At 42.7% G+C, this 140,142-nt stretch overlaps 7 protein-coding genes across 15 annotated transcripts in view; 6 read left to right on the top strand and 1 right to left on the bottom strand.

Moving 5' to 3' along the window:
• sulf2a (sulfatase 2a) overlaps positions 1-10,234 on the top strand; it is a 46,454-nt gene extending 36,220 nt beyond the window's left edge. Inside the window, exons 6-24 of one of the 2 annotated variants that reach the window (XM_087840570.1) lie at positions 708-947; positions 1,053-1,204; positions 2,125-2,294; positions 3,768-3,918; positions 4,158-4,333; positions 4,448-4,576; positions 4,850-4,906; positions 5,047-5,176; positions 5,562-5,769; positions 6,139-6,394; positions 6,535-6,631; positions 6,741-6,835; positions 6,913-6,972; positions 7,058-7,224; positions 7,414-7,556; positions 7,700-7,808; positions 7,900-7,933; positions 8,404-8,457; positions 8,823-10,234. In XM_087840570.1, coding sequence (XP_087696696.1) covers positions 708-947; positions 1,053-1,204; positions 2,125-2,294; positions 3,768-3,918; positions 4,158-4,333; positions 4,448-4,576; positions 4,850-4,906; positions 5,047-5,176; positions 5,562-5,769; positions 6,139-6,394; positions 6,535-6,631; positions 6,741-6,835; positions 6,913-6,972; positions 7,058-7,224; positions 7,414-7,556; positions 7,700-7,808; positions 7,900-7,933; positions 8,404-8,457; positions 8,823-8,853 — 2,459 coding nt within the window. In that variant the 3' untranslated portion in view covers positions 8,854-10,234. The remainder of the gene's footprint in view (positions 1-707; positions 948-1,052; positions 1,205-2,124; positions 2,295-3,767; positions 3,919-4,157; positions 4,334-4,447; positions 4,577-4,849; positions 4,907-5,046; positions 5,177-5,561; positions 5,770-6,138; positions 6,395-6,534; positions 6,632-6,740; positions 6,836-6,912; positions 6,973-7,057; positions 7,225-7,413; positions 7,557-7,699; positions 7,809-7,899; positions 7,934-8,403; positions 8,458-8,822) is intronic. The other variant, XM_087840571.1, reaches the window with a different exon arrangement.
• Positions 10,235-12,576: 2,342 nt separating this feature from the next.
• On the top strand, positions 12,577-42,985 carry arhgap46a (Rho GTPase activating protein 46a). 3 transcript variants are annotated; one of them, XM_006784686.3, is made up of 10 exons: positions 12,577-12,738; positions 23,410-23,916; positions 32,348-33,779; positions 35,889-36,531; positions 36,793-36,885; positions 38,894-38,967; positions 39,238-39,437; positions 40,069-40,160; positions 40,253-40,422; positions 41,315-42,985. In XM_006784686.3, exons 1-10 carry the CDS (start codon positions 12,725-12,727, stop codon positions 41,507-41,509), a joined length of 3,420 nt encoding a protein of 1,139 aa, XP_006784749.2. In that variant the 5' UTR covers positions 12,577-12,724; the 3' UTR covers positions 41,510-42,985. The 3 variants fall into 3 exon arrangements, with proteins under 3 accessions (XP_006784749.2, XP_006784748.2, XP_006784750.2); XM_006784685.3 differs by having other exon boundaries at positions 35,889-36,555; XM_006784687.3 differs by lacking the exon at positions 12,577-12,738 and adding an exon at positions 21,690-23,265 and having other exon boundaries at positions 35,889-36,555.
• A 2,057-nt stretch (positions 42,986-45,042) lies between these two features.
• On the top strand, positions 45,043-56,178 carry phf20a (PHD finger protein 20, a). 3 transcript variants are annotated; one of them, XM_006784688.3, is made up of 17 exons: positions 45,043-45,179; positions 47,200-47,306; positions 47,919-48,090; positions 48,366-48,450; positions 48,754-48,830; positions 48,943-49,531; positions 49,646-49,696; positions 49,804-50,073; positions 50,311-50,505; positions 50,613-50,708; positions 51,341-51,496; positions 51,879-52,060; positions 52,166-52,265; positions 53,566-53,761; positions 53,867-54,308; positions 54,584-54,764; positions 54,890-56,178. In XM_006784688.3, the coding sequence occupies exons 2-17, from the start codon at positions 47,224-47,226 to the stop codon at positions 55,030-55,032; spliced, it is 3,018 nt and encodes a 1,005-aa protein (XP_006784751.2). In that variant the 5' UTR covers positions 45,043-45,179; positions 47,200-47,223; the 3' UTR covers positions 55,033-56,178. The 3 variants fall into 3 exon arrangements, with proteins under 3 accessions (XP_006784751.2, XP_006784753.2, XP_006784752.2); XM_006784689.3 differs by lacking the exon at positions 45,043-45,179 and adding an exon at positions 46,064-46,291; XM_006784690.3 differs by lacking the exon at positions 51,341-51,496.
• Positions 56,179-56,731: 553 nt separating this feature from the next.
• On the top strand, positions 56,732-90,527 carry ndrg3a (ndrg family member 3a). 3 transcript variants are annotated; one of them, XM_006784691.3, is made up of 17 exons: positions 56,732-56,892; positions 74,076-74,157; positions 76,259-76,291; positions 83,155-83,260; positions 83,375-83,495; positions 83,738-83,800; positions 83,901-83,961; positions 84,912-84,998; positions 86,187-86,243; positions 86,456-86,559; positions 87,017-87,082; positions 87,175-87,226; positions 87,353-87,400; positions 87,495-87,530; positions 87,637-87,688; positions 88,971-89,009; positions 89,488-90,527. In XM_006784691.3, the coding sequence occupies exons 2-17, from the start codon at positions 74,101-74,103 to the stop codon at positions 89,658-89,660; spliced, it is 1,155 nt and encodes a 384-aa protein (XP_006784754.1). In that variant the 5' UTR covers positions 56,732-56,892; positions 74,076-74,100; the 3' UTR covers positions 89,661-90,527. The 3 variants fall into 3 exon arrangements, with proteins under 3 accessions (XP_006784754.1, XP_006784756.1, XP_006784755.1); XM_006784693.3 differs by lacking the exon at positions 88,971-89,009; XM_006784692.2 differs by lacking the exons at positions 56,732-56,892; positions 74,076-74,157; positions 76,259-76,291 and adding an exon at positions 79,700-80,099.
• Positions 90,528-91,976: 1,449 nt separating this feature from the next.
• On the top strand, positions 91,977-95,632 carry sla2a (Src like adaptor 2a). 2 transcript variants are annotated; one of them, XM_035905172.2, is made up of 8 exons: positions 91,977-92,354; positions 92,835-92,938; positions 93,182-93,281; positions 93,378-93,464; positions 93,802-93,905; positions 94,415-94,567; positions 94,651-94,780; positions 95,155-95,632. In XM_035905172.2, exons 2-8 carry the CDS (start codon positions 92,872-92,874, stop codon positions 95,279-95,281), a joined length of 768 nt encoding a protein of 255 aa, XP_035761065.1. In that variant the 5' UTR covers positions 91,977-92,354; positions 92,835-92,871; the 3' UTR covers positions 95,282-95,632. The 2 variants fall into 2 exon arrangements, with proteins under 2 accessions (XP_035761065.1, XP_006784757.1); XM_006784694.3 differs by having other exon boundaries at positions 92,832-92,938.
• A 780-nt stretch (positions 95,633-96,412) lies between these two features.
• Positions 96,413-109,148, top strand: trpc4apa (transient receptor potential cation channel, subfamily C, member 4 associated protein a). Its single transcript, XM_006784695.3, has 18 exons — positions 96,413-96,577; positions 99,061-99,189; positions 99,315-99,431; positions 99,566-99,623; positions 99,736-99,791; positions 99,915-100,043; positions 101,304-101,505; positions 101,659-101,844; positions 101,964-102,106; positions 102,215-102,346; positions 102,445-102,503; positions 102,600-102,785; positions 102,962-103,052; positions 103,140-103,280; positions 103,377-103,488; positions 103,813-103,925; positions 104,106-104,312; positions 106,465-109,148. Exons 1-18 carry the CDS (start codon positions 96,452-96,454, stop codon positions 106,600-106,602), a joined length of 2,325 nt encoding a protein of 774 aa, XP_006784758.1. The 5' UTR covers positions 96,413-96,451; the 3' UTR covers positions 106,603-109,148.
• A 153-nt stretch (positions 109,149-109,301) lies between these two features.
• myh7ba (myosin, heavy chain 7B, cardiac muscle, beta a) lies at positions 109,302-123,508 on the bottom strand. The gene is made up of 44 exons (XM_035905012.2): positions 123,480-123,508; positions 123,022-123,170; positions 122,449-122,552; positions 122,202-122,345; positions 121,895-122,051; positions 121,762-121,789; positions 121,375-121,471; positions 120,762-120,785; positions 120,583-120,675; positions 120,404-120,467; positions 120,225-120,323; positions 120,035-120,138; positions 119,783-119,921; positions 119,555-119,673; positions 119,127-119,276; positions 118,718-118,888; positions 118,465-118,644; positions 118,224-118,356; positions 118,053-118,129; positions 117,620-117,707; positions 117,406-117,523; positions 117,195-117,318; positions 116,625-116,761; positions 114,596-114,851; positions 114,252-114,494; positions 113,929-114,105; positions 113,697-113,842; positions 113,516-113,606; positions 113,049-113,438; positions 112,842-112,968; positions 112,639-112,757; positions 112,327-112,523; positions 112,051-112,234; positions 111,738-111,903; positions 111,518-111,642; positions 111,321-111,436; positions 111,046-111,238; positions 110,755-110,958; positions 110,544-110,669; positions 110,249-110,419; positions 110,053-110,157; positions 109,880-109,975; positions 109,566-109,700; positions 109,302-109,313 (listed from the first exon to the last, which is right to left on the bottom strand). Exons 2-44 carry the CDS (start codon positions 123,116-123,118, stop codon positions 109,302-109,304), a joined length of 5,826 nt encoding a protein of 1,941 aa, XP_035760905.2. The 5' UTR covers positions 123,119-123,170; positions 123,480-123,508.
• Positions 123,509-140,142: the final 16,634 nt, after the last annotated feature.

Raw genomic sequence — 140,142 nt, 5'->3', positions numbered from 1 at the left:
GTTTACCGTGTGATTATGCATCTGTATCTCTGTTCACTTTGTCGGGTACAGACATTTTGTCCATGTGTATCCACCAGCATCAGCAAAGGAAAGTCAGCCTAATGCTGCCTCTTGGCACCATAACAACTGGCCCACTCAAAGTCATGTGTTCCCTTTGCCAGCTCCTCTGTCGCTGGCATGAAATGAGGGCGGCCTATGGCTTCCATTGTCTGGTTGCCAAACCCTGGCCATCTCCCTACCCGCTTAAGTCTTTTAGCAGCGTATTGGGCTGGAGTGGCTGCATAATGGCCTCAGTGACATCCTTTGTCCTCCTGTGATCACCAGTGAGAAAACTCCCATTGAAAAGCAGGAATTTATGGTCAAGCATCTGTTTCCCCAAACAATCACCATCCGCCTGAAAAGCTTTTAGTACACAGGAGACCAAATGGGTTACTTTACAAAAAAAGATTTATTCTCTCATCTTATTTCCCCCCTTTCGTTTTATCTTCCCACATCCATAATGTTTTTCCCCCCTCGTGGGTTATATTTATATTTTCACTCTTTACTCTACGTTCAACATCTCACTCTCTTTCCTCTTGAATGCTTTACATCCCCCTGGGTCCCTTTCATTTCAATTGCCGGCTTTTGAATCTGCTCTTACCCTCCTGTCCCCTCATACAACCTCCCCTCCCCCCCCTTCTCTGCCTTTCCCCCCTGTTGCCTCCCAGGCTCTATGCAGGCCATGAACAAAACTCGGCACATCATGGAAAAGGGCGGCACACATTTTTCAAACGCTTTCTCCACCACGCCAATGTGCTGCCCATCCCGCTCCTCCATCCTGACGGGAAAATATGTGCATAATCACCATACCTATACCAACAACGAGAACTGCTCCTCACCCTCGTGGCAGGCCCACCACGAGCCGCACACCTTTGCTGTCCACCTCAACAACTCAGGCTACAGGACAGGTGAGCGTTGCAGAGTCCAGATCGAGCTTCAGTCGTCCCCGTTGAGTTATGAAATTTGCAAAAAGAGTACACCATTAACTTGCTCTGCACCTGTTCTTCACTCAGCCTTTTTTGGAAAGTACCTCAATGAGTACAACGGCTCCTACGTGCCTCCTGGCTGGAAGGAGTGGGTAGCATTGGTGAAAAACTCACGTTTCTACAACTACACCCTCTGCAGAAACGGTGTACGAGAGAAGCACAGCAGCGACTACACAAAGGTATTATTGCACTCTTCTGACATCAAAAGAAAATACATGTATCTTTGCAGAATAACTATCACTGCATAACTAAAGTAAAAGTTAAGCCTTTCTTTTTCCTAGATCTTTTTTCTACTCTACCTGAGCAGCTCTTTATACAAATTGCCCCGTTCACAAATTCACACTCCTTCATTCATGCATACTTTCCACATAAGTGCTTTCAAACACTTACACACATTCAGAGGGCAACTCGAGATTTGTATCTTGCCCAAGGATATTCGGCATTCAGACCAAAGCAAGGCCAGAGCGATCGAACCACCAACCCTCCGATTAGTAGATACCTCCTGAGCTACACCCACTCTTACATAAGTGACTGTATTGACTTTTGTAATTACAAATGAAATTGACAGTTGGTTTTTATCCCTGCATGTGCTGAGATTGATACAAAATCATTTAATGAAATTTGTGAAAAGTGATGCTTTTGTTCAACGAAAACAACAATTCAATAAATTTAAGTAACATAATACACATGAAAATTGCACTTTAAAGTAGCTTAACAAGATGAAGGGTTAAAACAGGGGTGAGCAATCTCAGTCCACGAGGGCCGGTGTCCCTGCAGGTTTTAGATGTGTCCTTGAACCAACACAGCTGATTTAAATTGCTGAATTAGCTCCTCAACCTGTCCTGAAGTTCTCCAGAGGCCTGGTAACGAACTAATCATGTGATTCAGGTGTGTTGACCCAAGGTGAGATCTAAAACCTGCAGGGACACCGGCCCTCGTGGACTGAGATTGCCCACCCCTGGGTTAAAACATTGAGCAGTTCCATTGACTCAGTATCAGTAACGTCTGGTTTTGACTCGCACAGTGCTGGTGCTCTGCTCTTTGACTCCCTCTGTCACTCACTGAGTACATGATAAATAATATTTCATGTACTTTACAGGACTATCTGACGGATGTCATTACCAACAACAGCATCGACTACTTCCGTACGTCCAAGAGGCTGTACCCTCACCGGCCTGTGTTGATGGTTCTGAGTCACGTTGCTCCACATGGTCCAGAGGACTCTGCCCCGCAGTACAGCTCCGCTTTCTCCAATGCATCACAGCACATGTAAGGAAATGAGTTAGCTTCAAATTGCCAAAGCAAACTGTGACCGAGTTACGAGTTAGCAGGTTGTTGCAGGTTTTCCGATGGTCTGTGATAATACATGCACAGATAATTGGCAGCTGTTTGAACAGGAGCTTTGCCTATGGGATGTAAGCGTGTTTGGTTTCAGGGGGACAAAGATAACAAGTACACAGATACATTTTTACATTTTCACATCCAGAGCTATTTGCTTGCATATGAGTCATCTGTGCATTCAGGCTGCTTCTATGACCCAGGATGACACAAATTCCATAATCTCGACTCAATCTCATCCTCCTCTGCCTGCAGAATGTTGTTGGCAGCCGATGCCTTTCCTTCCACTGCCAATGCTTTGCTCCAGTTTATTTGGCTCGTGCATTGTTCACATTAGTGGTACCACCGTAATGAGACCTGCTAATTTGTAGCATTTTGTCAGTGGTACAAGAAGCGAGGAATGATGTATGTATAGAGCTTAAGTAATGATGAAGCCATGTGCACACACAAACACAAAACACAAAAACATTATTTTCTTCCTGACCCTTTGTGCTCACTGGCTGCCTAGTGCTGCTAGCTAATGGCAGAGCTGCTATTGGCCTCTAGAGATGTAGCCAAGGCCAGTAATGAGACTCCAGTTTCTACCCCCTCACACCATCCTGCTGCTTCATCTAATCCCTCCAGCACCATTAACCTGTGCCACACAAGCTTTAAACACATAGAATATTCTGAAAATTCAGCCCTAGTGTCTTTGTGCAAACTTTTAATTGCTCTTTCTCCATAAATTTCCTCTCCCTCGGGTGATGTTTTCTGTGAGAGCCTTCTCTGGCTATTTTCTCACTCCATCTCCCTCTGTCCTTATCAACCACACTAAGAGAGAGAGGCGGTAAAAGTCCTGCACTCCTCTAGTGGTAAACCTTCTCACCTTGGCACATTGCAGACACATCTTCACAGTACATTAGATTTCTCGCTGCAGAATAAGCTTCGGGACATTAGCATTTCTTAAAAGCCAAATCGATCCACTTTAAACATTAAAGGTATTTTCTTTTAGGATCTCATTAGCTATTTAGCAGTTTTTATTCCCAAATACAGTTCTGTATGGCTTGGAGTTAAATATTGATCAAACTGGGCTCACTGTGTGCAGACCTATTGATTGCATTTTACATGGTTTATGTAACCTCCACTTTAGCATTCCATAAACAGTTTTCTGGCTACTTTGGGGGAAAAGGATTGGAGACATTAGCCAGCACAGGAAGAAAATGTTGCTGTGAATGCATGCGTTTTGGTTCTATGATTCACTTTACAGCTAAAGAATATGGAAACATCTCTGTGCAAATGTACGGTGACTAGTACAAAAACAACTCTGTCTCCTTTAAAATGTAAGTAGAATTGGTATAAGTGAAATGCTTCTTACACCACATAAGTTCAAGCTTCAAGCTTTTTTGCTGTTATCTATCATTTTAGAACCCCCAGCTACAACTACGCCCCTAACCCGGACAAGCACTGGATCCTACGCTACACTGGACCTATGAAGCCTGTCCACATGCAGTTCACTAACATGCTTCAGCGCAGGAGGATGCAGACTCTGCTGTCGGTGGATGACAGTGTGGAGAAGGTATTCAGACAAGCAGACATATGCTTAAACACAGACACACACACACATCTCATCTGACAGCCTTAAATCCTGGGAGATCTGTGCTTGTTCTGACTGGGACTGTATAATGTATTCACTGACACACTTGGTAAATTGTTCAATCCTCCTTTCCCACAATCTGGCACAAGAGACTTGAGCTATCAAACAGAAGTAAAACTTTTCACACTGTGTGAGTGTTCAATGAACTATATCCTCCGTAGGTGTACAACATGTTGGTGGAGACAGGTGAACTGGACAACACGTACATCATTTACACCTCAGACCACGGCTACCATATTGGCCAGTTTGGTCTTGTGAAGGGCAAATCAATGCCTTATGAGTTTGATATCCGTGTACCCTTCTACATTCGAGGACCTAATGTGGAGCAAGGTGCTGTGTAAGAGACTCGTTGTTTTTCTCTTGCATTCAGTATAGGGATAAAGGTAAATACCATTGTGACTATTTTCTTCTATCTACTTCTATAGAAAAAAATGTTCTTGTTGTCCTGCAGTAATCCTCACATAGTATTGAACATTGACCTGGCACCAACTCTGCTGGACATGGCTGGTGTTGATATCCCTGCAGAAATGGACGGCAAGTCTATCCTCAAGCTGCTAGACACAGACCGACCAGTCAATAGGTGAATACCTACTTTACTTTATAAACTCAGTATCTTCGTATTCTTCGTATTTTTGAATAGCATTTAAAATACCAGGAATGTGTCAAAAAGGTTGAGAGTTTAACTCTGTTTATTTCATGGCCATAATGAAATCTGCAATCCAAACATAAAAATGGAACACCACTTTCTTCTCAGTGCCATGCAAGGATGACATTTAAAATAGAGTACATGTTTATCCTGTGCAAATATCACAAAGTGGTTTAACGGGATTTCTGAAAACGTCTCATTTTACAGGTTCCAGTTGAGCAGGAAGGGTAAAACATGGAGAGATTCTTTCCTCGTGGAGAGAGGGTATGTTTTATTGTAATTTATTATCTTTTGTGAAAACTGTTGCCAAACCAGGAATTGTCCTCTAGCAACATGAGACTTCTTGTCTGGTTGGCTGAAGAAAAAAAATCATTTTCTGTTTTTTTGTTTGTCTGTGCTTTCAGGAAGCCTCCGCACAAGAGGGCCGATGGGAAGGAAATGGCCCAGGAAGAGAACTTCCTGCCAAAATATCAGAGGGTGAAGGATCTGTGCCAAAAAGAAGAGTACCAGACCTCCTGCCAGCAGCCAGGACAGGTACTTGACCTGTAAGACCTAGAACAGAGAGGTTAATGAAGTCTGAATAGAACAAAATTAAGAGATAATTAACATTCTGGTTGCAATCTGCCGAGTTATCTGCAGTCATTGTATGTTTCATCGAACATAAAAGTCTCTTTCTTAATCCTCCAAAATGAAGAGCATGTGCACGTGTGTATAAAGAGCTTTCCAGTTTGAATAAGACTCATAAAAGGCTCATCCCAGAAGATTAATATTATTACTGCTCAGCTTGAATATGCCTTGTGCTCATTTAGATGTCTGTGATTTTTATCATCATGCTATAAAGACTGGGTCAAAATTATGTTATACTCTATAAAATCTCAAAGACCCGTGTTAATCCATATTTCCCCGTGCCTTCTTTCAGAAGTGGCAGTGTGTGGAGGACCCGACTGGCAAGCTGAGGCTGTATAAGTGCAAGGGCATGGCTAGTCTCTTTGCCCCACGTATGCAGGCTCTGATGGCCAGAGGTGCCTCACAGCTGTCTCTCACATCCAGCTCTGACAGCTGTGACTGCAGCGATTCCGACTTCAAACCATCCATCATGAAGAGGAAGAGGCTTCTCACCAAAAAGAGTCAGTTCCTGTTGTCGCTTACATTGTCATTGCTATAAATAGATGCTTTTGTTTAGAAAGAAACTTTTCTTTACTTTGAATCGTCCTTGCAGTAGCCTATGAAGCTTTCCAAATGGGGCCATTTATCTCAAGCGAAAATAACCAGCTTTTGAAGTATTCATGAGACCAGAAGGATATGTCAGTGCTGCCATCAAGTGGCAGAATAGACAGAACAGACAAATTACCAGTTAAATAGCAGAAGCTTGTAAAGGATTCCCAGAATATGATACAACTTGATTTATATCAGTCTGTTTAGTTGCTGTTATGTCATCTATCCTGACATAAAGAATCAAAAACACATCTTACATTAATCTGTCTCGTCTTCTGCAGAGATAAAGTCCAGTAAGGGTACAACTAGGAAGCGTTGGGCCCGCTCTATATCATTTGAGCTGGGCGGTGACCTGTATGCTGTAGACCTAGAAAAAGGCTACTGGCCACTGGGGTCCAGGAACAACAGCTGGGCCAGAGACAGGAGGAGAGGAGTGAATGAGGAAGACAATGAAGAGTTCAGTGGCATGGAAGTGACAGTCAAGCCCACCACCAGCAACAAACTTGCAACACCTGCTGCTATTAAAGTCACATATAGGTGCGTGTGTGTGTGTGTACATTGTTCCACATGAATGTGTAATGTTCCTGAGGTAAAAGACAGAAATCAACTGTTAGAATATATATATATATATATATATATATATATATATATATATATATTGTTGCTGTGCCCACCAGATGCTCCATTCTTATGAATGACACAGTTAAATGTGATGGAGGCCTCTATAAGTCCCTTCAAGCATGGAAAGACCACAAACTGCACATAGAGCATGAGGTACTGTTCCTTTTTGCTTTTTTAAAAAAACTTGTTATATTTAATACATATTGTAGGTTATTTATAGCCTGTGGTGTCTAATTAGATTTGGGGCAACTTTCCTTTTTAGATCGAAACCTTGCAGACAAAAATCAAGAACTTGCGTGAGGTCAAAGGTCATTTAAAAAACGTGCGACCAGAGGAATGTCAGTGCGACAGTCCCAGGTGAGAGAATTTAAAGGTGACAGATAAGCACCAACACAGAGATTCAGCACATTTGACAGCTGACTTTGTCTTTTCAGTTATCTCACTACGAATAAGGAGACTTTCCAACTTAATGCAGGACGAATGCTCTCACTCAGGTAAAACGTATAACACTCGTTTACTGTGTAGTAATTTTGAATTCCTCACTCGGGCTAGTTGTGACGTATGTTTTGTATTTATTAGAATGCCATCGAAGCAGAAGACTCAGTGGTTGCAGAAGGAGCAGAAACGCAGAAAGAAACTACGGAAATTCCTCAAGAGGCTTCAGAACAACGACACGTGCAGCATGCCCGGCCTGACCTGCTTCACACATGACAACCATCATTGGCAGACTGCTCCCTTCTGGACAAGTGAGGGATAGTCTATGGATTTAGCAAGTTGTTCAAAGAGTATCGTGGTGGAACATACCTCTTTGTTTCTGGCACTGTTTTCCTGAGCAGAAATGATGACAACAATATTTTGAATCACGTTTTTCAAACCCTTGTTTTCCACTCTCACCCCTCCCTTCCTTATAAACTCCCCCTTCCTCTGATCCTCAGTGGGTCCATTCTGTGCATGCACCAGTGCCAACAACAACACATACTGGTGCCTGAGGACCATCAATGACACACACAATTTCCTGTTCTGTGAATTTGCTACGGGCTTCCTGGAGTATTTTGACCTCAACACTGACCCGTACCAGGTATTTATTTCAACAGACACACAGAATGGCAGTTACCAATAATACGTTTAAAATAATCCCACTACATGATTCATGGTGCACATGGGATAGTTCCCAAAATTTCCAAAGTCCTTGCTGACATTTTGTCCTTATCATTCCTGCAGCTGATAAATGCTGTCAACACCCTTGACCGCAACGCTCTGAATTTGATGCATCAACAACTTATGGAATTACGGGGCTGCAAAGGACATAAGCAGTGCAGCCCAGAGAAGGGTCAGTAAAAGATCTCTGTGGTAAATATGATATATTGTAGCACCAACAGTCATTGGAAACTAAGATTAATGCTACCCCTGCTTCTTTTCAGGAGGAAAGGAGCGAAACTACTTCAGTGAATACAGGTATTTCTTTCTCTAAACAGCTTGCAGCTGATTGCTTTCACAACCATCGCAGATGGAATTCAAGTTATAATATGAATTCAGAGAGGTTACTGCTGAGTCTTTGGTTATGTTTCTGCTCATTGCCAGTCATCTAGGGAGCTGAGCAAACAAAATACAGACACGTTTCTCTGAAACTGAACCTCTGAACTGCCATGGTTCCTCACTGTTGTGATTGAAGCATTGTAGCATGCAGAAGTCAAATCCAAAGAGGGCTAAAATGCAAGGCTGCTTTTCAGCTTCTGCCTTTTTGTAATCAACCCTAATTGTGTGTGTGTGTGTGTGTGTGTGTGTGTGTGTGTGTGTGTGTATGGGGTTGTGTTCATGTGTGTACTTGCGTGCATCTATGTCTGTGTGTGTGTGTATACCTGTGGGTTTTGTCTTCATGCACGTGCATTGGTCCCGCGCGTGTATACGTGCTGTGCATGCTTCAGGCCAGTTCATCGCCGAAAGAGGCCAAAAGTGAAGAAGCCCTCCTCCAAATCGCTGTGAGTTTGTCATAACCCATCTGCTCCTTTGTACTCAGCCAGCATCTCCATCCAGATTTTTTAGCATGGTCAGATGACTTAACAGCATGGTGCCCTATTTACTTATTTCTGTACTCCTCTACTAATTGTATTTACATTTCCCTGCATCGCATTGCTGCACCATTTTCATTCACTCTCTCGGCTCAAATTCATTACAGCAATGCAGATATGTCATTGTCACATTGTGTTGCGTTTTCTGTTCTGTTATTGTCATTTCCTGCTTTTCCTCGCAGTGTTGGTAGGAACAGACCACAGCTGGAGCCATGTTTTCCAGTGAATGCCTCAAGCAGCGCATTTTACTTACAGTAATTGTTTCTCTTGCACAGAGGGCAGATTTGGGAAGGGTGGGTTGGTTAACCACCTGCAGCCCACAACCAACCGCATCGGCCTCCTCCAGAGAAGGAAGGAGAATGGAGAGTGCAGAAAACCCGAAGACCTCGACTTTGATAGACCATATGCTGGGATACCACTCTAAGCTGGGTTTCATTTTCAGGGGAGCTGCTCCTCATATCCTCCTACCGGGGTGTAGGAAATACTAAGGCCTACAATAAGTCTAAAGACTCAGCAATTATGTATTTTGGAACATATTTCATATCCATTTGCAAACTTTGCCACCCCCAGCTGTCAGGATTGTTAACAACAACAACAAGATTCTGTAAATCAAGTGGAACAGTTTGGTGTCTGCAAGCCTTTCAGTATACCACTAATGCTTGTAGATAATATACAATGTCTCAGCTTTAATCAGCTTTCTTTCATGTCATATGAGACTGTGTGGAAACATGATGAGTAACACGTCACTTCTGCTGCTACACAATGATGTCATGGCCTTGTGATGTCTCTGCGGCACATGTGGATTAGCTAACTATTTCACACTTGGAGTAACATTAAGACATATGTTGTATTCTTTCTCTGCACCAACGTGTCTGCACATGGAAGTAAAGTGGACTTAACCAACAACCAACTGCGTCAAACATGTCGCCATACTCTTTTGTATTATAGGTATTCTTAACACTGATGAATGTCCTTTGTTACTACAGGTCATCCTCCTCACAGCTGTGAGATCTGAGATGACCTGAGTTTGCCTGCAATAATTTAAATGCATACACAGAATTCAACAAAAGTCTCTTTATGCCCTTGAAGAGGTCTAGATTAACAACACCATCTCAGAATGATACAATCCTCCAGACTACGTGACCTGTAACAGAATGTGTCATTTGTGAATGCCGTTTTACTCCTTTGTATTGTCAGTATCACACTGTAGAAGTATCCAAATAGTTTGTTCAGCTTGCTATATATGGTGCTACAAGATAACAATACAGAAGTCTGAAATCTTGCTGTACAGTACAGTATGTATTTGAATGTATGTTGTGCAATTAATATAAATGTTTACAATATTTTTTATAATACTGGAGAGGCAACCTCATTGTATGATACAAGTTGACAAAGTGAACTTATAGGGAGAAATGTAGCTTGAGAAATGTCATTGTCATTGAGATTTGTATGTTTGTCCTTATTTACATCAGAAAAGCACTTAAAGGGTTCACTGTGAAGAGCTGTGCCATGTACATTAATGGACAGTATGCTTTGCGCCAGAAGAAAAACAAAACAGTGTAATACTCATTGATGTGAAGTTTACTTCTTGCATTTGTTAGCTTCTTTTCTTTTCTTTTTTTAGCCAATACTTCCTTTTAATAGAGTGCTGATAGTCAATGTGAATAAAGTGTTGTTTGACCATGAATATGACCTGGCTTTTATTTTGAAATTGTTAAGTAGTTTACTGTTTTCATGTCCAGTAGGTGTCTCTGTCTGCCCGTTTCTGTGGACAACCTATGGTGGTGAGTGCAGTGACATGTGGAAGCTGTAACCTATTTGCTCTCAATAATGTCCCTTTCACTGTAGCATCAGGAGGGTTTGTACTTAATGTAATCTCAATAGTGGAATCCTAGCAGCTTGAGATAATTAAATTGATAGTCATAGCATTCTGATTGGCACAGTCAAGTTAACTCTGTTATTTCCAGTCATGTTTTGTTTAAAATGTATGCAGTTATTTTTATTTATTTATTTTTGTTATTACGATTCAGGAGGTCAACAACAAGAATCCAGAAGTTCAGAAAAGGAAACATCACATTCAGACCGCTGGCATCTCAGTCTGAATAAACATGAACGCACGCCCACTTATGCATAACTAAAATTTAAAGGTGAACTAAGGTAATTTTTTGAGATTATTTAATAGGAAATAATATATTGTGCTCATGAATATAAGTTGATTAGTGTGTAATAATGTGTTAGATCACAAGATATTAAGCCAGGTTCAAACCAGTGGACGCCTGCGATTTAAACACAAGATGTGTTTTCATAAACTTGGAATTAAGCCATTAAAAATACACAGGAGCAGGCTCCACTTTGTGGAGGCCACCATGCTTCCCAGCCATCTTGAATACAGTGGCCGAAAAAGACATTACACCATCATTACACCATCATTACACCCGGTGTTTGTGCCTGTACACTGGCCAACTTACATCGTTCACCTTATAAGTTACTTATTTCCCTTTCAAACAATATATGTGAACATTTGTATGTGTATATCATTGTGTATTCATCATCTTTCTCGTCTTGTTGTTTTCTCTGTTTTCTCTCTTCCCTCTCTTTCCTTCCATTTCCTCTTCCTCCTCATCTCAAACCTCGTCTTTTGAACTGCAGTTAAGACTCTAACACACCAACACAAGCATAAACATGCTTATTTATTCCTGATACTATTACATATTCAACAGATTGCACATGCCACTCTTCCATCTCTGGACAGCTGAGAAGACCCAGCTAAACAACAGCTGCTTATAAGCTAACATTTTGCTAGCTACTTTTAAGCTTGACTGTCCTAAAATGCTCACTTTTCCTCTGATAAACAGCTTGATTACTTGATTAGAGCAGCAACGAAAACAGCAGTCTTACCAACAGAAAGGTTCAGGATATCCTCATAAGTGAGCTTCACTGACCCATTGACTCCTATCAGACCCCTTTCACAAAGTTTTGCAGGCTCTTCCACAATGTATAGACGTGGACACCTGGCTGAAGAAATGGCAGGGTGAGTTATTTGTCTCATGGCAGCCACCACAGAGAATTCAGTTGTCTGCAGTTTGCAATCTACTGACATCTAGGCAAGATTTTACACAAAATAGCCACGGATTTGTGGAAGTAGACAATATTCTTTCTTTGTCTTAAAATGTAGTTTAAGACACAGTTTAAATAACCAGATGAACAATGACAATAAAAGACTATTCTATTCTATTCTAACAATTTCCAAAAACATTAATTAATACGCTGCTTTTTAAGAGAAAGCACAGGATTATCTGCTTTGATACTTTGTGCAAGCAAAGCCCTTCAGTCAAACCTGCCCTACAGAAACCACAGTCTAGGTGGGGGTATTGCACTAAATTAGCCAGGTAACTTAAAAAAAGAGCATGCAACAGCTTCTCTGGACAAAAGTTAATGAACAACAATTAGTAGTACTGGCTATCGCCTGTTCTTCTGCACATGCTCTCTGTTGTGCACGATGCTGACTGTGCTGAGCTCATTGCCTGGACATGCCTTCACAGCAGTCAGAAAAAAGTGGGAGGGACTGGTCAAAGGGTGAGCCAGTGAGAATATAGATTATATATTAGACACAGCTACTCTTGAATTTTCACATATGAATCGAATAATGTATTTCAGCTGTGTCATGTAATGAAAATCGATTGTTTGCTTGCTTAACAAACCTTCTAATAAATAGACCGCATTTGTTAAAAATAGCAGCCTTAGTTTTATTTAACTTAATATATGAAGTGAATTGAAGTTCCTGTGGAAGTTGGCACACAAAAGCCCCCCTTCTAACCTTTAACATCTTATCACTTTACTTTGTTGAGCCAGCTGAGCCCTTAAATGTTTTGGCTATCTTAAAAAAAGTGCCGCTTTTTCCAGAAAGCCAGTCGAAAGGCTTCAGGATGGGTAGTGTGGCGTGGAAGAGGGAGGGGAGCAGACTGGGTGGGGGTGCAGACTGGGTGACCCCCATCGCAACCTATGACTCACGTGCAGAGGCGGAGACTCCGTACAGGATTTGCCACCGGAGAGCCGTCCCGTACTACTCACTGCTCGGACAGTTCAGTGCGCTCACAAAACTAATCTTACAAGCAAGAAGACATAAAAAAAACTGTACAGTTCCTTTCGCTGGAGCCTCGTTTAAAATGTGAAGAGCATGGCCGGGACAAGGTAAGCGAACTCTTTCTTTAATTTCACAGCGGCGCGAAATGAAGTGGAGAAAGTTTAGAAGCAGCCGACGCTGAACCGGAGCCGCAGCTCGCGGGATAGTAACATTATGTTAAGGCTCTGTGGGTATTTTAAAACCTTTGAAAATAAAACATTTTTTTTTAAATCACTACCAAAGTCTGTTAGGGGTGACTTCTAAGTTTAACAGATTATTTAAACCGCGAAATGTTCTTATTCTTTTTTTTATTTTCGATTTTAATTATTATCTATCGTCGGTGAGTTAAAAGTAAAACATTACACTGTAGCTCGCTAACACCTATCATGGGAAGCTAGGTGGCAAAGGTTTGACACATCCGCCCAAAGTTTTTAATTGTAGGGAGAAGCTGCAGTGTGGGAGCTGTGGTGGGAGACGGAGGCTACTTCTTAATTCTATCTAGTCTCCAAATGGGCTTCACAGGCTTAGCTCTTTGCTGTGGTTTTAGGAGCCCGGTAACCCAAAAAGAGGGCAAATGTTCCACAGTCCATTTGTTGCTCCTGTTTCTACTACTGCTGTGGCTCTCAGATTCAGCTCCACGTGTCTTAATTTCTTCGCCATCTGTTTTCACTGCAGATGTGCATTAAAACTTTGTTTAGCTTTCATCGGTTGCTTGCTTTAGTCCCCACGGTCTATTTAAAGTCACTTACTGCTTTGGCTACAGATTTTCATATGTGAACTCCTTAGTGTTGTGATACATGCAGTAAAAAGTCTAATTCCTCGTCCTGTACCTGCTGTTGAGTGCAGTCCATTAGACAGTAGCTGACGAGCAAGTTTTCGAGTCAGCTGTCATTTATATAGCCTAAAGCTGTTTATTTTGGCAGGGCATGCCAACCTGACTTCCTGGGCGCAGCAGTTTTCACCATCTCCCTGCCCAGCTGGTGCTCATCTGATGACTTTTGTTTGCATTTGCTTGGCGTTGGTGTAAATTTCTCTATCTGCTCAGCAAATTGCAAGAGATAGATGAGATACTATAACAGAGAACGGCGATGTCGTTTGGTCAAAGTTTCCATAGTTCATGAGTTTTTTCTGTGAGGTGTAGGAACCACAGTTGAAAATGAGGATGTTGTCTCGATGTTTACTCTGCAAGCTCACAACAGTGGGCAGACAATATAGAACAAGCAACACATCCCCTTCAACAAGAGGACTCAAAACGGTGCTTTCTGCAAAGAAGAGACCGGACGTCCATCCTAGACAGACAATAGGGAAGTTTGTTTGCCTGTTGACAGGAAGTGAAGCCTGTCCTGCACTGACGGCTGCATGTTATGAGTCATGGTATGTTAATAATCGCTGTGATTTCATTAGCTTCAACGTACACATTTCCAGCTTTCACTCCTTTCTCTGATCCCTTGAGAATCAGTGCTCTTAACACTCAGCACGCACTTTTCAGCTGACTTTGATTCTCTGTGGCCTGCCACAGTGACTTTGTAATGAGGTTAAGGTGATTTGTCCAAACAAATTTATCTGTACCTGAGCAACCACTGACACTGCGAACTGTGGGGATTACAGACAGGTTTAAATCGCGGGCATCCACTGGTTTGAACCAGATGCAGATCGTCACTCAGAATCCTTACGTGGCTTAATATCCTGTTGTACTTTTTAGGTCTATGACACAAATTCAAGAGTTAAAAGAGGTGAACAAGTTTATGTAACGTCAGTGAGCTAAGGTGTAAATGAAACCCACAAAGTGCAATTAACACATTGAACACAAAGAATCTGCCACGACCTGAAGATCTGTTGTTGTTAGTGAAATATTAATCCTTCCCTACACGTTGAGCCCCAGCGATGGCCTCTTAAATCATAATCCACTCCTCCCCTCAGGCCTGCGCGGGCCTGGCGTTAACATCTTCACTGGCCTGCTCTGCATTTCTAATCCTAGAGAGTCTGCCGTCTGCACCTTCACTTCCTCTAGAGGACAATCCGGACGTTCCTTTCCTGCGTGGCTCCTCGCTGACCCCCTTGCTTACCCCTGTAGCTGCGCTCTGGGATTAGACTCTGGCCTCGTTTGTCATGTCAGCAGGGGGAGGATTCGCGGGGGATGGTGTGGGCCTAGACCAAAATGAAGTTACAAACTGCTGCTGCTGGTGGTTGTAGGCAAGCAGGTCAGATACTAATAAAAACTGCTGTTTTGACAGCACCCAGATAGCACAGGTGGAATTCTTGAGTTTATTTTATATAAAAGGGGCGATGCACAATATGTATTCATCGGTAACCCTGAATGATTTTACAAGATAATGTTTAGAGAACGAATGTTTGTGGTTATTAAGCACAATTACCTCGTAATAGGGTCATTCTTTTTTTTGTGTGTGTATTTGGACAAGTAACCCCATTGTTCCCACTCTGACAGCTGGTGTGCTGATAGAAAGGCTATCTTCTATATGGTAAACACCCTGATGCTGCAGCTTCTGTTGCACATGTTCGCTCTCGTCCAGAGTCTTATGTGACCTCAGAAGTACCCTTCAGGGGTGGGCAATTCCAGGCCCCGAGGGCCGGTGTCCTGCAGGTTTTAGATCTCACCTTGGGTCAACATACCTGAATCACATGATTAGTTCGTTACCAGGCCTCTGGAGAACTGCAGGAGCTAATTTAGCCATTTAAATCCGCTGTGTTTGTTCAAGGACACATCTAAAACCTGCAGGGACACCGGCCCTCGAGGCCTGGAGTTGCTCACCCCTGATCTAAGGGAAGGGTTGAAGTTTTTTTTAGGAAGGACAGGGACTTGTGTTTGGGCAGGCCGTACTCTCTCTAAAAGGGAGTTTATTGACCCTTTGGCTGAGTGTCACCTCGGACAGACAGTGAGTGTTCAGCAGAGCAGTAAGGGGGCCGGAAGTTCCCGGCATTTCTGCTGAGCTGCAGCATTCGTGGGTGAAGGCAAGATGGTGGGACAAGACAATACTCCCCATAGAGAAATCACAGAGTGCCGCTTCTCTGCATTTAGCTTGTAGGCGGATTTCAGCAAGGGTATCTGAAGTAACATTTAACAGCTAACACAAAAATGTTCTCCTGGAGCCGGTGGTGAGGTAGGCTTTTTTTTATCTCGTTCCTCATGAAGAATCGGTTTGTTGCAGTGTGGAGGGAGGTGAATGCTTTGGCATCTATATGGAATGAATTGGGGGGCCATGTAAAATTGGTAGTTGGAACGCAGCATGGGAAAAACTGGCCTTGCTGAAGGTTGGCTGTGTGACCTTGTGAGATCCAGTCTAATCCAGCGCCAGTAGAGAGGGGAAGCCGTTTCTAGTCATGGATTAGGGCAGCTGTTGAAGGAGGTCACCCCCAGATCTCCATGTCTCAAGCTCCGCCTCATCGCAGCACTTGTTGGCTGTGATCCCCTGTGTGGACGCAACAAAGAATTGAATGAAGTCTGCCTGTTGATCCGACAATACTCGGCATTGTTTTGTACTATTACAGGCTCCAGAATAGGGTGCATTTCACAGGCTTTGTAATGCATATGAAGCTGAGTCATTGCGGGACTTTCTTCTCAACTTTCTTGCTCTGTTCCCAAAGAGCCTGTGTGCTGTATACAGCTGTGGTAAAAAGACTTTTTTTTTTCAGACTCCTAAGTCAGATGAGTGTGTTTGTGCCCTCCAGTTTTACAAGCAGTCAACATCTTTTGTTTTTGTTAAAAAAAAAAGGTCAGCTTTGCTCTTTTTTCCCCAATACCACCGTTTTAAAAGACCCATGTTCAGCTCAGTTCGTGCAGGGTGATCATGCTGCACACAGACCAAACTGGTTTGTGCAGTTGTACCTGAGTCATTGCAGTAACAGTAAGAAAGAAACGGCAGTCTGCTCTCAGGTGATACTAGACAATGAGGTTCTTGGAATTAGGTTTACTCACCCGGGCTGAGTGATGACAACATATAGTGGTTGAGAAGTCACTTTAAGCAGAATGGTGCTGCTTTTGTTTACAGAAATGTAGAACGAAAGCAAAGTTAGGGTTTTAATTTCAGCTGTTGCTGTCCAGTTTGCTAACTTTTACTTTTGCAACAGGAACTATCAGCAACTTTCCTTTTACCTAGGCACGTATAAAGGGTCTGTATACTTTTTTGGGAGGTCTTCTGTCTATCCCAGTTTGTTTGACCCTTGCAGGACTTTTTGGAAGTAAATCAAATAATAGGGTGCGTTCAGGAGTCTAACCCCCTGTTTATCTTCATCTTCCCATACCAGCCGTCTCCTCTCTCTGCCAGGCTTTAGCTGCCCGGCTGTTTGGTCTTAAGGTTCTTTACCTCTCTTCCCCTCATTGGCACCTGGCCTGCCTTGGTGCCTGGGTCAAGTCGTATAAGGTCGGCTCCAGTGCGTCTCACGTGTCCCTCTGTGAAAGATGACTCCCACATACCCCTCCAAACTTGTTTCCCCATGTCAGCACACGGCGAGTAAGAAAGTGACACTGACAACTGCTGCCAAGTTTAGGAGGAAAAGGGGAGCAGAGAGAAGATCTGGAATCTAAGCAGGATTTTAAAAGTCACAACCTTTTGATCATCTGAGTAGCCATAGTATAAACTTGGGGTTTATAGAGTGATGTGGTAATGTACACAGTACGCAGGAGAGAACTGGGTGGGTACTGTGGAGCCCTGTGGGTCCCCAGTACAAAAGACATCACAGTTAAAGTCGGAGTATAAGACGAGTTAAGAGCATCCTAAACCTTGGCATTAGCTTTAATGAGGGCTGCAGGAGCCTATTCCTCTCAAACAAACTGCCAAGTTGCTTGTTGTTATATATATATTCAGTGCACACAGAGAAATTGTGCCATGTGTTTTACTGACCTCTGACTTGTGGTGACACGGCAGGAACGGGAGGTGTTAAACAAAAGGCTGAAAGAATGTGTTAGTGACAGGTGCAGGACATTTTTTCTGTCATCTAAAACATGTGCACGCTCCCTTCTCCCTGTTATTGTTCTGGTTACCAGGGTGGAGTCTGCTCCCACATCCTCCACAATGGCTAGCCACGTACACCTTGCCACAGCTCAGTTTTCAACAATGGACGCTCAGTATACTTGTGATAAAGCTTAAAGTCAGATGCGTTAAATGATAATAATGTTGTTTTTTTGTTTGTTTGTTTTTGGGTTATTTGTTTGATCTGAGTTTTGTTGTAGTTGCACGTGTTTAAGTTGCTTCGTACGAGGAAAGTGGTACAGCACTCAACGTGCCCGGTTTATGGTTACGTTCTCTGTTAGTTACAGCTACTGGAAACCCAGCCAAGCTCTTAGCAGTCGGTCCATGTCGCTGCTGTTGTTTTACAATATTTAGATAAGCAGGTTGCCTAGCAGCATTGCTGAATAGACTTTGTACATGGTTTATACATAATCAAACAGAAGTCTTTTGGCAGGTCCCTCCATGCATTATATTGAGGTACAGGCCTCTGCTTGCTCTGTGTCAGTAAATCACCAGAGATTTCTCACAGTTGCAAAATGTTTAATACTAACCCAATTCTGAAATAGTTTGGGAGTGTTTGTGAACTGTGAATAAAAAAAGAATGCGATGATATAAACCCATATTTTATTCACAATAAACCCCAAAACATTAAATGAACAGAAATGGCTCATTCTGAATTGGATGGGATGTCTCAAAATCTTGAGACATGGGATGGGAGGAAAAAGCTGAATACCTAACTGGAAACAACTGGAGCAACATTTTGTAACTAACCTGTTGACAGTTAACATTATTAGGTATAAAATGTCCATCTTAGAGTTTCTCTGAAGTAAAGAATATTCGAGGCCAATTTACTGATGTGCCAAAAACATCTTGATGAACATCTTTTTCAGGCAAGACTGCATATTTCAGCAAGGCGATGCTAAACTGCACACTGCACCTATTCCCACACAACTGCTTCATAGTAAAAAAGTCTGGGTGCTCCACTGGCCTGCCTGCACTCAAGACTTGTCACCACTTGAAAACATTTGTCACATTATGAAATGAAAAATATGAGTTTGTGCAGGTCAGACACAAAAGAAGACCCCAGGACAGTTGAGCAGCTAGAAGCCTCAATCAGATAATGCGACATCTTTCCTCTCCCAAATGTCCAGCAGCTGGTCTCCTCAGTTCTCAAGACGGGGATATAACACAGTCCTAAACATGGCTTTGTCCTGATATCCTGAAATGAGTTGTTGCATTTTTCAAATGCTTTTTTAAAGGTGTCGGTTTCGATATTTAATGCTTTCTGTGGTCTATTGTGAATAAACTATGGGCCATGAGATTTGCAAATCATTGCGTTGTATTTTTATTTACATTTCATCCAGCCTCACAACATTTTCAGACTTAGGTTTATAGTTTTGGGTGTGTGCAGCCAAGTGATTTTGGATTTCTTCCTTTCTGCAGAGTGAGGACTTATTTTTATGCCAGTATCTGAGGAGAAAGGATGTTTTATGTCTCTAAATAGGAAAGAGCAGCTCTGTAAATATACCGGCAAGGGGGGACCTTGGCACTTGTTGCTGTGACCGGAGTGGTAAGGTTTCCTAGATGAATGGCAGGCCCTGTGCGAGAGCTCCGCCTGCTTCGGTCCACAAGGAACAGTCACAAGCAACAGCAGCTCAGAATAGTCGGTTGCTGAAAAAGGTTGGCGGTTACCTTTCAAGAGTACAGAGTGATAGATGGGAGCATAATTGTCTCACTGGGTTTAACTGTTATCTTAGTTTTGTCTAGTTTATGGACCAGTGATTTCACTAAAACCTTCACTTAGCACCGTGTTTCTGAAGGTGTGCTATCGCTCCATCAGGAATGCCACAATAGCACAGAAGCATAAAACAGCATTTCAGTCGTTATGAGATTATCTGATGACACAACGCTTAGTCTAAACTCTCCGCCACCCAGGGAAAACAATCTTTTCTCCTTTCTATATGGTTTATCTTTCTGATGAAATCAACAACCAGTTTGAGTTTGTTTGAAACCCAAAGCTGCACAATGACACAGGGTTTGCTTGCTGCCCCATTTCCAGTGAATGCATTGTCCAGTCCTCTATGTTTACCGCTGCTGGGAAAAGTGCCATTTACACTTTGGTGCTGCCTTTGAACAATGGGGCAGATTCCATGAGCTATATTCTGTTGTTTCCCTAACTCTGGGAAACCGCTCTCAGTTCTAGTTATTTTGGGAGATGACTGTAAATTGTGGATGATGGATGTAGTAGTTCTCCTTCAAAAAAAAAAAAGAAGCCACTGGCACTATGTGAATGTGAGCGACTTGATGGTCAAGAAGGTGTTTTCATGTTTCGGGTTTGGCCTCTTGGTCTCTGTGGTGGGCTATGTTTGCATAGTCTTTATTCACACTTTGACAAGTTTTATTCTTAGTTACTGTGGATAACCACAGGCTCCTGAAGGTTCTCCTAGACTCCTCATGGGAGACAGAGACCTTGTAATGTGTTATCACACATCGGAATATAAAGGATGAGGAATTTCATACTTGATTTTTCATATATTTTCACAAAACTTTCTGCCAATGGGCATCACGTGAAGAGGCAAACCGATGCAGTTTAAAAAGTCTATTTATGAGGAATAGAAGTTTCTTGAATGAGGGGTGAACTGTCTTTAAGAAACGTAAAAAGGTCCAGTCGCTTTCTTTCCAGGCACCTTAGACTGTCCATGAACACTATTATTTATGTTGCAATCTGTAATCTAACCCCACCAAAAAGTGTTTACTGAATGCAGTCAACTCCTGGTTACAGAGTGCGCAAAGTCATAACACGGGCCTGTGGCATAAAGGTCTGCTTCAATTAGATTGAGTCTCCCCAGAGGTAAACCGGGTGCTGTATGCTTTAGTCATAGGTCCATGTGTGTAACAAGTTAATTTTAGATCAATATAAAACATTCCTCTTGGAGTTAAACTTCACTGAGCTTGTGCAGACTGCATTCCAAACCATTTATGAACATTTACAGCGTGAGGCAGATTGCCTCAGTTGTTTGGAGAGTCATGCTCTATACTTTTCTGTCTGCTTCTTCTGGAGAAAGACCACATAAAGCTGTGCAGGCTCAGATTGATTTACATGGCACCACATAAAGCAACTTTTCACCAGAAATGTGTATCAAAGAGGATCCTGTTAATGTTAGTTGGTCCACTTTTATTCATTTTTAAAGTTTTTCTTTGGTGCAAGTGAATAAATATTCATTTTCATTCATTTTAGTGAAAAATCAAAGTGTTTCGACCTCACTCCTGGTATGTCCCACTGAAGAAAAGTGCCATTGTATTAGGCAAACCCAGGTAATGGCTGTGTCTCTGTTTTCTGAGTGCTCCCCAAAATGATTTCAAAACCTGAACACGGCCCTTCTTCCTGCTTATCAGGTCGTGTCAACAGAGCACAGCAGGCTCGCTCTCAGCTCTGACTGCTGTTTATTTACCCAGAGGGAACAGTCCTTATGAAACAGCTACGCCCCGTGCTGCTTAACTTGTCATGTATGGTGTTCACAGTGCACCATGAAACCCTCGTGTCCTGTCAGGGTGTGTAGGATGCAGGTCATTATGCAAAATCCCATGCTGGTTACTTCACCGTCATCACAGCTGTGGTACACTGGGAGACAACCCCCCCCCAACACACACACACACACACACACACACAAAATGCTGTGTCGGCTTACTTGATACTTAAAACTTAAAACGTGTTACTTGAAACTCAGCAGTTTGTAAGAAATTGTTTTATTTGGATTTGCATCCAAACACTCCATTTACAGAGAATAATGACAAACTGAATCACAGGGAATGCGGCATGGGAAGATCAGTTTCTCGGTTTGGGAACGCCTCTTTTGGAATACAGGCAGGAGCAGTGAAAGGATGAAGGCTCTGGTATGTGTGGGGTGGTATTGACTGTTTGGCCTCTGCTTTGAATGCCCTATTATTTGCAAGGCTTCCCGCCCATTAAGTGTTGTGGATCTCATCGCTCAGAAAATCATTTTGTAATACTAGCGTCTCGTTGTGGGAAGACACGCTGTAGTCAGTTTTTTTTGAGTTTCTGCTTGCTCTGATCTCAGGTAGAGTTAAAATGCTGTATAAATAGAACCTGCTTGTTGAGTGGACTAAGGTTAGCGCTGCTTGACTGCTGTGAAGGATTGGACCAGATGGTTTCCCAGCATAAAGCACTGGGACACATGGGAAGACAATATGTGGAAGGCTCCTATAGTCTCTCCATGCCCTTTCTATGTTTACCTGGCTGTTAAATCAAGATATGAAGAGCCTGTGGCTCCTTCTGGCAGCACATAAGAGAGTGATTGATACGTTACGCTTGATGAACAGGTACATCAATGTTAACAGGGAACAGCTGTTCGTCCCAGTGAGTTTCGGCCAACTGGGTGACATTGTAAATGTGGCAGAGCTTGCTGGCACCGTGCTCCTCTGTCTCTGTTTCTGAGACAGGGTTGCACACAGGGTTGTTTTGGCAAGCGCCTTGAAGCAAATGTGGATATTTGGTGAACATTGTAGGCAGTCTTATCCCTGCTAAGCTTCTTGCCTGCTCTGATCATCCCAGGTAGCCTGGATGGTGGAGTCGTACCTCTAACAGCCGTGACAGGGAGAAGAAAAGCTTTTCTATCCTAAGAAAGCTGGGAAAATGTCCAAGCCTCTACCAGATTGTTGTGACACTAATTCCTCCCCAACTGATACTTTGCTCTCAAAGATACTAGACTAGTGTTAGGTGGGACACTAAAGAATAGAAAAGACCTAACCTTGCCAGGACCCTCAAGTGCTCATTACAAGAAGAAAAAGGCGCCTTGTGAGTTTATTTTGAGTCCTTCCTTTGGCTCTCATCTAGACGTTTACTGTGATGCTGAACCTTGGTAACAGTCTCCTTGTGGCTGTTTGTAGCGTTCCTGTTCCCACATGGATTTGCTGACACAGTTAAGGTCTCCTTTGGGGAACTAGATCAAAGGAGACATAAACTAGCTCACTAAAGAATTGCATGACCTGGATATATAGAAACAGCAAGCTAAGGTCCGACTTATTTATAGACGCTGATTTTATGTAGGTAGCTACACCACATAACTTTAATGTAGCATGTTAATACTATTTCAGTGTCCCACTCGTTAACGTAGTGTCCTGTCATTTCACTGAAATTCAGTTCAGGGTCTCTGCATATGTAGTCTGTTTTCCTCTTAATCTGTACCCTTTTGCCTTATTACTTTATGCAAACAGTGCTGTCTTTTACTCTGATTCTCTCTCTCTCTCTGCCCCCTCCCTCTTCTCTGCACTGTCTCTGTTTTCGTTGTCTGTGTGTGTTGTGCTGAGCTGGCTGTTGTCAGTCTGTGATTGTAGTTGAGCTTTGTGGTTTTTGCGTTAGTAGCACTCGGAGCGTATGGTTCTCTTTGGGCCCTGCTGACTCCGTGCCTGGTGCCTCACTGAGTATGTCCACCTGTCTCCTTATTCGGGACATACATATTTGCGCCATCGCTTTTGCCGCTCCACTGCATAGAGATGACATCACCGCTAACACACACATACAGATGGATGCATGTAGGGAACAGGGACATTAACACAGTCTCCATATGGACAAGTGGGCAGGTTCGAGCCTCTCGTCTGTCAAACAGTGTGAGTTGTTTACTGCTTGTCGAGTTGATTAGTACTCAGGCATGTGGCCTCTAATATGTCCTCATATCCTGTAGGTGATCTGTTGTCATTTTAAGCATCTAATAACACTTTTTCTCCCTGTGCTTTTGTTTCTTTTCTTTTCAGCTGTGATTGGGTGGAGATCTTGGAGCCACGCTCCGGTGAGCGCATGTATGTGAATTTAACCACTGGCGAATGCGGCTGGGATCCTCCGCCTGGTGTTTCTGTCCGCCAGGCAGACGGCAACCAGTGGTGGGAGTTGTTTGACCCCCACAGTGGCCGCTTCTACTACTACAACTCCGCAGGACGCCGCACAGTCTGGCATCGACCCCAGGGAGCTGATATAGTGCCCCTCTCCCAGCTGCAGGCCATGAAACGATGCAGCGAGGCCAGGCAGGCTGGAGCGGGTGTGGATAGGCACCACCATGGGACCTCAGGGAGTGTCAGCAGCGTAGGGAGCCAGGGGCGTTGCACCCCTCTACCTGAGCGGGACAGGGACAGCCCTCTCCCTCGAGCCTTGGAGTCCAACGACGAAACTGCCAACCCTGAGCTGGACCTGGCAGCAGACAGCAGATCTCAGGGAGATGGTAGCAGCACCGAACACAGCACAGATGGTGGTAAAGACCCACAGAGGTAAGCCTGACTAAACCTTAAGTAGCCTTCTACAGCATGTCTGGAAAGAGAATTGTGCTTAATCATTAGCGGCTCATATTACCCAGAGAAAAGTGGTGCAATGTGATAGCCATCGGTGCATGTGCCATACCCAATTGCAAAGGCTTTCAAACGGTTATGCTATGAGAACTTGCAGGATTATTTTGACTGTTGACCACTTGGGCTGGACTCAAACTGCTTTCTTGTTTTCATTCTCACTTATCTGAACATTCCATATGTCCCATGTTTCCATAGTATTGCCTGTGAACCATGCTCAGCCATTTCAGCAAATCGCTACCAAATGGGGAAAATGGTCAGTTATATTACAGAGCATGACATTTCCCCTCACGCTAGGGTTACTGGTGCAGAACGGGCCCTAACAGTAAGTCATTCAGAGACCCCGTCATGTGCTTCGCTTTGTGGCCTCATCCAAACCACCGTCTCTTCCCTCCAAGTTGGATTCCACACATGCCACTTCTGTTTCCCCTGGCACATGGCCACTGAGGCCATCTTAGTGTCCTTCTGTGCGCTCACCGCCACCCTGCTCCACTGCGCTCTGCTCCTCTCTGCCCCAGCCCTCATTTCATTTTCCTAAAACAAATTTCAGCCCCTGGTTATCATAGAGTGTAACGCCTCTTACGTGCATGCATGAGAGGCATGTGAGAGAGTGTTGTCTGTGGTTAATAACAAGCAGAGCCACTATATTCGAACTGCGTGTAAGCAAGGTTGATCCTGCCGGGTTTCTGAGGCTGTGGCAGCTGTGGCTCTACGCTCTGCTTCTGCCACACTTTTGCCTTCAGGAGTTTGCTCCTTTGACCCTTTAAGAGTAATTAAAGCTGGTGGGGAAACTAATTAGTTAAGCGTTGCTGCTGAACAGCAGTGCTGGTGGCCCCTTTGTTTTTTGTGTGTGGGCAGTGTTAAAACTCCTCACAGGGTCCCACTCAGTGACTCAACCTTTCCCAGAACCCTTTCTGTCTTTCTTAAAACACTGGCCAGCTGTGTTCAGCCGAGTTAGGATCAGGAGTCTTTAGCTCACTGGGGATTGATACCCTACTTAGCCATATGGCCCATCACATGCTCACCAGCCTCTGTCTCTTAGCAGGTAATGAGAAACCACGACAAAAGACACAAAGAGGGTAGAATGTGACAACTCAAAATGAATAAAAACAAACTCGGAGAGACGCTTGTCTTCAATTAGCGGTGCACTTTATTAATAATGACAGGAAGAAATGTGTGAGAAGAAGAGTTGGGGGAGTCACCGTGGTTTGAGTTGGGTTGGAGCCATGTCACAAAATTTTATACTGAATTTCAAGTATTTTGAAAACAAGATAATTGAGATAAAGTGATTATTGTACCACATTTATTTTCACAATGTGGCTTCTGTCCACAATCACAGATCTCCTCTGCTGGTCTCGTAACTTTTTTCCATTTATTTTCATATGAATTTTCTTTCAAGTTTAACCTCCTAAGACCCGAACTCTTCCACGACACGCATTTTTAATTTCTCTTTGATATTTGGGCTGATTGGGGCCCGATGAATGTAAAAACAAAGAATTACCAGTTTTGTTTTGTTTTTTTACCTTATTTTTGTTTTTAAGAAAAATAAGAGCCACATCTGAGGATATTCGTTTAAAATGTTGATAGAACAGTAGCCGTATAATGTCCTCGTAGGTGGATATCAGGCCCTTGCAGAGCAAAATTGAGTATTTTGGTCTAAATAAGCCAAAATATGATGTCTACATATGTGGACGCCAGGTCCTAGGAGGTTAAGGAAATAAGCTCTTAAAAGTAATGTTTTTAAGCTCATTAAATGTATGAACCTCTGAAAGGGATTGGTAATTGTTTTAAATGTTGGCGTACATATTGAGCAAATCTGAATATTGTTTTTGAGCTTCGCTAGTTTATCTAACACCCATCTTTTTTTTTCTCCCTTTCTTGCCATTCTCCTTCCTGTCACAACTTGTCACTTTCCTAAGACAGTGCGTTCATTGCGTTAGGTCTGTTTTTGCATCATAGTTTTCTTCTTTTTCAGAGGGTTTTTATTCACTTCTGACCTTTGAAAACAATGCTATACATTGCAGAGATGGGTCAGTTCCAGTTTTTCCACTGCTGGTGGGCTTTTGTTTTAAGCTATTAATAAATCTGTTCAAAATAGTTTTCAAACAACACACCCTGTACTATAATATTATTCCAGCCTGACATTTGCAGTTTCCTCTTACTGTGTAGCTCATATCTGTATTTGTCTTAGTTTGTGATTATAGGAAGTGAAAGCACATGAACTAACTACCTGCGTGCCCAATTTGTTACTCATTGGCGGAGTCTTATCACATGTCATGAGAATCTTTTTTAAAGTGTTTTAGTCTAGAGCTCACCTGGGAAGTACCGAGCTCTTCAGAGATAAACATGCCAACTACTTTCAGTTATGGCCAGGAAGGCGTGACTAACTGATCTCTTTTCATGATGCAGCAGACAAAGGTGTCATATACCAGATGGCTTAAAACATCTGTCTTGAATTTCACTTAGCTGTTTATTGCATGTGCAGGTCTGTGCTGTCATTAACCAGGTAACATGTGTGGGAGATTTGCTCTAGAAAGTGTGTGTGACCTGAGTGTATGTGTGTGGGCTCCCTCCATGGAGGAGACCTGCTGAGGCTGAGAAGATGTTAGAAGTCTGCCGAGGACACGTGACAGCCAGACAACCCAGAAATGAACCGAGGTGGTTCACATCAGGGTCGCAGCAGTCTTTTGCCTCTCGTGCCACCCTGGGGTGTATAATAGACCACTAATAGGAACAAAGGCTTTCACTTAAAACCCTGCTATCCCCTCAGAGTCAACTGAACGCTTTCTCTGAGCTGGAAGTGTAGGTATGCTGACTAGAGAAGAACGCCCAATAACTTGAATGTGCCCTCTCATTTAGCCCTGTAATGATATAGCGGTGCACCAGCAATTCAGTCAAAGCATGTCACGCTGACATTAGACACTTAAAAGTCGCCTTTCCTTGCTTTGGATTTGTGAAGATGCAGAAAAATGCCATTTTCTATCTGAGTACCAGAGTGTACGCAGTTATGTTCAAGCTTATACCAAAGCTTCTACACATCAAAGAGGAGTCGGCACAGCTGCTTTTACGAGTGTGGACTGACTTTACTTAAAGGGATGTTGGGTTTCTTGTAGTCTTGATTTATTTGCAGGAAGCCAGGGGACCAACTTTTAAAAATATTCCCCATGAACTGACGAGAAGTGAAAAACAGAACTGGAAACGTTTTCTTTAAATTTCTCTTTCACTTTGTGTTGGGAATTTGTTGAAAGGGAATTTTTCAAAATTAACCACACACTCAAAAGCAAAAGCATAAAAAGGCTAAAAGCGCAACCGGCTTCCCCTCATATAGTTGTGACTCACTGGCAGTGAATCATGTGGGAGAAATCACCAGCGGGTTTATTTAGGAAATGAGGAGACGTCTTATAGGGTCGATAACGTTTTTAAGTTTTTTAATGAGTCACACATTGTGTGTTGACTGCCAGAGCAGAAGCTCCTTATGCTTTTCATCTCCTGCCACTGTGAGGATGTAGCCACAACATACATACTGGACAGACTTGTTTCATCTCTACACTCGTGGTGTGGTAAGCTCTTTTTTTAAAGATTTTTGCAGATGGTGTTGTAAGTCTGCCTGTAACAATAAAGGTTTTCTGTCTTTTTTTCCACATCCACATAAAAGTAATACTGGGGGGAAAAAGGTTGAACTTGTAATCCTGTACTTTGGTCTGGTTAGCATTGACAGTGTGCTTGTTTAGTTTTATTCTACGCTCGTTCTCTTACGGTTTCCTTCTGTGTTTTCCATACGTTTATGGCTTTCTTGAACTGAATCACAGAGCTAGTCTTGTGTGTCTCGCTGGCACAGACAAAAGTCTCTCTTGCTCTGTTTGAGATGTCGTTGAAGCTTTCCTTTTAATGATAACTTTCCTCTCGGGTTCTGTGATGGTATATTTTGACTGTTTTCATAAAGAACTCAAGGCAGCACATGTGAGCTGCTTCAGGCGTAATTCTGACTATCTCAGATTCTCAGATGACTTGAAATATCAAAGATGGGTTGTTGGGGTTTTTTTGCTTAAAGAGTTTTCACTATAGTACTTTATTTTATCACTCTGATCTTTTACTGTTAGAGACTGACTATGAAAGGGTCTGTGTGTGTGTTTAGATGTGTGAGCAGGCAGCTGTTTTAATAATGTTATACACGCTGTGCTATAATTTGACTCCTCCTCAGAAAAAGAGTCGCAGATATACTTTCAAATTCCTGGGGCGAGTCTCTCTGGAATTTACTTGGGTTTGGCCTTACACTTTCCCCTCAGTACGAATCTAGTGGTTGTCCTTTGACCTATCCCGGCACTCCCCATTAGTTCAGGCTTCGAGAGCCACAGACAGACACAGCTGGTAGGCGTCTTGGTTCATAGTAGGGACGTGCGTCACTTCAGCTGTTTCAGGACAACTGGGCTCTCTCAAGGTATCTTGTAGGAAGTGAAATGCTTAAAGCTTTGCTCTTCATGTGTGTTAATTTAATTATTTTTTTATATGATGGGCTATTCACAAGCGGGACGTAGAATGAGCTTTGAACCCTGACGTAGTGGATACAGCATTGTCCTCTGCGAATCTTTGTCTTTTTAGTTTCCTTCCTCCACGCAGATCGCAGTGATCCCATTGGTCTGTGCTCCGAGGTGTTTGTGTAGCAGAAGCTTGGCCTGTGCGACCTCATTTCCTCTTCCTGTCCAGCCAATGTTAATAATAACCCGTGTTTTTCAGACCCCCACTATTCTCAGGAGGAATATATAAGAACTTCCAAATCCATATCCGGCAAAATGACTCAGCTGATGGCTTTTCCAACAACTGTTAGTCTATGTTTAAAAGAAAAGAGAAATGGATCTCCTGACAGCCGTGTTCCCGTAGCAGCACAGAAGATCACAGGGACAATTGTTAGTATTCAGAAACGTGACAGGGGTGTCTTGGACTGTGTAGATGGGGGAGGCAAAAGAGCTGCTTACACTAATTCAAATTTGCTGATTTGTTTCCCAGGTCAGATTATGCAGTTGTTTTCACAAAGGCAGAATAAAATAACCTTGTGTTATTTTACATATCTCTGTCTTCTTGTAAGTCTCACATGCTAACTGATGGAAAGGCTTTCAAATGCATCCAGTAAGCTATTCATGTGTTAACATGTTGTTAACATGTGTCGCATGCAGCTATCTTTTGTGCCCAAGACGTAGCTGAAATGGAAATTCCCTGTTTGCAAACACCGGTAGATTCTGATAAATCTGGAGAGCTCTTACACTCCCAATGATGATGATAATGTCTTTCTAACAACTGTGATAAATTGCTGTGCATAATCCCCTCCTGCAGCTAATGTTCAGTTAACACCTGACCAGCAGGTTACCAGCAGGCAACACACCCTTTTTAAACAACTTTGATTGTTGTTCAAATGAGGTCCAGGCCTGTTTAGTGTTACGTAAGAGCCCGAATGACTCTAGAGGTGGAAGATGGGTCGTTGTCTTCCCCTTTCTTGATCTCAATGGCTGTCGTTGACAGAGGCGTTTCCCTGACGATGGCACAGCCATGCATTGTGTGAGGCTCCCCCACAATGCCACAAAGGCCCCTAAATGAGCCCTGAGGAATTCTAGCCTTCCCGCTCATTCCCTTGCTGCACTCTCCCACGACTAATCCCCACCCCTTCTCATTTACACATGCTCACACTATTCTCTCTTGGTCTGTTCAACCCTCAGCCATCACCAGCAAAAGTCTTCCCATTTAAGCCAGTTGTTGCTGGTGTAGCTTCTCACAGTTTTACTGTGTTTGTCTTTCATTTGGTTCAGATGTCATATTCATACTTTAGCTCACTAGAGCTATTTTGATATGCAAATGCTGGAGTTGTGTAATGAGATTAAGGGTTTTAAACAGAGATAGAAAGCACTGTACAGCTTTTCTATTGGAGTTTGAGCCTCCGCACGAACTTGATGGTTGTCGCACCGAACCCTGTTGGCATCTAACATAATGCGGCAGGGCAGCACACGTTGAATGTACTACACCTTTTTCTGAGCCTGGGTGGAATAATAGCAGGCAAATAAAAAAGAAAGAAGAGATTAGCCAAGAGAACTGATAGGTTTCGCTTTTATTTTTGTTGTTATTATTTTTATCTTGACAGTTGTTCACTTCTACAAACTGTCAGCAAGATTTTCCTAACAGGTTTTGTAGTTGTTTTAATCCACAAGGGAAAAGATGCTGCTGAAATAATCAGAGGTTGGTGTGTTTTATTGAATGTGTGGACACAGGAGTAGAGAAGGGTAATATTTTATTTGACATAAAGTTGGCTTTTGACCATGAAGATAAAGAAAAGTGTACAGGGCTGCTTAGGTCTAAAGATTATTTGGTTTCCATCTATAAAGTCAGACATATTAGAAAGTCTTTATAAGCCCTCTTCCGGCCTTGGCACAGCATGTGAACATTGCATTAGGCATTTCCTGTTTGTATTGTATATGGAGAAACCCTCTCTCCAAACCTCCCCAGGCAGGAAGTAGTGGTCACTACCATGTCAGAGTCATTCCTCATTAAGTTTGTGACGCTCCCAGAAGGAATACAGAAGACAGATTAATGTTTTAGACTGGTGTATATATGAAGACCAGTTGTGATAAAAGCTCTGTTTCATGTGTGAGAGGTGTTGCTACAGCATACCAGTGCTAAACAGTCACCTGTGTGTCACGTACTGAGGTGGCAATCGTTTTTGTGTCACCTCCCCCAGAGTGAGAAAACACGGGCTGTTTCAAAGAGCACACACAGGGGTTTCACATGTTTACAGCTGTCACCTAGTCACCACTGGGTGGTGTGGGGTGATTCTCACCCATCAGAGTTCGTCTTCACACGTGTCTGTCTGTGAGTCTTTTATTTAGGCTGTAAAGGGTCCCGATTTTGGGAAGGCAGAGGTCTTGTGGCGTTCCCTCCGTCAGTGCTTGGGTCGTGGGGGGCAGACACAGTTCTGGTGCTGGGGCCAGGTGGCTGAGTCCCAGCTGTTTACAGGCTCTGCACGCACGGTGAGTCTGTGGGACTGGTCAAAGATGAAAACAAGTTTATATTCAAAAGGCTGAGATGGTGTGACTCACACTATAGAGGAGGGTGGCACAGGGTCTAAAGAGAGAGAGGGCTGAGCTGTAGCTAGGAGAACTAAAGGAAGTTTGCCGTTGGCTGGAGGACCTCAGGGGAATCGTTTAAGTATTGTTCCAGAGTTGTGGGGTGGAGAGGGGGGGTCCCTCTGCCTCTTTCTCTCCTCCCTCTGCGTCCTCTTCCTGCCGTTACAGCCAGACTTTCTTCTGAGTCCCAGTACACTTGGGGAAGCCATTGAACATTGGTTTTGTCTCTCCACTGATCTGCGTTTGTGTTGGATTTACCGGGACATAAGGCGATTAGCTTTGATGTAATCAATTACCCCGCTGAATCTTAAGTAGTGGTTAAAGGAAAGGAGGGTAAGTGTTCTTTGCCTACCTTTAAACTTATTTACCTCTTTGAACATTAATTAAGCAAGGAGATACTCTGAGCTTGTTTGTTTAGTGTTGCTACACATGACTTCCTGGGACCAGGCACCGTCTGTGTCCAAGCATGCATGTATGTGCAACAGTGCCGGCTTTAGACGCTCACTGGTTTAAGAGGGCAAGTTTCTGATCAACTGTGGAATGAAAAGTCCTGATTACTGTGGAAGATTATGAGGCAGCAGCAGACCAGAACAGTGTGACCAGATTGATGGCAGATTGTTTTACATTGCTGGGATTAGCAGTGGGTCATTGGTTTATAAGTTAGCCTGGCCTCTCAGCCAAGTTCAACTTCAAGTAAGTTGCACTTTGAACCCGAGTCAAGATATCATCTGCTCACTGCTGCAATCCTGACTTTTCTCAGATCAACCTCTTTTCCCATGGTCACAGTTGCTTTTCTAGTGTTTCAAATGTGTTTCAAGACTTAAAAATATCAAATATTACACATAACTGAACTTACTATGTTCTCCAGACATCTGAGACAAGCGTGAGGAGGAATGGATGTGTTTCAGTGAAATATGTTCAGAGAGTCATTATTTTTAGCCTCTTTTGCTACAACACACACTAAAGTTATTGTCTCATGCTTTGGCATGGCTATTATGACTGCCAGACTAAAAATGGAGTTAAGTATTTGGAGGTCAGTGAAATGTTTGGAGAAGAATGTGTGGATTGCTGCAGATTTTTTTTCCCAGCCCTGTCAGCAGTGAATATTTCAGAGTAGAGGAAACCTAGCCAGTGGCTGTATGACTGCATACATATGATTACATGATTTTTACTGCCTCTTGATGTTTGGGTTTTTATTTAGACTTGATTATTTGTCTGATCTCATTGTGTGCATGTTTTCCCTTTTTCAGGGATATTTCTCAAAGATGGCAGCCAGCACCTGGTTCTAAGGCAGCCATGTTGGTGAAGGTGAACAGCATGAGCCGCACCCAGCCCAACCCAGCAATCCAGCAAAACCTCCAGCAAAATAAAGCCAATACCTTCACCCTCCACACCTCCTGCAACAAGGCCCAAGGGGGACAGTTCAGCTCTGCACAGGGATATAAAACAGCCCCTTCCGGCAAAATGACAGGTGACACACGTCAGGCCCATCACCTGAGAAAAGCCAGCAACGGCAGCTTTTGTTTGGTGACGTCAGACAGTAGCCATCCCAGTCCACTCCTTCACAGGTCACAGACGAGCACACCACGCCCCGTCTCTCCCCATTATGGCTCCACTGCTCCAATCTATGATGAGCCAGTTTCAGACTGCCCTATATATGATGAACCCCCCACAGACATGGAGGTGGAGGGGGCACACTTGTACAATGGACAACTTCTGTCTCGTTTGACACCTACCCATAGTCTCCAGAAACCCAGACTCCTCCAGCAACCTGCTTCATCTCATCCAGGGTCCAGACACAGGAGAAATCCTTCTGCTTCCGACTACAGCCCAGCTGGACTGGAGTGTATCAAGCACATGGTCAACGTGGACCCCAAACAGGGGCTTCTATCCAGCTCTCCTGTGCCCACACGTTCCCCTTCACCTACCTCCAGGCAAGACCCTGTATTGACGCAGCCTCAACCGTATCCACATCCCCACACTCACTCTTTACAGCAGGGTCGAGGTCAGTTAAGGGACAGGGAACCAGGAACGCCAGGCCCAAGTTCACTGGACAAGAAACAAAGCTGGCGGGTCCTGGAGGCCACTGTGCAGCGCGCCATGGAGGCTCGGCACAGCAGGCAGAGCAGCCAGGCCTCTCAGGACTTCCCTTCCTCGACCCCGCAGGCCATAGCAAACTATCAAGACTCTGGTTACTCCACTGGCCCCTCCCCGAGTCTCAGGCGAAAGAGCAGGAGAAGAGTGGGAGCCGGTGGTGGTGCAGGAGGTAGGCCAGGGTCAGTAGGCAGCAGTGGGGAGCTGTGCGCCCTCAATGAGAGGTTGATGGCCGAAATGAGGGAGGTGGTAAGTCGCTCCAACACAATGAGAGAGGTGAGAGCAGGGCTGGATCCAGAGATGGGGGAGAGGGTTGTTGTAGCTCGGACACGCTCCCCCGCAGACTCACTTAGGTGGTACGGAGGAGGAGGGGGACGGGGGTCGGCAGGAAGGTGCGCATCTCGAGAGGACCTCACTGGGGGCCCCCGGACAATGAAAGGGGCAAGTACCTGTGACAACCCAGCCCTGACTCCTCTGGAAATGCCAGGGAGGCAGAAAAGAACTTATGAAAAGGTGGATACCTTGGAGTTGAGTGTCAATAGCCAGGCCAGCCTGTCGTCACCAGAGACCCCAGGACCACCCTCCCAGGTAACCCCCTTATGTTTCTGTGTGTATTTGTGGGTCTGTGGGTGGGTTGGTGAATGAGTGAGGCAAACAGCAAAAAGTTTATTTTGTTACAAACAACTACTTACGATTGTAAGATAAGGGCTCTTATCCAGTGTTTTGATACTTTCCTGTTTGATTAAGAGATCAACTGTTTTTGTGTGGTCTGTTTTCCTCAGCAGGTGTGCTTGGATTCAGCTTTGTTCTGTTTGAGCTCTGGTTACTGATATTTCTCCAGAATCATTATCTTAGGAGGAAAAATAAATCAGTTTCACTGTCAAATGAGCGTAAGACATGTCAGAATAAAGTATATGGGAATATTTAGCTGCTGCTTTTATATCATCAAGTTTGTATTTTCTGTGAGAGCTGTGAGTGACAGACAATTTTTTTGCAGTAATATTCTTCTTTGCTATTAGATCCAGTTATATTTTTTTTAAACATATTTTGGTATTTTTTTATGATGAGGTCTTATGGCTTATTAAAAGGTATCCATAAAAAATTGCTGTGAAAATGGAAAAACAAATTTCTGACCTCTATTTGGACTAATGTAAGTAGCAGCCAGTTCCAAGGTCTGCTTCTTCTAATCAACAGACACACACCTCATGCATCCGTAAATGTTAAAATCTCTATATAAAGCCGTTTAAGTCCGCCTCTGCAAACCACAGTGATTAATGTTTGATGCAGCGGTTGCCTCTGGGATGAAAACAATAGGCCTAATCCGTTTCTTTGAGAAGAAATTAGAGGATTTTGTGAGTAATGCCTCTTACATTCCAGTCTTGAGTGCCTAAATGTCCCCAGGACATTTGACAGTGAGCAGGCTGAGCACCACTGACAATAATGGCCACAATCCCAGCAATAGCTGTCATCCTCTTACCACCGTCCATCTGCCCTGCCCTGCAGGTACTGTATACTCACATGCCAGCTCTGTGCTTGGGCATCTGGGGCCCATGCCAGGCCAGAAAGATTCAGGACATGGCTTCCCTTGGTCAGGAAGGAGAGCCACTGTGGCCCATATGGCCCATGTTTGGCAAGGAGTTAAGAGGCGGACGGGTACCACGGCTTATTGGTACCACTGTAGCTATAGCCTGCTTGACAACAGCCAAGGCCCCCTAAGTCTGTCCTGGAATGTTCTTCAGACCTGCTGTTATGTCACTCATAGATTATAGCTGGTTATGTGTGATTACAAAAACTCTACTCTAGAAAATGTAGTGCTAGAGTTCTTTTCTTACTGAAAAAGGTCTGTGACTCAGCCTTTTCAACGAATGCACTGGAACAATTTTTACAGAAAGAAATCATTTTCTGTTCCCACTGTTCCTTGTACTGATCCATCTGTTAACTAAACAGTTTAATTTACTAAAATGAGTGTTTACATAGTAAAATGTATTCTCTACTTCATCAAGCATTCAATTTGTTCATTTCATCTAGTACTATTTTAAAGCTGTAGTGGATTCCTTTTAAAGCCAAATCCCAGACCTGCTTTATTTGACTGAGAAACAAAAATCTGAAACCCAGCTTGTCTGGCACTCATCACTTCCATAGTACCGCACGGTCTCGTTAAAGACATGTCCATGCTTTTTAGGTCCCATTAGTAAATTTCAGCTTTGATTTTGGCTCAGGGTTTGTATTGTTCTTGGCTGTTTGGGGGATATGCGTCGGTTACTGGATTCCTGTATTAAGAGAGCCAAGGTGCTCCTTTCACATTTACATGGCCACGAACTCAACCTCAGGGATCACAGGGAAGTCTTGTGCAGAGCATAGATGTAACTCAGTTAGTGTTAAAAAAAGATTATTTTTTTGTTTGTTTTTTGGTGCCACTACGTGCTCACCTACTGTTCAGAACAGGGTTCATAAGGATTTGTGGAGATTTCTTCCTGTTTCAGGTCTTTGCTGGCATTAGGGAATAAATGTGGCAGTCCTGCTACAGTCCCCCCTCGAGTCCCAGCACTGCAGAGCCGAGCATAGTAGGCAGAAAGCAGCCTGCCTCTCAAAGGCTGCAGCTGCATGCACACAGTTTGCATATTTGCTGCACTCTTGCCTCACATACTCTCTCCTTTACTTCCTCTGTCCCATGTCCACCCCGTGTCCTCCCTGCAGGCCAGCACCCTAGAGCTGCAGGCTCAGTTGGAGAGCAGAAAGAAAGGCATGGTGGATGGACGGACTGCTTCCCTGGGCCCCCACCGCCCCACCAACCACGACAACGCAGAAGGAGGTGATGGTGCGGGTGGAAGAGTAGGAGGGTCTGCCTACCAACTCTCCTACGCCACCCTGCGGCAGCCCCCACCTCCTGACGTTGGCATGGAGGACTGGGCCAGCAAGCATCTCAACATGCACACACAAGGACTCTTCCGGCGCCGGGTCTCCATCGCCAACATGCTGTCTTGGAACCGCGGGTCCATCAAAAAGCCCATGCTCATCACCAGCAATCGCGCTGTCAGGAAGGAGGCCTGCGAGATGTTCAAGCTGGTCCAAGCTTACATGGGAGACAGGCCTTCACGTCTCGACCGCCGTCACTGCGCCCTGCTTATCATTACCAAGTGCTGGGACATGCCGGGGCTGCGGGACGAACTGTACGTGCAGTTGGTGAGGCAAACCACAGGCAACGCCAGCCCCAGAAGTTTGGCAGCAGGCTGGGAGCTGATGGCCGTCAGCTTGGCCTTCTTTGCCCCCTCCCCAAAGTTCCGCTGTTACCTGGAAGGCTACATACAGAGACACACGGAGCCAACCAGCGACAAGAAATGTGAGTCTCAGACTGAGCAGCAGGGTGGGTCACCTTTCTTTCTTCTGTACCTCCCTGTGTTGTCTGATTAAAGCAGTTCCTGGTTGTTGTTTTTTTAATAGTTCTCATGTGTTCCTCCTTCCCCTTCTGTTTCCCATTCGGATTATATTTCTGTTTTGTCCAAATGATCAAGTGTAGTATGATGAGGTGTGATCTTACTATTGGCTCTGTTTTTATCTAACTGATATTTATTTGACCTTTGCTATTGTGTGTGTTTCGTAGTGACCCAATTCATACTGGAACAACAGGAACTAAAGCTTAAGAAGAATTCAAAGTCCAGAAAGAAGCGAAAACAGAATACAGAGGAGGAAGAAGGTACATTTTTTTGGTTTATGTTCCTTTCAGTCCAACATATTACTTTTTGAAACAGTTTTTTGCACTTGGTCATGGTTATCTCTTGGACAGGGCGGGGGAATAAGTTTAAAGATGTTTTTCTACTCTCTTTAAAACGTGTCTGGAGTGTAAGCAGAGCAAGCCATTACAAATCAAATATATCAGTCCCTGCAGAGTGACCGCTCTGAGTGGGATGGAAAATGCAGCACTGTGCAGTTTGTCGGTCGAGTACATGCTGATGTACTTGCCGGCACCATGAATGGCTTCTTAGAGAGTTGAGCTGAAAAACAGTAGGATGAGAATTTCATGGGGCCCTGGACACAATTGGCCACACTGTGATTCGTATCAGCGGCCTCTCTCTCTCCCTGCCACTTGTTTGTCAGACGGCCTTTTAAGTGGATAGCTACTCATCAGCACGTGCCCTCATTAGATCAACCCACACTGCCAGCTCTGGTGATGATGTCACCAGAGAGGAACCCGATCTTTTCAACAACAGTGGCTACACGCTTTGTACTTCACTGACTCAGGGCTTTACGCTGGAAAACCTCCAGCTGACTAATGGGTCAAAGAGAAAGCCCACTGAACCTCGCTGAGTAACTCTAATGGCCAAAAAGAATCCCGATGACCGCCAACAAGCAGAAAAACTGTATGAAGAAAGCTGCTGTTTGTGTGGCGGGTTACAGAGCTGGAACACGCACTTTGTGTTTTGACTAGATCAACAAGCAGCTGTGAGCAGCAGGCGTGGGAGTCCAACATGGGAACTAAAGCTGAGGTCTGGCCTAGTGTGGCCTTGGAAACATCTACACGTTTGGGATCAGAAGTAGGGCTGTTTTCAGCCAGCACTTGGAGGAGCATTTTGCAAATAATGACCAAGACGAGACATAAGCCTTCTCTTTATTTTAATGACTCTGTTTTTGTTGTTGTTACGTTTCCCTTCAGTCTATGTGTAGACAGGTGTCATGCCGTTCTCAGCCTGGTACGGTACACTCAAGCTCTTAATGAGCTCATATTTCTCCCGGGCTTTGGTTGCCTGGGTGTTGTGTTTTTCATGCCAGCAAGTCTGATGTAAATATAGACCACCGCTAGTGTTTAAACCCCTTCTTCTCACTGCAGTGCAGGGCTCTACACTCTTGCTTTTCTTCCTGTAAATGTTGGGAACTGTTTGGGGTGGGGGTAAAGCCAATCTTTGCCAAGATCAAGGGCAAATTATTGGTATGATCTCGCTAATTAGACATAATTATAGTCAGATGTGGGCAGATTAGCAGAAGTTGCAAACTTGCATAGGAGTCACCTGTTTGCTATAAATCTGTAGACTCTTGGGATTTTTGGGAATGCACTGGAAAGTGTTACTTTTTAAATTATTGTCAGTAAATTTGTCCAGTCTGGGCCTGATTAAGGTTTTTGATAGAGTGAAGTGTGAATACAGCTCTAGAGCTTCAGAGTTTAAGTATTTATCACACTACACAAATATGTAGATATTTGTTTTTATGAGCTGAAAAGATGACTGAACAATCAGCGCTCTATTCTTTCGTGAACTCTAGGTGTAGAAAACTTCTAGGAAGATCAGGTTCTTTTTGAATCAGCTTTTTCTTTTAGGCATTTCTCATCCAGAATAGATCTGGATCCTGCTTTAGGGCAGGTAGCGTACGGGAAGCCTCTGTGCTTCTTATTCACTCCAGAGGCCTTTATGTCTGTGTGTGCTGATGAATCACCTGAACGTTGGATGTGTGGGCTGGATCTTGACTCTGAGCTTTTGTTCAGCAGCAGTAAATCTTCCCTCAGCCTGACAGTTTAGCCGGGCCTGTTTTAATCCCCATATGCCAGAATTACACTGTCAACAAGTCTCTCCAATTACCAGTGCCTGCTTTGATACTCTATGTGACATCAGTGGGGAAAAACAGCTTGGGAAAGAATTTCAATCATTTATTATTTTGTGTGTTCAGTAATGCCTGACGCTTAAGGGGTTTACATATTGTTCCTTCTCCCACAGGCCTCCCTATCAGCACCTATGCCAAGTTCTGCCACCGGAAGCTGCAGAAGGTTGCAATCACCGGTGGCAAAAAGGTACGCTAGAAGAATAAAAAGAGCTATCAAGGTGTTTCAGTTCCACATGATAAAAGTTCAGGCATATCAGTTTTAAAGGTCTGATGTGAATCATCTTAGATAGCGTCACAGAGAGAAACATAATTACAGGTATGCTTACAGTCACAGGTATAGACATAAACACAGACCCAGTCATTGTAGCACAGCTGTAGACACAACCATCATTAGTATCACGGCCCCTGATATACCCAGGTTGTAAATCCTCCCCCTGTGCTTCCTTCTCACCTCCAGGGTCTACGTAAGCCCACTTTGGAGGAGATCGACCACAGCAGACGGGCTATTGTCACTCCCTCCCTTTTCGGCAGTTCTCTGGAGGAGGTGATGGAGCGGCAGAGTGAACTCTTCCCAGACAGGAAACTGCCCTGGGTGCAGGTTCAGCTTTCCCAGTACGTTCTCGCTCTGGGCGGAGCTCAGACAGAGGGCATCTTCAGGTAAGACAGACCCAACTCAGTCAATGACATGCCTCAACTCGAGCAGCAACTGTGCAGTGTTGAAAATGAGAAGGGGATCTTATGTACCAATGTGCACACTGTGTTGTATGTATAGTGCATCTAAACGTATGTGTGTGGTCTCCTTTAGCCACGTATTTCTCAGCGCTCTCTCCTTGAGCACAGTACACAGAACAGACAGCAGAAAAAACACTCCCAGGACAAGCACTGTTTTGATTTGATACTTCATGATATGTGTTTACATTACAGCTTAAGCCTACAAGCATGTGGGAGCTTCACAGCCGAGTGTTTGTGTAGGGTTTTCTCCAGCAAAATGCAATCCTGTAGCATCTTGACTTGTTTAGAAAACGTTTGCTTTTCACTAAACATACTTTACGCGGATCTCTCTCTGTGAAACATCTACATAGGGAAATTCCTGAGGAGGGTGTTGTTTGGTTATATTGCTTATTCTGTTTTTGTGTTGTTTCATGCAACTACAGCAAACAAAGCAAGAGTCACCAGGCCACATTTGAGGAATGGGGTTTGCCACCAGGCATGAAGAATGTGCAGAGTAGAAGTAGAGGTCCCTCTTGTGGCTGCTGGTTGTAACTGTAGGGTTGCTTTTTATCCACAGGGTTCCTGGAGATATTGATGAAGTAAATGCACTGAAGCTCCAAGTAGACCAGTGGAGGATTCCAGAGAACCTCTCTGACCCCAATGTTCCTGGTGAGCACTGATTTTTAAATTTAAAGTATTTGATTGTTTTCTTCTTGAACTTTTTTCTTTATTAAAAAAATCTCTTGTCATGTCTCGTTCAGCCTCGCTGATGAAGCTATGGTATCGGGAGCTGGAAGAACCCCTCATCCCCATGAACTTCTACAAGCAGTGCGTCACTAACTGCGATGACCCAGTGTCGGCCATTGCCGTGGTGCAATCTCTGCCTGAGCTCAGCCGGCTCGTTCTCTGCTACTTCATCCACTTCCTGCAGGTAACCAATAAGCTGACAGATTCATAATCTTGTCACGCAGGCTCCTTAGTCATGGTGTAGTAAGTGAACACCATTGTGATTATATATAGACATGTTTTGTTCAAAACAAAAGATCAGTTAAAACTGAACTTTACACTAATAACAAAACTCGGGGGGGGGGGGGGGGGGGGGGGGACGTCACGTAAACATTTAAGAGTGGTTACAGTTGTCTGTAAGTGAAAGCACCACTCATTCAAAAAGAGCTGCAATGCAGAAGTGAAAAAAAACAAAAACAATGATGAATCAAAAAGTAGAATGAACACAAAGTATTGACTTAAAAGGTTTAGGATGACTTGGGCTTAATTGAGCCTTCTTACAGAGCACTTTGTCATGAGCAGACCTTTTTAATGTAGTCCATCAGATTAAAAAACAAGACAAAAGAATAAATTCTTGAACAGTGTTAATCATACCTAGTTTTTGTTTATCGTCCTAATAGTAAACATTTTTATTATTTACAGTGAATTACACATTCATAATCAAGTTTGCTTGTCCTTAATCATACATTAAAAAAAACTATTCCTCTTAGTTCAATGCTACACATTTACAAGTTGCTGAATCCTATCTCAGCTGTAGGGCGAGAGGCAGGGTACACCCTGAACAGGTCACCAGTCTATCACAGGGCTGATAGAAAAAGACCCACTTTGGAATAACCAGTTAGCAAAACAGAGTGTTGGTAAACTCTTAAAAATCTCATTGATTGATTTATAAAGTAATTATATAATAAAACTGTTGAGCATTTGACCTTTTTAAATAATTGAATATGACTCATGCATAAGTGACTGTAGGTTTAAGTTCAGACAGTTCACACACCTCCTGATTGCTTTTCCTCTCCTTCCTTCACTTTTATCTCCAGGTATTCGCTCAGCCATCCAATGTCGCAATTACCAAGATGGATGTGAACAACCTGGCCATGGTGATGGCTCCCAACTGCCTCCGATGCCAGTCCGACGACCCACGGATCATCTTCGAGAACACCCGCAAGGAGATGTCCTTCCTGAGAATGCTCATCGTTCACCTGGACACCAGTTTCATTGAAGGGGTGGTGTAGAGGTTGCAAAGCACAGAGAGTGCACCTCAGGGGCTGATCAGCCCTCAAACTTCTCCAGTTATACATTAGAAGCATGCAAAAATACTGTCTCTCTGTTCAGACCGCACTGGAAACTGTTGAGGTGAGATATTAAACTTCTTACAACACAAGGAGTGCGAAAACCGCTTTAGCTGGGACTTTGAGCCCTTGTGCTCTCCTGCTTTCTTACTGAAAGACGAACACACCACCTTAGGATTCACTGATTTTGATACTAAAATCTACAGTGACTGCTTACAAGTGGTTCACTTTAATGACTGTATTTTCTAACCGCTGCATGTGAAGAGGTTTACCTTTATTTCTTATCTAATTGGTAGTACTATAGTTACATGGGACAACTGGGCTGTGCAAAGTACAAAATTAGTTTCAGAAATTCCTTACTTGCACAAAAAAAACACAAGGCAGCAGTGTTAACGCTCTGCCTTTTTTTTCCTTTTTTCTCCTCTCCCCACCCCTCTGGTTGATTTCATTCAAGCGTGTGTGCGTGTGTGATTGTCAGCGTGTGAACAAAAGGCACAGCCTTCTATTATGTACAGAAAATTGAACATAAGAAATGTAAAAGAGATCTTGTAATGGCGTCTTGTTAATAAGCTTGCCTGTGCTGTTCTGAGTAGTCGTACTGATAGCCGGTCTCCTCGTATTTAATTTTACGAGGCATATAAAGCCACTCCACCGCAATTATTCTGACTACAGAGGCTTCATTTCAAAGCACAAACTAGAGGGATGTACAGAAAGCTCTTGATAATGGATGGTGGCAATTTTCTAAGCAAATAAACATGGAACTACTTTGATTTTTCCAAATTCAAACGATTGCCGAAGCCAGGCAGGAGTGTTAATTCTAATTACAGCTCACGCTGTAACAACGTGGGAGGCTGGTCATTCAACTGATAATACACTCTCTATTATCTGTAACATAAATTTCAATTGGAATCAAGTTCTCTTGTGTTTGTGGTCCGTATGTTATGCTTTTTTTTGGCTCAGGTCTTACTATAAAACGGGTGTTAGTTGTGAGAACTGTACATGGCCTCTCTCTTTCTCTCTCTCACAGACTGAAAATTTGATTAACCTAACACAAGCCTCCTTCGCTGAGAATGGAATATTGATTTAACTGTCAAGTGCTATGAGAATGTAAACTGAGCTTTTTTGTGGCCCTCTTTAAGGCTTTGTCGATGTAAATATTTTACATGTAAAATAGTAGTAACTTCCTGTAAGTGTATTCTAATGGTCTGGGTTATGGTTGAGCTTAACTGTTGCTGTAAAAGAGCAATAAAAAAACTTTTGTGTTGTAATTAACTGATCATTTTTCTGCTGTAACCGCTCATCTTACGAACATAGGAATGATTCAAACCACTTTCCTTGTACATGCGTGTATGTGTGTTGGCATACTTTCTCATCGTAATAAGGAATGATTGTCCATGAATAAAGATTTGTTCAAAATTACTGTTGGATTCCTTAGTGTGTGCAATTTATTTGTATTTTGATTTTTTTTGGTTTGGGGCAGTTTGCCTTTATTCTGGTAATAATAGTTTGAAAAAAAGTGTGGAAGAACACCAAGTAACAAAGTCCTCTGATACCTCTGTGCAGTGGCTTAAAACTGCACAGTTCAGCCTGTATTAAAGCGTTTCTTGAGAGGTTATGTTAAATCACTAATTTTCAATCCAATCCTTTACCTGACCATTTTCAAAGGAATGTTTTTGTTGTTTGTTAACAATGTCCCATGAATCATTCACAGGTGTCACGACTCTGTGATAGGCCCCAAGCCAGATATTTTCTTGGGCCGTTGTCACCATGTGGGTGGCTGTGGCTCAGGAGGTAGAGCAGGTCATCTGCTAGTCAGGAAGTTGTTGGTTTGATCACTAGGTGCTCCAGTCTGAGTGCCCAAGTGTCCTTGGGCAAAATACAAAAGCAGAGTGCTTTCATTGGAGTGTGAAAGTTGCACAGAAAGCACTTAAATGTTAAAAAAAGTGAATGTGTGCACTTTGAGTCCTCAAGCACAGTAATCTATGAATGAACACATTTATCTAAGCTTCTTCAGCTAGGCTACCACAAGGTAAAAACAGCTGTAACGCTCAAGAATGGAACAAATGAACCACAGGTCCTCAGACTGCATGGACGGGTCACCAAACCAAACCTTCACAATTATTTATAGAATTCTTCATTCAACAATTTGCAATAGACCAACTTCTGCATATCACACACACACACGAGAGTGGGAGTGGATGTTTTCATGTAAGTGGAAACAAATATATCAGTCCTGTTAAGCTTTTTATTCTAAACATAATTTTAATACATAGATAATTGTTTAGGACCTTAGCTAAAAGAGTTCAGTCTGTGCTGAAGAATCATGGTGATCATACCAAATATTGACTCTCAAGCCCATTAGACTTTTACATACTCAGTTTTTGCCTTATATACAGATTCTCTGTTTATGTTTCTTAATTTCAATAAATTACTGCACCTATTTTTATTTTCTAATTGTTTTTTCTTTCGTATAGACTAACATTTTATAATAAAATATTTTCTAATATTAAAATATAAAATGTTGAGCGTTTTTTTATTTGATTTAAGGGATTAAACAATTTTTAACTACTAAAGTATACATTGATAGATCAGTTCAATGTAATTATATTGTTGCAATTTAAAATGTTAATGGATCTAACTCTCAAAAGCAGAAGTAATACGCCTTGACGTTTCGCAATCAGCCAGTGTGTCTTGCAGTGTGTTACACAATCACACCCAGAGAATGAGAATCCATTTTTCCTGTTTGTCCTTAGACTCACAAGGGAAAGAGTTAACAATCAGATATACCGGATTCCCTCCCCCCCGACACACACATACACACACATACACACACTTCTGCACAGTTGTCATTGCCTTCACTGTATATGTTCAAATATTTGTCATTTTTATGTTCATCACTACACAAACTTCACTCTGCTTCATCGGTCATTCTGGTGCAAAGCTGCTAGGGCAGCATAAACATTAAAGCAAGATAATAGGAGCTCTGGGCTTTGCCTTTGGGACTCGAACAAGTAAAAGAAAAGAGATCCAGGCGAACATACACCGGGGAGACACTCGTGTCCCCTGGGCATAGTCAGGGACTGAAAGCATCACTATTCTAAGATCAGCAACTTATTTAGGAAACATTAAACACAATTTAACATTATACATGGAACAGCTGTACTGAAAAGCCATTGAAATTCAGATTTTTTTGTGCTTGTATTTATGCCTGTGCCTGTATTTAGACTTTATTACGGATTTATACCGTACGTGACTTACATTTCTGATTTCATTTACTGTTTTTACATGTTTGTACATATTCATAGTTATTACAGTTTATAATAGATAAAGTTTGGCAAATTGCAGGTTATTAAATATTTAATGAATATTTATCTATACGCAATGAAATAGACTGTATGAGATGAAACGTCCTATTGATATTCACGAGGGATTTGGTCCGTTTAATGCGCATGCGCATCGCAGAAGCACACTGCCCGCGCCGGTGGTGAATGCAACGGGGAGAAATTTAACTGCGTGGTCTTGAGCTGACAGGCGGAGCCGGCAGTTCCTGTGCTTTTAAGCAGTTACACAGCAGATTATACATCGAACCGGACAAATAGTGACTGGTAAACAGGTAAGAAGCTTGAATATCCACACTTTGCATTCGACAGATTTAAATTCCCAGTAATATCGTTACCGAGGCCCGGTTGGTGGGTGCATCAACAGCGGTATGGTGCCGCATGTCGGCTTTTTGAGTTCAAAACAAACGTGACGAAGTAGGTAATAAAATGTTATACGAGTACATATCGGTTTTGTATTTGTTATATAGCAGATGTGCTTTCAGGTCCTACGGTCTTTGTTACTCTGTGCTTTGAAATGTCTGTGGCTGTTTAGTTGGAGAAGTTTATACTCGGCATTTCCACGCCGCGCGCACACACAGCCAGAAAAGTATGAAAAAGTAGGCCTTCTGCGAGGCCGCGAACGGCTCTGTGAACGACAGCTGCTCGCCCAATCAAATGTAAGCGTCCCGCCTCCACAGCGCTTGTTCGACGAGTGCTATTTGTCAAAGGGTCTGACGTAGGTGTCAGTTACTTTCGCGCTCCGCCCTCCGGTTATAAAACACTGGACAATAACGCGTCTATAGTGGTAGAAGTGGTCAACAAAAGGAAATCTGGGAAATGTCGAGTCCTGTTAGTGTTTTTTCTCTTCAGCTTTCCCCCTTTTATTAAATTAGATAGAAAATATCGGTTGAACGCTGTTAAATGTATTGGGTGGGCCGGTGGTAAAATACTATATGGGTTTCCTTTTTCCTCCGCATATTACAATGCGAAATGTGCTACTCCACACATAGTCTTAGCGGATAATTTTGAGATTAAAGTAATTTTTATCACCTGTTTCATGTGCCCTGATTGTGGCATCTTACGTCTCTTGTGCATCTTCTGTGTCCGTGTCGCTGCCGTCTGTGTAGCTCTCTGCACGCCAATAAACACCCGGTTTGATCTTAAATCCAGTATTTTTGCCGAGCAGACTATTGCTCGCCTCTTAATGTAGCGGGAATACCCTACGTGCAACCATAATGGTCTTTACCATTGTCTCCCATTGTGTCTATACGTGAAATCGACTGACCAAAAAAACACGTGGGCAGGGTAGTGTGAAGATATCCGGTTTGTAGGTTGCGCTGAAATCCGGAGTTACTCCCGACAGTCTCCGCTATGGTGAACCGATTAGGCTCCGTCGTGGACAAAAGTAAGACGCTGTGGTGCATGGTGTGAATTTTTAGTTGTTTAAATAAAAGGCGCCGGCATGTCAGTCTGTCCTGTGTACGTACGCACGACAAAAGAAACGATGTTATCGGGAGGATTTCGGTCTATTCCTCTGATCGACTCCAACGACATTCATTATTTTTTATTTGTATTTTTGTTATAGCTGAAATGGCGATCATCAGTGTTATTCTTTATCTGACAACGGCAGTTTAAGCAGAATGTGCTGTTAAATCAATCCCGTGTTAGCTCGGTGCAGAAATGTCTTCCTGCTGTAGTGGTGAATGCCTACAGTGAGCACATTATCTTTGTCATTCTTAAACCATCTTTCGATGTGTGGTTGATAAGGATACACTGAAATCGCACTGTGATAAATTTGATTAAAACCGCTTAGGAGCGTCCTGTGCGAGGACATTTGATTATTTTTATTTTTTAAAGACTCCTATTCTTTGAGGTAGTGTTTGCTGAACATCTGGTACTGGCTACATATTCACCACCATTTGAGGGGCATGGCTCACCTTAATATATCAGTATTTAATCTCTGCACACTGTGCCACACCATGTAACAACATTTGTAATCTGTAGCTTGTATAAGCCTACAGTGGTAGTATTTTTCCCTTGCTGGGTAGGGTTATTGTTCTGCTGGCACGAAGGGGGTGTCTTAGATTGGTATTCAGGTTTAAAGAGTCACTTGGTGAAATATTTAGGAAAGACCTCAGGCACACACAGAGTTGACTGCATTATTATCTGTAAAGACCTTGACGGTCGTGTGTGTGTGCACATGTGTATTGTGTCCCTTGTTCGGCACAATTTATATCTCTTAGTTGCAAAACAGAGGTCATATGAGTGCAGATTCTTTTAATGGTTAATGTGTGTGTGTGTGTGCGCATACAGGAAGGGTGCCTTGATGTGGGCAGTATGAGTAAGACGCCCCCTAACAGAAGAGGGATAACATTTGAGGTGGGAGCTCAGCTTGAGGCTAGAGACAGCCTCAAAAACTGGTGAGTCATGGCCTCACTCATTCCTCTCTCATCCATTTTACTGTTCACTTCCCTCTCACACCTAAGTTTCCATTCCTTGTTTATTTTCGGGCCTGTATTACAGTAACAGTAGTAGTGTTTTAAAAATCTTGATGAGTGTCCTCAAGGTGTCCCTTAAGCTGTGAAAATCATGTAAAAACATGCTAAATTCTATTTAAAGGAATGATCCTTGTAAATGTGTGATAAGACTACATCATTAGAATACTGCCATTGCAAAGCGAAGTGGGAGCAGCCTTTTAAAATATAAATTGTCTTTTATAATAGACCTGCACTCCTTCTGACACAGTTATGTATAAATGCAGTTGATATTGTATACAACGGTTTAGTACTAAAGGTATAATTTAAAAAGGAAAACTAACTCCACTGCAGTAATGTGTAAATGCCCAGCACACCATCCACTAAGTACAGCTGTGCCATGGTTCATTGTTTTTTATGTGTTTTCATTTTTAAGCTTGATTTCATTCCTAAAGCCACCCTCATTATATGTTTGAGATAAATGATAAGTGCTTAAATCACTAGACTTGCCATTCATTCAGCCTTTCTATAAACTAGCCATTGAACTTCTTCCTGTAGGTATGCTGCCAACATTGAGAAGATTGATTATGACGATGAAAAAGTGTTGATCCATTACCGGCAGTGGAGCCACCGTTACGACGAATGGTTTGACTGGACAAGTCCCTACCTGAGACCTGTAGAGAGAATTCAGCTGAGGCGGCAGGGCCTGAATGACGATGCTCCAGTACCTGTAAGCTAACAGTCATGCTTGCTTTGAAATGTGTAGCGTAGAGACATTCTGCCTTGTCTTCTTTACCCTTTGTTGCACAGTGCATTACTGCATTGAACTGGTCTTAGCGAAATGCAATTCTTGGGTTTTTGTATTTGCATAAGTTCAATGGCACTGCTTCTCTTACTTACAAGTAAAAGTGTCATTTTTAATAAAACTATAGGAAGCCTTTAACACCTCTGCCTCCATTGCAATCTTTGAAATGGTGCCAACAGTGTCAAATCTTTTCCCTCCAGGCCTTTCATGTGAATGACAAAGTGTTGGCCAGCTGGTCTGACTGCCGTTTCTATCCTGCTAAGGTCATTTCGATTAATAAAGATGGTGAGTATCACATTAAGTTAATGGGCTTAAATGAGTTTCAGTCATGGATTTGTTACTAGTTTTTAAAATTTTGCATTTTCATTGCAAAGTAGTGTTATATGGAGTATAGTCTGAGATCTTGTACGTTTGTTTTTGGTTTAAATATGAAATCTGTGATGTCGTCTAAGTACTTTCTCTTTTGTCAGGAATGCAAAAAAAATATCCAAAATGCTAGATTTATCTGATTTCTGCATAGAGCGATTGCCTCACACACATCACATTTAAAGTTATCAAATAGTTGTATGTTTTCTTCATTCTTTTCAGCATCCTACACTGTGAGGTTTTATGATGGTGTCATCCAGACAGTGAAAGGAATACATGTGAAGCCTTTTACCAGACAGGTACCAACATGTTTTGTTTTTTTTTTCTTACAAATGATACTATATGCTGTCGTGGATTCGACTACAGTTTTTAGATCTTTGTTTCTAAGCTATTTCTTTGCCCTGCTCACAGAGAGGTGGAGGGAAGTCTCGGTCCTCTGAAAGGAACATGGTTAGGAGGGCCCCAAACCGCAGAGACAGAAGGTCTCAGGAGAACGGGGGACCCAAGAACAAGCGAGCCAGACGCAGCACTTCAGACCAGGAGGACGACAGCAACAGTGAGGATGAGGAGCATGAACAGGGAATGGTAAATGATAAAAACAAGAAAACAAATGGTGAGCTAGAGGCTGTGCCCACTGTCAAAAAAGAAGAGGAAATCCCTGAGAAAGCAGACCAGATCAAGCCCAGGGATGTTGAAAAAGGGACAGGATTCAGTAATGGCGTGAGAGTTGAGGAAGACGAGAAGGAAGGTGGCGAAACGTGTCGCATCAATGGAGAGGTGAAAAAGGAAGAGGTGGAAATGGAACAGACTGGAGCAAAGCCATATACAGAGTCACTCAAGCCATACACAGAGTTGCCCACTCAGATGTCATCGCAAACAGAGCAGGTGTCTGTCACTATGACAACCACAGAATCCAGTGGCGACGTGGAGCAGAAACCAAATGTCCAATCAGAAAGTGTTCAGGCTGCAGTGGATGTGCCGCCTCCTCAGCCTGTGAAACGTAAGTGTTAACGCACTAAATGAAGTCATTTAGCAGAAATGCCATTGGCTCTCTAGTGTTTTGGAAAGCATGTGAGCGCACTTTGAAGAGTTCCTTTCATTTATCTTTTAACAGCGGTAAGGAAGCAGGGTTTCCACAACCCCAACAGATTCAGCAGAGAACCATGTGAGTACATTTTAACATTTTTGAGTCAAGCAGTGCAATTTCTCACACTCTTTAAAAAAACAAGAAGAGCTTTATTTACACTTTGCACTTCTGTTGTTCTGTTTCAGTGTATCGAGTTATCAAAAACCAACCTCCTCCTGTCCTGTCCATCAATCTTGATCACAACCCGTTCAAGTGCAGCGCTCCTGGCTGCACAAAATCATTCCGTAAAGCCAAGCTGCTGCATTACCATATGAAATATTACCATGGCGAGGAACAGCCCCCAGAGGCAGACCGCAGCCCCACAAGGAGCGTCCAGACTAGGGCCTCTGAGAAACAGTCTAGTGCCACTGGTTTGGATGGCACAAAGAGAAGGCGCACCATTTCTGCATCCATGCGTAAGTTATTCTCCAGTTTGTCATTTGTTCCAGATAAAGTGACAGAGGAGTTTTTAATAAATAACTGGGTCACTGCGTCGCTTTTTCAATAGTAGAATCTGAAATGCCGAGTCAAGGCTTGCTGTTATTTTAAATCACATACTTCAGAATTGAGGCCAAGTGATAAATATATGCACGTCCAGCATTGCTTCGAGATCAGGCACTTTGGCTCATAAATTCCTTGTGATTTTTCCTCAGAGTCTGTTGGAGTGGCCACGGCTCCGCGTGGAGAGCTGAAGGCTGCTGGCAGACGCACGTCAGCACCGCCTGCAGTCAACACTCAAGGCCATCAGCAGAGGGCACTGCTGAGGGAGAAAAGCAAAGAGAACCAGCTGGACAGGAATGGCTGTCAGCTGCAGGACAAAGACTCAGACAGGAGTTGCTTCGATATTGGTCAGTATGATGCAATGAAAATGTGCTCAGAACAATTCAGCTTGTATGAGTACCAACCTGTTAGCAGTGTTTGCTGTACTCTCATGCAGCTGAACTCTTGCCCCTAGGTTCAGTAAAAGATAAACTGAAAGAGAAGCCTAAACAGAAGGACTTCCTCCGCATTAAACTCAAGAAAAAGAAGAAGAAAAAGAAGGCCAAGTCTGGTAAGAAGCAGGTGCTTGGCATAAGGCTGCATCACATATCTGCTGCTCTGCATGCGCACTCACTGTGACATTGTGGGAATGGCTAGCCTGCAAAGCATCAAGTGCTCCATTCAGTCCTCTTGGTGTGGTGGTTGAGTCTGTGTGTGTGGGAGAAGCGTGATATTTGTCGTCTGCCTCTGTCCCTCCATAATGTCAGTCAAAAAACTCCAACATGTTGTCTCTTAAATCTATTGGTCAGCTTGATTTATTTTATTTTATTTTTTTAGATTGTTTTTAAAGTTCTTTTAGCTGGCAATACAGATGGGAAAAGCCAGATTTTATTGTGGCACTGATAATGACTGATCCGACATACAAGTCCCGCACTAGTGTTAATTGTGGGTAGCATTCACAGTGGTGTGTTTGGCATGCACACAGATGTATAGGCGGCGTTCCACTGACTAGTTATTTGACACTGTTCAGTCCTGAAACATGGGCTGCATGTTTGCCCCCCGATTGTTCTTGAGTAATGTCATTTGTCCATAATGTATGTTTGTGCCACATTTTCTCACTTCCTGATGGGCACTTGTTTTTAGCATTATTAAAGCTGACATTTTTGTTCAACATGTGCTTCCCCCCCTTCCCTGTATTAACAGACTGCACAGGTAGTGAGGAGAATATTGGCATCTCAGTATTGGGTCTTCAGTCCAAATTGAATTTGCCACTCAAAACTCCCCCCTCACACAATCACAAGCCCGAGGCCTACCCCAGCAGGCCTGGATACAGCTACTCAGAGCAGATACATGTGGATGGTGGGTATTTCTGATAGTGTGCGTGTATTGAATATGCGTGGCTGTAGATGGTTTCCTCTCCCTACATTCTTCTGTTGCTTTCGGATTTAATCCATCATGCTGCAGATTTTGTTTAGCTTGACTCATCTTTGTACATTTGATACTCATGCATGCAACAAGTCAATATAGTTGCCACATTTTGAACCCATGGTTGATTGAATCCTTTGCTGTTGTTCGCTGCCACTGCTTGCTTCATCATTTAAGCTACAAATACTAAAAAACAACAGTGATTTAAGCTGAAGTTTTATTTAGACTTAACAGAATCACCCACAAACAAATTAAATCTTAAGGTTGTGTCGTCCACTTGGAAACCCAACCGTTCGTTTTGTCCCTGTTACTGTAGACGAGGATAGTATCAGTGACTGGTCCACTGATAGCTGTGGGTGGAGTGAAGATGACTTTGATGTGGATTTGGACGTCACTACACCACCTCTGAGTGTGGACTCTGGTGCCTTAGACACCAGTGACCAAGAGATAGTGAGATGCATCTGTGAGGTAGAAGAAGAGAATGACTTCATGATTCAGGTGAGCTTTTTGTTTTGTTTTTTTAATTTTAAATCTGGCTTTATTATTTATTGCTTTTGAATCTAAGACTTTCACAATTGTTAAATACATCTGTCTTGTTGTTAGTGTGAAGATTGTTTGTGCTGGCAGCATGGCACCTGTATGGGATTGTTGGAAGAAAATGTTCCAGACCGTTACACTTGCTACATCTGCCGAGACCCACCAGGTAAGGGGGAAAAAATTTATTTGTTTATTTTTTAAAAGCAGACCTAGGATTATACTTTCCAGTGAGCACGAGGGACTGTGCAGATGTTCGTGCGACTGCGCACAATTGTCAGCACAGAATTTACATTAGTTTAACAACTATGCATGTGCCCCGGGTGACAGACCTCACAGAAATATAATAAGAATGACATTGGATCTCCAGCTGCACAATAGAGTATGGTCAAAGCCTAAGACTGCATCACTTCCATCATAAAGCTTGCTCTGCTAATCTGGTAGAAATAACCATTTGCTTCTGCTGTAGTTTTTACTTCTCTCTCTCTATTTTGCACAGTTGAGGAGCGTATCAGGTCACATTTCACTGCGTGTTATACTTGTATAACTATGTACGTGACAAATAAAAGGATCTTGAATCTTGAAAAAGTGTAACCGGCCATCTAGTGGACAATAAGAAAATGACAATGTCCAAGGAACATTGGACAATACGAAAAATTATATTTTTAAAGTTGTTCCAAGTTCTAACATTGTGTCCCTGTGGCTGTTGTTGGATGCTAAATTGTTTAGCCAATAATCAGTAATCATTTTTATGTCATATGATTCATTTTTGTTACCCTAATTCTCATCCTCTTCCTCCTCCTTCTAAATGCTTACTGGACTGCACATGATATCATTGTGCAACTTTAAATTGAGATTACAATGTTTAGTTCTAATAACCATAGTCATGACTTTTGACATACAATGTTAGCATTTTAAAAGGAATTCTGCATCATATTAGTACCTTGTTTTTTTTTTTTAAGACAGAAGTTTTACACTAAAGTGTGTCGCTGTATGGCACAGTACACTTTGCTTATATAGAGTCATAAGTTCCTGGTCTTCAAAACGCAGCTAAATTACAGAAGCTATGAACAGTGCTGGCTATTGTTTTTAGTTGGATATTAGTGGGAACTAAACAATGTAGTCTTTTGGGGTGTTTGACTGTGTCCACGGTACAGAGCTGCATGACTGTACAGTCCTGACTTTAGCTAAAAAGAAAATGCGTGAAGAGTGTTAACATTGCCAAGGTGGAGGAGTAAATGATGGAAGCTGATAAAATGCTGCTAAGCTAAGACCTTTAGCACACATCTGTTTAGTTGACTTGGTTTGCTTACGTTTGTGTGTTCTGTTCTTCAATCTGCCATTTATTCCCAACCAACTAGAAAAGGAGTCAGACACAGTTTAGCTTGTACAGAGAATATCGGTGGCCTAACAGTCAAAGCATATTTTTGCCGTTACAAACAGTTAATATTTAATCGTCTCAATTTCAGGTCAGAGGCAGAGTCTACGTTACTGGTATGATCGAGAGTGGTTGACCAATGGTCACATGTATGGACTCTCGTTCCTGGAAGAAAACTACTCTCACCAAAATGCCAAGAAGATCACCACCACCCACCAGCTGCTGGGAGATGTGCACCATGTAGTGGAGATCCTCAATGGTCTTCAGCTTAAGATGAGCGTCTTACAGTGAGTACAGTTATTCCCAAGACAGGATATTTCTGACCAATGCACTTCAGCTATTATTAATAATTAATCAATCGCACACTGGATTTTTGTCCCCTGTACTTTCAGGAACAACTCTCACCCTGACCTGCAGCTATGGCGACAGCCCTGGAAGCATTTGGAGAGGTCATGGATTGGTTCAGATTCGTGCCGGAGCAGCAATGCAATTCCATCTCCTGTGACTCCTGATGAGGACATGAACCGAGGAGAGATCTTAATGTCCAACGCTCTGGAGAAGCTTAGCCGGGCTGCTACAGCTGCCACCGCCTCTTCGTCCTGCTCCTCTTCCCCCTTTCCTTCCTTCCAAGACTCTTACATTACCAGTGAACACTGCTACCAGAAACCACGGGCATATTATCCAGCAGTGGAGCAGCGGCTGGTGGTGGAGACCCGACAGGGCTCTGAGCTGGAGGACAGCATGAGGAGCACAGAGGAGCTGCTGGAAAGGGAGCAACGCTACGGAAGCCTGCTTGAGACAGACAAGCCCAAATCAACAGGCATCAGCAACAAGGTGGGGTTTTGTTGTGTAATTAAACTGAGAAAAGCTGCTCTTCTGAGGGGGATAAAAATATACTTTAGTCAGCATTTCTCAGAATAACTCACCTCATGTGAGCATTAGATCTTAACTGCACAGGTCCCTTTTGGTTTATTATATAATTTAAAAGGACTCCATCATAAACTTTGTTTTTCCTCAAAGTGAATACATTTACAAATAAGTCCTTGTACAACTCTCATGTGGATTGTAAGTAAATTCTCCCATTTTTTTTTCCCCTTAAAAATGTTCAGGCTTCATTGGGTGGCTCATGGTCACAGACTGAGAACAGGGACGAGGGTGTCAAGGACTCCGGAGAAGCTTCAGATAACAGCAGGCAGCATCAGCAGTGGCGGATCAACCTGCTGGATCACATAGATGCCGTCCAGGACGAGGTCTCTCACAGGATGGACTTCATTGAGAGGGAGCTAGATGGTAAGCCCTTTGACTTTAATAGCTTCTGTTCAACTAGGTCATTTAACTCACCAAACTGATTTAAAAATATGACTGATAAAATTTCACAAAGGTTCTCTGAAACAAACTCTACTTCTTGTCATCAGTGCTGGAGAGCTGGCTGGACTACACCGGGGAACTGGAGCCTCCTGAACCTCTGGCTCGTCTGCCTCAGCTCAAACACCGCATGAAACGGTTGCTGACACAGCTAAGCAAGGTGCAGCAGATCGCCCTGTACAGCTCCACATGAGGGCGTCAGAGAAGAGCAGCAGGTTCAGACGCCACACAGCCTGCAGAAGAGATGCAGTGGCTGAAGCTCACTGGTCACAGGCTGCAAAGATGACAGTATTCATGCAGGTCCAAGACTTTGTTGGTTCAGCACATTTGCTCTGATCTGACCTCTGCTGCTGTTTCTCCTTTTTTAAAAGGGTCCGTGTGGTGGAATCCAATGCCGTGCTCAGCTTGTGTCATATATGAATATTTATATGAACATGTATGAAAAGTGAGCATCTTAAATCAGGATAAAACACAAGAAGTAACCTCGTAAATGCAGGAGAAAATCCTTTAGGACCAGACTACACTTCTGTGGTTTCCATGCAACTCTAAACCTTATGAATGCCTTTTGTCTGAGCTACTGCTTGAGGTTGTCCCGTCTCTCCCAGTACGCAGTGCTTTACATGCAGAAGAAGCTTTATAAGCAAATTGCAGTTCCTGAACCTACACTCTTTGCAGCAGATTTCTGAACACATTTTCATTTTGTTTTTTTTAATGGTTTTGTTTTGCATAACCTTGTCTCCCAGAGTTCAGTTGTGGTCATCTATCATGCCATAATGTGTCAAATTCTTTTTGTAAATGTGGACAGATAGAAACTTGAAGACATCTAGTATGTAATGATGCTGTATAAGCGGTCCCTACAAAAAATCTATTTTTTTTTTGACCTCCTCTGGGGTTTGTTTTCCACTACACTGTGAAGTTATTTTTGTTGGGTATCAAAGGCATCTTATTTTAGCTTTACTGGCAAAAGAAAAAGTTTTGTCTAAAAGCTGTCTGCTTGTCCGTTCACCCATTTTATCAGTTTGCGTTCATACTTTAAATTACTCCTTGGATTGTCGTTGCTATAGCACTTGACCTATGATTCACTGAAAATTGTAATGTGGACTTGTCTCTTCTTAACCTATCATCTTGTGTCAGTGACATATTACTCAGAAAACCTGTAAATGTGTTCTTTTTCCTGTATTCTGTTTATTTACAGTAAATTGTTTGTTTGTAAATATGTCATTCTTTAATGAGCATATTGTATGCTACTGTACTGTGTGTCTGGTTTAGAAGCAGGGGAAATGTCCAGAACAATGCAAACAGATTTCCTGGTACATAAATAAAATATCCTTGATATTAATCGCGATGAACATGTTCTGTATGTTTTCTCATAAAAACCGAGTAGTCCTCTTCTGTCTGTGTTGACTACCAGTGAAGTCGATGGTTGGATCATTCATATTTTGATGTTGATGATTGATGTGACGGTTTTTGGTTTTTTTATGGCATAGCCGATTTGAGCGGTTATATAATCGGCTTGAAAATAGAAACTGGATGGGAATTGTAATCGTGTAATCTCTCAAAATGTCAGCCGCTATCGTGAATGAAGGAATGAGCAGGAAAATTATATATTAAGCCTCAATGCTCATCTGTTGATCAGAGACTTATAAACAGCGGGCGTTTAAAAATTCATCGTCGATAAATTCAGCAGCCCAGCGAATCTAATGAAGTTGGGAACTGTTAAGTCATCACAAACACTGGCTTTGATCGTCTCTGTACATTTTGTTTCTCCCTTGGGAGCAGAGTGTAGTCTCCGTGATTTCGGAGCGGAGTGAGACCTCCCGTTCTCACCCCCCACTTTGTGGGTGGTACCGCCTCTTTCCCATTGGCTCCTCCGCCGTGTCTCCGCCGCAGCGTGTAGTTCCGCCCAGAATTACTAGTTGAGGCAGAGGAAACGCTGGGCAGCCACGAGCGTTGTTCGCTGTATACTTAGAAATACAATTCACCGACGGTATTCAACAGCACTCCCAGCGAAGAATTGACAGTAAACCACCGGATACTTATTTCAACCGTCGAGGTGAGTTTTCATAACCGTTTACCACTTACAGATGTGCCCGATGCCACAGGAGATTGCCTCAGCTCGCTGGATTTCTCAACCTGTTCGTGCTGCTGTCTGTACTGTCCTGGCGTTTGTTACATCGATGATGGTAGCAGTTAGAGGATCGTTAGAGGACTAGTTAAAACCACATGTTAAACACCAGTGGCTCACAGGGAGCGAGCGGTCCAGTCATGAAAAAACCCAAAAACCAACCAACAAATAAATAAACTGCAGCTGAACTGAATTGAGTTCGTAGCCGCTTCTCTCAACTGTGATGCGACATAACGCCTGTGTTAACGGCTTAGCTTGTTTTCCCTTCATTTGTCAGTGCAGTTATTGTTGCCAGTGATCTGGGATTGTTTTTTTCACTGTTAACATTTGTGCTTGCTAAGTGTCAACCCGTGTTTTAGCTAGTTAGAACACAACTAGGCCTGTCACGACGCCTCATAACGGACTGTGACAACTAAAGAAATGTTAGCCGAATAGCTTTGAGCTAAATAGATGTAGTGCACAGAACCTGTTAGTACTTATTACCTGTTAATAAAAAGAAAACAAAAACAACAACTTTTATTATAAACACGCCAAAAATACAAGTTGTGCCTTTTATTTAACTCCCCCCCCCCCCCCCCCCCCCCCATCCAATTACTGGAATAGTAATATGATTTCTATCTGCATGGATTTAATTTTATTTTGAGTTATAACAGGAAACATTTGTCTCCAAAGATCCAAAGCCGGGTGTTGAATGTCTGGCCTCCCACCTCTCGCAGTGTGAGGGGACGTGTTGCCCTCAGCTTTGCACGCTCCTCCACAAATTATCCCAGTCTATCCTCGACAGACCCATCATTACCATGCAGATCAGTCTCAACGAGATAGAAGCCCCCCCCCCCCCCAAAAAAAAATAATTAGACATAACGTGACTGATGACATTGTCACTGGTACGCAGGCGAAGGTCACACAGGTGAGAAGTGTAAGGGAGTGGGCATCAGGTGTTTCTCATTACTAAGAATATCAGAGCCTGTATTTAAATACCACCACATGTCCCACTCTTTCAGAGTAAATCTGCCATTAGGTTCTTGAAACCGTTTCATTTATGGGAGATTTAAACACTACAGAAAAAGACAAGAAGGTCACTGTGACCTTTGTGTTTCTTCCTGTGTGCTAAATGTGTAAGAAAGCCTGTGTAGCATATGTAACTGTTAAAATGTAAAGTTTGATGGCGTTAAATTCACAAATTTTATCTCCCACAGTGCCCCAAACAGTGCTACATGGTCAGAACAGGCTGAACAGAGCTTACGCAACTACCAGGATTTTGTTGTCAGTTGCTCTATAGTTGCAGAAGACTGTTGACTGCGATTGGGAAAGCTTGTATATATAATAACAGAGCAGATAGCAGGTAGGGTGGGGTGGGGTGTTTCGCCTTATTGTTTGAAGCTCTAAGCTCGTGGTTGATTATTACATCGAATCACCTTGTGCTTAACTTATGGGAGGGTCAAAAGTTGTTGATTAATGCACGCGTTGTCCTTCACATCTTGGAATCTGTAGGACAACGTGTTCATCAGGTCTTTCTAGGCTGTAATCCTTAGAGCCCTCGCTGAAATGTTGAATAATTTATAAGCGGTTTATGTGGTTTATCGCAAGAGTTTTGCCATATTTTTTTTAAATAGGTGGCGTGATTCATCTCCCACGCGCGCTCGGAAATTAAAACAAACTCACTGGAGTGAATGCAAAGGCGGCAAAATGAAACCGTTGCGGGCTTCACATGGCATTAACGCTCGTAAGCAAATGCTGAAAAATAATTTCCGTTTGTTAGTGTCAAGAGGTGAAACTTTTACGGTGCCTTTCAGCTTGGATTACACTTTCCACTTGATGTATTACAAGGATTACAGAGTACATAAAAAGTGAGAAAATGCTGCTGTTGTGCAGAAGAGGATTTCTTGCAGCATTGGCAGGGATGAATGTCAGGAAATAACACTGGCTGCTCAGATGGAGACAGTAATTAAGCCACTGTGCTGACAGTCAGTCTTGTCTAGTATTCGCTTTTCACCTTTGGATTCCCGGCCCCGCAGGGCCAAACATAACCCGTGCCAGGCACAGACGTTTACCGTGACTTCTTCTTATAATGGAAAATGCCTAAAACCTTTGTTGACAATACATCCTCATCCTGTTCCTCCTTAGTCAGTTGGCAGTAAAAACATACAGCCAGCACATTATTATAGTTTTTTTGTTGTTTTTTTTAAATCCCCAGCAAGGCGAGCAATGTAAACATTATCCCGTGTGTCTCTTTCTCAGTCCGGCTCTGTCCTCTGCGCTGCTGCTGTGTTTTCGTAACAGCATCTGTAATTGAAGCTGTACAAAGCCTGGAGAAAACAGATGATGGATGTAAACCTCTGCTCCGGGTTCATCTCTTAAATTTCCATCTCATCCCAGTCTACCGCTGAGTCCCTGCTCGGTTTGTTTTTATTGCGTGGATATAACGGAGGATAAGTTTCCTTATGACGAGCTGCGAAAGGCAAAACATCCAAGGCAGTTTGCGAGCTGACTTTCTTCGTGTGAGGCAATTGCGCTGTCTTCTACATAGTTTTCTCAACACTTTCTTATCTGCTGGATCCCATCCCTGCTAGAAGGAGGGCTCCATCTCCATTTTCCTTATCAACATCGGCGGCCAAATCAGCAGGTGGGAGTGAGGCGAGGAGAAGCACAGGTGGTAAGCTTGTTGATCCAAAGAGTTGGATGCAAGCCAGGTTTGACCTCTGGACTGTCCCCGTCTCCCCGCTTTTCATTTAGGATCACATATTGAGCACATCTGCACAGATGCCATCACATTAACCCTCAGTTTTCTCTGTTCCTCTCGTTTGTCTGAAGGTGGTTGTTGAATTTCTGCGGAAAAGAAGCTGTATGCACTAATCCAGATTGGGGGGGGATATTCCAAATCCCTGTTTGTCATAGATCCATATAAGCTGGCACACATCACACAGCAGGCTCTCCGAACTTAAAAGTGTTAACAGCAGCACGCGGCTTTTAGTTATAGCGCCTCACAATAGGCTGTGAGCCGTATGAGCGGTTTCATCCTCCGTTTGCTTTATGGTCACAGGGACACCCAAGACACTTAGATGCTTTAATGTGACGAAGCATATGGGAGATGCAGCGCCCTGGTAGTTTCAGGACCCCCTCGATCCATGTTTCTGCTGGAAGCTGATAAATTCTCTCACACATGAGACGCAGCGAGCACTGATCTAAAAACTTAGGGATCATACTTTGAGAGGTTTGGACCCTTTAGACTCGGCGAGAGTTGTTTGTTTCACGTTTGCACGTGTACATGTATTGTTGTTTTTACATATTAGGAAGAGATGAATAGTCGACATCTTTTTATCACTCGTCTGATGTTTTCTCGCTGGACTTAAAGTCAGCGTGCTGGAGTCGTAGAGTCAAAGCCAGCTGTTGAAGAATTCCTCATTGGTTGTTGTGATAAGAAGAATATGAGTTTATGCAAATGATGGTGGAAAAGGTCGCTCGATTTCAGCTGTGCCACCAGCTGAGCTGGATCTGGAGGGGGGGGGGGCGTACCTCCCCCTCCTGTGGTTGCCAAGGACACCGCCAGCCTCCACAGCGAACATTCGCCAAGGGAAGGCGCCAGAGGAGCCACCTCTGTGTTTCTCTGGGAAATTGAATTGTCAGCGATCAGTCATTGTGACAGCCAAGCTGACCACACAGATAACTCTATTAGCAGAGGCTGTGTTCCTGTGAGGCAACAGGCCTCTTAGCACTGATTCTTACACTGAAACATACTGAGAGTTGTCCTCATTCGAAGCTCGCTGTGTTTTCACAGGCAGAGGTCTTCACTGTCTCTGGATACAAGGGCTCTCATGTCTCTGTGCTCTGTTAATGTTTTATGGAAACAGTATCTTGTGTTTCCCTCCCCTAGTTTGTTGAAGTGACGCTGATGTGCCGTGCATGCGCGTGTCTGAGAAAGTTAGGTTCCGTGCCACACAGATGGCCTCGCCGCTGCGTTCACAGGTGCCCTTCAACCAGCCTGACCGCAGTCTCCAGATCCTGCTGAGCCTCCAGCAGGACTCTGCTCTTCTGGAAACTCTGCCTCTTCACATCAACCAGCTGTGACCCCGGACACAGACACACTCGCGCACACACATACTGTTTCTGTGTTCCACTTTCTTTCTTTAGGCTTCCTGCACAACTGAGCATGGCAAAGGAAATCCCCATAGACTGAGCCGCAGCTAGCCTAGCGTAGCAGAGTGGGGCAGGTACTCTATTAGCAGCGCTGAGTGCAGGGCAGACAGGCCTGGCCATTCGGCCAATTTATAGCCAGATACCAGGAGGAGCGGAGCCAGGAGAGACTCATTCAGTCAAACTCACACCTCGATCTGAGCTATCAGAGCTAATTTATCAAGACACAGCTGTCTCGTCCTTCGTCCCTTAGCAGCGATATTTTTTTCCCCTTGTAACCCGTCATTAAGCGTCCTTTATGTGACCTGTATATTCTGATGTCTATTGATTCATCAATGGTGTCTGTCATGAAGCTACAGCTTAGGCCTGGGCAGTATATTGATTTTTTTTAAGGTATGTTAATATGTTTTATAATGAAGTATGGGATGAGACAGCATTTGTGCTGATGTAGTTTAATGTTGTATGTAAACCCATGCTAGTAATTGCATGTCTTCTGTCACTCTATGCTGCAAAACAATTTTTCCAGAACTGTGCTCCGTCTGCATCTGCAGACTATTTCTCTCCCCAAGGTGTCCTGCACCATGAAGGAGAAAAAAACGTGTTGTCTAAAAAAATATTCCAGTTTAAAGATGATAGCTTAATGTTATAGTCAAGCTACTTCATTTATGGAAACAGAACGCTAACAAAATGCTGCAAGACTTGATTTATATTTTTTAGGGATACATTAAATTCGCCAGTGAAACGTTATATTTTTTAACATAGTTGGAAGATGTAAAATGGTCTAAGTTTCCCAACTATGCAGTGACTTCTGATATATGATTTCCCCCCATATCACCCAGCTGCACTGCAGCAACTCAGTTGTTTTCTGCAATACTGTTTTCTTATTAAGTCTGTTTGTCATTGTTTGAAAGGATCGTCTGGGTCAGTGCCCCGCGGGGCTTTGTGGAGTTAAAGGAAAGATGAAGTGAATTCATATGCGTGTTTGTGACATACATTATAAATGCACAGAGAACTTTTCTAGAGGAGGGTGAAATCTGCGAAGTCTCTATCACAATAAATGGTTTCATCTGTTTTTAAAAAGCGAGGAAGTCAAAGATAAGATAAGATAACCTTTATTAGTCCCACACGTGGGAAATTTGTTAAAGTGCGTAAGTCCATTATGTTTCCGTTCTCATGGCTGTTCAATTACAAATGAAGACACGCACAGGTCGGTTGTGTTACACCTCAGCTCTGGTCCAAATTGATGTTGCTTTGGTTCAGGTCTTTTGATCCTACCAGTCTTTTTATCAATCAGCCAACTTCATGCAATGGAGTTGGCTGTTGACTGATTCTTCCGATGGAAAAATTAAAGTTTCTCATTTGAAAAAGCAGCTGGTCCAATGCAGCAGCAGGGGGATTCACAATTAGCCAATCAGCTCCACAAGTAGGACTAACTATGATGTTAAGCCAAAGAATCAAGGAGGACTAATAGGAGCAATCATATGAACCTCATCCGTAGTGCTTGTACTTTGCTATCATCCAGTCTTAAAATCCCGGCCAGACTAGTATGTTTATGAGACAGAAGCGTCATCAAGTGTTAATTAGCTTAAAACTGAAGCACAAACTCCAGGAGGCCATATTATTCATTAGGTAATATCATTAAAACGCCAACCACTTGACGAGTTAACTTCCAGTCATTATTAGAGGAAGTGCAGTTTCTGACACCTCAACGGTGGCTTCATTTTTCAGTCCCGGAGGATGCGGCTTGGTATCTTAGCATCAGTGTCGAGTTAAAGCAGTGTTAAATTATGTTGGTCTCTAGTGATTACACTTGAAAATTTGGATGTGTTTACTTTACACTATGCAGTTTAATATAGTCACAGGGGTCCGGTCACACTGCCCACTAAGGCTCTCATAAAGTTGCAGCTTAGTGCAAGGACTACTACTTTATTTATAAACGAAGACCAGAATAGATGCTTGACTATATAGTACAATGTAGTGAGGAGGGTGGGGCATGGGGAGGGCTGACTCATATCCCAGCTTCCCTCTTGCAAACACCCGAATCCACAACTGCATAATGGATAAATTGAGTTTCCAGTTTGCTGGTCTGAAACATCAGAACACCAGTGGAAAATATTACTGTTGGTCTCTGGGTCTGCATTAGTGAAGTAAATTTAGGTTAAACGTTATGAAAAGTAATTTTACAAACCATAGCACTGTGTTTAGGGAGCCAGCCAGTTGTCCTCTGAGATTTTCTCTCGCATGTGCGTCTTCATGTAAGATGTAAAACATGCTGATTATGCCAGTAGATGTGCTGTTATGAATCAAATCTGCCAGATGGTGCTCTTCAATCTCATAAGACAATTAGCAGGTAAAGTGGCCTCCTTAAGGAATCCTTTAAAAGCACTCGCTGAGTAATAAGATGGTTTCTTGCACTTAGCTGCTCTACAGGATTAGACATGTGCATAAGTGTCCATGCTGGTGATAGACTTATTAATCGGTCCAGTTAATTATCGCAGCCTTCCCCGTGTCAGTTTCGCCATTCGATGGACAGGTGTAAATACCAAGCTTTCAAAGTGCAATATATCTTTTTGCTCACCTTCTTTTTTTTTAACACATACAATACATATACATATATTGACTGTAAAGTTAGGCAATACGTTGAGATTTTTCAAGTGGTCACGGCCATATCAACTGGGAATTGCCATTAAGTTATCAGATAGTGATCACTCTTAGCCTCGTGGCTCGGAAATTTGTCAGACACCACAATGGAGGCTTCAGGCTTTATGCTACTAATGCTAAACTCTTCTAGGCTCTTTTTTAAAAAAATAAGATCTCATATCGCTCATATCGTGAGATACTGTTACAGATCTTAGGTGATGCTGGAGTGCTCAGTTTCACAGCACTTTGCGTTATGGTTGCCAACACAGATGTAAGATGCACAAAGGAGAGAGAGCGGAATAAGAACATCTAGAAACGTAACATGCGCCTACACTGCTTTGCATCTTATCTGCTATAAATGTTAACTTTTTGTCTCCTTATTAATAATTGGGGGGGAAAAATGCTCAGCAATAATATAAGCATCTGTATTTGAGTGTTCCTCGAATCAGATATTGGTTTGTGTGCTTTTAGTTTTGTGATTCATATGTTTGTTTCTTTTACATGCAGAATGATATACTGTCAGTGATACTGATAATACTAAATAATTTACCAATGGTATTTTATGTTAGCTATAATATAAAATCAGCTGTAGTCATCATTCTAGAGCTCACCTCGTTTTTGCCAACATAGTGTCCGTGCTGGTGGGGCATGGGGTTAATGTGCTCTCATTAAGGTAGTGCTTTGTGGCCTGTTTAGTGCTCCTGCTGCTGGGGAGACAGTCTGTCTCTTTGATACCTTTGTCTGTAGGCTTATAGCTGTGCTAAGCAGTTTAATGTCATTTACATGTGTATTATATATCATTTTCATTGGATCTTATTTCAGTGAACACACTCCCCACATGCAGCTGTTGGCTATTGAAGTAGCTTTACCACTATAGTGTCTTTCATGCCAGTGAAGCCCTGCTAAACTGGATTGTGTGTTAGTGTTTTTTAAGTATGCAAGCTTTTAGTTGTCTGAAATTGCGTGTGTGTAAATAGGTGTGTTTACCTTTTTACAGATATCTGTCATTAGAAGAGGGGCCTCTTTTTTTGGCAGGCAGATGAGTGCACTGACTACAGTGTCGCTAAAGCTTTTTATCACAGACAGCGATGTTATGTTCATCGAGAGTGAACGTAACTGGTCAGAGGACAAGGTCGTGAGTCTTCTGTGGACATATTCTGTCTGGTGAATAGGTCTTAAACCTTATTGCTCCTATGTGTGTAATGTCCCGTGAGCCCTCCAAGTACAGCCTCTGCAATATTTTTATCACTTGCATTTTGAGTAATGACTGTCCGGAGGCACAGGATATTAAATGTAGTAATGACTGAGTCAGTGCGTCTTCAGATTCCTTTCTCAAAGATGGGTGAGTCAATTATAGTAATGCAGCTTTTAGCTTTTATTAGACCTTTTTAGTCCTAGAAGGATCAAACAAGGAGGTGGTAGATTTGTTTGTCTTATTAACTGCCCTGAAATAGCTTCTCTCTGGCAGGCTTTCCCATGCAGTGATCATCTATGCATAGTAGGGCTGCCACGATTAGTCGACTAGTCACGATTACGTCGACTATCAAAATCGTCGACGACTGATTTAATAGTCGACTCGTTTGAAGCTTTGTAAGATCACAAAAGACGCAGGAATAAGTAGTAGGATTTAAGAGTGTAATAACGGACTGAAACAGAAGATGGCAGCACTGCATGTACAAGGATGCCAGCTGCCGTTAAACCCCGAAGAAGAAGAAGAAACTGTGTCCCAGAATTCATAGCGCAGCCCAGCTCAGTTTCCAGCAATGGCGGCAGCTAGTTAGTTTTAATATTACTCTTATTATTCTTTCTGGGTCACAAAATAAACGTTAAACATATTTTCAGGCGAGAATGTAGCTGTGTAAACCTCAAATATCTGCTCAGTTTATCAAGATACCACATATTTTCAAAAGCGCTCTGACGTTTTCGGAGACGTCTGTTACCCACTAGCTCGATAGCTAGCCGGGGGCAAAGCTCTCTAGAGCACGTGAGAACACCGGACTCCAGGCAAATCGTTTTCAAACCCACCGCCGTCTTTCGCTACTCAGGTTAAACATATATATAAGTCACTTAGATAACTTAAAAATGTTATTGTTTGGCTTTTTTTCAGTGTTTTATTTGTTCCTGAGTAAATCGGTTTGGCTGAGATTAAAGTTATAGTTTTTACACAGCTGAATAAATGTCAAGCAGACAACTGATTATCAGAAGTGTGAGATGCTCGAGAATATACTCCAGTGTCCCGTTATATTTTAGATAGCAAGGAGTTTATTAAACTTCACCGAAACAACCTGCAAATTTCATTAAAATGTAATAAACTATCATCTTGTCTTTATTTTTAGTTAGCACATACGTTAAACACTTAAAGCTGTAAGCTAATGATAGTTATATAAGAGCAGATGCTGCTGGTGCAAAAAGCTGTACGTTTTACGTCCAATGGATGATGATCTGATTAGTCGACTAATTGCAAAAATAATCGGTGACTAGTCGACTATCAAAATAATCATTTGTGGCAGCCCTAATGCATATTGGCATGTATTCATTTATTACAGAGCCTAAGCCATTGTTTAGAAGTTTAATGTCAAAACCAGCTATGGGTGTTGCCCCACATTTGGGATTTTGGATAAAAATATACCTTTTCAACTGAATCCTGAGAAAAATGTCAGCAACATGTCTCATTATAGTATTTTTCTCATTTTGTCAAAAGAAGAAAAACTCTTCTGCCAGCTTGTATCAGGAGAATAATAGAAGCTGTAAGGAGAATGATGGAGCCTCAGGAGAGCAAGCTGTCATTTAATTACGCAGACATGAACCACGGGGAGCTGCGTGCGAGTGCGCGTGCATGCCAGTGTGTGTCTGTGCTCGTTCATCTGTGTGGGTTTGCTGACAGTATCTGCAGGAGATGCTTCATGTTATAGGTCAGCTTTTCCCACAGTGGAGAACAAAACATCTCAGACTCCAGATCGGATTTCCTCCCAGGTATTATCTCTCTCAGTTTAAATTCTTTCTGTCAGTTACATTGTTAGTGACCTAACAAGGGGACTAGGCTGGGAGGGGAGGGGGGGGGGGGGGGGGGGGGGGGTCTAAAATGCAAAACGAATGGATTTTTCCTCTAATTCTCTTACCAAATGACCCCAGTTAGAGCAATAATCTGCAACTGAGCCTTGTCACAGCCCATTAGCTTTACTCCGGTGCGGATTGTCGCCTCTAAAGACTCAGAACTATAAACACCGGCTTTGCCTGTTTACAAAAAGTGAGGATAAGGAAATTTCTAGTAACTGTACACTAGAAAGATTCCACTTGAATAGGGCATCACCGCACCAGTGCCCGGGTTAGGCGAAGTTGTTTACACAGATTTGTGCTTACCCCGAAATTGAAAACAGAGGAGCAGACATGGATGTCGGGCTCTCTGAATGGCTGGCAGGAGGCTAGTGGAATTTGTGCTAGCCTGTTTTCTATTGTGATGTGAAGATCGCTGAAGTGTTGAATGAGGACAGAAGTTTTAGTTGAGGACAGACATGCTTGTGTTCCTCTGTGATTGTAACATTTTGGCAGATGGGCAGATAAGTCTGCGTCCTCAGTGGAAGTGAGTTGGTCATAGGCCCAAGTCAAGAACGAGATATTCCGTTGGATGCTGCCCTGAAGCCCGTTAACATTCCAGTAACCAAACTGGGTTATTTATCAGATAATAAAATATCCTTAAATTTTCCCCAAAGGTTGGGACATTTTGTGTTATAGCGGCTAAAATATTAAGCGGTCATTCTCTGTCAGTTTATCTAATGCTTCCCACTTAATTCCAATTGTACTGTTCCCATGGATTTTTTTTTTAGGAACATTTCTAATTGTAAGTTTTTGGGAATGACACTGAAGGCTAAACGAACCTGTAAAAACAACGTTAAAATAGAGTAACTAGATGCAATATGACAAAAAAGAAGGTAAAAATTACAGAAAAAGAGCACAATTAAATAGAAAATACCAAATAGTGAAATAACTTTTAAAAAGCTCAATAAATTAAATCTGCATATATTGGAGCCAAGTAAAGATGTGAAAAAATAAATAAGAGTTTCTGTATCTGTCCTTTTGGCACTGCCTGTCTGAAAAGATCACGTGGTTCAGAGGTTTTCCTTTTATTATCTATAACTTTTGGCCACAGCCACAGTTGTTTGCATGATCTCTGCGTCAGCTGATGGAAGAATCCACTTTGATTCCAACTGGATGATTCAGAGTAGATACTGGATTCTGACAGCAACCACAGAAGAGAAATCCTTAGGCAAGTAAGATGGATTCATTCCACTCATAGTTCAATATTAAGGCCAAAAAATGTTTCTTTGTAGTAACATGCCTGGGACTACACCACATTTAATTTCCAAAGAGTGCAGTCCCTCCACAGTAATTACCCACCACATGCAAAAAGTCCTGGAGCCAGATATGGTTACACTGTGGTTAGGGAACTGTGAGTGTAGTCTCATTTGCAACACAATATGCAACACAATAAAATTACACAGTGTTCCTGGGTCTTAGTCAGCTCGCCAGGCGCGTCCATCTTATTGTCCAAGGACCTCACATAACCCCATGATGATTGCTGGAATGGCTCCGGCTCTGAACCCCCATCATCACCTCTGCAGCTCCTCCAGGATTACAGGCCTCGCTCCGGGCAGTCGAGCTGTCAGCACGATCAGATCAGTAAACTGAAAGTAGCCATTTCACTTTAGAATAAAAATGCTGAGAGCAAAAGAAGAAGAAGCTTTATCAAGGAATAAAGTCAATACAATTTTAATAAAATCCAAACGACAAAAACTGCCACTCAAAACAGCACCAGGGGAAGGAGAAATGAGCCCAGACATATGTTTATACATACCATGATATTTCTTTTTACTATGGAAGTGTTTCTGCTTCTTCATCTTCTTTTTTTACCAGGATCTGGCCCACTGGAAAGTTGTGTGGGCCCAGGAAATATATGTATGATTTTAAAATTATAAGCTTACATTTTATTATCATTTTCACCTTTATTGAACAGTGAAGAGACCATAGGGGAAGACACAGGAAAGTTTTTCAGGCCAGATTTAAACTCGAGCTGCTGCCTTTCAGTCATGTGGCACATGGTCACCTGCACACACAGCAAGCGCCCGTAAATTTCCATTTCTGATCCCTGACTTTAGTCTGTCATTTCACTCACTAAATTAGCTTAGTTTCTTGAGGATTAAGGTGAGACTTATAGGGGATCTGAAGGCTTTGCTGAACTGTCCCTCTTGTTCTGTGTGAAATGATGTGTGGTCATAAAAAATCAAAACGCACCCGAGTTCACCAAAGACCTTAAACTCTCACAGAGAGCGTGCTGACCTGTCAAGCATCATCAGTTTAGAAACGCGCTGTTCTATGGAGGATACAGTTCCTGCACAGAGCTTTAGTGTGATCCACCACTACTCTTTGCAAATTTTGTCTTTTTTATTTTTTTTTGTGCGAGCTGAAAACTTCTGCAGCACCGACTTTCAGAGGATCAAAACACGAAAATAAATATTCGCTGCTTTTAAGCAAGAATCCCTTTTACATACCACAGAAAACAAACTTCAAATGAATTTAGATCAGCCTAAGAGGAGAGTTTGAAGTTAAAGTCATTAAGATAAATAAACCATAAGGATTCTGAATTTTAAAAAGGCAATGTGTGGTAGGGCAAAGTGACACATTACCAATGACTAAGATGATTTTTGTACTGTTGAAATGCTTAAAATGTGTAGAACTGTAAATCAGAAGCAATGCAGAAGAACTGAAACTTTTTTTTGTAGTTTTCTATATAAAAATTAAATTTAAAACCATGTTTGTAACATTTTGTGCACTTTGGTTTTTTTAATTGGTTTTCTTGGGGGCTGTTAATTAGTCCTTCATTTGAACCCCACCGTCATTGCCGTAATCCTCTTCCCACCATGCCGGATGACAGTGAGTCGATAGGATTTCATTGTTTATCGCCATAGCAGTACACCTGATGGCTGAGTCAGGGTCTTCGTAGCCCTGGAGACACGTTAATATGAGGTCACTATGCTGATATTCAGCACGAAAGCAGAGAGGCCAGAGTCAAAGTGCGGCCATGACGTAAACAAGTAAATCTGAAGTCACTGTTGCCATGGTGAAAAAGGGCGAAGTTAAGGGGTGGCACAGCTGGGCTTTCAGTTGCCTGCAAACAGTTCCTGATGGCCCAAGGTGTGATGGAGATGAGCAGAAAAGGGAAAAGATAGAGAGAGTGCAGAGAAGGAGAGGATGAGGGAGTGAGGAAAAAGTGGGAGGAGGGGGATTTGCTCATCAATCACTCAGGGATGCCTGCTGACATGGCCGCTACAGGACTCCTTTTGTTGGCAAAGACGAGGTATATCTCAAGGAAGTGTTTGGCATGCGCCACTGTGTCCACACACGGATGTATTCAGGCGCCTGCGTCTCACTGTTAAAGCAAAGACTGGCTCTGTCTCTGCTTAAAGCTCAGGATGTTCTGTGTGAGGTAGGCAGGAGTGCTTGCCAGCAGAAGAACGGGGAGGGGGGGGGGGCGATGGTAAATGAGTTATCCCTTTATTAAACTGACAGATTTCAGCATGTCTTTGCAATTCTTCCAATAAAGTCATTTTGCCAGAATTGGAAGACCTCCTGGTCTCTCAGAGACACTGCTGACTCTAGAATATAATGAAAGATGACCTTTTCAGTGTAGAAAGAGCCTCGTGTGGGCTTTCTCTTGACACACTTTCTGCAGGATCCTCTGTTGCCTGCTCCTTTCCTCGTTGTGTGAGCTGATATTTATCCTTGGCGATGAGGCTCTCCTAAAAGCAACACGCTTTTTCAGGCCGAAGAACCTGAAGAGCACAGATGTGGGAAATTAAAGTGTGAGATCCAGCATGTAATCTGGTGTTACTCGTATTAATGCAGGTGGAGCTGAGTAAAACAGAACCTGGTATTAGAGAGAATTTGTTAAGAGTGATCGGTTACAACAGATGGTTATACTGTTAAGGCAGGAAGATCTTGTTCCATATCAGCACTTTGAATCCTTCCCCCATCCTCCTCCACATCCATGGTGCGGTGTGAATGTGGGACAAACCTTGCAAGCTGCAAAGTGAATTTCCCTGCTGTAGCCTGGGAATCATTTCCTGTTACAGTTATAGAATTCTTTGCTATCATCGAGATAACATGTATGTGTTACACTCGAGCATTGTTCCACGGCACTGAAGGAAATGAAGCTCAAAACGTGTTTCGGCAGCTCTCATTTCTACCATTATCTATTCCCCTTGTTTCTTTGCCTTACATCTGTCCCGTGGGTCTATCCCAGTTTAGAATAAACATCAGCAACCAGCTTTGTCTCTATGGCAACAGCTGTAGATGCTGAATGGTAGCTCAGACATAGAGTAGGCAGGAAAAGGGTGGTGAAGGCAGTGGATGTTTCTAAATGTGATCTGGTGCTCTTTACCTGCATTGTTACAAGGGGCTATGAGACCAGCAGAGCTGCTCTGGGATACAGCTAGTCTGTACCCAATTTACAGTCACATGATATGTAACATTTCCGGCTTCATCAGTCTGATAAATGATGGCATTTTGTCATTTAGATGAGGTCGACTTAGCGTTACGTTAGTGTTCCTCTCTGCTTCATTCACATATATCCACAACAGTGACAGAGTGAGGCAGGTAACCCTCGTGACATTGTGAGTTTTCCTGCCTCGGCTTCTATATTTAGGAAGTCACCTCGATAACAGAGAAGCTACTTGCTCACCTTTGTGAATTGAGGAAGTCAGTGATCAAATCTTTCACACCTTGTTGATGTTGCACTATGCCATGTGCAGAAATACGTCCAACTCTCTCACTCTGCTTTTGTCACGGTTTGCCAGGGCAAGCCGTGGGGAATGTTGGAGAAAGGACTCAAACGCTGGACTTAGTGCAATGAACAGTGCATTTATTTACAGTGGGGGTAAATGTACACCACACAATAAGTCTCCAGAGTGCTCCCTCAACTCCTGTGTCGTGCCTTCTCCCAAGTGCTGGTATTCCGTGCTCTCTGCTCCTGTGCCTACGCACACCCCGTGCGTCCTGCAGTCCCGTGTTCCGCTCTCCTGAGGAAAAAACAACAGACGCAGCCGTTATGGCACCACTCCAGCAGGCATACACTTAACAGTACTTGAGACACTGACATGGAGTCTAACTCAACGATCCTGCGCCGGAGGAAGCTCCATCGCTCTGTTAAGTAGCTCCCCCGAAGAGCCTGATCAGAAGCAGGTGTGTGGGAGCCTAGGCGTGACCAGCAGCTGGCAGGGCCACACCCATCAGGCCTGCAGGTGGCTGTCCTTCATCCTCCAGCCACACACACACGTACATACACCAGCATGGAACACAAGAGCACAGTGCAGCAAACACACATCCAATAATAATAATAATAATAATAAAGGTCCACACTGTTCACGGACCCCGAGTCCCCGGGACCGGGTCCGTGACAGCTTTGTGATGCTCTCAGTAAGTGAAGTAAGCATGTAAAGGAAAACATAGAAAAAAAGACTTCTAAAAACAGCTGGAAGCAACAAACTGACTTCTGCTATTGTTAATGTTCTGGCAATATTTTGATTGTAAAGTTGTTAGCGATCAATTGTTTTAACCTTACCCATCACAGCCACACTCTAAAACCCAGTAAAAATGTTAGTGTACCTATTTTTCTTTCTCCTGTCGTGGCTGTTTAGGACATTTTACAAAGCGATGATGAGCTGAGCAACTGAAGATTCAGTGTGTGAGCCTGCCTTGGTATAATATGCACTCAGAGCTGCTGTGCTGTTTTGAAGGTGACATGTATATGCTACTGGGTCCAAGCTTATACAGGAAAGCGCAAATTCAAATGCTGTGAGATTAATGAACAGTGCATGTCTAAGAGAGGCTGATTTTTGTGCAACGCCAGGTTGCACAAAGCAAGTCGCTCACAAGAAAGGTGTAGAGCATTTGAGCAGTTTTCAAGATAAAAGCAAGCGTTCTGCTTCTGTAATATTGCTGGTGTAGAGGATAGAAGGCGGTGAGGTCAGTGGGGTTAGGCTATGAAAGCCACCCAGTCAGCCTGTCCGTTTAAGCTTGCCTTGACCCCCGTCGCACTAAACACTTCAATTACCCTACTAGCCAGCTACAAATAAAGCAGGTCTTTGCCTCCTTCCTTTCTGTGACGGCCTGAGGAAGTATTGGATTGATCCGACCAATACACCCAATCTGCTCAAGCATGCAGAATATTTGTTTTTCTTCTTTTCCTTGTTCACTTGTCTAAATATTATTTAGTTCCACTCCCGAGCCGGATTTGTCAGCAGGGATTTTGCCTGGCATGTTTTCACTCCCCATTTACTGATCGCTGAGTCCTTCCAATCCTGGATGTTTCCACATATTTTTTTCTTTCTCTGAACTGTTTTTTTTATGTAATTTGAGGATTGTGCTCACTTGTTGCCATCTGCTTCCCTGGCTTTTTCCCATGCAATTTGAAATCTGTTATTAGTCCAGTACGACCCCTGAGCCGATTCATGCATCAGCAGGCAGATGTGGGTTTAGACCTTTGTCAGGCAATTGCAGGGTGAAACTGCTGGTAAAACAAACATGGCGTGACGTCATCTATTCTGGTGTCTCCTGCTGGCTGTTTGACTCTTCTCTAACCAATTGAAGGTTATCTGATACCAGCAGCTCAATGTCATTCCAAGGGGGGTTGGCTTGGATTCAGGAAGTGATTAAAAGGTAGCAGTTGGCCGGTCTTCCATCCAATTGCATTTGCCTACACGTCTTGCTTGTTTCTCCTAGCATAGTGTGTGTTTGTTCTTTTAATGCCGTCCATCTATAGAAAGGCTGTCTGCTGTGGTTTTAGCTTGCCGGTTGTAAGCATTGACCTAGAAGAGTTAGAGCCTCCATCTGCTGCTATGTGCAACATGAGCCACGCTTCTAGGAATGGCCAAGTAATTCAATGCTACTTCCTGTCCTCACCTTGTGCAAACAGGGGGGCAAAATAGGTAGCATTTCAGGGAAAGTGGGGGAGGGCGACACTTCTGTGTCAGGATTCTTGTTCAGTAATTACGAGCAGGGACAAATGGCTGGCTTCAAGGGGAAAACAAATGAGGTGGCCTTCAGGACTTTTTGCTAAATCTGGCCTGATACATATTTGCGTTTGCTCACTACCTGTGTGGAGCAGAAATGAGGCCTTTTGGCCTCTGTGTCTGACTCTTATAACAGCGCAAGTATCACAGCGCTAGTGTGAATTTTAAAAAGGCAAGATAGAAAGATGGACATCTTTTAATCTGAGATTTTAAGTGTCTTTGGGAGCACGCGGTCCTCCTCCTGATGAAAATGTTTCGTTTTTCCTTCTTGGACAGTGGTTTCGAGTGATCCAACAGGAAGATGGATGAGCTCCAGGATGTACAGCTGACTGAGATCAAGCCGCTGCTGACCAATAAGGTGAGTTGCAGCGAGAACAAGGTGATGACAAGCTGTAGAGGCAACAACATTAACTTTTTGTAACCATACACATAAAATGAACAGATGTGTTGTCTCCTAAAAATGAATAAGCACCCACTACAGCACTCCCAGGAAAATACATACACTAATACACTAGTCATGCATGCTCTGCAGTGCCGTTCATCAAAGTGAATTATTCATATATGCTCAAGTGTAAAGGGAATGGGGGGGGCGGCGGCAAAAGGGGTTGTAGACAGAATGAAGCAATGAGAGAATAACAGAGGCAGAGAAAACAGTCTGGCAAGGAGGTAAAGAGATCAAAGGAAAAGCTAAAAGAAACTCATCTCCTTTATTTCTGAAGCTTGAAAGTTTGCAGCGAGTGAGAGACAATAAAAGCAGAAAGAGACAAGAAGCGCTACCTGTCTTTCCTTCTTCCCGCCTTCATTCTCAACACCTGATTAACTGATTAGAACAATAATGATGACGATGACGATGTGTCTGTTTTGTTCTGTACCCCGATCACTGACACAGTCAGGAGCATATCGTGCCTCAGAGGGAGGAGTGTGTGATTATGTATCGGCTCTTAGGGGATTGCGTCACCTCAGGGGTGGATTTGAAGAGTGAGAACATTTCTCTGAGTGTGCTCTATGCCACTTAAGGTAAATGTAATATGTTAGAAGACAGAGTGGGGAAAATGCATCATGGAAATCATTGAAATAGAGGAGACTGGCACTGACCTCTCACTCCACCTAGTGGTCAGCTCATTAAACAGATGAGTCTTCAAAGTGGATTGAGATGATGTTGATGATGTGATAACAATGATGAAGGAGGATCCTCATTTCTGTAAAAGTGGTGGAAACTGGTTCTGACTGCCAACTGATAATTTCTTATTACACCGGTCAAGCTCAGAGCACCTAGGTAGCCAGCGAAGGTTATAAATGTATGCTGTCATTTAGTATGGCATTAAAGTGCCTTTAATAAAAGCAAAACAGGCCTATTAGGTGAAATGAGGAAACCTGATAATTAGTTTTGTATCTACTGCACTAGTGGCGACAACAATAGAGACACATTCAATAGGCTAAAACAAAAAAATGTTTTTGGCCAATCACAGTGTAGTTCATATCTTAGTTTTCTTTAAGGTCTGATATTTATAAGGAGACCAAGCTGTCAGTATTTCCAGTTAACTTGTTAGATGTAAAAGAAATGGTTAAGCTGAGTGACTTGGACAAGACTTTTTTTCCCCCTTTGTCTTGTGGCACCACAGCTTTACTCAAGCCTTTACTGATTTTTAATATGTAGGTCGTGTCTATGGCACGCATAATCGGCTGCTGTTCATTTTAGCTCATCTTTGTAACCATAGGAGCTTCATTGCACCGTCTCCCGTCCCAGACTATGTAGAAGAAGCTGTTTAAAAGTCTCTTTAATATGTTGAGTCACCTGACTGCACTCAAGATGCCCTGTAAAGTGTGATGATTGACATGGTGCAGTGAATCTATCCATATTTCTTTAACCACTCCAATAGAGATTTTGTAGTTCACCCAACATTAAAAATCAAAGCAACCCCATTTACTTGCATTACATTCATCACATCTCAACATTATTTCAGCATTTATTTACATTATAGTGGTGGATTTGTATCCAGATTTCTGCTGCACAGGCAGTTAGAAGAAGAAAAGGACCGCTCTGTAGAAACCATCTCCGTTTAAAAGCATGTACACCCCACTGGTCTCTCCTGCAACTCAATCCCAGTGGCATCTTTTCTGTGGTCGGCTGCCCACTCAGGCCTCAATCAACGCAAATTAACATAAAAACGTCAGAATTGTGCACCATCACATATATTATGTGAAGCAAAGACTTTAGTTTCGATGCTGTTAAACTAAGGAGCTAATGACAAGTTATCAACAGCTCCGTGAGGAGCTGCATGAATGACATGGATATAAATGTAATCAGACATGGGTTATTGCCATTTTGTCTGCACACATGTATACATCTTGCACCGCACTGCCATCCATCTGGTGGGGTTACACAAACACATTAAGAGTGATTACCAGCTTTAGCATACTACGCTACATTTAACTCTCCTCTTTTCCTTTTCATGCAGAATGCACGCAACTTTCAGGATTTCGACTGCCAGGTAAGTGTAGCTCTCTGCTCCCACTGTTAATTTAGCATTATGATTCATTCTCAGCTCCACACTGCTGAACCCATGCATTCTTCGTACATCCGAGCAGCGTTACTCAGTAATAACACGCACATTTATGGATGCCTAATGCAGGCGAAAGGCGTGTTTGGTCCAACTTGCTCTCTGCGTTTACTCTTGACACCGCTGACTGTGACAGAAAGGAAAAACCAGTAGTTATGTGCTCACCTGATTAAAATTCTGCTGCTTTTGCTAACGTGCATCTATTTCTTTGGAGGCAAGTGTAGTGATCATTTGCAAATGAGGACCTTTTAAAGAAAATTTGAATAGTGCTTTGTGCTAATGACTGAGAAAGCACACTCACTTTATTCTTTGCATAAAGCAAAGATTATGTTAAATTCATATCAGGTTGTGTTTTTTTTGAAAAATAAACAACTGTAGCACCTGCCTCAGTATGATTTTTTTAGTGCCTGCCTTTTTTACTGTATTTTATTCATAGTCAAGCCCCTTTATGTGATAATGTAAGAATAATTGTCATTCCAGAAGAAGAGTTATTAACCATGAGGAAGCAGTTTTCCAGATACCCCCCTTTTTTATGTCTTAGAATGAGGAGCGAGCTTGCCAGCCTTCCACCTCTTGGGCAGTTTTCTTTTTCTTGCAACGATTCTCCTGCAGGAGGAGGAGTCACGACGCTGGGGAAAGCTCTGTGCTGTGTTTTAATGGCCATCATGACTGCAAAGGGTTAAACCTTTCATCCCTAGCTCACTTTCTGCAGTCACGCCTCCTTCCAGCATCCCGGCAGAGCTAAATATAGCCGACGCAGGCGGGGGAAGAGAGTAAGCATGTTAGCCGGAGCAGGCAAGCTGCATGCTCCTTAGCATCCTGTCAGAACTATTATAAAGACATTCATGTGCGTACAATCCTGCAGTCAGTCAGCTGACAGTCACTCAGTCAGTCACTTTTTTGTGATTCCCTTTGACGTCATGCTGTTGTCAGTTACAGAGAGAATTGAACCTGAATCTGTCCCACTGGTGGTTTGACCTCATTTGCCTTTCAGCCATTATGACCTCACATGGTCACACTCAGGAAGCTCAGGGAGTTCACAGTGTAGTGGTTTTACACATTCGCCTAACTAGTGAAAAATTCCCAGTTTGATCCTGAGGAGATTGTTTTGGGAACAGTAACTGGTGTAAAAACTCTTCCAAATCAATCAAACCGCTGTGGCGACCCCCTGTGAATAAGGGAGCGGCTGAAGATGGGAAATTACTAAAAAGGGTGCTGATGATGGTCAATTCTCTTAAAAGATTTATAATGTTAACAAACTGTGCTGGTGTTCCTCCTGATTTGGTAATCTGGCCATTTGGCAATAGACGTGATGGAGTAAATATCTTGTAAATATTTAGTATAACACTGAACCCGTCACGCAGCGTAAAACACTAAGATAAAAGGAGAACACGCCCTATACAAGACATCAGACCTTAGACGTCTGTGTGGGAGGGGTCCTGCCTGCCGCAACATCACTCTGAGCTGTGACATTCCAGCAGCTGGAGGATGAATCCAGCTGCTCTCTTCCTGCTGCTAAAGCTCCCACCACAGGCAGTCCACAGGTACTGCAGGAGTCGTGCCAGAGCTGTGCATACCTGCAGAGGAGGACAGTGGTGGTGGGGTGGAGTCAGGGAACCTAAAGGTTCAAACTGCTGCAGCTTTGTTTCTCTTACAATTTTCTGCTTATGCCAGGAAAGGGAGAGGAAGGTGTGTGACAGACTCCTCAAACCCATGGGTCCCAGAACGCTGAGTGACTTCACTTAAATGGCTGACTGTGCATTTCAAAAATAGTTTTAGTGTCATGGTGTTGCTGCAGTCTCGCACTGCTATGTTTTTAAGTCCATTTTTTTAACTTTTGCTTAAGCTTTGTTTATTGTGTCTATATATGTATAGCGTTTTATATATTGTATGCAGCGTGTAGGTTTTTACATTTTAAGGGATGTGTTTACTTTTAAAATAGCAGTTTCTCTTTATAACCTTGCCTAACTTTATTATTATTTAGTCTGTGGCTTTTCAAATCCTCACTGTGTCATTATGCTCACTAGAGGGTGCCACGAGGCTGTTCCATAGCTCCAGACAAGTGACAATTTAACTGGGAAAAAAAGAACCTTAACTGTGTTGGTAACATGCTGAGCTGCCATGTGTTGCTAGAACAGCTTTCTCATCTAGTGTTGTGAAGATGACAGTGCAGAAAGCTTTCTGATACACTGGTGGAGATCTTGTGGCTGTGTAGACTATAACATATGATTAACACATTTGTCATAGTCATCAAACTGACCGTGTCACAGGTAAACAATGTTTTGAGCTGGCGCATTTTAATATACAAAAATTGGTTCAAATCAAACCCTACTTTCTGGAAATGATGCAATTGAACTAATCTCTGCAGATCATAGTGTCACTGTGCGTCTGTATGACTCCTCAGGCTGCAGGGAGCTGTGGTGAGGCACATGATGATTCAGTGCTTGAAATGACTACATGTGTTTCGCTGGCACCCTCTGTGGGTTAAGAAAGGAAATAAATCAGAGAAACTGGTCTACAGCCAAACATGCTGCTATATGATTAACCAATAAAGAGACCCTGGTCCTTATAATCTCATAAACTCTGTGTGTCTACATGTTTGCCATTGGCTGCACTAAGCACCCCGTCAAAGGCGTGACACCCTGCACCGTTAGGAGTTGTACTGATGGTAGGAGAGTGAGAAGGAGAGAGCAATACACTACGTGGATCAAATGACTCAGCAGCAAGTTTAGAGGACATAAATCCTGATCATGTCCTGTTTTGATAGTAAGGGAAAAGGTGGCTTGCTATCTTTTGCTCGTAAGCCTGGAACACGAGGAGAGTCATTAGCCAAAGCTCAGTGTTAGAGTCACTACTTGACAGTCATTTACATGATTAAGTGGTGCCTTGAATGAGCCAACATCCGCAGCAAAGCTATTGCTATCGTAAGCCCTCCTGCTGTGTTATACGCTAGTCCACTCTTGCTGTGAGCTGGATCTGATTATATCCACTCACACGGAGATATTTCGGGGTTCTAAAGCCATTCGGATGAAATGTGATGCAAAAATAAATGTGGATACGGTGCTTAGCGACGAGCAGCCATTTTGCTGATGCAGAAAACAGCCCAGGGCGAGCCGTCAAAGTCAGCCTCCTCTCCTCATCAATAAGACAGCGTGACGTCAGCAGCCTGCACATTTTCCTGGACTGCATTCTTTGTACCCCATCACCCCGCTTCCATTCCCCCTCCCTCCTTTCCTTTTCTCCTCCAAACCCCACCCTCTGCCTCTACCCACCTGACCCTCCGCAATCCAATTAGAAGAACCAGTGACTGGATGTATGGACGCACTGTGACTACCAAGCACAAACTGCAGTCTCACTCTCCTCCCCCTCTTGTCTTTTTCCTGCTCTCTTTCCCACCTCTTGTTTCCGTCGCTCCCTCTCTCTCGTTCTCTCTGCATCGTATCCATCCCCCACCGCCTCCTTCTGCTTTCATTCAGGTTACTTTTCCTTCTCCTCCTCACTCCATCTGCTGTGTCTTTCTCCTCCCTCTCTTCCTTCCTTGTCGCTACAGCTCTAGCTGCCTCACCCTACATCCCTCCCTTCCTACCAACGCTCCCTCCCTCCTCCTGCTCCTTTTTGAGGGCTTCAAAGCTGCCCAGCGCACACTCACACATAGCATTACACCACTCCTCTCCTGTGTGGGAAAACCATGTCAGCTATTCTGGACCTGGACCAGATTGCATGCGCTGGAAATGAAGTGGTGAGTGACAAACGTGTCTCGCCTGACTCGACACACCTGGCTCTGTCCGTGCTTCAAGGAGGTTCTGGTTCAGATTAGGGGTGTTGTGGTGCTGTTTCTCCAAAGACATGCCGACAGCAGCTGGCTAAACGAAGGGAATAGCTCTGGGGTCTGGCTTTGATGGGACTCGTGCTCTCTGGGCAGCTGCTGGTATGGGGTGACCATTTGTTCAGTGTGTGCGTGTGCGTATGTGCGCGCAACTACAGGTCACACAGCGTCCATATGTGTAGCCTGCACAGTCTAAAGCTGCTCAGGGTGCAGTTGTGCATTTTAATGTGATGATATGAAAGATGCTTGTGTTGTGCTCAAGTGTTTTAGGATGTGCAGCTGCTTCATCCTGTGGATGTGCGCCTGTCAATATCCATCAGCTGGTTACTGTGTGTGTAATGACCCTGTGGCTCTCTCATGTTTGTTTCTGCATGTCTTCATCATGTCTCGCCCGGCGATGAGTGAATTGCTGTAGATTTTTTGCAGGTGTGCATTGTGTTCTTTTTTTCTGTTATCACAGGGAGGTCACTCACCACCCACCCCACACACCGTGGCAAGAAACCACCAAAGCCACTGTAGCGGGTTGTTCCTTCCCCGCAGAGACCTTGAGTTTGTCGTTTCAGCCCACTGCTTTGATGGCACACACACTTACTGTGTGTGCTGCAGGTGGGGAGGGTCGTGTTAGTGTCAGAAATGGATGAGGTTGGCCTGTACCCGAGATGATCCCGGGCTCTGTCCACCTGCATGTGTGCACTTAAGTCATTTACAGACCGCTTGGTGTTTCCGCCCAGTAATGCTGCTCCCAGTGGTGATTGATGCCTCTCCTGGCAGGGTGGAGTAAACTGAGAGGAGGGATTGATAGGCAGTGGATTGCGGGAAGAAGATCAGCATGACAAAGTGCTCTGTTTTTTTTGTTTGTTTGTTTGTTTCTTTTTTTCATGTCACTCTCTCACTATGTTTCTTTGAAAAATGAGTACTCACCCATTTGTGGCACCAGAAAAGTCCCTCTCCTCAAAGCATAAAACCTCTGCTCAGTATCCCCATTTCACCTCCAACCCAGCCCAAATGCCTTTATGTACTTTTCGTCAAAATGCTAGCTATCATAAATGTATTAAAGTGGGGAAAAGGTTGATGCCATTGCAGTGCTCTCCTTCTTTTTCCCTCTCTCTAGATGTCCAGCCTGTCTCTGTCACTCTTTGCTTTCATGCTCTATTGCCTCCCAGATTCCTCTGATTTCTCCCTCCGCCGGTTTACCTAACACATGTTAGGGTGCACGTATAGCACATAGACTCAACAGAATACCAGCATTTGAACAAAGTGCATTTATATTGTTTCTCAGAGCAAAGCACTGAGTGTCCTTGACTCTGTCCTTGTGTTAAAAACCTTAAAGATTCTGCAGCAACACAGCCTTAGTGAGAGTGTTTTTTCACCTTTAACAGGTTGTTCTGTCACCTCACCAGACCGAGGTTACAGAATCGTTTCATTAAAAGCCCTTCGATGAGGGCAGAGCTTCCTGTCAGCAGATAGGCTTTCTTTAGGGTTTGTGCCATCTGAGAAATACAGGTTATAATGAGAAGCTGTTTTGTAGCTCGCTATCTTGAGCATCACTTTGTGGTGTTTTTGAATGCAGTTTTCATGTCTTGTGCGACAGGCTAATCTCTATAGCAACTCCCACTCAAAAGCAAATATCTCACACTGTTGCTGACATGGTGAGTATTTTTCCTCTTATTATAGATTGCAGATGTAAGTCAGTACAGTCTCTTGAGAATTAGCCTTTATCTCTGAAGAGACTGGGACACATGTCCGTCAGCTATATGCAGGCGGCCGAGATTACGCAGGGGAAAAACGGCAGTGTACAGTCAGTCACACTCCCCTTTTAGTCTGTCAGCCGTAACCTGTGTCTCTCTTCCACTCAGGCTCACTCTCTCTTTATTATTGATGACCAGTGGGCCTTCTGACGAGGCAAGCGGATGAGGCACCACCCGCTGTTCTGTGCAGCACAGACACCCTAGCGTGCATGCATGTGGCTAGAACGTGCACGGGGCAGTTTGCAGCTGCAGATCATGCTGATCTTGGGAGGTTTTGTGCATTGTAACATGATGATTCGGTGATTCTGGGGGAATCTGGGAAATGCATTTGCCTCTTCTTGTGTAGTTTATTATTTCTCTTAATGTCACTTCCTGCCCTGTTTTTGGATCCTGTAAACAATATTAAGGCGCTGTTGTTTTTGCTGTGTCATCTTTAAACAGTCTTTCTTTTTATCTTGATCATTTTTCTGGATCTTCCACACAGATTAAGTGCCAGATGAAAATATGTTGAAGCCTCTTAATGTTTTCCGTTGCAGAAGCGGTGTGTTTAAGGTACTCAAGCGCCCCGAGTGTTCGATCAAATTGTAAAGCAACAGAGAGAATGAAGCCAGTATGAACACTTTGAATTTTAATGGGTCTTTTCTTTGCAAAGACATTGAGTGAAGACAAATGATGCTGGCATTTTTGCAAAGTCATTCTTGTGAAAAGAACTGTGAGTTTCAGACCCTGGGATAGAAAGACTGTTTTCCTGAACTGGCCATTCAGTGCTTTGTTTGTCCGAGGGCACAGGGGATGTGAGCTGGCGACAAAAGGTTTATCCTCTGCATGCCCAATTCAAGATATAACCCAAATGTCTTGTTTGTTGTGGGTTGTTTACTTTGGTTTGTGTGTGGCTCCATGTTGGAGCTTTGATGCAGACTTCAATCAGTATGATAGAAATGGCTCGTTTTAGCTAAAATGTTGCCTTTATGTCTGCCTTTTGGGGAAATGAGACAGAAAGTGTCTTTGTTTTGTGCTTGGCAGTGATGAAAGAGAAAAATCCCATATACAACAATTGTTCTTCTTTTATTTAGATGATTTTTGGACTCTCCTGGAGTTCTGGGGTAACGCTGTAACAGCTATAACAGAATTGTTGTCGTAGCGGTCATATGTGGAAGCTTTTTATCTTTCCACCTGTGTTAGTCCTGAACTATTTTTTTTTTCCTCCTCTTTGGCTACAGGAGCACGACATTGAAACGCCACATGGCGTTCTCCATGTGACAATGAGAGGCGTTCCAAAGGGCAACCGACCCATCATCCTCACCTATCACGACATCGGCCTCAACCGTGAGTCGGCCAAAAATAAGCTCATCAATATGCAGTGCTCTGTTCTTTGCAGCTAACAAAGACCGTTAACCCCTGCATGTCACATTTTATGTCTACGTCTTTCCACCTTTCTAGACAAGTCTTGCTTCAACACCCTGTTTAACTACGAGGACATGCAGGAGATCACCCAGCACTTTGCTGTGGTTCACGTCGATGCGCCCGGCCAGCAGGAGGGAGCGCCTCCCTTTCCCAGCGGGTGAGTGTCAGACTGGTTTTGCACGCGCCGATGAACGCGTACATATTTATTCATATCAGTGCTGTTGAGAGAGTTCCAATCAATTTGTGTGCATAGACAGGAAAGTGAGCTGTTGGTTCATTTTCTAATTGAAGTGCAGTCATCATCCAGTCTGTTCCTGAAGTATTTAAACTTATGAATGGACTTGAAGGTAGCATTTTCTTTACTGCTCACATGGACTCACATGTGTCGCTCGTGCCCAGGTATCGCTATCCAACCATGGATGAGTTGGCCGAAATGCTGCCCTCTGTGTTGACTCAGCTGAAGTGAGTGTCCCCTGGCTGATAGCTAATTATTGATAAGATGATTTTGCCATAAATGAATTATTCATCTTCAGCCACGCACTAACGAGCAGTTTCTTTATAGGGTGAACAGCGTGATCGGCATCGGCGTGGGAGCAGGAGCGTATATCCTCACCCGCTTTGCAGTAAGTCCACAGCAGGACCGCGGCGTGTAGACTCACCCATCCTTATATTTCTGTTCTTCCTTGCCCTTGATGTCTTTATTTGTGTGATTCTCTGTCTCGCCTGTAATAATTAAAGGTTTTCAGACCACACAGTTTGTCACACTGAACGTTAAAGCCTCCCATCAAGCCCACACAGGGCATCAGGTTCCTCTACAGTCTGCTAGATATGCTGCCATTCCCCAGGTGATGAATCACCTTGGTTAAATATCTCTCTCTTCGTTGCTATTGCTTTGTTTCTGCATTCGGTACAGTGCAGCTAAAATAAGCACAAGCTAGCAGAAAGATCTCGAAGTGACATAGAGCAGTGAAGGAGCTCTAAAAAATGAATGATAAAAAGAGAGGATGGTAAAAGGGGAAGGTGTGGAAATGAGGAATTGTAGCGTTGGGCTCTCCGTGGACAGTCTGTTCTTATTTAGAATTAATGAGGAAAAATTGATTCTGAAACGCATTGCTTGCTTTAACTGGCTTGGAGCAAAATGTTTTCCCATGATGGATTTGCAGCAGATGCCGCCGCGCTGCATTAGCATCGTGTTGATGAAGCAGCAGCCGCCGCCCTCTCATTGGATCTTAGATTTCCCCAGATACCCTCTTTTTGTCTACAGGAAGTTCTAAAGCTGCACCCCTTGATTTAGAAGTGGTTTGTGACTCCATCATCATTTAACAGAACAGACATGCTTCACTTTTAATCATGTTTTTGCTTCTTTAGAGGACACGCAACATCATCAAAATGTTACAAACTTTTTGTTGTGAAGATGTAGCTCCTGGGAGAACATTCCCTCGTTCAGATGCTCAGATTAAACTACAATATGATTTAAAAATGATAAAGAGAAAGAAATGAATAAACAAAACAAAACACAGGGAGACATTTTTTGTTAAAAAGCTCTCATCCTCGTGCATCTTTACTTTCACAGCTGAACAACCCGTCCCTCGTGGAGGGGCTGGTACTCATTAATGTCGACCCGTGTGCTGAAGGCTGGATTGACTGGGCTGCTTCAAAGGTCAGTATTTCCGCCTCGTCGATGACCAGGATTTTCATCATATATGAAAAGAGAAAATTCTGCCTTCTGAAGACAGTACTAGTCAATACGAATCAACTACCTAGTTAAAAATTCTATAAAAGCTCACCCCTCTTAAAAAATCTGTTTATTTATCTACTAGATATAAAATGTCCACTGCGTTATTTATAATCTCTTGTTAGTGTTTAGTAAGTCCGCTATCTATCCAGGACTCCCTGCAAAACTAGTCTGTGCTCCATAAATTGATGTCATGGTACTTTAGATTTTAGATGACTTCAGACATGTCGTGCTTTGAGCACATTGCTAAACTGTGTTTTACTGTCATAGTCTGGAAGCATCATTTTGCTTGTTGGAGCGGCAAAGATAAACATGCATTTCTTATGGGAGAGGGGCTTAAATAATGTACACACCATTTCGGTTCAGTTTCCAGCCTTATATCGTGTTGATATTAATTAATACATTGTGGTGTTGATTTGCCTCCTTGTGTATCATGACCATGTTATTATTACTGTTATAAACTGGTGTTCGTGCTTTGGTTTCTTATTTAGTTAAAAAAGAGAAACAGTAAAATTACGTTTATTCAGAGTAAATATTAAATCTGATGAGAGAGAGAGAGAAATAAATATATATAACCCTTTTGGATTCGTTTGGTAATACTTTCTGTTTCTGTGTTGACCACAATCAGATCTATCTAATTAAACAAAACCTTTCTGTGAGTTTTTATGTTCATCTTGAATAATTGGCTTAAAGAACAAACACTGTGTTTACTATGGTGCTCTTGCTGTGTATATTCAACAAGGTTGTATGTGGAAAACATTCTTTACTGTGATAATAATATGATGTGCCGTTTCTGCCATATACATTTAAAACATCACACTTGTAGGAGCTGTTATTAATGTCTGAAACATGGCAAAGAAGAAAAGTCCTGAGCAATTTCTTCCATTTACGAAGTTTATAGCACTCAAGAGTTATAAAATGCAGGTATACCAGCTGACATAGGTATACCAGTGAATCTAGGGACTGTGCATTTATAGTAGCAGTAGATCACTTCACAATCACAAAACTTGAAGATGTCTATGTCAGTTTATTTACTTCTAATTAGTCCACTCTCCAGAAATAAATCAGATCTTGTTAGTATCTTACCGTGGCTCGTCTTTCTCTTGTGTGCAGCTTTCTGGATGGACCAGTAACTTGGTGGATATCGTCATGGCTCACCACTTCAGCACTGTGAGTCTCACTTACTGCTATGTAGTTCTCCTGACCTTTTCTCATTGAAGCTGTGAAACAGCAGCTGAACCTCTGGAGGCTTTCTTTTCAAATTTCCCTCGACACTTGTTTCTCAGACATTTGCTAATTATTTTATCTGTGTCCTCTCAGTTATAGAAACTAGTAGATTGTGCCATGTCGATCACGCTGTCGGTTTATTAATCCGTTCTCAGGATGAGCTCACAGACAACCAGGAGCTGATCCAGACCTACCGCCTCCACATCGCCCAAGACATCAACCAGGACAACCTGGCCCTCTTCTGTGGCTCCTACCAATAGTATGAAACAGTTCATGGTTATTATAAACTATATATTAACTTGTATTTTCAGTTTTCTGCTATATATTGTTACAGTTGCGTTTTCATAGCTTAGATCCCTGATAAAGACATCTCAGGCACGCAGCTCTGGCTGGGAGGGAAGGAAAAAGGCTCACTATAAGATAAATAAGGATTATTTTGAATTATGAGTCACTCGCAGATGCTTCAGCCGTGTCTAAGAATAAAAATACAGAGTTGGTAATGAACATACCAGGACACATTTAATATTAGGTTTTGCAGTTGCCTGTATTTTTGCTTATTCATTACATTTATGAGAACTTTTATTAACAAAGACAGTTAATTGCTGTGGAGTAAAGCCCAAATATACAAGCACAAAAAATGCAAAGCACAGAGGTCTAACGAGATAACGTCCTTTTCAGCTTCTCTAACACTTTCTCATTTTTTCCCCTTGCACCAGCCGTCGAGACCTTGAGATCGAGAGGCCCATAGTGGGTCTGAATGAGGACACGGTCAACACACTAACGTAAGTCTGTGAGATCAAGATGACACAAATATACACATTGGGCTGTGAGTGCATGGCGTGATTTGAGAATATCCACTGCTCATTTATTCCAGTTGCCCTGCTTTGCTGGTGGTCGGTGACACGTCACCTGCTGTGGAGGCCGTGGTGAGTGGTGCCGGTGGTGATTACAATCCATCATCTCCATGCGCTAAGAAGCTTGGGGAAGGATTTGTTATGCCAACAAGCAGCGGTTCTTCATCACTCAGTGTTTGCCTGTCTTTGATGTTACAGGTGGAGTGCAATTCCAGGTTAAATCCCACCAAGACTACATTGCTAAAGGTGATGCTTCTCACTGCACTTTCTAACATATGAGATGTATGATATTCATATTTATAAATGTGATTCATTGATGAGACTGATAATTTCCTCTCAGATGGCTGATTGTGGAGGCTTGCCCCAGGTTGTGCAGGTGGGTTTTTTTGTTTGTTTGTTTTTAAATTATCGAGAGACATGAACGTCATCTTGCTCTTTTCTTGGAGCAACACGATCTTCTAACTTTTTTTTTTTTCTTGCAGCCAGGAAAACTTGCTGAGGCATTCAAGTACTTTATCCAGGGCATGGGCTACAGTAAGTGAAGATGCTCTTGTGTTTTTGTTTTGTTTTGGGGCTTTTTGTATGTGACTGAAGGGTAAACAGATCTAACTCTAAACTGGTTTAAACTGGTTTGCTAGTAGTCAGTGTCCAAGAATTGTTTACAGACTAATACCTGTTTGAACTGACGTGTTTGTGGCCCAGGCGCTCCACTGAATTTCCTGTTGACGTGAGTGCAATGACAAAAGTTACTTAATTGAGACTTGTTTTCAATGCAGTCTGCGAGCTGTTGCTAGCCCCCCCCCCTCGGACATTGGCCTGCAGAGCGTGAAAAGAAAGTTGTTTTTGCTTTTTTTTTTTTTGTCACCCTGCTCACGGAGAGGCAGCCCACGTGGCTCGATGGATGCTAACACCATTTCCTCTCTGCTTTTTGCAGTCTGTGGCTCCCACCAGCCTCAGTAGGTGAGGTGTTAGTGCTTCTAGAATTGACGATCACATTCTATGAGCTGAACAGCAATTTGCTTCCTGTTCGGTTCAGAGTGGGCGTTAAAAATTACCCTTTTTTTTTTTTTTGCCTGGTGTGTTTTCTTTTCTGTCTGAACTGTTTAATGATGCAGTATTTGTCAAAAGAGACTCAATGCGCATGGTTAAACAGGCCTTCAGGCTTTACAGTCATTCATTTGTTAAAAAATAACAAAATAAAAACATAAAAAGCAGAGAAGCCACAAACACATCTCTAGAAGACCCTACAGGCTTGCTATGCACCAACCAAGACTCTGATTGATGGACAGATGAATGTAGTTTTGCTTTTACCAGCTGCACAGATGATCGCTGCCTATGTGTGTCTTTCTGTAACACCAACTCTCTCTTTCCCGGGCCATTCACTGTAGGAGGGCAGCCATGTGTAGCTAGTATGCCAGAGCCTGGGTTTTATCTTAAAGGCCACCAAGTGCTCCTGTTGAGTAAATGCCACTGCAGGATTAGAGCAGATTAAAAAGAGTGTTTTCATGCAGTGAAAGTGTGGAAAAAAATCTTAACACCTCAGCATGTTTCTGAAAGCTGGTTTTCCCTCATTAACACATTGCCACAGTGTGAAATGCAAAGGGAAACGGCCAGAAAGCTCAGGAACTCAAGTGTACGGTATAACTTGCATGCATGTCTTCATTTCTTACCTGCTGTTGCTAGCAAACAAATGACAGCTATTTGTCTACAAAAACTGCTGCGAAATACACTGAGGCGTGGCAAAGCACCATGAAGAGCTTGCTTTTCAACATGTCTCCCTTTCTCCTTTCTTTCCCTCTTTAATCATTGCCTGAAGTTCCCTACGTTCTTCTCAGTCACCTGAGCAACGAATCAGGTACCAGGTTTTTAAGTAGCTGCCAGATGAGGAGGCTTTGAACTCAGTGGCCTCATAACAGTACAGTGGATGAATGTCAATGTATGCACGAAGTTCTCGAGAGCACTGTTTAATATTTGGAACAGCAGCTCTGGGTTGTGGATACAGTCAGCATACTGCACCCTTTGCATACTCTGATGACATTCACCTCACTCCCTCTCAGCATGCCCTGAGTGTCCTAGTTTACTGCATGAGCTGCCGCTGTTGCTTCTTGTCAGTTCCGTTGGATTGCAAATACGGTGTGCTGCTGCTGTACTTACTGTTAGCACATTTGTGGATAATTTGATTAGTCTCCATTTATGAGAGCAGTTTGCATGCTAAGCACTTGTTTCCTGTTGTTGTTGTTGTTGTTGCTGATGTGTCACGGTATCTGCATTCCCACGCTGCACCGAGTCTGTGGGCCGTGTGAGTGGAATATTAACGCGCGTTTCTCTTTCAGTACCTTCAGCAGGAATGACTCGCTTGGCTCGCTCACGCACCACCTCCTCTTCCAGCATCACTTCCATGGACAACAGTCGCAGCCGCAGCAACGTCAACAGCCTGCTGGAGGGCGGCACCACCGGGAGCCTGGACAGCAAGGCCGGGCCCCAGACCATGGAGGTCTCCTGCTAAGCCCCCAATCCGCCCCCACCTCGCACTCTCCCATAGTAACTTATGTCCCTTCTCCACGTCTCTCTAACTTTCTCTCTCTCTCATCCTAAGCAGCTCAATGCTAGGAAGATCTATAATGATCTATGTGATTAGAAAGGAGGATGTAATAAATATATTAGCAGATCCATATTATAAAATATTGTATTAAATACACTGTCAAACTCACATTCCTATCAGAAACCATAACTCCATTCAGATGTGTTGTATATTCAAAAACCATATGATTGACCATATGACTCAGCTGTCCAGTCCTGTATTTATTTTTTTCACATTGTCGTTGTTTCAAATGTCTTCACACAGTGTAGAAATCAAAGTAACTGTTTTTTTTTAACTCCTAACATCGATTGTAAATCATGATTGTGTGTCTTTATCATCAAACTAGCTGCAATGCAAATTAGATACAACGCACGGCAGGAGATCACTTAATATTTACAGAAATAAAGCTGCATATAAAGTGATGTGGATGATGCGTGCAAGTAGCATTGCATACTGTAGCACACTGTTAAGTCCAGCTAAGTTAAATGTAGAGCTGCTCTTGAACTTTCAGTTGTGTTTCACTTCAAGTAATTTGACTTTGTTTGGTTTTTTAACTCAACCCAGCATTTCATTTTCCCTTCTGCTTTGTGTTGCTGTTTTTTTAATTTGCTTTTTTCCCCCTTTTTTTGATGTTGTTCAGTTGACTAGTATATTCATTGTTTTAACAACCTTCAACAAGTGGGATCTGATGTGAAAAGTATGAGTCCCTTCCATCAGGGGCCATGTGGTGCTTCTCACTGTCTGCTGATTAGCTCATTTATATTACTACTGAATAAAGATACGAGACGAGAACGTGTCTTATTTTTATTTGTCAGTGCTTTAACCAATAATTCTGCTAAACCAACGGCTTGTGAACAAGCGTGCAACCTAATCGAATGAATGAGAGAAAGAGCGCGTCTGCGAGCAGAGCGTTCTCATACATCGGCTCTCCCGTTAGTGGAAAAGTGTGGTGACTGTGGTGAGTGAGTTTCCAACCGCTCTTGTTTCTTATTTTGTTTCTGAGAGATAACTTCTGCTGTCACAGATGAGGTGGTCTATATTTAGCACATGTTACAAAAACAATGATCAGCTGCTCTGTAAATAAGATGATTTCTGAAAACAAAGCAGAATGGGAAAATAGTGTTAATATGCTAATCATAACGCCCACTGAGGACCTGCTTACTGTAATGATTGTGGGAGCCCTGTTGCTAATTATTAATTTCCCTTACTTGATGGAGCTTTCCGAGCATTTTTGCATAGAATATAATGTGACATGCATAAACCCCCATTATGACGAATGCCCTGTTTTTGTTGACATCTGTGGTGCATTTACTGAGGTTGTACTCGGAGAAGCAGAGTCGGGCTGATCATTGCATAATTTTTTTACACGAGTTGACTAAAACGCAGGAAATATGCTCTATTTAGTAAAACTTTTTCAGTTTCTATTTGAGAAAGATGTACATCAGTGGTTTGGAATGAGTTAATCTCAGATTTTTTTTTTTTTTTTAAAAGAGCACAAAGTTCTTTCCATCTGTGCTAACAGGCTGTTCTGGTGATTCAGCACCAATCTGATCTGTTCTTGCTGTATTGTTTCCGTGCAGGGTACACTTGCTCATTTGCGTCTGAAGCAGCTCAGAGTACATCTGATTAAGACACAGAACAAGGAGATATGACAGTTTTATCTTGGTTTTATTAATATTTCCAGGAACGACTGGTTTGGTTTGTGTTTTTTCAACAGAGACATGTTTTTCTTTCCTGCCCTCTCATGGTTTCATAAGCAGTAGAGCTGCACAGTTACAGAATTCGTGACAATTTAAAAAAAAAAAATCTGGATTGCCTTTCACCTTTTCACACTTACATGTATAAAAGAGCAGAACCCCACTGGTGGGCTGTTTCTGCATTGTCACTGTGGTGGATGGATGAGAAATCGTGGCACGCGTAGGTTGGCAGTGGAACCGCCTGATTCTGCAGAAGTTTGTCCTTTATCTCACGGCAACAACTGGAATCTTAACATGATGGATAATAATCTAAAGAGCGAAAACATCTCCACGGTTTTCCCTTTTCCGCACATTTCAAAATACAGAAATTCAGATAGTTTGTCCAGTATAAGCTTATTTTACATTAACTGTCACTGTAAACTGATGACACCTCTTCAACCCACAATGCGCCACAGGGTTCATGTACATGGGGATGACAAATTTCACTGACGTACACATTCATTCCATAAACAAGCGCACAATTGGTGCCTCTTCAAAACAGCCTGCATCAGAGAGATCAACTTGAGGTAGTTTATGTCACTGTTGAGCGTCACAGGAAGTTGCAGCTAAGCCGCATGTATAAAAGCCAGGCAGGAAGCTTCCTCTCTTCAGTGAGCCCACGCGATAAACAGCTGCGCAAACACAGCAGTCTTCGTGGTAACTGATTAGAGCAAGGAACACACTGATTGAGCAGCGTGCCTGAGTAGGAACTTGAGCTTATACATGTACTACACGTTACCCAAGCAACATTGGATGTGCTGAAGGCAGAAGAGCATTTTTCACTGGGAAGACTTGGATTTTATTTGTTATCGTGAAAGGAGTCTAACTAATTGAGCGGAATATATTTTCTGGAGGGACATATTTCTTCCAAGAATTGAAAAAGGTGAGAATATGCTTTTCTTTCTTACCATTTCCCCCCTTTTGTTCCAGGACTTCACTTTCACAACGAGGAAATTATGCTTAAATTGCCTTTGAATTTTTGTCACTGAGTGATGATCACGCACTGCAAAGAAATGGAGTAGTTAGTTACAGTGTTTTAGTTTGAGATATGTTCCTGCCTTGCTGCTACCACAGAAGTAAAATCTCATCTCACTTTGCATTTGAGAAACTGACCATAGTTCTCACATAAGTATTGCATTGGAAATTTAACACAGGATATCATACCTCTTGTTGTGGTTAGGCGCTTTCCTGTATTCTGGTTTTGTTGCCCGGATTCAGGTGTCCTAAAACAATATCCTGCACCTCTAAGTAGCTTTACAGATACCACAATGCCAATGCAGGAACTACATTTGCAGTTCAATTATGAATTTGTGCTACTAAAGGCGATTTCATAATAACGCTATATTTTTTTCCCCCCTAGCAGCAGTAGACATTTCAAATTAGCAAGAAAACCACAGACAATGGGGACCTGCCTCACCAGATGCCAATCCAACCTGACAGTCTTTGAAAACCCAGATGAGTCAATGGGTAGGTTTAATCCCAGGACAGAAATATGTGTGTATGTATGTATGTATGTATGTATGTATGTATGTATATGTATATATATATATATATATATATATATATATATATATATATATATATATATATATATATATATATATATATATATATATATATATATATATATATATATATATATATATATATATATATAATTAGCCAAAGGCAAGATTAAAATCAAATATCTCTTCCTTTCTATCTGTGCAGAGAGCCCAGAAACCGTGATTGTGTCTCTTGTTGATTACCCATCATTTGGAGAAACACAACTGACCATGTGCATTGGGGAAAGACTGGCCATGACATCAGAGTATGTATTACTGCTCTTAATGTTTCAGTTTTAAAGTTCAGCTACAATTAGTGATGAGTGTCATTTATTTATTTCTGTATTTATTTTAACTCACAGCGACGGGGACTTCATAATGGTGAGATCCACAACGACAGGCCGGGAGAGCTACATCCCTATCGAGTACACGGCCAGAGTTACTGACAGGTACAGACACAAGGACCGCGTTAGCAGATTTGTCACATTTTTCTGTGCGTGACTAAAGTCAGAGGAGTTGAAATGAAAGGGGAGGCGGGGAGTTCCCTGAGAGGTGGGAGGGGTCCCTGTGTAGGTGAACTTTTACCTCAGTGGAGACAAATGTTTGGAACAGAGCTTTTCTTTTTCGGTGACATGATCAGCTCCTCCCTCCTGTAGTTTCAGTCCTCCTCCAGTGGTGAATGTGCTCTGATGTTGTTCCACTGGATTTTTCCTAGCAGTAAAATATGACATTGTCTTCTCATCTTACTGTTCTGAATGTGCATTTTTTTTTATTATTATTATGCAGGTGGCTGTTCAAAGGCATCAGCAGGTACAAAGCAGTGGAGCTGCTCATGCTTCCTAATAACCAGAATGGAGCCTTCTTGATTCGAGAGTCAGAGACAAGCAGAGGTTAGAGGTTTTTATTGTTTTTTGTTTTTTATTCGTCCTTTGTTAACTGTTAGATTTATCATCACCATTCAGTCTGAGGCCAACATCATGCTTGGAGCCCTGAAATTTCTTCATTTGAAGTTGCATTTCCCCTTAGCCTAGCTCTGCTGGGGAGGAGTATTTCCTACCCAATTATTTTCATTTTCATTTCTTCTGTACTTCTAAACGTGGTGATGGCTTGTTACACTTATTAAGTATGTATAAAGGATTGTTATTGTTCATGTATATGAATTTATTTATTTATGGAGTATTCATCATCAGACATTGAATCCAGTATAATATTTTCCTTAAGGAAAATCACCCTTAAACTGCTATTTCTATTTCTACTGAAGGCACAGCTATTTACAGACTACACTGTAAAGCTCAGTAGAATTATTTAGTTTGCTTCAGAAACAACTGGAACTATGGTTAACAACTAAGACTGGCATATTTTATTAATTCCTGTATCTCTGTGTTATTTCTTTATTTAGATTCCTACTCGCTATCTATCCTGAGGAGAACCAGCTCTTCGCACCAGGACTGTGTGAAGCACTACCGCATTTCTACCCTCCCGAATGGATGGGTCTACATATCTCCAAGCCTGACTTTCTCCTCCCTGCATTGCATGGTGGAACACTATTCAGGTTTGTATTAATGTTGAGACTATTTTGCTTTAACACTAAAGCCCTTGAAAAGATTGATGCTAAAATGTTGCCTTCTTTTGCAGAGACCGCAGATGGATTGTGCTGTCGGCTGGCAATGCCTTGCTTCATCCAGGGTTTAGACAATGCTGAAGAGGCCCGGCCTATTCCAATAACGACCAGGAGGCCCACCATCAAATGGAAGGAAATCAGCAGGTGTGGCTCGCTCTAGATTTACTTGTACTGATGTCTTCCATAAGATGTCCCTCTGTGACTCATTTTTCAGCGCTGTCTTTCCTAGATTAGCATCAAGATCTGCCTTTTCCGTTTATGTTGACAGTCCGTTAGAAAGATAATGATTCAGCACTGCGGTAATGTACTGAATAAACTGGTGTGTAGAGTGTGTAAACAACACCGGCAGACATGCCAACAGATAGGCCTGTGGTTACAGTGGGTACGTGCCAGTTGTGAATGTGTGGAACCTGCAAATGTAGAGCAGGATGTGCAGGTTGAAACGGCAGTCTCCAACGGATTCAGTTACCACGTCACTTTCCTCACTGAAGTCTCAAATTCTTCTTTGTCCCCTCCAGATCGGTGATCTTAAAGAGGAAGAGGACAGTGTCAGATCACTCTCTGGTGAGCGAGGGGCTCAGGGAGGCTATTTACTCCTACCTCCAAATGACGGAGGCCGGCGAAAACAGCTGCTGGGACACTTGAGGAAAGACTTCAGAGTGAGACTCTGTAATTCATCGGCTGCGGCTTGGGGATCCCACTGGAAGAGGCCGTCAACACGCCCAAGTGCAGTCTTTAGAGACTGCCCTGGAATAGCGAGAGGGCTGAGACACTACGCTTTGTGGAGATATGCAGTACTGCAAACTATATGAGCTGGAGGACTGCTTTTGTGGATGTGTGTCCAAAGAGGCGTACAGAGGAGCTTTGAGAAATGTGTTCTCATTTGGCTCCGAAACATTGAATGTATCTTTTAATTTATAAACTAATGTGTACTTGCAGGTTGAATGTCATATTATGTGTTAATATTATTGGAATATGATTGTTATCATGGTTGTGTTATTGGAATCCAATAAAAAATATATAATTTATGTAACACGTGCAGATTCTGTGAAATAACCAAACAACTTCGAGGGGAACATGCTAAAGTCCATTTGCTATGCTATTCCATAAAAAAAAGGAAAAACATGCTCTTGCATTGACACATGCATAGCCACACACGTATAGTACACTCATAGAGACATGTAGCCACAGCTTTAAAAGTGCAAAGACATCCGTGTTAGACTGCAGAGGCAAAGCAAGAGAAACACTTTTTCTGGGTGCCGAAGTGTATCACTGAATTCACGATACACTTGCTATCAGCACACAATATCCTCAACACATTTCCATTCATTTTGCAGTTTTCGAGTTTTGATAACAAGCTGCACAAACTGATGAATGACTTATGTCTTTTTTAGTCGTGCTGGTTACCATTGCCGCAAAAACACGAAACTACTGTGAAACGAATAATTATACCGAGCTTGCACTGCAACAAATCATCTTTTAAGTACGTACGTTTAAGATTAATTAACGTAAGTTCAAGTAGTTCAAGTGTCCGTAGAATTCAGCCGCCGCCCATAACGCCTACGCTTGTGTGCAATATATAAAAAATATAAGAACGCAAAAATAATTATGGCAGACCTGAATTTTTTTTTTTTAATTATTATTATTTTTTAATTTGTTTATATATCACGGTATATATGTATAAGAACGTAATTAACAAACGCACAAGCTCGTAGAGTCTGCTTCTCTGCCAGCAGATGCCGCTTAATTACCTCAAATAATTCATCAAAGCCTTTCACTTCCTGCCCAAACAGTTCAGTTCAGGAAGAAGAAATAATGGCGACGCTTCTGGGGTGCGAGTCCCCTTGTACGAGAGGAAAACGAAGAAACTACAGTAGCAATATCATCACGAAGTTCACGGCCACTAAAATCACCGGCCAGGGCTTCAGTCGAGGAACACAGGTGGGAGAAACGACATTTGTTTTGACTGTAAAACCACCCGAAAGTTGATCGACTGAGACCAGGGACTTGCGCTTGGAATCGAGCCTGAAAGGAAGACGTCCGAGAGACCTAACTGGAACTGTAGTCGCTCCTGTCAGCTCGGGCTTGACTAACAGGCTAAAACATAACGGGGTGTGTTTTTTCTTAGGCAATTTTAAACTATAATACAACCTATTGCCAGGAAACATGTTTTTGCTCGCTGACAATCCAAATGACGCTGTCACTGCTACAAGTGTATGAGGAAAGCTCCGTTGAAGTGCCTCTTTTGTTGTTAGCTTTACATTAGCTTAGCATTGGAGGCCAGGTTTTTTACGATATAAAACATTTTAAAGTCGGTTGTCTTCGGACTGTTCTTATGCCCGTTGACTATAATAATGTAAATATTTCTACAGCGCCCCTCACTTTATTTTCTAAATACTGTAATCTTGGTATAAACGACAGTAAGATTTGCTAATGGTAGCGAAGGAGCTAGCGACAGCTAACTAGCTAAGCCAGCAGAATAGCTCAGGTGATTACGTAACAACACTAACCACAATAACTATCGTTTCCATAAATGGGTACGCCACAACAGCTGTTAAGGCATGTTAACGTTCGCAGGTTTATTTTTGTGCCATTTACACGATATTTCTAACTGTCAAGGGTTGGTTGGTTTTTGATTTAATGCTAGCGACAGTTTACGCCAACTGTTTAGATTTTCACGTATCTTCGTGCATACGAATGTCGCAGCTCTCCGGGTGTTTCCACACGTCCAACTCATGCATATCTATTATGATATTGCCCGTTTCATCCTAAATAAAGCCGTCAAATTGCAAAGCTGATTAAACCCATTAACACCTTTTTTGTTTCCAATGCATATGTCAGTGGCGTGACTGTCACATTTCCAGCTAACGTACTGCGTAATGACGTTTACAAAGAAGCTTTGTTCTTAAGTAGATGTTCTAATAACGCAAGGTATTTCCAGTGTTATCTGTTAACACCCCCGATAACACTGAAAACGTCGACTTTAAACAAGTTTTCTTAGGCCGTCCAGGGAATGTTATGAATTGCTGTAATTTGGGAAAACACAAGAGTCCTGCCAGTTCTGCTGACACATGAACAGATTTTAAGGAGGGTATGTCATGTGCTGTGGTTTGAGCCTTCAGTTGTCATAGCAGTCCACTTGGTGTTTTAGGTTGAACTGCCTCTGAGACATGAATTGAAGCTAATTATTTGATCATTCTTCAGCTTTTTGCCCAATTTCAGCAAAGTTGGTGGAGATGGTGGAGCATGGCCAAAACAAGAACCCATTACATTTTGCCTGAAAGGTTCTTAGGCCTTGATTGATTACTCTCTGAGTTTTTTCATTTCATCATCTTTAATATAAAAAAATGGGTAATATTAAGAATTGGTCAAATCATTTCATGTGAAAGTGACAGTAGGAAGACTGGGCTTGTTTTCTGTTTTCACAACCAGTACCTGCCCAGAGTAAACAGAGTTAAGATATTACACATTGTAATAAAGTCAGTTTGTCATGCATAAATATGCTATTTTATCCCAACTTTTTATTTCATTCTTTCTCAGTGAGACGTTTTCTGGTAATAACATTAAAAAAACATGCATATTTACATTTTCTTTCGCATATTTTTAACTTGGTCAATAATTTTTTTGTGTAAGTGTACAAAATGTTCTTTTCTTCCAGGAAGTTTATATGTCACAATAAATATATGTTTCCTGTGATCAAGGGAGGCAATGACTCTGATCTGAAGGTCTCTATGACTTTAGATTTCATAAGGTTTAAATAGAAACTCTGTTGGGGCATGTTAGCTTTTATAGTCTACGGTATGATCAAAGGTGTGGCTTTTTTAGTTTCATTTAAAAGAAGGCTTACTACCTTGCGGTACTCATGAAATGTTTCTTTCTTTGAAAGTTGCAAACCTATTGGAATGAGAATTTTATTATTTATTTGACTGACAACACACTCATATTTTATGGGTATGTGTTATAGTCAATGTCACGGTGATTTTATGTTTATTAAAGATGTAATTTTATTTAAAGGTTTAAAAGAACATTAGATATTTTTACTGTGTATAGCTGATTTAACACAAACGTCATACAGTGTTAGAATAAAGTATGAGAAGACCTTCTCACATAGCAGACAGTAAATGTCAGACTGATTTTTCACTACTGAAAGTACTATGTAGTATTGTGGTTTCTAAGCAGAATGTGCAGGACAGAGAATATACTCGCGGTGAATTCTCAAAACAATTACCTGTGCTATTCACAGATTGTCTTAATCAGACATTACAGACTTGAAACTAGGGAGCTGGTGGGATAAAGTCTGTTTAGTGCTAATTGGATTGATTCTGACATTTGCAGTCTGATATACTGCTCCTCTAAGTAGTATCTAGTTCAGGACTGCAGTGCATGTTTGAAAAGGGCTCATGTTGCCTCTTTATGTGTTGTAGCTCCCAGGAGGTCTGCTTCAGGAGAGAGATAAACGTGCCAAGTGGAATGGCATCCCTACTCTGCTGCAGAAGCTCTATGAGAGCAGCCATCCCAACAGTGACCTCTCCCATGCCCACACCTTTCTTAAGGTATCCACATAGCACTAGTCCATCAAATGGAAAATGACTGGTTTTAGCTTGTGTTTTTTTGCTCAGTGTTTTACTTTGAAAACTGGTGGGGAAAAATAGTAATGTGACCACTGTCTTTTTGGCAGTTATTATTATCCCAGCTGTCTGTGGAGGCCATGTCCTTTGTCACAGAGGACAGGAAGACCGCTCAGGAATCCACCTTCCCCAACACGTACACTTTTGACCTCTTTGGTGGAGTTGATGTAAGTCTTACATTCTTGTGGTGTTATTGGACTGAAGCTGTTATTTCTGAGGAATAAACTCTCATGTATAGCTCAACTCCTCCTGAGATACTGGAGAAATAAAATGGTTTTCTCATTTGTCTGTGTTCATAAAGCTTCTAGTGGAAATCCTGATGAGACCTACACTAACTATGCAGAAGAAGAAACCTAAAAGTAAGTAGGACTGCCATAACATCTGTCCGCATTTCTGCGTTTTAGTTCTACTTAGTTTTTTTCCTATAATCCTGAAACAGTCAGATTAATATTTGTGCTTCTGTTACAACAGTGAATGATGACCTGGTCAAAGACTGCCTTAGTGTTCTGTACAACTGTTGCATATGTGTAAGTACCATGTTACATCTTTTTCATATAAAATATGCCACACACATCATATTTTCCCTTCCTTGATGCAGAATCATTTTTGCATAATTTAATGACTGTAAAATTCCTTGTTTAAATTCATAGACGGAGGGCGTCACAAAGAGTCTGGCTGCTAGGGATGACTTTGTTCTGTTTCTCTTCACCTTGATGACAAACAAGAAGACCTTTCTGCAGACTGCTACTCTTATTGAAGATATTCTTGGAGTAAAAAAGGTCAGAGTTCTACTTGGATTAAGTGACAGTAGGGGGTAAATGTATTTATGGATCTCTTGACTTCACTTTATGCATAGTTACTCAACTATTTAAAAAGGATTTTAAGCAATGGATTATAATCATGTGTTAGCCATGCGACAGACTGGTGACCAGTAGAGGTGGGAATCACCATACATCCCACGATACGATATTATCACAATACTTAACGCACGATACAATATTATTGCAATTTTTTAAAATATTTTGCGATATTCAGATTCTGTACATAAAGGTAAACTTTATCAATATTCATTTTATCAAATTTCAAAGTCTCACACTCAGTCTCTCATTTCAGTCAGTTTTATTGTTGACAAACTGAACGGTTTGTATTACAGTCTAGTCCAACTTAACTGAACGCAACCATCTGGTACAATTATAGCTATTCTGAACTATGCAATTTATGAAAACTATGCAGCCCATTCAGCAACTGAAGAATTTGAAAGTAAATTAAAACAAAATATAATTTTACATTAAATAAAAAAGTTTTAAACTTAATTAAAATAAAACATGTCTTAAATTAAAATAAGTAAACTGTCATGTTTATTGCTGCCAAAAAAAAAAGTTAAACACATTTGGACAGTGAAGGAATGTCAGGATTCTTGCCCAGAAAAAGGAGCTGATCAACATGCTCTGAAGTCAGAGCATGTTCCAGTCCACAAAAACTTTTTTTGTAACAAAATATCAATTTCTGCTATCCCTGTATCTATACATTATTAGCAAATAAAATATCACGATACTACACAGTATCGATTTTTCCCCCCACCCCTAGCGACCAGTACAGGGTGGACTCTGTCAAAAACTCCAATTACTTAATTATCCATAACTAAGCCAGCTATATGTCAGAGCACTGTGGAGATTATAAAATGCGACTGATTTAATTTTATTCTGTGTGCTCCTGATGGTTTAGACATCTCTCTCACTTCACTTAGCAGATTTCCTTAATCTTTTTACTAATTATGACAGATAAACCTTTGGTCCATGAAAATTTCTAAGTCACAGTTAGCCTAGTATGTATTATTCTGATCATTTGTCAGTTTTGTAAATACAAAGGAAGTAAATATTTTCAGGTCTTACGCTTAAACTGGCATGTAGCATTTATACATATATCTGCTGGGTCAAATCAAATTTAGTCGGGGTCTGTCTCAAAAGTTACTTTTGAAAGTGTTGCAATGTCTGCATTCTGTTCACATTTGATGTTTTACATCTGGTCACACCTTTCAGGAGATGATCCAGTTAGAGGGCATCCCTAACCTGTCGGGTCTGGTCCAAAGCTTCGACCAGCAACAGCTAGCCAACTTCTGTCGCATCCTTTCTGTCACAATCTCAGAACCTGATGTGGGAAATGATGACAAGCACACCCTGTTGGCCAAAAATGCACAGCAAAAACGCAATGCAAGTCCTTCACGTGCAGAGGTCAACCAGGGTAGGTTGTCTTCAGAGTTCAAAGATTTATTGGCTGTGTAATGTATTTTGTACAATAGCAAGAGTGCATTTGACTGCGTTTGTTTACCCTGTTTCTGACACTTGTAACAAGAAATGTCACTAAACTGAACTAACAAGCATTGTTTTCCAACAGTAACCCTGCTGAGCATCCCAGGATTCATTGAGCGGCTTTGTAAGTTGGCCACTAGAAAGGTATCTGAAGCCACAGGTGCTAACTTCCTGCAGGAGCTGGAGGACTGGTACACATGGCTGGATAATGCTCTGGTACTGGATGCTCTCATGCAGATGGCCACTGAGGAACCTGAGCAAAGCAGTACAGGTGAGGAAAAAGGCATTTATGATACTGCTAACTCATGGTTTCGTTCCCGTGAACTTTTAATAATACATTTGGACATGTTTTTTGTTTTTTCTGTTGTTTTTTTCTCTCCTCACCTACAGAGTCGTCAGATGAGAGTTCTCTGGCTACCAGCCCTCTGAGACATCGACTACCCCAGTCCATGAAGATTGTCCATGAGATTATGTATAAAGTAGAAGTACTGTATGTGCTCTGTGTTCTTCTGATGGGCCGTCAAAGGAATCAGGTACTCTTCCCCACCATTAGAGCTGAGCTTGAATTTTTTGTCTGAACAGAGTTAAATTGTTCTCTCTTTCCCCCCCCCCCCCCCCCCCCCCCCCCCAACTCCTCTCAGGTTCACAAGATGCTGGCTGAGTTTCGTCTCATCCCAGGGCTCAACAACCTGTTCGACAAGCTCATCTGGAGGAAATATACAGTTTCGAATCACGTGGTGCATGGCCAGAATGAGAACTGTGACTGTAGTCCAGTATGAAATTTCAATTCAGTAGTCCTAAACTCATCATTACAATTACATATCACTTTTTAAAATATGGAGGGTGAACACTCTTTATTCCTGTCACACAGGAGATATCCTTCAAAATCCAATTCTTGCGATTACTTCAGAGTTTCAGTGATCATCATGAGTAAGCAGCATTTTTTTTTTTTTTTTTTTAAACTTTTAATTTGATATTTCATTTAAGGTTTTGATTTACCTTTTCAATATGTTCCCTATCTTTCAGGAACAAGTACCTCCTTCTAAATAGCCAGGAGTTGAATGAACTGAGTGCCATTTCCATGAAGGCTAATATCCCAGAGGTGGAAGCTCTTGTCAATACAGACAGAAGCCTCGTGTGTGATGGGAAGAAGGGGCTCCTCACACGCCTCCTGACTGTCATGAAGAGGGAGCCTCCAGACTCATCTTTCAGGTAAGTGTCATGTAGGCCAAAGACGGAGATAATGCAGATTATATAGTCAGCCATCTCTTTAAAAGTCTGACATACACATATTGGAGAATCAGAGATTGTGCCATTTAAATGACTGCTCAGGGTTTCTCTGTGTAGTTTGCTTTAGCTGATTGTTTCTCATGGGTGTTTATATATAGATTCTGGCAGGCAAGGGCAGTGGAAAGTTTCCTCAGAGGTGCCACATCCTATGCAGACCAAATGTTCCTTCTGAAGAGGGGCCTACTAGAAGTAAGATAAATGTTACCACCCATGTACACAGATCTTTCTTCTTCTTTAGTGAATCGGTGTTCACTTTCCATTTTCATTCTTCGACAGCACATCCTGTTCTGCATCATAGACAGTGGTTGTACATCTCGCGATGTCCTTCAGAGTTACTTCGATCTGCTTGGTGAGCTCATGAAGTTCAACATTGATGCTTTCAAGAGATTCAACAAATATGTCAACACTCCAGAAAAGGTATGATGATAGATCCTAGTATTTATTAAGAATATATATACTGGCTGAAAATGATCTTACTGCATTGTTGCTAATGGTATCTTTTTTTCTTTTTAGTTTCAGATGTTTTTAACACAGATCAACAGCTCCCTCGTGGATTCAAACATGCTAGTACGCTGCATCGTTCTTTCATTGGATCGCTTTGAGAGCCAGACTGAAGATGTCAAAGGTAAATGGAAATTTGATGGTTGTAAACTGGATTTTATAGAATATTTAAGGAAGAACTTACTATGAGCATTTTCTTTTATTTATTTTTTCTTTTTGTTTTGTTTGGATCTTTGGGACTTTAATGTGCTTAAAGAATACATAAAATTAATGTGTTCTCAAATGATTGCTGACAAAATCTAAAAGAAAGATCAGCTATAAGTGGAACTGATAGCTGATGAAACAATGTGCACCAGAAGTGAGAGTACATTGATACATTTATTTGATTTATTAAGTTTTTTTTCCCTCCACTTTACAAACATGTTTTGTGTTCTTTGTTGTTTCTCAGTGGTGGAGGTACTTTCTGAGTGCTGCTTGCTATCGTACATGGCCAGAGTTGAGAACAGGCTGTCGTTCCTTTTCCGACTGGTCAACATCATCAATGTACAGACACTCACACAGGTCTGGGTTCATTTACACCTTGCCACATGTTTTCATAGAAGATGATGGTGATTATTTAGCAAAAAAAGTCTGTTTAAAAGTAAACTGTAAGTCAGTTCAGAGACATTTGGCATTTAACATAATTTTGTTTGTAGTGTAAACTTTTTTTTAAAATTATAACTGAGGTCTGTTTCTCTACAGGAGAATGTCAGCTGTTTAAACACCAGTTTGGTGATTTTGATGTTGGCCAGAAGAAAGGCTAAACTGCCCTTCTACCTCAACGCCCTTCGTGAGAAGGAGTATGCTGAGAAGTACCCGGGCTGCCTGCTTAACAACTTTCACAACCTACTGCGATTCTGGCAGCGCCACTACCTCAATAAGGACAAAGACAGCACTTGTCTGGAGAATGTGAGTAGCTGAACGTACAAACACTCAACCAGGTCCATCATCACAGGCAGGAAGCAAGAATCTCTTCACTTATATTAAGTGGCATTTGTGTTACACATTCAAAACATTCCACAATAGAAAGGTTTGCAAGCACAGTGATAAAACCAAGACTTTGATTGCTGTGCTGCACCACTTGTAAATTGTAGAGGTGCATAGAAGTTCTTTCCGATTAGATATTGTCTTTCATTTTTGTAAAGAACTTCTGTAAGTCAGGGACTTTCCATACAAGAACTGAAATACCCACCCCACACCACCACAACTAAAAACCTGCCCTTCTAAAAAATAGTTTCTTTCTGCTGAATGTTTAAGTGCCACATATCATCTGCAGCAGCAGCCACCACCAGTCAGGAATCACTGTTAAATCCACCTGCCCATCACCAAACAGCAGACAGATAAATTTGGTGTCGAGCATTTAACAGCTTAACAGCCAGGTTTTTCCATCGGGGGTTAAATAAAACTAGACTAAAAGAAGAAAATGTATGCGCTCTTTGTGTTCTCCACTCAAACTGTGATTAATTAATTAGAGGTAAACAAATATAAAATTATTTTTATATTATTTAATATGAAAAAAATACACATGCTGGGACTGAAGTTATACCAAAACCGAAGTGTTTACTTTTGCTGTAGCGTTGTTTCAGAAGCTTTTTTTTTTTTCTTTAATTTTCACAACTGAATGGCTGTTTAAACATTGATTATGTAAGTAGATCTAAAATATTTGACTGCCCTATGAAATTATCAACTCTATGAGCAACATTTACTCATTAGTGGGACTTAATGCTGAAGATGGTGCAACAGATTTTGCTGTGATGGGAGGGAGATAGAGGGCTCGGTCCCTTTCACACGCAACAATGTGACTAACAGATGTTTGGAAATAACTTTACAAAATAGCAAAATGGTCATTGAGCTCAAAGTAAAACAATCTAAAAGTTCTATCACAGGAATTCTGTAAAACCCAGACTTCTTACTGTTTTCTGAAGCCATTTTCTTTCATTTATAAAAGAACATGTAAAGATTTTTCTTAATGTCTCTTTGTCAGCATAACAGTTTTACAAGGTGACGTCAATGTGTTTGTTTTGCTTGCTCTGCTGCCACCAAGTGGCAGATGTCTCCAACTTGGCTGCTACAATTTTCCATTAGATTTGCACTGTCCAACCTAATTACACTGTTGACTGCCACAGGTTAATGACTTTGACACATACCAACTTACTGTAGTCTTCAGTACCCTTCAAATTTAAACACTATAAATGTATAGGGTACACAGACACTGCTTAACACAAGAAGTGCTTCCTGTGGGAAATACTTCTATTAATGGGGTCAGAGATTTTAGTTGGCATTTGATGCTTTGCCATTGGTTTAATTTGGAAGGGGAAACATTTAATTAGTGGTGGACAGTTTGATCAGGTCATGTAGTGACAGAGTAAAGGATATTAGCACATAAGCCCTCATTACAGAGATGTATGCATTTTTTGTAATTCTTTGGTGTAGAGAGATGGGGGTTTTTTTTGGGGGGGGGGGGGGGGGGCAGAGCTTATTATGAAAGAACTAATTTCATAAGGTCAAAATGATTTGATGCTTGCATCAGGAGAACCGTGCCGATCCAAATGTTTGACCCTACAACAAGGTGATTTTTGAAGCTCTGCTGTGTTGTGTAGGGTGTTTTGCATTTTCAGTGGTTTCATGTTTAAACGATGCCAATTATGATTTGTGGTCTCAGCATCATTGATTACCTCTATTTCTATTTTATTAGGGTCTTTGAATCTCAGTTATCAAAACACAAAATTAGGGAAAACTTTTAGCCTAGATAAACAAGTCTTAAGTCTGTGGCAATTAGTGGCATTATAACAAGACTATTATTTATTTATTTTTAAGTATTATTATTTGAACACTCATCTGTAAGTGTTAACATTGATCCAAGAGACATCTAGCTAACCTATTCTGATTTATCTGTTCATACAAACCAGTAAAAGTCCTTTTACTGGTTTTTACTCTTTTATGTAAAAGGCTACTTGAATAACTAATTATAGCTATTATTATAGCTATAGCTGGGATACCTTTTAGCTGTGGGTTTGTTTGTTTTTTTTGTTCTTATTCATCTTGGTTTTCCCTTTTTCAGAGCTCCTGTATCCCATTCAGCTACTGGAAGGAGACTGTATCAGTGCTGCTGGGTTCAGACAGGACTTCTCTGTGTGCCATAGCGAGCTACATCGATGAACCATTCATGGATCTGGACAGAGATCTGCTGGAAGATTGACCTCCAGTGTGTGCACTTAGTGCACTGGGGATGGGATGGGGCAGATGGCCACATGGAGCATGGACACCTAAAGCTGGCAATGACCCCGCTGAGCTGAGCCGTCCGGCTGCTTAGGAACTGTGTTCTGGATGTAAAAACTCACCTGTTTGCTGTCTGCACCTTCGCATGGAGGCTGTCATCACAGATTTCAGCAAATAGGAGTTTTCCTGGCCATCGTCTTCTCACTGAGTTAAATCCGCTTTTCAAGAGAAAGAAGAGGAAAACCTGTATGCCCACCCCAGATTGGCCACATGGTATAACAGACAATTAAACAACCTTCAAAAATGACATCTGCATTGGTTGTTTGCTTTAGGTGAAATTTAAATAAAACTTTTTATATAACCTAGAAAGTTCTATGATAAATATGTATGATTCAACAAGTTATGTTAGGAAAAAAATGGACTTGGTTTGGAAATTACCGCAGCTTGAACTTTCACGTGCAGGTTAGTGGTGTGTCACAGGGCTGCCAGGAGTCACCAGCCTCACTCTCGCACTAACTTCATGCTCTCTGTTGACTCCATGTCACTCCACTGCCTGAGCTTGGAGGAAAATGGCTTTTTACCCCCCCCCCCCCCCTTCTCCCCCCCTTATGAGTCCTCTAAAAAGAGAATTTTCAATGAACCTGTCTGTCTATTTTATTAGGTGGCTATTGTTCATTGGTGCTTTCTGGTTCCACTCAGCACATTTAGGTAGCTTGAGGGTGTGCTGGCATTTTCCACATATCACATGGGGTACCTGTCATCTAAAAACCACCCTTCAGTTATGGCTTCAGAAGCCCCACCCAGGGACTCATTAATATTATTATTATTTTTCCAAGATTATTTTTTCTTGACTTATATTTTGTGTTGTTAAAACGGTGGCTTTTAGCTCTGGATAAATTGTAGAATAAAATATTGCACATTTGTTTTTATTGTTTATATTTTAACCCATTTGTTAAAAAAAAATCTTCATTATGTAACAGAAGCTTTTGTGAGAAAATGCGTTGGGAAGAGAATAAACTATGCAGGTGTAAGTGTTAAAATAAGAGTTTTTGTTCACCCCATACCCAAAGTTTGCTTTATGCGAATTAGCTTTCAGCCCAACATCATCAGCATTTGATTGGAAATCCTCCACTTTCTCTGGTATCTGGCATTTCCTGAAACCTACAAGCTGAGAATGACAATCTTCTTGGTGGCTCCTTCTGCATAGTACAGCTTTAGTTTAAAGGAGAAACGATGAGCGTGGCTGTGTTAAAGTTGTCCACAGCCTGAATGTGCTCCTGTTTTGTTGAAATGGAAGATGCAGAGCTAAAAAGATTTGGGTGTGTCCAGTCAAACAAGTACAAATGATTCAGCTACCTCATGTTTTATCCCAACGCCGTACAGATCAAACCACTCCTAATCACAAGTGTACAGATTTAATCCCAGCACGTTGTGTTCACGTGAATGTATGAGGGCATTTCTGACACCATGAGTTGTGCTTTTTTTGCCTTGAGATGCAAGTGAACATGTCAATTTTTTTTGAAGCCTTCTATTTGCTTTAAAGCTTCTTAAGGTTCTCCTGTTTTTTAGCTTTTAGCATGTCTTAAAACTCTTGACTGGTGTGCGCAAACTTTAAATGACTTCATCTTCTGTGCTTCGCAGTGAAAGTAACGCAAGTACCCATAAGTGCTTCTTTTTCGAGTTCTCCATTTCTTTGTTGGATGCCCAAGAATATTTACAACTGTGTTCTTCAGGACAGATTGTTTATTACGCTGTTATCGCTTCAGGCGTTGGTGGTAGAAGTCGGACGAAGCTGTTGGTATGAAAGCATGAATGGTGTGAGCTCTTTGGAATACCTGTATAAACATTTTCTTCGCCCTAGTTTCCGTAGCTTTGTGATGAGTTTCTGAGAGTGACCCTTCTGTATGATGCACAAGAGAACTGGTTCTCTATAGTAATGCTGTATGTGGTGTGATCCACCCAGTAGGCCTTAGTTTTCATTCATTAGTTTGTACAGAAAAAAATGGTGAAATGTTATCCTCTTTGGCCAAAAACATGCTGCATAATATAACACACTATTTGACTTATTTTAGACCCCTGACTTTGACTTTAACTGTACATTTTATGTAATGTTTAGCATGAGGGGGACGGTCATAAAGAGCCCTAAACACACTTTTACAACTGATTATATGGTGCTTTTTTTTGGGGGTAGGAGAGAGTGAAGGAAGATGATTGTATCTCACTAGGATTGACGGCATCTATGGGGTTTGTGCGACAAACGGCATTTCAAAGATGCTGACAGTGAGTAATGTCGTGTACAATCTGTCGTAAAACGGCTTTAGGAAATTATACATCTATTTTTCATCTCTATGGTTAATCTCTGACTAACCCTGTTTAACTCACAAAATCTGTTCCACATTCTAATAAACACTTCGGTAACAAACTTGCTCTCATGCTCCTGCTCTAATGCTGGTATTCAAGTTTAATTTCCTTATTTAACAGCTGTTTGTCAAATTAATCATATAATAAATTCTTCTTTAGACTGTCTTTGTTGAATCGCATCTCTCTATCACATTGACACACACACGAACGACACGTTTAAAGGTTTAAAAGTCTTTATTTGGAGGGTGCGCCATCACAGTCGGTGCACAGCTGTTGCAGCTGGCTGACTGTCGTAGGTTTGAGGGCAGCTTTCTTCCATCACTCAGCCAGCTGAAAAGCACGAGACAGTGATGTTTGTTAGCAACAACATACACAGTGTCAGAGTTACTCATAACCGTGCTACAGATCACATGAGAGGGCTAAAGTGAGTTCATCTTTAACAGAGGATTACATCTAGTCTCTTCTAAAATTAGTCCATGCTACGGAGCCCGCTGGCTAATTTTAAAATATTCTTCCAAAGGTCATACAATTCCATTCTGCAGTGAGCTGTAACATGAAATGCATTGTGGGTTGTTTACCGACCTTGGTGCCTTGATCCCGGGTGCGGGTCCGCAGCTTGTTGACCTGCGATTCAGCCATATCGGCCCTCTCCTCTGCATCGTCAAGCTCATGCTGGAGTTTCCTGTACTTGGACATGTTGGTGTTCACCTGATCTTCCTGCGTAAAAGAAAACCAAGAAAAATATTCAATTTACACCAAACTAAAAGATCTTTGAGCTTTAGATATTTTCAGTCTGGTGGCGCACAGAAAAGCTCAGGAATTTGTAGTTTAAACAACATCACTTAGAATCATCGCTTCGATTACAGCTTTCATTTACTGTCAAACAGAAAACTCACCGCTTCTTCAGCCTGTCTCTTGTAACTCTTTACTTTGGCTTGCAGCTTGTCGACGAGTTCTTGCAGGCGGACCAGATTCTTCTTGTCCTCCTCGGCCTGCAGAGAAACAGAGGTAGGTCTTACTTCTTATTTGCACACCTCGGCATGCTCCGTGTGCACATGCAGTGAGTTACCTGGTAGGAGAGCTCTTTGATTCTCCTTTCATACTTGCGCACTCCCTTCTGATACTCTTGGCTCTTCTTTTGCTCAGACTCCAATTCGTTCTCCAGTTCTTTAACCTACCATTGCAATAAGAAAATGACCAAAATTCACTCCAAACTAAAGCACGTGGACTATGTAAATATGCAGTTGACTGATGTGATTTCCTACTCTGGCCTCCAGCTTCTGAACTTGCTTCTTTCCACCCTTGAGGGCAATCTGCTCAGCCTCGTTCAGACGCATCTGCAGGTCCTTTATGGTCTGCTCCATGTTCTTCTTCATCCTCTCCAGATGCGCACTTGTGTCCTGCTCCTTCTTCAGCTCCTCTGCCATCATGGCCGCCTACAAATGCAGAAAATCTCTGTTAAATCGGCAAATCTAACTTAATTGCAACCAGTGAAATGCATAGTCCTATGCCACAGATGTATACAGTTGCATTTGGTATTTTGGTTACTGGGGCGCTTACATCAGTGATCGCCTTTTTGGCTTTTTCTTCTGCATTACGGCACTCCTCAACGGCATCATCCACCTCATTCGACAGCACGGACAGATCGCCCTCCAGCTTCTTCTTCTGGTTGATCAGCCCAGTGTTCTGAAACGGAAAACTCCTTTCAACATTTAAAGTACAAGACTATAACTAGTGCTATCTTAAAAAACATCTAATATTTTCTTCCAACCTGAGAGTGCAGCAGGTTGACTCTTTCAGTAGCCTCGAGCAGTTCATGTTCTGCCAGCTTGCGTGAGCGATCGTTCTGCTCCAGCGTGGCCCTGAGCTCCTCCACTTCGGCGGTGAGCAGGTTGTTTCGACGCTCTGTCACTGCAACCTGCTCCTTCAGCTCCTCGTTCTTGTGGGTGGTCTCATCCAGCTCTAGCTGAGTGTCCTGGAGTCATGCGTCAGGTGGAAAAAGTCATTAGAGTGCAATGGCACCTCAGGTGAGCTCACTGACTGGCTGTAGTTATGGACTCACCTTGAGCTGCACCTGTAGGTTTCTGAGGAGTTTCTGGGACTCCGCGGCCTGCCTGTTAGCGTGGTTCAACTGCACCTCCATCTCATTCAGGTCACCTTCCATCTTCTTCCTCAGGCGCACTGCCTCGTTGCGAGACTTGGCCTCAGCATCTAAGGTGGCCTGCATAGACTCCACCGTTTTCTGGTGGTTCCGCCTGAAAAGGAGAAAAAGGCACAAGTAAAAAAAACTCCTGCAGATCAGCAAGAGTGTAATTGAGCTTTATCTAGAAAACCCACCGAAGACTGTCAATTTCTTCATCCTTCTCCGCTAGCTTCCTGTCAATATCAGCTTTCATCTGGTTAAGCTCCAGCTGGATCCGGAGACCTTTGCTCTCTTCGTGTTCCAGAGTAGCCTGAGACAGACAGATGGAGGATTAAGGCTTTAGCAGACTGTTCTTAAGGAATATTGCACATAAACGCGGCAAACTGCTTACTTCAGCTTCCTCTAGCGCAGCTTGAATCTCACTTTTCTCGATGTCCAGACCCTTCTTTATCTTTTCCAGCTCGTGAATGGTTTTTCCTCCCTGACTGATTTGATCTGAAAGGTCAGCAATCTCCTCTGGTGGAGAAGATATGTGAAAGTATTATATTTGAATTTACGTCAAGGGAAAACCTTTCTGTAAATTCCATCTGAATTTTAATGGCCATGTGTACCTTGGAGGTTCTTGTTCTCCCTTTTGATGGTCTCCAGATGTTCTAAGGTCTCCTCATAGCTGTTCTTCAGTTTAAAGAGCTCTGTGCTCAGGCCACGAGACTCTTTTTGAGAGCTCTCCAGCTCTGACTGGGACTCTTCGTACTTCTGCTTCCATTCAGCTAGCACCTGGAAGGGACAATCAAAGGTTTTCTTTGGCTTTTTATTAGCATTGCTTCTCAGGGGGTCTAGATTGAGGTGCAAAGATAATTCACCAAAGTAGGTCACATCAGGAATGCAGTACTGATGATGTAGGGTCCTTGTCATTGCCAGTACCTTGTCAAAGTTCCGCTGCTTTCTGTCCAGGGCAGCAGCCGCAGCATTGGCACGTTCCAGATCAATGACCAGGTCTTCAATCTCTGTCTGGAGTCGATGTTTCGTCTTCTCCAGGGAGGAGCACTTGGCATTGGAAGCTTCTACACTCTCTTCAGCCTCCTGTAGGCGTGCCACCAGCTTCTTTCTAATGAGAGGCAAACAGAACTGAAAGTCAGCTCTCCAAATAATCGTATGGCGCCATCGAATTCTGCAAGTTAAAAACCACATCACGCTCACTTGGCTTCCTCCAGCTCCTCAGTCCTCTGGATGGCATCAGTTTCATACTTTGTCCTCCACTGAGCCACCTCAGCGTTGGTTTTGGACAGAGCTCTCTGCAGGTCAGCCTTGGTCTCCTGCTCTTCATCGTACTGCTCTCTTAGGAGATCACAGTCGTGCCGAGACGATTGGAGAGCATGGGCCAAGGCGCTCTTGGCCTTAAGAGATCAGTTATGATGGTAGAAAAGGAGTTAATTTAACTGGAGGGACTCTCAACACACGCCGAGTGAGCCGGTAAGTTTTGACTGACGAACTGATAAATTGGGAGCTGACCTTATTCTCCTCCTCAAGCTGTTTCTTGAGCTCCTCCACGCTCTGGCTGAAGGAGTTTTTGGCACGTTGGAGCTGGGACACCATGCCCTCTCGCTCTTCAAGTTTCCTGCCCAGCTCGGCTGCATAGTGGAGTTACAGTTACAGGCATTACTTGTGAGTCTATGAAATCTGTGAGATTTTTAGATCAAATTATAGCCTCTTACCACTCTCAGCCTGAGCACGGGCCTTTTGTGTGCTGGTTTCACTGAGCTGCCTCTGGAGCTCCTCCACCTTGGCTTTAGCCTCGTTCATTTGATCTTCATAGAGTCGGCACGTCTTCTCTGAAGTGGCCTGTTGAGTAGATGGAAATTCTTTGATTTCGCCACAGATATAAATGCAATTCCCGTACTAGTTTAAATCTCTATCTATACCTTGCTCCTGGAGAGCTGCTCCACAGTCGAGGCCAGGTCATCGGCCTCCATCTTGGCCTCGCTCCTCTCTTTCTCCAGTTTCTGCTTAACCCTCTGCAGGCTGTCAATCTGCTCGCTCAGCTCTGCCACGGTGTCGGCGTGCTTCTTCCGCAAAGCTGCGGTCGTGGCCTCGTGGTGCAGCATGGCTTCCTCCAGGTCCCGCCGCAGCTTCAGAAGATCCGCCTCTCTCTTCTTGTTCATCTCGATCTGGGCCGAGGTGGCTCCACCGGCCTCCTCCAGGCGCTCGCTCAGCTCCTCCAGCTCACGGGCCACATCCGCGCGCTGCTTCTCCGCTTTAGCCCTGAGAGCCCCGTCGGCCTCTAGCTCCTCTTCCAACTCCTCGATGCGAGCCTGGAGAAAAGCGACAGTCAGTTACTTTGTGATGGTGGCTCACATCTGCTCTACTAGAAGCTAAGGCTCATTTTCACCTGCAGCTCCTTTATCTTCTTCTGAAGCTGATTGGCCAATGCTTGCTCATCTTCTATCCTTGTGCTCATTTCATTCATTTCAAAGTCTTTTCTGTTGGGAAAATGTTCGGGAATCGTTCTTTATCATTCACTCTTTATAGTTTAAAAGATGGTTTATCTGCGACTATGGGACAATCCTCACTTTTTCAGCTTCTCTTCAAGTTGCTGTTTGTCATTCTCGAGGTCCATCACAGACTCTAAAGAGATCTTTAGATCTCCCTCCAGCTTACGTTTGACTCGTTCCAGGTCCATACGTAGCTTTTTCTCTTGTTCCAAGGAGCCTTCCAGCTGATGAACCACAGAAAGAAAACATCTTACAATTTTGACTAAATGGTGTAACAGCACTTTGTTTCTGTGTTTTGTCTTAAACTCACATCATCTACTTGTTGCTCCAGCTTAGCCTTTGCTTTGGTCAGAGTGTTGACTTTGTCCTCCTCTGCCTGTAGGTCATCCAGAGTCTGCTGATGAGCCTCCTGAAGAGCCTTCTTCTCCTTGGTCAGCCTCAGTATGGTTTCATCCAGAGCCGCCATTTCCTCAATTAGGTTTTTCACCTGCAAAATAAAAAGATTAAAAATGAGTTTAACAATCAGTAGTGAGAAACTGAACTCCTGTCCACTGTGGATGCTGTGGTCCTTTCTCTGGCCTCTTAGCGCCCCCTGGAGGAAGCTTACTGCTCTTTCTCATCCATTTTTCTTACCTTGTTCTCAGTGGCATGCTTCTCCTTTTCCAGTTTAGCCAGAGTGATCTCCAGATCGTCTATATCCTTCTTCAGCTCAGCACACTCATCCTCCAGCTTGCGCTTCTTAGCGAGCACATTAGAGCTCATCTCTTCCTCGTCCTCCAGCCTTTCCAGGAGTTCCTTGACTTTGGCCTCCAGCTGGATCTTAGTCTTGATGAGCAGGTCACAGCGTTCCTCAGCGTCTGCCAGGTTGTCCTGCTCCTGTGAGGAAGAAAAAATACATCGTTAGCAAATTTCTCACTACGCCAGTGTGTGTGTAAAGGCTCAATGTGTAAATACCGCACATCAGGAGAAAAACTTACGGCTTGCAGCTGTAGAGAGAGGTCATTCTTCTCTTGGATCAGGCTGACCTGCCGCTCTTCCAGCTCCTTCCGTTTCATTTCAGATTTTTCCAGAGCTTCCTTCAGCTTGGCCAGCTCCTCCTTCAGAGACGCCAGCTCTTTCTCGTTAGCGGCGCTCTTCAGGAGGGGTTTTATTTTGAAGAAGAGCTTCATCCAGGGCCAGTGCTTGACGGCGTTGAAGGCCCGGATGTTCCACTGGATGATCATCAGAGCCTCTCTGAAAACAACAACAAAAGGTTTTCTCAATACATTTATGTGAAATCCAAAGCAAATCTGAAATGTTACAGAGAAAAAGGAAATGCCACCGAGGCAGGACTTTACTTTGCAGCTGCCAGGAGCTTTGTTTAAAACCTGCTGTGTAGCTAAATTAGTTTTATTTAACATAATTTAATTGACAAAAAAAACTGTTTTAGTGTTCGGTCATTTTTTCCTAATAATTTTAATGCTTATACAGGCAATGTTTTTACCAGGTGTAAACTTTCAGAATGCAAACAACTACATCACAGTCATGTGACAATTTGACTGGAAATTTTTTTAAATATATATTTATGTGAACAAACATGAATTAAATTTGTGTAGTTTTAATGTTATTTCAGTAAATTAAAAGTAAATCTAATTGTAGTTTTTGTTCCCTGTGATCACTTCTACTGGGAGCATGTAATCAGGGAAAGATCGAGTAAAGAGAATGATATATCAACTAGAGAGCTAAAAGTGTTATATTTGAAATGAATAAAAGGTGCAGATTAAATGGTTTAAACAACTAAAAGCTACAGATAAGCAGTTCAAATAGAAAACTTAAATAAATGGATATATTAGGTAGCTAAAGCAGTGTCACATGATGCCATGTCTGCTCGAAAGTTCAGTGGATGCAAAGTTAAAACTCTAAATGTTATACCGCAGGGAGGTCAGAGAGATTTATCCCGGGCTTTCCCCGTTTATTTATCGACTTCTTCTTGGCGCTTGATTTTTTTGGCACTAACCCTGCGAGTATCCACTCCCTTGTATCTAATCATACACAGATGGATGCCACGTGAAATCAAACACCTAATGCTGCTTTTGATGTTTCACGACTCTGGCCAAACAGGGTAGCCAGATTGATTTAGTCTCAGCAGGATGGTGTCTCACAGCCCTAAATATGGACCCGGAGCAGATTAGTCAAGGACTTCGCGTCAATGTTTAGAGGGTTTGGGCGAGCGTGCGCTTGCAAGGGTTGGGAGGTGACTGAGTGGTGGTTGTGCGGGAGGGGTGGAGGGTTGAGGGGCTGATTGCGTTTTTGACATGACTCCATGCCGGGTGCCTCTCAAAGGTGAGCGTTTGTGTTTATTTAGAAACTAAAGCCCTCTGTCCGACAGCCAGCTTTAATCCTCTGTCACCCGCCACCTATCCCATCAATGCGCACACTTAGAAGTACAGGCGCCGTGGACAAAAGGGGCCAGGGGCCATTGGGCATCCAGGGAAGGGGTGGGGTGAGTGGGGGTGGTGGTGATGGTTGTATTTTTAGGGAGGCCCCGAGCAGCTGCCACTTGACACATGTCGCCACCTGGCACTGAGGACACCGTCCGCATTGTTTCATTTAGAGAAAGCAGAGGGAGAGAATGGCCAGAGACCTGCGAGCGTGGGGTGTGCGGGAGAGAAATGAGGGGGGGCATGCAGCCCTTATTAACAGCAGGGCCACACGCATAACTGGTAACCATACAAGGACAAGCACACGCCTCACACACGCCGATAACACTGCCCTTGCATGCCAAACATACTTGAGCGAGGGAGTGAACGATAAGGTATAGTGTATCACAGGCCGGGGGGCTCGCGGCTCACCGGGCTCTTAAACCTGTTCGGAGGAGCAACTGTTGGAGGTCTGCTTTTTGTACTCATGTCTTCACCTTCCTGTGAGGTGGAGCTCGAAGGCTTGTGCTCATTAACACTCTTTCTCTTCTTTCAGAGTAATAAGCAAATTTACTCTTTTTTTAAAAAAATTTAATTTTTTTTTTACCTCCTTTCCTTCACCTTCGGCAGCTCCATCCTCATGATTAGGCCACGAGCGGCCGCCTGGAACAGCGTCAAGACTTTGGCCAAACGCTCATCCCTCATCTCTTCGAGGTGACCCAGCAAGCCTGCTTTGAAGAACACCTACATGAAAAGAAACAGTTTTAATTTCAAAATACAAACGAAAAAGTGTGGATTACAAAGATTTTTATTTGCATATTCAAATGGTCGATTAACTTTCAATTTCAAAACTCATTTTAACTTTGACACAGCCATGCAAGGAATACAGCCACAATAAAAATGTACTAAGTAAAATATATTCATATTTGTATTAAAGAAAAACACAGAAACCTTCTAAATAAATGCATTTGAATTGTTAAATTGTTTAATAGCTAATATAAAAAAATCTGTGTTATACACTAACAGCATTTTGATTAATTATTATTAATATTTTAATTTATCCCTTTGTGTGTAAATATGTATATGGAGTATTTTTTGCACTGTTTCAATTTAATCTTAAAAAATGTACTATGTATAAATTATGAGAAACTTGGAAAAAATAAAATAAAATAGACACCTTTGTGTGTCCAAATCTGTACTGGCTGTGGTCGATGTCCAGGGAGGCCAGCAGCTTCTCCGCTGCTTTCCTGCTGTCCACAAACTTGTCCTCTGGGATGGCGTGTGGGTTCAGGATGCGGTAGCTGATTGAATGATTACCAAACAAAAAGGCCCATGATAGCACCGCGATATCTCTTATGTGATCTGAGAGATGTGTGCGCATATCTTACCGCTGCTTGAACTCGGCGTACAGGATCCGGTTGGGAAAGCCCTTCCTGCAGATCCTGATGCCTTCCAGCACGCCGTTACAGCGCAGCTGGTGCAGCACAAGAAATGCATCCATGATCCCTGTGCAGAACAGGTTTCAAACATGAGTCGTGGTGTCCAAAAGTCCATATTGTTTTTAATCAGCTGGTAATATGTGACGATTACGTTTCGGTTTACCTGGAGTCTTGGTCTCATTAGGGATGATGCAGCGAACAAAATGGGGCTGTGTGCTCCGGAGGTTGGTCATCAGCTTATTCAGATTTTCCTGCAGGAACAAAGAATCACAGCAAATCCAAACAAATGAGTGAATAAAAATACTTTGAATATTCTGTTAAAATACCAAAGACATCAACCATGTAAAACCTGTTACTCTGTGACGCTCACATGAGAAATCCTTGAAGTAAAGAAGAGAGGAGCCAGCACAGACTTAAAGTGATGTTCATGTGATCATTGCCCTAAACATCACTGCAAGTCTTAACTGCCTCCGTCCCCACGCTCCAGTGACATCCACAATTTTGCACTAAACACCTGCATTAAAGCCTCTGAGTGCATTTGCTTCCAGCTTCAGTGTGTTTTTCCACAAGCCCTGCAGCAGCCACATCAGCCTCACCTTATGAAGCTGGGACACAGTCTGGAAGGAGGCTGCCTTCTTCCTCTTTTCCTTGCCACCTGCCTTGGTGTCGGGCGCTGCAAGGGTGTCAAAGGAAGGATTACTAAATTAATAAATGATTAAAACATCATTTATTCATTCTGTAGTCATCCATCAGAATCCAAACTGTACCGGAGTCAGAGGCAACGTAATTCTCATACAGAGAAGCAAGCAGCTTGTTGGCGGACTTTTGGAAACAAGCCACCACTGTCTCATTCAGTGGGTCCTTATTTTTGTCTAACCAGCCAAAAATGTTGTACGGTACCTACAAATAAACAAACAAAAAAACAAACAAAACGCAAATGAATAAACAGGTAATGTATTAAATGTAAAATGTTATCTTGTAGAATTGCTCTTGTGAAAACCAACTTACTACTCCAGCGTAGTGCACCAGTTCAAAATGGGCCTCGAACTTGCGCTTCTTGTCTGGCCGTGGTTTTTGGAAGTTTGGTGACTTGCCAAGGTGATTGTCATACATCTTGGCTTTAAAGCTGTTATCTGAAGCCTTTGGGAACATGCACTCCTCTTCAAGGATGGACATGATGCCCAGCGGCTGCACCAAACACAGCATGTTAGTCTCTATAAGCCCTCACATGTAGGCTGTAAGAGCACAACGCTGTGCTCACCTTTTCAATGAGATCAATGCACGCTTGAAGGTCCAGCCCGAAATCGATGAAGGTCCATTCGATACCCTCTCTCTTGTACTCTTCCTGCTCCAGGATGAACATGTGGTGGTTGAAAAACTGTTGCAGTTTCTCATTCGTGAAGTTGATACACAGCTGCTCAAAGCTGTTGAGCTTCAATGGAAGAGAAAGAAAACAACAGGCGTTCAGAGGAGACAGCACAGGAGCACGAAAAACAGGAGAAACTGTTACAGATCAGCCTGCAGCGTTGCCGAGTCATTACAGTGTGAGCTACGGCGAGGAACGCTCAGGTTATAAAAAGACGTATCATCACGCAAGTGTTGAACTAGTTTTATTTTTTCAACTTTTATCTGTATGACTGTTATTTGAATTTTCATGCAGATCAACTCACATCAAAGATCTCAAACCCTGCAATGTCCAGGACTCCTATGAAGTACTGGCGAGGGAGGGAGGTGTACAGGGTCCGGTTGATGCGCCCCACGAGCCATTTGAACATGCGGTCATACGTGGCTTTGGCCAAAGCTCCGAGTGCATAGGTAACCTTCAGCACCCACGCACAGTTACACACACACACAAAGAAGGAATACTGTCATTCACGTGGATGGCCTCTGTTGTTTGGATACCATATTTTAGTGTGTTGAGAGGTGAGTGTATTGACTGAGGATTAAGAAGCCGTCCTTCCATTAGCCTAGCGGTAGGACAGCAACCACTGAACTTTTACTCCACTGTACTAATAGATGTTTGTATGATTATTATGGGGTGGATTATGCCTTTTTACGCTTAACAAAAACACAGACATGAGACACTGCGTCTCCTCACCTGTTCAACACTCTGTCCCTTCACAACATACTCATTTCCCACCTTCACCCTTGGGTGGAGGAGGCCCTTGATGAGGTCAGCTGAACTGACTCCCATCAGGTATGAGGCTTTGTCTGCACCTGGTAGCAGAAAAGGAGATGAAAAACGAGTGAAACATGACCCCTGTTTTAACTGCATGGTTTCTTTTCATTCTTTTATGCTCACTCCTTGCAGACTACAGGTTCTTACTTTCAGTGCCGTCGGCCTCCGCCTGTTCCTCGCGCTGCTTTTGCTTGAATTTCATGTTGCCAAAGTGCATGATGGCTCCGACTATTTTATAGCAGCCATACTTCTCATCTGGTAGGAAGCCCAGGATGTCCATGGCATGCTGTAAGTAATCAAGAAAGCAAAGCTCACAACTTTGCAAATCTATTCAGCATACAGGTTTGGGTTTGTTTTTTTTGGGGTTTTTTTTTATCAGCGAAGAGGATAAAAGTTTACATCAGTGGCCATCAGCTCCATCCCATCATCCAGGTTCTCCACAGTCGTCACGCCCTGGGAGCAGAAGTGGTAGTCATATGGGTTGGATGAGACCAGCAGCATGTCTGGAAAACGAGGGTTTTTAAAATCATTTTGCAGATCAGCAGTAGTACACAGTATCTAAATATCCAAAGTAACCAGAGTAACTAACCTAAGAGTTCTGGTTTCTTCTGTGACATGATCTGGTAGTAGATGTGGTAGCTTCTCTCACCGGGCTGCTGGAATATAACTCTGGATTTTTCCAGAAGATCTGAAGGACATGTTTGTGTAGGACATGAAACAAACTGAGAACTGTGTGGTTTTAATCACTCTGTGCTTTTATTTACTCACATATGTCAATGTCAGCTGAGGCCAGTTTGCCAGTAGGACCAAAGTGGATCCTTATGAATTTGCCCTGCAGACATAAGAAATCATCGAGTTTAAAATAAATAATCACCATTAAGAGAATTCCAAACCTGTTTCAATCCATAAACTCTGTTTTAGACTAAGTACAGTTTCCAGTTACTCACAAATCGGGATGAGTTGTCATTCCTTAGCGTTTTGGCATTACCAAACGCCTCCATGGCAGGATTTGCCTCAATGATCTGATCCTCCAGAGTCCCCTGCAGAGAAAAAAAAAGTGTAATATAAAAAAATGCCAATACAAAGTAATTGTTGACAGTTGTGTTTATTTTGCTGCTGAACTCACCCCGGTTTTGGTTGCAGGACCTTGCTGTATAGGAAGAAGGGGAAAAGAGTGTGAGTGTCATATCACAGAAACCATGACTGAATAATGCTCTCACAATCAAAGGGGAACACCATGATCGACTGGAAAATTAGACACTTGGTGTTAAAGCTGTGGTAAAAAAAAAGAAAAAAAAGAAAAAAAAAAAGGTCACCATGTTTCTTATGATGAACGGAGGGAAGAAAAAGGGGAGCATCAAACAACATGGAAAAGTCCCAAAAAAATTAAAGCAAAGGGGGGAAAAGAAGAGAAAATTAAAATTCTGAGCCATAAAAAAGGGAAAAGGGGAGAGGAAAAAAGAAATGATTAAAAACAATAAGAAAGCAGAGTGGAGCAGCTGGAACACAACACATGAAGGTAGAGACTCAGACATGAATGTAATCAGTTCTCACATTCACCATGTTGACAGTGAGGAAAATGTATGGACATGGTTTTAAGGGTGTACACTGAAGGGGTCCTGGGACCAAAAAAAAGAGGAAGAAAATAAAAATTAAATGAAGCAAAAAAAAAAAAAAAAAAAAAAAAAAGATTAAAAAACGGGAGGAAACAAAAATACGGGTTGCCACATCGGCCTTACTCCTTTTTTGGCAGGTGTATCCCCGAGAGCTGCCACAATGGCAAAATACTGAATGACACGTTTCGTGTTGACAGTTTTGCCAGCACCGGATTCTCCGCTATAGGAGTGTAAAAAAATAACAAAGTGTACATACAAACAGACACAGTAAAAACTGCTCACAAAACTGGTACATGTACACTGCATGTTACAAGTGGGGTAAAAAATTTAAAAAGGAAGGAACAAGGTTCAGTCAGAGAAAAACAAAAAATGGAGGAAAAAACAAAAAAATCTTCAAATCAAATCTTTAAAATTGTTGTATGTGTGTAAGATGTGTATTTCTTCCCAAATTTGTGGCTTGAAACAAGACCAAATTAAAATAAATAAATAAATAAAGCAGGTGAAACTTACGTGATGAGCATGGATTGATTCTCTCGATCTGATGAAGACAGAATGGATGTGTGTTTATATTTAAAAAGACACCACCGCTGCGTTAGACCACTTTACATTTCATATGTGCGTGAGTGTGTGTGTGTGGACTCACTGCGAAGCATGTCATTGTAGGCATTGTCTGCAATCGAGTAGATGTGCGGCGGTGCCTCAGAGCGGCGTTTGCCTTTGTAGGCAGCCACCACAGGAGCTGTGTAGACAGGCAGCCATTTGTATGGATTCACTGTCACGCAGAAGAGCCCCGAGTAAGTCTGAGGAAACAGAGGGACAAGACACAAGATGCCTAAAACCATCTTTCTACTGAGAGGCTGACTTCACACCAGCTCACAGCTGAACTCTGGATAATCCAGCCACTTAAAGCAACCTGGAAACATGGCATCCCTCGGTGCTGAGATACTTACATAGATCATCCAGGAGCTGTAGCGTCTGCGCAGGTTGTGAAGCACAGAGGCCTCATTGAGGTGCGTCAGCATGGCCATGTCTTCGATCATGTCATACTTTGGAGGGTTCATTTGCTGGATGTCACATTCCTTCACTGTCAGGGTCTGAGGCAATGGACACACAAAGACATGAGAAGGAAATCATGCAGATGCAGTTAAAGTCATGAGAAGATGTGTCAGTAGGTACCACAGAGGGATGGACATTTACCTTGCCATCTTTGGTCTCAACAATGACTTTGTCACCGCTGACATCCTTGATCTCGATCTCAATGTAAGCCTCTTTTTCATCCGGGATCCAAGCTCGCTTCTTACCTGGCAGAGGTGTAGAGAGAGAGAGGAGTATTATTGAGAGGATTGGGGGAATTATTGATAATACAAAACCAAAGCTCCAAAAATTTAATAAACATTTAATTAAGCAGATTTAAACAAAAAATATATATATAATGTAAATGCAAAGTTCAAATCAAACTTTGAATAAAATATAAATAACTAATAACTAACTAACTGATATATGTTCTGTTATGTTAGGATGTATTTGTTGCGATCACAATGATCTCAATTTTAAAATCCCAAACATAGTTTACGCATTTTTGTTGTTATTGTTGTTTCAAAACTGTTTGTTTTATCCCTTTAAAAAACATTACATTAAACACAGCTTTGTTACTAAAACGAAAAGGCCTAATCGCACAACATCAGATAGATTTCTCCTTTTTTAAAAGACTATTTCTTAAGTGAAGCGCTTTAAGGTTTAGTTCCTTTGAAGTCTCCTTAAAAGGCCTACCGTCAAAAGCCGTGGTTTGCAACGCCAGCAGCTCCAGATCAGATTTGCGTAAAAACGGCGAAGCCTCTCCAAACTCTTTCACGTCAAAGCGCGACATGGTGGCAGCTCCTCGCCGGCCCCGAAAACCGGAGGCACCAGTTGAAGAATTTCTTTGATAAGAAGACAAATCTTTGCATTAAGGTCAGTAGCTCATTACATGTCAAAGCGCCTGTGGTTACTTCAGTTTTCACGGCGGGATGAAACGAAAACAGCCTGTGCGCAAAGAGCGCAAATCCGCTACTAAGAAATCAGAAGAAAACTACAGAAGTGTAAAGACCGTTAACCGACAAAGCGATGGCAAGCGAGATTACTTTACTCTTAAAAATTAAATTGGGACTCTTTAAAAAGGCAGACAATCCCCGCGCGCAAAATGCGCAAAGTTCAACCTACCAAACAAAGGCAAAAAGTTGTCCACTGACCTGAGAAAGAGCACAACGAAATAACTGCTCACTGGGATGTACCCTCCTTTATACTGTTTTCCTCAAGGTCACGGTCAGTGGACATTTGTCCCTCATTAGCATATGCCACCTCCTCCGACTCCTATTGGTGCGGGGCGCTTGTCTCAATTGACACAAAAGGAAAGCTACGTTTTTGTCATTGCTCTGAACTCAAGCCGGCTATTTTTGTATCCCAGTTATTTTATGCACTGTACACACAGCGAGGGAGTGTTAGAGTTACATTAGGAGCATCCTGGAGGGGGAGAGTTATTATTTTCCTTTATGCAGACTCTGAAGGGCATTGCATCATTACCTCTACCATGAAATAATATGTTTAAAAGACAACAACAAAAACAGGAATAATCAGAGAGACGGAGAAAAAAACAAACAAACAAAAACAACAACAGCACTAAAACAGAATCAAAGTTACAGCCAAGACTTCATAATTCATCTTCTCAACTACTTAACTTTTGTTTGACCCTACATTTAACCTCTTGCGTGACTGTCATGCTGTGAACTCACGTTGGCCTCTAAGTAATAGTCATGCAGCGTTTTTGTTGTCAAGTGCTGCCAGAGATGTTTGCTATTGTGTGTGGCCACAGAGGATGCAACCTTAGAAGAGATTATTTCAGGAGCTGTGTGGCATTAAACATGTTACTATAAATATCCAACATTATATTAATAGAGAGAAACATGGCGCAGGGTTCACAATAAAGAGCCTCATGTGAATTTAAAACCAATAAATGTTTCGATTTATGCCCAAAAAGTGTTGAAAAGAGTCACAGTTTCATTTTTTTTTTTTTTCATCGTTTGTTTTTTCTGCAGAGCTGATGCCAGCAACATGTTTGGATTTACCACACCAAGCCTCAGAGAGGGAAAAAAGCAAAGAAGAATGATGCCTGTCCACTGAAAGCCCAGTGTGCTGTATTATCACTTGCAGATGCTGCAATTTAGTGTGTCCGTTAATTGTGTCATAAGCTACTGCGCCTCTCACACTCCTGCTCCACCAGATCTGACCTTCAGAGCAAAGGGAGAGGTTGGTGTGTGGTATGAGAGCAGGGTGACAGTGCAGCAGCATAGGGGGGGGAGAAAGGGGGACCAGAGTTTCTCAGAATAGACAAAGCCAGAGTCCAGCATTCCTGATAGGGAGATCGACTGTTAACTGTTGGCTGTGTCAAAATCAGCAAAAGCTCTATAGATAAGCCAGAAATGGTCATCTGCTCTTGACAGACTCGCTGCAGTTTATTGTTTGTTTGTTTGTTTGTTTTTACAAAGTCCTAAAAAGCGGTGGGCCGTCTTGTAACACGACAAGAGAGCGCCCTTTCCCCACAACAACTCAGAGAGTGAGACAGAGAGAAGGAGAAAACCCACTCGTAATGGGATGTCTTGACTTGAGGGGCGGCCATCTTTGTTGATGCCGCTATCTGTTGCCGTGGCAGACTGAGAGGTGTTGCCGTGATGTCTCAAACTTTCTTAGGCATCAGTTAGATAGAGCGGGTCTGAGCTATTCTGGGACGAGGGTCTCTTCAGAGAAGCAGAGGCAGGTTTATGTACCATGTCACTTTGGTGCACCGTTTGAAAAGCTGGCGTGCTGATAACACACGAGGAGAAGATGAATCCCAAAGTCCCCAGAGCTGCTGGCTTTAAATAAGTGCACAAACTCCAGCACGTAAACACACACACACAAGCGATTGCAGCTTCGGCGTCGGGCCCAGGACATCTCTCTGCACCGCTATACTGCAGCCCACTGCAACAGCTGACTTCTCGGAGCAGCGGCTCTCCTTACGTCCCCAGTGTTCCTCAAAATCATTTAGACCTCCCACCCCACTGCATCCAGGCCCATTATTACTCCTGCTTTGATTATGAGACATTTGTGCAGCTTTAAGTTACCCTCCAGTATAAAATAACCGAGCAATCGTCCAGCTGTAGAGCTCAGCACCAAAAGTGTGGGGACAGAGTCGTCTCCTGGGGAGGGTTGGCTCACCGGCAGTTTGGTGATGTGCATGCGAGGAGCTGACATTTGGGGCATCAGGGCTTGATCTGGGGGTCGGTCACAGTTGTTTTAGATCATCATGCACCGAATGCCAGGAGGCTTAGGCAGTGAGATGGAGGGAGATTGGGAATTATGACTGCAGCCATTCTCTGCAGTGTTTAATCACGCACTGCATGGTCACACCTCTCGCTCTATGCAGTGGGAATGTTCCTCCAGAAACAGTAATGCCAAAAAATGATACATTTGTATCTTTTCACATTCACAAATCCAAGTCTGTCATTGAGAAAAGAAATATCATTTTCTTTTCAAGCTGTTTTATATTCTGTTTTAATATGAAGAAGCTTGAGATAAATTCAGTGTCAGAAATCTGGTTATCAGTATCTTTACATAAAGTCCTCTACGCACCTTTTTCAGCTAAGAACTCTTTATAATTTTCCTTTCTGGCTTCTTTTATTTATTCTTTTTCTCCTGGGAAAGCAGTAACACAGTTTACTCGCTTCAGAGCAAACATATTGATCTAAAAAATATTTTAAAATGCATAATAAAAAGTAGGATTTGAAGAGCCCTGCTTTGACTTGTAGCAGCAACCTAAAATTGGGGGGTGAAGCTGTGTTTCATTTTGGATCAAAGCATTCATCGCTGGTGGATATATCTGTAATCGCCTCGTGCTTGCCCACAATACCTTGCAGCAACTGTGCGGGCTCAGGTCTTTAGCTGACGCTTCATTGGAGTGGAGACGGGCAGTCGCGTGGCAGAAACACACTCCAAAGCCCCCAATTACTCCGCCACACCCGTTCCACTCCAGCCCACCCGTACATTTACCCATACACAGACAACAATAACACGCAGAGGAGTTAATCAGTCTTTTAGCAATCCATTTGGGGCGTTTGATACCTCAGCTATTACTCTCTGGCTCCAGACAATACTCCGTCTCTCATTGTGCTAAGATGTGGTGTGGGTCAGTGGGCCCGGCCAACCCTGCCCTCAGTATGCATGGCAGCCCTCAGCTGTCTTTCTATTTCAGGAGCATGGAGGCATACTTCGGCCCAGCTGGGGCATCAGAAACAATGGGAATACAACCTTATCCAAACAGAGGCCCGCAGACAATCTGACGCACTCCAGGATCTCAGTGACAGCCCCACTGCAGCCCCCCCACCCCCATCTAATAAAGTTGGTAGAAAGGGTTAACAAGGATGCGGTTAGACATATCACTCGCAAGTCTTCGTATAAACACACTAAAACGAATCCACTGTGGTGAGGTTAGTTTGCGTTTTGCTGTTTGAGGATGGAAAGTAAACGAGCTGAAGCTGTTTGTGTGTAGGACGCAGTTTGTAAGCTGTTTGCTTAGTAAAGTTCAGATTGAATTACAGAAAATGACTGACTTACAAGGAAACACATGAATACATCTGTGAACTGTTAGCAGTTTTTTTTTTTTAAATATTGAGTGGACTTTATAGTTTGTCCAGCTCATTTTCTTTACCTGCATCACTAAGCCTGATAAATCACTGCAAAATGCAACGTGGATGCATGAAAAAAATAAAAATAAAAAATCAGGTTACACGATGATGCCCCTCTCCATGTTTTTGATCTCCTGTATTTTGGTTCCAATGAAATCACTGTTTCTAAACAGTGCGCCATGACTTCAGTTGCTCTGCTTGACTTTAAATAGACTTGGAAGGGAAACCTGTCTAGCTGCTTGGAAAGACCTTCAGTCAGTGACCTACAGCATCTCGCTGTCAGGGTAGACATAGCTTCCCTTAATTTACTGTCAGCCCTGCCGAGGGTCCGTTAAAGACGTCCAGGGATACAGGTGGCGGCGCTCGGCCTCTGACCATAACTGTTTAGACAGAACTGCTGTCACAATGAAAGGCATTTCAGCAGGCCGCGTGGCAGCTCTTTCACAGTTTACTCAGGCTCCGAGCCCCCCGTATGTTTCCTGTATGTGCACGTGCCCATACACCAATATCCACTCACCCACACAAACACCATCAGGACCTCTGCCGTGTGAGATTTCACCTGTCGCCCGTGGAAACCAATCAAGCAGCAAATGTGTTACACCATCGAGTTCAGTTAGTCTACTTTGTTTCCAGGCAGAATTCGAGGTAACTGACACAGGTCGCTTGGCTCAAGGCTAAGGAAACACAAACTTCCTCCACATAACATCATCTGCATAATCAGAAATACAACTGGTGTTTCATGACTGAGCCCTTTGGAAAAAATGCTGCTTGCTGATCAAAATCTGCACTGTTTAAGTGGAGGTTTGGGGAGGCTTTACTGAAAGCCATTTATAGATCTATAAACGAGTTATTATGAAATCAGAAACTGCTGATCCCTTTATCCCTATTAGTCACTTCTTGTAAACCTCAATTCTGAATTTTTACAGGTTTAAGACGTCTTGAAAAATGTAGATCTGCAGCTTGTGTCTGCAAAGAAAGCAAAGGAACCTCTGCTGTGGCCTCCCTGACCAGTCATAGTTTCTCTGTCACCAAAACCCCCCAGAAATGGTTTGGTAAAAACGCAGTGTAAAGCCAGCCTGAGCAGCTGTGTTCAGTCTGTTTTTTTTATCAGTTATTCTGAAGAATGATCTAAATTTACTTCAATTTCTGTGGTAACACAGAAAGAAATTGCTGACTTTGCCCAAAAAGACAATTCTTTTCTTCCTTTAGGCTTTATATGCTACCACAGTCTACAGTCATATGACAATGGGAACATCCAGTTTTTCAGCTTGTAAGACCACCTTTAGCAACAATAAACTGAACTAACACCAGTGATGGCTTCTAATATATGACTTCATCAGTCTCTCAATTGTTGTGGAGGAATCTTGGCCTACTCTTCTTTACAAAGTTACTTCTGTCGCTGAGGTTTGCGGGCAGTCATTAATGCACAGCTCTCTTACGTCGCGGCGACAGCGTTTCATTCATGGCTTTGACTGGGTCATTGCAACACCTCGATTCTTTTCTTTTTCTGCCATTCTGTTGTAGATCTGCTGCTGTGCCTGGGGTCATTGTCAATTTGTGCCAAGCTGCAGCTGTCAGTCAGATGGCCTCACATTTGACTCTAGAATACTTTGGTGGGAGGAGCTCATGGGCGACTCGTGGCTGCCCAGGTCCAGTGTCTGCAAAACAAGCCAAAATAATCACCAGCCCAGCCCTGCCTGACGGTATGAGGTGTTTGTGCGGAGATGTTGTTTTTCCACTTTGCTCTCATCCGTCCAACATTGTTCTAGATCTTTTTTTTGTCTGTTTGTGCTGTGCAGCTGTGCTGCTATTTTACTTTTTTCAGAGAGAAGAGGCTTTCACCTGGCAACCCTTCCAAACAATCTGTACTCATTAATTTTTTTCTAATTGTACTGTCATTAAATTGAAACTTTAACAGTAACTGTAGCACTTCTGTGAGAACTCCACTGTGAATTGCTGGGAAGTCCTGTGTGTTAACACAAACCTAAAAGCTTCAGAGCAGCAAACTACTTTTATAGTGCTCACACTTGCTGATGATCAGTTAATCAAGTACATTTGATTAGCAGCGCCTGGCTGCTACTTTACCTGTTCTGACTGACACAGTACTTTTGTAACACTAATGCAACGACCCCTGTGAAATCTCTTGTCTTCACATGACTGTACCGCCATCCCAGCTGTTGTAGAAGTAACCCACAGACTTCAATTCAGGGCTGTTTGAGTGATTTTTCTCACGAACAAACTTGTGACTGTTTTTGGATTTTTAATTTAGTTTTTAATTCTCTTTGAGTTTGAATCAGTTTCCTCATTTTAGTTTAGATTTACTTATTTGAAAATGTTTCATTTTCACGAGTTTCAGTGTTAGCCTCAACGTTTGTCTTGCCAAATTTGACTTTATTTCTTCTAACAGTTTTTATTTTATTTGAAATTTCATTTTCATATTTTTACTTCAGTCAACTGACATGTTTTTTTTTCACACCTAGTTTTAGCTTTTAGTTTAGTTTTAACTGTAACAAACTTCACAACCAAATTTATATTTCTAGTTATCTTTACTTGACACTTCTTATTACTGTGTTTATTATTACTATTTAACTATATTATTCTGCTCACTGTAAAAAAAAAAAAACAACAACTTTTTTTTTCATTCATGTGGTCCTCATAGATGTAAATGTTTTGGGGGTTTTTGAGTACTCGAGTACTCCCCTGCATCCTTGCTTTTAAGGCCCCAATAGAATATATGCTGGACTCTGAGGTTTTGTCATTAAACGAGATGTTTTTTTTCTTCCCATATTTCAAATAAACTAATCAGACCAAAATTTTACGGTTTATGTTGACCAAGATCAAATGATTCTGAGTTCTTATTTAAATTCAATGTGTCATCGCTGGTGTCTTCTATGTGTATTTTCATGGCCTTTTCCTTTTAATTTAACCATTCAAACATCTTCTCCTATTCTGTGAAGTAAACCACATTTACAGTAAAGTGATCAGCCTCCTGTCATTTCTTCTCCAAACACTAATAAGATCCAGTCTTCAAGTGACTTTAAAAAAGGTTTTGACTTCCCCTGTGTTTGGGATTCATTGCTTGCTTCTAGTTTTTCAGTGGCTGCAGATGGCATCAACCCTTGTCCCACCTAAAGATTCCTCCCTGGGTGTTTAACAGATCCTGCCAACATTTCACAGCTAGTCTGAGGTATGTGTGGCCGCAGGATGTTGAGCAGCAAGAAGTTTGAGCAGGTGAAGAGAGTCCTGAGGGAAAGCACGGTTCTCCTCCTTCGCTCGCCGAGATGTAACGGAAGGATTGGCCTGGCATTCGGAGAAGTGCTACATCCCGGCAACAGGCCAGACACTCGGACAGCTGGCACTGTGTATGTGTCTCAGTCTCCCTCTTCTCTCACAATACGACAGTGTGTCAGTGGTCTGTTTTCATCTCCTAATTGGCAGTACCAGAATAGTGTGAACATCGGAGGTTGGAGTCTCAGGAGGAGTCTTCTTAACTGTGGCTGACTGCCAATCGGAGGTGGCGGAAAATTGGAATCTGTAAACAAATCACAGCCTCTGTAGAAAGAAGAGAATACTTCCTACACAGGGGGAGTTACAGGCCTCCGTGTCAGCTCTGAATCAGCTGCAAGACGACTGCAAATGCGAGAGATATTTGCCCTTTTGGTGGAAGCTGATGTAATTGTGATCACTGCTACCCTCTGCTGCCACAAAGCATGAATCACAGCTCTCTGCAGTCCCCAACTTTCATTTCAAAGTTAGACAAAGTGATTTTGGAGATAGGCGACGTATGCCTCCATGTTGAAAGAAAAGCTGAACTGATTTCTTAGCTAAACAAGCGCCACTTGTTTGATCGTCCTGTCCAAACAAATCTTAAAATGTGCTTTGAATGCGATCGTCCTGAATGCAGAGTGCTGGCTTTGAAGTTAAAGCGTCTCTCCAGATGATGTTTATTTAAAAAAAAAGAAAAAAGGGTGAAGATAAAAAGTGAGCTACTTTAATTAGCCCTTAAAATGATCTGGTTGTTCGCAAATCCAGCTTTGCCTGGAAGCAAATGTGAGATTCACTGACTCATTGAGATCAGGCAAATTTACAAATATAATAATATTAATAAGATTCCTTAAAAATGCTGAGAAATATACTAAGAACTCACATACAGCAGTATTTTCTGTCATTTTACAAGAACATTCAGCATTTTTTCTGAGCATTGCAGTTTTACAAACAAACGACAATAAAATAGAAGCTCATTCTCTTTCACTTGACAATGCTTTCTTTAAAGATATAGAAAAGCAGATGTGAAATGTAAAAATCAGGTCAGAGGTCAAATGTGACATTTGAATACAAACTATAAAGTCATATTTAGAATCCACATATACCGCTATCATTTCCTAAATGTTGCCAATGCAAATAAAAGCACACAAAGATGTCATTTTATAAATGGTAGACCTTTTTTGACCTTGAAAAAAGTCACCTGATATGTAGAATCCCCTTATATCATTCCCTATATGATGTCAGCACGAACAATGGCAGTAGGAGACAGTTAAAACTTTTTCTATATAGTTCCATATAGCATCATTATCACTTTGACCTTTTGATAATCGTGTCAAATATGACATGATCTTTATACGGTGCTTTCTCTATGTTAACAATACACACTACACTTCATAATAATCATAGTTTCTAAGTTATAAGGATTTCTGCCAATCTTTGATCAATAAATCAGTAAGCTGACTTTGAAGACCTTGGGTGATGTAAGCCAAATTTTAATAGATTTTTAACACTACCCAACACTACACCCCTAAAACGTTTTTATCAGAATTCATTTAAAAATTAAATGACATACATTTAATTTTTATAAAACAGAATAGACCTTTATTGTCATTGTCCCTGTACAACGAGGCCATACAAAGAAATATCATAAACAATGAGATCATTCTTCATTTCACAAAGTGTTAGAGCAGCAGCGCAAGAGGCGAGGTAATTATATCTGTAGATCTTGACACAAATAATCATGATCACACAGACACGATAAACGTCGCCTGTCGATGTAGCGTTAGACTTTCACCAGCAGAGGGCGCCGTGCGATAAATACAATCTGTTTTGAATCCGGTCACATGTGGTCAGCTCAGCCTGAGAGGAAACACAAAAGGAACCTTATGAGTGAGCTGCACCTTGCAGGCAGCTGGTTTCTGGTATACTAAATGAAACACACACACACAAACACACAGTTCTGTTTCGTGCAAGAGAGCTTTCTAAACTTTTGTTTGTCACAACATCTAAGTTGGACTGCAGAGCCACTCTTATTGTACTCCATCACAAACTAAAGGTCGCTTCACCTTATAGTCATTAACATGGTGTTTCTCTGTGTTTCTCAATGACAGGAAGCGGCTATCTCATAGGAAGTGGAAGTAGGAGCGTCCCTCTCTCACACACAGAGCCTGCCTCCATGTTCGTCCACTCGCCTGCCCATCCTGTAGCTGTGAGCGGTGTGAGCCAGGAACACCCCCTGTTTTTTCGCAAGGCTACGGCTGCCTGCTAGTATTTTGGTAATCGTCATCCTCCCTGACCTGCTGGCCCGATCCTGGCGCCAGGAGTCTCTACGCCTCCCCTCCACCTCCCCCTACCCGACCCCACGGATAATTCAGACCAGCTGTTCCAAGGTGCCTTGCTTACTCCCACCCACCATATACTCACACTTGCCTCTTCTACAGCCTTGAGTTTGTCTTAGGAAAAAAAGACCCTTGGTTTTGGGCTCTTTTTTTTTCTGGAGGCCTCTCCCTCTTTGCATGGGGTCTCACTGGTGCATAAAATAAATCCAAGTCAATCACAGGCCCGGTTCTTGCTCTGAAACAAATCAGCACCGTGTCTGGATTTGATGTTGCAATGTGGGAACACGTTACTCAGTGAGTGTCTTTAACACGGATATTTCTCCACCAGTGTCACCGACCTGAATTTCTCTCATTCCTCTAGCTGCTCAGTCCTAATGAAGTGGAATGTGTGTCACTGTGAAATGAGCCCAAGACACAACTCAGTTTTGTTGCCTTATGCCTCCGCAGAGCCATCTCTTCATTGGAGTCACATGAAGACCATGTGTGTTCTCGGCGATCAAGTGATACTGTTAGGAGATGGAGAACTGTTGCCAAGGAAAGAATGCTTGACGAGAAGAACGAGAAAGAAAAGGGGTCCGTTTGCCACAGATCAGTCTAGCCTCTGCCGAATTCGCATTGCGAGAAAGGAAGCAGATTGAGTGCAGCTTTATGCTTCGTCTTCTTCTCTGTACTTGTGTGTTTTTGGAATTTGGGGGCTCTGTGTAAAGTAAGGTGCCTCTCTGTCTACGGTCTAACCACAGAGGGACTTTGGACTGAGTTGGAGGGGAACCCCGAGCTTTTTGATCCTTGCTCGTCAACCCCCAGCACTGCTGAGTAACGGCCCACAAGTGAACTGCATGTGTGTGTATGGATTTTGGATTGTTTCTTTCACAGTGGTGGTGGCGGTGCGGTTGCCTCATAGAACAGCAGTGGATGGTTGTCAGAGACAGAGGCCCAATAGAGGGTGGGGGCGTTGGAGTTTGTGACGTGGGGGTGGTTGTGGTACAAAGAGCTGTTCTGGTGGAACTATGGAGGAAAATAGTTCATGCTGCATTGGGATTTCCTGCCTTTGCCCTGGCCCCCCCTTCCCCTTGCCTGCTCTGTTCTCGACGCCCTACGGCTATATGGCTCGGACAGTATTTCAGCTTGAGATGGGTGGATGGGCGAAGTGGTTAGATTAATGAAAAGGACCTCAAGATTCATGAGGCGAGAGATTCAGTGTTGATCCAGACTTTCGCAATCTGTTTTTTTTAAAAAAAATTCCATTTCCTCTCTTTAATCTCTCCACCCACAGGCCACGGTGCAGATGAATATTTTTCATCACAGCACTGAGTGTCTCACTCATGTCTCCCACTGACATGCACCATATCTGCGCAGTGATATCTGATCTCGTATTATCCACAGCTGGAATACACATCGAAAGTGTAGCTGGAAGACTGCGACGCTGCTGTCCGTGTTGAATGTAGAAGGGACAGGTGCGTCACCATTTGGCCGCCCTCAGACATGTCGCTTCTGTGTCAAAGAGTAGGTGGATGGTGGGCGGGGAGGGGGTCTGGGTGTGAAACTTCTCTTGGAGGGCTTTGATCTGGAAGTGTCAGCAGCAGAGTTTGGAAAAGGATTTGGGGGGGGGGGGGGGGGGGGGCATGTGTCACTCATTAGCAATGTGGTGAGAGTGTGCTGGCTCACAGGTTTTCCTGCTGTGGAGAGGATGCTGTGAAAATGGCTGCTCACAGAGTGCCAATAAACCTTGAGGGTGGCGTCAGGGCTCGGAGCTGCGAAGCTAAAAATAAACGCTGGAAGAAAGCAGCGCAGTTCACTTTAATAACTGTCTATGTGTTGAGCGTTGCTTTCATTGCTCTTTGTGGCACACACACGCACACGTATGCTAAACTGATAGCACAGGAAGTCGAATAGACGATTTCATTGAAAAGCCCCGCTGCCAGCATTCACTGTCTTGGGAGAGGAGGGAAATGGAAACCAGATGTCTGAGATCCACCGTGAATAAGTCAAAGCTCTCAGACTATGTCAGTTCCCCCTCTTCCCATTGGTGGACTGAAACTTTTCTGCGCTGTCATCAGTAATGTCTATAATACTCCCTCCCTGTGGACATCTCTCACAGTCTTGGCTGCAGCTCTGAATTGGAGACTCCGGGAAAGAAGCTTCACTGTTCCAGTAGATGATCATTTTCTGTATTCCTTAGATTTCAAACCTCACCACATTCCTCAAATTTCAGGGTAACTTCCCATATCCCAGGACTCAGTCGGGTGGCAAATCTCTCAGCGCTCCTTTGTGGATAGATTGCTTTCTCTTGCTTGAGAAAATAACAAGCTATAGAGTAATGACTTAACAAGCAACAGGATAATGGCTTCAGCATGTGCAGTGCTGTGTGCGTGTGTTTCTGTGCGTGCATAGATTTGGGATTGAGCGAGTGCTTGCTTATTGGCCTGTGTGTATCAATTGTTTGGGAACCAACTGTGCAGAATCAACCGCTCCTCTGTGTGGTTGGTGGAGTTGTTTGAAAGCTGGACTGCTGATGAATAGATCGTTCTTGTCCTGGTCTGAAGCCTCACAGCCTTTGGGGATTCAGCAGCCCTCGGTATGTCACAATGACAGGACAGTCTGTGTCGGTGTCGGTGGGAGTGTCGGGTGTTTTCCATCATAAACAGCTGCTGCATAGGCCTCCCACGCAGCAGACAAGTTCTCAGTGTGTGTGTGTGTCTGCCTATGCTCACCTATGTCTGCGTGTGTTTATCTGAAGATGCCTGAGAGGTGGAATTGAGGAATGATCGATGACAATATGACAGCTGTTGCATGTAATCTCTGCGTGAGTGTGCGCGCACACGAGCAACATCGTGGCTGTTTACTGTCTCAGGGAAGTGTTTGGATGCCACGCATCTGTTCCCAGGGTGCAATGCCTCTGGCTTTGACTTTCTTTGATCTCCGTCTTGAACAAATGGGAAACCTTGGACATCTTCCACTTCAGCAGTGACAAACCAAACTCCCATTCCTGCTCCAAACAGGTCTGTTTCTCATGCTGGTGTGGTTTATGAGGCTGTTCATGGGAAATGACATGCCACAGACACTATCACGACTCAATTAGCAGCTTTCCTCCGGATAGTGACATTCAAGTGTACAACACATTTAGACACGGCAAGAGCTGGCATGCCCGGGTAAGCATATCTCACTTTCACACAGAGCTTTCTAAGCTCAACAAATCAAAATCTTGAAAAGTTAGAAGCAAGCGGGGAGGCAATCTGTTTCCCAGCACACCGCCAGATTCTGTTTACACACGGTTACACAGTGACATGTTCCAACATGTGGGCACAAAACTACATTACCTCTTTCATAATACTCTTTTAAGGCCTCGGGCAACAGCTCAACGTCGTCTTGAACTTTTTCTGGGAAAGTATGCTCAGGTGCATTCTCCTGTAGCAAACAGGTGATATTTCCTCCTCTGGCAGGTGGAGAGGGATATTAAGTATGACCCTAACAGTTAGTGATAATTTCTACAGTTTAAAAAAAGAGTCACAATGGGCAGTATCTGCACTTCTGCTAAGAATAAAATGTGATATATTCACGTTCCCTCTGGAAAATGCTTATAAGTCTGGACAATCCTCACCTTGTTGATCACTATGCCAAAATTACAAAACAAGGAAAAAAAACTATGTAGCGTACTTGGAGTTCTATGCTAGCAAGCAAAGTTAGCTTTCCTACATGTGGACAAGATAGCATGCTAATGTTAACTTTAAGGTTGAAGCACCACTATGATAGTAGCAGTCTCTCAGAGACTCACGCTGGCTGTTGGCCCAGTAGCAACCTCAGCCTATTTATTGGCAGGGGTGTGGTTGCTTTGAATAACAGGTGGATGCCAGGACAGGTGTCAGCCCTGCTAGCTCTTTGCTAAGCTTCCCTGCAGCTGGTTCGAGTCATTTTACTGGAAATACTGACTTTGTTTCTTGATGGAACTACTATAGCTTGCCTTGTGGTTATTTGTACTAACAGACAATTCAAGAAGTAATAATTTAGCACTCATTGCTCTCTTCAAAAAACTGAAGTCCCAGCTTCGAAGTGGTTGTCCACAAACCAATGGGTGACGTCACAGGCATCTATCTTTTCTATACGCTGTAGACTTGTCCTTGTTTAATTGCGAGACCTGGTTTTATTTTTCATTTTAGGGTAGAGGAAGCTCTGCTTTGGCTGCTCTTGTGTCAAGTAGGCATGCTTCTCCGTCGCTTGCTGAGATGTCACACAGGAATTTGGGAGTAATGATTTTTTTTTAACTAAAAGCTAGGTCAGGATACTCTCAGAGAATCTCTGGCTTCCTGTTCCAATGTATAACTGAGGTCTATTTTCTCCCTCCATCTCCCCTCCGACCCCATCAGCCACAGTGCAAGCCAGTACCCAGAAGGACACATGGAGGCAAGGCAAAGAGCTCAGGCGCCGTCCATCCTTCTACCTCTCCCCCTTCTCCCCTCTTTCTCGCTATGCTTCTCACTGGCATCGAATCTGCAGCAACACATGTCTCTGATCAAGTCCAGCCTGCGTCATCAGTTAGTAAACTCCAGGCTCCAGGAAAACCAACAGAGAGCACATTCATAGCCGGCGACCCTGTGACTGAGTGTGTGATTCATTACTCTTTAATATGCACCCCCTACCCCCATCCTCCAACCCACCCAACCACTTCTCCAATCCAGCCTTGGGGCAACTCCACAGCCTGATCAAATCCATCATTAAGCATATTTGTGGTGTTACCGCTGTTGGCCTTCTTATTTACCAGACCAGTCTCTGGCCTGTTTGCAGCTCAGCGGAGAGGAATTAGCTTTGCATTCTGACATTTGCATCACTAGTCCAAACTCTGATTGTATTAAGAGTGAGACAACAGAACTCCAAGGAGACCTCTGAGGGAGAGAGGAAAAAAAACCTCCCACCAAATGTTAGGCAACGTTAAGATTCAAGAGCAATAAAGTGCTCTTTAAGTAAGGTGATAGACACCGAGAGGTGCTAATTTTGCTGGAGGAAGCCGAGAGAGTAACACGTGAGGTGAGAGGTTTTGGGGGAGTATACCTAGCAAAACTGAGCAGTTGTTTTATTCTTAAGAGTAGAAGAACGAGTGTCGCTTTGTTCCCATTCCCACAGACACACCAGTAATGAGGTTATCTTTCACACCTGCGGTCTCAAAGTGGAGTGGCCAGGCCAACGGTGACCAATACTGACATTTTATATTAAACTCGAGTGGAACAATGAAAGAATACTCTACTGTATTTTCTACCATAATACACCACCAACCCCTAAACAGACGGACTGGAAACACTTATGTTTTCATATGATTTCCTTTTCCCGTGTGAATCTCAAATCAGTCGATGGCTGCCTAAATCGCAGCTTTGCAACACTTTATTTGGACTTGTCCACTGGTGATACTCATCCTACTGTCAAGTGACTGTAACATTTCAAGTGTGACATGCTAGCTATGTATATTCGGTGTCAGTGTTATGGGTTATCCAGAGGGGCAGTAAGCATCAGACTAAGCAACAGTCTGAAGCTAAAGTGGGTGTCTGAAGGCCTCTTCCTGGGAGACTTCTCTCCAGGTCTTGTGTGTCATGAGTGCAGGATGAGTCCTGTTTATGAGATGCTGACAGCTCCTTCCTGTCTCCCAGACCATGAGCCCTAACTGCTGCTGCACTGAAGGCCACTCTTTAGTTCCTGGCCACCCAACTCCACCCCAAAAAGTTGGCTGCGAGAGCAACCATGGGTGGGACAGCTGATGGGGGGGATGGGACACAGCGCTGGCACTGGCAAACTGCAGCAGCCAAAAAAGAAAAAAAGAAAAAAAAAACACCACATGAGCACTTTAGCTTTTCGACCCAGGGCTGCTTTTTTGGGTAAAGTAGGCCAATGTAAACTCCCACTTCCTGTCCGCCTTGTCTCAGAGGGGGAGAGATGATCCTCCTGTGAAGAGGGAAAGGGCTGCTGCTCTGTAGGGACCATTTCCACTTACTACTCGCACACACACACACACATAAATAGACATACAGCAGTAGAGGCAGGCAGAGAGTGAGTGGGAGAGCGCAAGCGAGTGAGCGAGGAATACACAAACACAGTGGGGTTCAGGAATGTTAAACACATGCTTTATGGCATAAATAGCAGCCACTTTTGGTAAATTACAGTGAGTGCTCTGGCACTGTAAAGCACACAGCAGGAAAACGTTCTCAGATTTCAGATCCAGGCCTCCACTCTCCCCCGAGGAACAAGGGAAGGAGAGCATGTTGTGTTTTTAATTCTCTATAAAAAGGCAGAAAGAAGTACAAAAACTTGTGATGCAGCAATGAATTGAAATGTGCCTGTGTTTTTACAGGAAATGTATAAGGCTTCGCACTATCTGGGAAAACTCTGACCTAGTTATAAAGGATAGAGGAAAGCCAGATTTGTCCAAGGTTCAAAACATTTAGCACAAAAATAAATAAATAAATAAATAAAACTAGAAAGGCCTTTGCTTTTTCTGAACACACATATATCATATATTGTTGCAGTATCCTATAAATCTTAGATGATGAGAAATATGACAGAGATTAAAATGATCAGGAAAAGCCAATCAAGAGCAAAACTGAGGATAATGTTTCATTTGAGGACTCGTTTCAACTGTGTCTGCAGCCAGAGCTAACACCCTGACCTCGGGACATACCAGCTGACATCGAAATAGTTTGAGCTAACATCCAACAGCTGATCTTTTAATAGTGCTTTTATCCAAGAGCACAATAACTAAGACACACGAGAACATGAGGGCAAAAGGAGTCACAATCAGCCACATCCTCGAATGAAATCCTCAAATTATTTCCATGTTGGAGGTTGTTGGTGTTTGTCCACAGATGTTTAAGAATTTGCATACGCAATCTCATTTGAGGATTGTGTGAGGTGAGTCACCGTTACATGCTGCAGAAGGCATCCTGGCTGGTAGCTGACTCAAAAGGAAATAGGGAACTTTGCCGTGGAACACCTTACCTCACTCCGTTGGCCCAGCTGGCTGAGCCCACGCACACCAACTCCAACTAACTGACTGACTGCTGGCTTGACTAGTGGCCTGACTTACTTACTGTGAGCACGAGAGACATGGGAACTAAAGCTAAACAGTTTCTGACTCACTGTCTAGGCAGAGGAAGAGGAGAATGTAATTCTCTCCCCAGAGAGGGAACAACATATTTACACTGCAATCAAGTAGTAATAAGAAATCCCCTATAAGAGCATTTTAAAAAAGGTAGGTGAGCACATGTGAATTAAATCTTCAATCTTGGGCTGGACAGGAGGGGGAAAGAGAAGTTGACTTTTTTTTGCTCGAGTTCTTTTAACTGTACACTCACATATCCAGTAATGTTTGCACAGTGACGAGCGAGAAGTAAATGGCAGGTGCAAACTGGAAGCAGGTGCATTCAGTTGTTTCCATCCATCATGAGCACAGTGTGTTCACCTGCACATCTGCAGCTCAGTTTCAACATCCTGGTCATTTCGCTCACTAATTACAAGGCGCTGAGCAGAAATTTCCCAGTTAATGATCAAACAGACTTTCATGAACCGACACTTCTCAGCCGCGCTCGTTTCGTCGCATCGAAGCGGAGATAAAA

This window comes from Neolamprologus brichardi, chromosome 5 (assembly GCF_056152115.1).
Source record: "Neolamprologus brichardi isolate AB-2024 chromosome 5, ASM5615211v1, whole genome shotgun sequence".
NCBI classification, from domain to species: Eukaryota; Metazoa; Chordata; class Actinopteri; order Cichliformes; family Cichlidae; genus Neolamprologus; species Neolamprologus brichardi.
The sequence above is the reverse complement of the archived record's forward strand: the minus strand, read 5'-3'. Positions and strand labels throughout refer to the sequence as shown.

Excerpts from the sequence above, each read along its gene's own strand:
- arhgap46a (XM_006784685.3), top strand. Across the intron at positions 23,917-32,347 it reads GGTGGTAAAGACCCACAGAG|GGATATTTCTCAAAGATGGC; the intron begins GTAAGCCTGACT and ends TCCCTTTTTCAG. Across the intron at positions 33,780-35,888 it reads CCCCAGGACCACCCTCCCAG|GCCAGCACCCTAGAGCTGCA; the intron begins GTAACCCCCTTA and ends TCCTCCCTGCAG.
- phf20a (XM_006784688.3), top strand. The coding sequence starts at position 47,224 with ATGAGTAAGACGCCCCCTAACAGAAGAGGGATAACATTTGAGGTGGGA. Across the intron at positions 49,697-49,803 it reads CAGATTCAGCAGAGAACCAT|TGTATCGAGTTATCAAAAAC; the intron begins GTGAGTACATTT and ends GTTCTGTTTCAG. Across the intron at positions 51,497-51,878 it reads AGAGCAGATACATGTGGATG|ACGAGGATAGTATCAGTGAC; the intron begins GTGGGTATTTCT and ends CTGTTACTGTAG.
- ndrg3a (XM_006784691.3), top strand. The coding sequence starts at position 74,101 with ATGGATGAGCTCCAGGATGTACAGCTGACTGAGATCAAGCCGCTGCTG. Across the intron at positions 84,999-86,186 it reads TTGACTGGGCTGCTTCAAAG|CTTTCTGGATGGACCAGTAA; the intron begins GTCAGTATTTCC and ends TCTTGTGTGCAG. Across the intron at positions 87,227-87,352 it reads CACCTGCTGTGGAGGCCGTG|GTGGAGTGCAATTCCAGGTT; the intron begins GTGAGTGGTGCC and ends TTGATGTTACAG.
- sla2a (XM_035905172.2), top strand. The coding sequence starts at position 92,872 with ATGGGGACCTGCCTCACCAGATGCCAATCCAACCTGACAGTCTTTGAA. Across the intron at positions 93,282-93,377 it reads AGACTGGCCATGACATCAGA|CGACGGGGACTTCATAATGG; the intron begins GTATGTATTACT and ends TTTAACTCACAG. Across the intron at positions 93,465-93,801 it reads ACGGCCAGAGTTACTGACAG|GTGGCTGTTCAAAGGCATCA; the intron begins GTACAGACACAA and ends ATTATTATGCAG.
- trpc4apa (XM_006784695.3), top strand. The coding sequence starts at position 96,452 with ATGGCGACGCTTCTGGGGTGCGAGTCCCCTTGTACGAGAGGAAAACGA. Across the intron at positions 99,624-99,735 it reads GCAGAAGAAGAAACCTAAAA|TGAATGATGACCTGGTCAAA; the intron begins GTAAGTAGGACT and ends CTGTTACAACAG. Across the intron at positions 101,506-101,658 it reads ACGTGCAGAGGTCAACCAGG|TAACCCTGCTGAGCATCCCA; the intron begins GTAGGTTGTCTT and ends GTTTTCCAACAG.
- myh7ba (XM_035905012.2), bottom strand. The coding sequence starts at position 123,118 with ATGTCGCGCTTTGACGTGAAAGAGTTTGGAGAGGCTTCGCCGTTTTTA. Across the intron at positions 113,439-113,515 it reads AGAAGATAAAGGAGCTGCAG|GCTCGCATCGAGGAGTTGGA; the intron begins GTGAAAATGAGC and ends GCTTTTCTCCAG. Across the intron at positions 112,969-113,048 it reads AGCAGCTCTCCAGGAGCAAG|GCCACTTCAGAGAAGACGTG; the intron begins GTATAGATAGAG and ends TCTACTCAACAG.